We start from the raw sequence: 143,797 nt of genomic DNA on the forward strand, positions 1-143,797 counted from the left end.
AAGTTTCGCAGTAATGCTATTAATATCCCAAGAAGTTGTAGTAGTAATGTTTATAAATCAGCAACTGTTGATACAAGTAATAAGGTTTTGTGTTTTTTAATTAAATAATTTAAAATTAAATAAAATACTGGTTGACTATGAAATAATTTGTCTGTTTTTTACGAGACCTACTTCATACTAATACAATAAATAGAAAAAAAATAATAGTATTTATAAACAAAATTAAGTTGACTTTAATAAATATGAATAAATAAATGAAAATATTTGAATTGAATCTTAACTTCAAAGAAAAATGTCGACAGGCGAGAATCAATGCAAAAAGAAATGATAATTAATAATCAATCAAAGTTTTTTTTTTTTGAGTAATCAATCAACGTTGCAATAGCCAATAGATTATAAAATGCTATTAATAACCTAATCCAAAAATAAATAATCACATAGTTTAGCTTATTTTATTTCCATAGTATATGTGATAATTTATATAAAAATTGAGAAAGAGGAAGCTAGTTATTGCAGTGTTAAATCAATTTCTTTAAACATTGCTCAAAGAATTATTAATTAAAAAAATCATTGAAAATTACAATAATATAATATTGAGGACATTAAATGTTATATGTTTAGTAAATTCATTACTAAACAAAAGAAGTGATGATCATTACAGAATACACCATGTTAGATTTAAGTATGCATTTATTATAACAATTTATTTATCATACCGCAAATTGAAGATCGGTAACTCCTTTTTGGGTGTGGATAGGACCAAGTGTGGCATCAGCCACCACTAATCCCTTTGTTTGAAGTTGAACAGCTGAGTCACGCACCTACAATTTGAAAAATATCATAATATATGATAAGATGATCATTAAAGAAAACTAATCAAGAAATACTAATATAATTTTATACATTATTAATCCCTAGTACGAGATATGTTAAAGATATAAAATACAATTTAACAAATGTTCATTGATATTTTAAGAGTATTATATAAGTGCATGTTTAATTTTAAGAGCGGAGTATACTGGATTAACATTTTAAAAAAAAATTATAAATTTTTTTTTCTGGTATTTAATGAGAATTTTTAAATGCTATAAATAAGTCTTATAATATTCAATTAATATTTTTAAATTTTTTTTAATGAATTCAACAAAATTTGGTGGTATTCAATTAAGTTTTTTATAACTTTAAAAAAAAGTTTTGAAACATTAAAAAATATACAAATTTCGATAGACTACTTTTTAAGATAAATTTGATGGATTTTATATGACTTTTTAGTATAAAATGTCTATCAAACAATTTCTACTAAACTTTTGAGATTTTACTAGACTCTTTTACTTTTTTTTTATTAGTCACCAGACTTTTTTTTTTCCTTTCTCATTATACATATCATTTTTTCTCTTCAATACCTAACACAAAGATGAGATCTACTTAATTAAAAGAGGTATCGAATAACTGTCAAAAAATAATATTCTTCAATATGTGTGTCATATATGTTTTTTTATTCTTTTGGAACAAAAAATGTTAAATATGCTCCTCTTCTTTACACTTTTCAATTTGTTTTCTAAATTAAATTAATGGTTAACTTATGTGACAAGGTTAACTATGTTTTCCTTATATTGATTATGCTCTTGACATAATGTTTTCATGATTGTCATTCTTAATTTTGTCTTTCCCATAATTCAGGAGTCCTACTATAAAATTTTCACCTTTATCATTTCCTTTTAGTATATGCTTATTATTGCATCCTATTTAAATATGTTATTGAATTTATCATACAATAATTGTAGTAATTGAAAAAAAAAACAAAAAATCAATGTATAGTTTTAAATCTATTATTCAAATCTAAAAATAAAAATAAAAAAATATTATTACAAGAAGGATTAGTATAGGAGGAGCTAAAGTTAGAATCCAATTAACTATTAAATGATTAAAAAAATTATATTGATTTTATTTTTTTATCCAAACATTATCATTTTTTATTATTTTTTTCACTAAGTCTTGTAATTTTGAATTTATTTTTAAAAATTTATAGAGTACTTTTAAATCTTATAAATATATAAAATTCTTTCAAATTCTTTAAATTTTTATGATATAAATACATTAAAATTTAAACTATCATAAAAGTCTTATAAAAAAATTTAATAAATCATAATATTCTTATATAATTTTTAAAATATACAAACACTAAAATAATCTTTTAAAATCTAATCCAGTATACATCCCTAAAATCACATAAAATAACTATAATTTTAGTTGACTAACACTTACCAATCCAAAAAGCTTTTCAGCATGGCCCGCGAGCTTAGGATTTTTCGGATCTACTGCATCACCTAAAAATGAGAACATGTTCTTTGCTGCTGGTGCTTTCTCCAATATCCTATTATTTTGTTTTTTAATCAAACCAAAGACACTATTATGTACACTACCTCTTTTCAAAACACAAAAGACGAAAGGGAAACATAGGGTGAGAGAGAAAAATTACGAATTGAAGAATACAACGCTGTGGTGAGGAAGGTTTGCCTTGAATGCTTCAAACGAGCTATTCACCAAAGCCTCTTGCTTCTCTGTAAAAGCACCCATATTTCGATCTTTTGTAATTTTCTGTTATTTAATTTCTATTTTCAATCCAGTTATAAGTTCACATCCAATACTTGTTTATATAGATGGTTTGGAGACTGAAAAAAAAAATTTGTTGCGATTGTTATTGAATATGTCTCTCTTGGCTTATTGAATGTGGAGCGTATCAATCGGCATTATGAAGACACAACGACCTTTTCAAAAACTTAATCAAGTAATTTTTCACTTAGTCAAAGTAAATAAATAATTTAAGTTGTTCGGTGAATTTTTAATTTTTTAATGTATTCTTTTTTCAGTTTTAACGTAAACAAAATTATAAGTAAAAGAAAAAAAGTTACCAAAATATATATCATTGATTTGAGTAAAATTAAATTTAAATTCTTTAAGTAAGATCTTGGAGTAAAACCTTGTAGATATAAAAAAAATGTGGTTAATTAAGACGTAAAAGTTATAAGTTACACACACCGAAGATTAATTTTCACATATATAATATGATGGGAAAAAAAGTTCAGTAGGCTTTAACATTGCTTTTCTAAGGGTCTCTGTTATTAAAGTTAAACTATATACAGACTCTACTAATAAAAGTTTGAGCTCGAACTATTTAATAGGGTCGTCCTATGGGATTTCTTCCTATCTTTTTTTTTTCATTAATTACATACACCGTGTTATTTATTTTAAATTTATAAATATTATATTATTTTAAAAATTTAAGTAATATAATTTTAATATTAATAAAAAAATAAGTTCTCATAATGGTCATATACTTAGGGACTAGAAGTGTAATTAACAAATGTAACAATGTAATTAACAAATATATATATATAGGGGTACCCAAACCCCATATACACTAGAAAGTGACCAAAAGGGTATTTAGAGTTTCATGGTTACAAAATATTAACATGCCTAGAAACACACATAAATATTATGTAACCATCCTCCCCTGTCATGATAATTCTATCACTTCCAACTCAACCATTTCCTATACGTGTTGTAGAAATCCACACATTCTGCCCTTAATTGCATATCATTGTCACATAAGCAACTAAGTCAACTAATTAATACAATATATATATATATATATAATATGAAAAAATTGTGAAATTAAATTAATTAGTTTGGAGACAAAACACGTGGAAAAAAATAAAAGAGCAAAATACGTGAAATTTTAAAAGTAAAAGGACAAAAAAATACAATTAAACTTTATAGTTTGAGCACATTGTACCAAATGATTGAGCTTCTAATTCCTCAATAATTTTAGATTCATTGTACGTATGTGGTAATAGTTTTTCGGTTGCTACTATGATAAGATATTGCCCACATGTCAGTTTTTGAGTACTAATCCTCCTTGATCGACTTTCTCTTCTTCCTTAAATCCAAAACATATAATACATTAATCTTATTGATAAATATATTTCAATGTATTTAAATTTATTTACCACGAAAACTATTGGTAAAGCATTTCAGTGATATTTTATTTTTTAGTAAAGAAATTTTGATCCCATTCGGCCATTCCCATTTAATATATTAAGCTTCTTAAAATAATTTTAAAACGTATAAATTATTTGGAATTTATTTTTATAAAGTATCGATTATGATTCACAAACGTAAATATATGGAAATATATAACTTAAAAGTGTTTATCCAATACAATGAAATTTACTTATTTTAAACAACATTTATATAGGGAACTTGTTTAATAACAAGTTTTAGTTGAAACAAGATTTATTTATTACACTTTACGGCAATGCAGTAGATCCTAATTATGCCTTTTTAATTGCTGCTGCCAATTCATCATAGGCTACTTCCCAAGCACTGCTCAATTCGTCACTCCAATTGCCGCCAACAGCTTCCTTTATTGTTTTCAGCAGTGCTTCTTTAACCACCTACAAAATATAAAAAACATTAATAATGGATTAGCTCTTATATACACTTTTTCCTTATAATTAGAATCACAGTTATACAATTTTCAAAATGAGTAATGCTATTGGAGTAGTGGTACGTTTTCTCATGATCTCAACAAATTACTAGCATCGATCTGTATTTACAAAATTTTAAGTTGACTTCAATAAATATGAAAAAATAATAGCCATGCATGAAGTCATGATCACTATGTACGTAAAACTTAAGTTTGCATTTATTGTAACATTTTACTAGTATTATTTATCATACCACGAACTGAGGATCAGTGACTGCTTTTTGGGCATGGATAGAAACAAGTGCAGCATCAGCCACCACTGTTCCATTTGTTTTAAGTTGACCAGCTGAGTCACGCACCTACAAATTCGAAAAATAATTATCACAAGGATTATATATATATATATATGTAATTACCAACAAATACTAATAGAAATTTATATATTATTCCTAGTTCAAGATATGGTAAAAATATAAAATACAATTCAAAAAATTAATGTTCATTGATATTTTAAGAGTGTTAAAATACATGATGTTTAATCTTAAAATTAATCACATAAAATAGTTATAATTTTAGTTGGCTGATACTTACCAATGCAAAAAGCTTTTCAGCATGGCCCGTGAGCTTAGGATTAGTGGGGTCTACTCCATTTGCTAGAAATGAGAACAAGTCCTTTGCTGCAGGTGCTTTCTCCAGTATCCTATTTATTTTTAATCAAACCAAAACCACTCACATTAACAAAATATATATATATATATATATATATATATATATATATATATATATATATCTTTTTTCAAACACAAAAAATTTCCAGAAGAAAAACATAGAATGAAAGACACATGCTTATAGAGAAAACTTACGAATTGTAGAACACAACGCTGTATTGAGGAATGTTTGCCTTGAATGCTTCGAATGAGCTACTCACCAAAGCCTCTTGCTTCTCAGTGAAAGCACCCATATTTCTTTTCTACTTTTTTACTTTTTTTTGTTATTTTCTATTGTTCAATGCAAGTTATGCAATAACTTCACATCCAATACATGTTTATATAGAAGGCTTGGAGTGAGAAAGTTTACAACTTAAGTTTCTCTTGGCTTGTGGAGGGTGTCAATCGGCATGACGAAGAGCCAATGATCTTTTCAAAATCCTAATCAAATAATTTTCAGTTAATCAATTAAGCAAATAAATATTTTAAGTATTATTCTGAATTTAAAAGTATTTTTTTTGTATGTTTTCATGTAAACATAATTATTAATCGAAATAAAATATAATATCACACTTTTTAACATTCGCTCCCTTTCGAAAACTCTCTCTATTGTTAAGTTAAATTTCATGCAGACTTTACTAATAAAACTTGAGCCCAAATTATTTAATGGCTTCACTATGAGATTTCACCCAATAATGAAAAGGGTAACAAAAAATATAAAAAAGTTTGATTTTAAAGTTTATTATAATAAATAAAATGATGTTCACTATCTTTATGTAATTACTTTTCTGAAGTCTCCTTTGTAAAAATAAATAAATAAATAAATAAATCTACAGGTTTGGAAAGATATAACAGTATTCTTTTTTGTGGGGTTGAGGATATAATAATATTAAAGTGTGTAAAACACGAGAAGGCTTCTCACCGGGTAAATAGACACTAGAGATTTTTTTTTAAATGTATGTATGTTCAACAAAAACTCCATTGTATTAAGAGAAAAAATTATACATTAACATTGTGTAAAAAATTACACAATTTTACATTATTATCTAATTATATCTTATCATTTATAGATTTATTGATTTTTATAATAATTATTTTAAAAATTATATTAATAGTAAATTATAATTAGACAACGGTGTAAAAATATTTTTTTTCATAACTATTAAACTCTTATATTAATATGAATTATATATCAATATAAGTAATGAATAAATATTATATACAATTAGGCATACTAAAAATTTATAATGTATATATTATTTTCTTTCTTAATGAGTGATAGCTAAATTACTCTAGGAATTGAAAAGTTTTACTTTTCTTTATAATCTTTCTTATTTTTATTTCAGTTCAAAATATTGTTAACACTTGTTAGCAAAATCTTCAAAAGTTTACGCCATAATTTCTTGAAGAATAAAAAAAAGGCAATTTCGTGTGGTGCATGCATGAAAGACAACCGTGACGTTTGTGGAAGGTTAGTGCATGAAAGACTATGTTGGCTTCTCATTCTTCCAGTGGTTGGGCTTTTTAAAATTAAACACCTTGGTGCTGGGTAAAGTCAGCATGGTTGTTCCAATATAATAAATATTTATTTAGCATTTTTTATTTTCTTAATAAAAAAGTATATATATATATATATATATATATATATATATATATATATATATATATATGAAATAAAAATTGTTGAAACATTCCTGCTGCCTTTTAGCCGGTTGAGCTTTAGTTGGCTAAAATGCCATCATATCAAGACTCGAGTTCAATATATCTAAAGAAATTATTAATATATTTTAATGTAAATCTTTTACCAATATTGTCTTTATATTGGTCTAGGTAAATCTTAGTTAGAAATCTAGCATAGTTGGATCTATTTTAGTTGGTTGGATAGAACTATGATATTATTATTAACACTCTTTTATGCTTTCTAATAAAAACACTACTATTTATCTATTTAATTAGTTTTAAATTACTCTTAATTTTAATAAATTTGTTTTATTAATTTGATCACTCAAACTTTTTTATAAGATACTTAATTTTACTTTCTTACTTAGTTAGATATTTAAATTTTAAATATTTAATATACTTTTATAATTTAAATTTATCAATATATACAAATTAAATGTACATGATACTGTATTTGAATTATGAGATCGATGGAGAAGACAAAAATCTTGCGTAGTTAGTTCATATGCCAAGGCCAAAAAAAGGGCAAATATTGCTCCAATTCACTGTCCCTACCTCAAAGTAAACCCTAACTACCTTCTCTGCGCAGTTAGTTTCCCATTGACCCAAACCTACGTTTTCCTTCAATTAGTTGTGGATCTCAGATCAGATAAGCAGCCCCTATCACACTGGCCTCAGTAATGGAATTTATTCTGTCAAAGACAGAAACTGACTCTAACGCATCACATATAATCATCTTAGAAGCTGAATTTATTTTATCAATTTTGTATGCATGCTAGGTAAAAGCCAAAGAGTAATTTGGAACACTAATGGAAGTGGAATCACAAAGTGAGGGTCCATTAACTATATATGTCATGGATTTAATTTAGGCAGCTAGATAACAATAAGTTTTTTGGCTTAATTTGAACAAGCAATATAGGGTTTTCATGTTCTTGTAATAAGGCATATTATTGTAATAGGGAATGAGAGGAATATTAATTAAGGTTAGGCCTTTCCAAAAAAAATTAAGGATATGAAATTGGTCCTAACATATTTTTAATCCATTTAAACATTTGACGTGTCATTTAACAGGAAAAGCAGCAAACACATTTCATTAAAACGCACAGTTAAACTAAGCACAAGCTATGTGCCCAATTTAAGCCATCAATGCCGTTGAAGTACATCAGGTCCCATATCCCAATTGCAATATAACCTATCCCTGACAATTTCTCCACACCTTTCTAATTTTCGTCTGAAAAATCCCCTAAATGCTCAAAAACCGTCAACGACCCATGCATCCTATATATATATATACAACGTATAAAACAAATGCAGAAGCAAGAAAACTATAAAATTCCTCTAGCCATTTCCATTTTATTTCATGCGTTGTAGAACAGGATTGCATTTCCAGAATTCTACAGCACCCATGTACATAATGCAACTTATTCCATCCACATAAGCAATTCTGTCTAATTAAAGTAACATGCATATACAGATACACTGATGATGGAGGGACGACTAAAAACTGAGCATATCCACAAAATCGAAGACTAAATTGTGTAAAGTAAAACATTTAGGGACCAACGTTAAGCAGAATGCCACTTTCAAGGATCACATTGTTGGTTAATTCTGTCTCCAATAATTAAACTAATGCTACCTAGGTAGGAAGATGTTGAAATTTTGTGGATTATACATTTTTAATTATTAAATAAAATTTTAGATTATTAATATCAATTATGAAAATAAATTTTATGATACTTTAACTTACTGAGCAATGTTATTTTGCACGAAGTGCAATTAGCACGAAACACATGCATATGTGAGCGGTTATTATTTTTTAAAATAAATGAAAAAACTAAAAAATATAGAAAATATTTTCTAACACAGAAAACAAACGTTTGTGCATATTCGACGAATTAGCTTTCGTACCAAATAACATTTTACCTGCTGTTAAAATAATTTTGAAACATATAAATCATTTTGAACTTATTTGTATAATTTACCGATTAATTATCAGAAAGGAAAAAAAATACCGATAATGATTCACAAGCATAAACCTACGCAAATATAGAATATTAACTTAAGATTTTTATCCAATACTATATAATTCACTTATTTTAACCAACATTTGTATCAGGAACTTGTCTAATAGTAACAAGTTTTATAGTGAAACAAGATTTATTTATTACACTTTACTGCAATAGATACTAATTATGCCTTCTTAATAGCTGCTGCCAATTCATCGTAGGCTACTTCCCAAGCACGGCTCAACTCGTCACTCCATTTGTCCCCAACTGCTGCCTTTATTGTTTTCAGCAGTGCTTCTTTAACCACCTTCAAAATCATCAGCAATGGTTTAGCTCTTACATTTTTCCTTATAATTAAAATTCCATATAACACTTTCAAAAGAGTACGTAATGGTATTGGTCTTCTCATCATCTCAACAAATTATATCAATTAACATCTATAAAATTTTAAGTTGACTTAAATAAATATGATCAGCTAAATGAAAATATATTGTACTTTTTTTTTATCAAAAAATGAATATATATTGAACTGAAGCTTAACCTCAAGAAAAAAATCGAGAGAATCAATGCAACCAAGATAATTGATAATCAATGAACATTGCAATAGATAGTGAAAAAAATTATTAATAACCTCATTCAAAAATAAACATGTCATGGTTTAGTTTACTTTAATTCATTGTTTATGTCATAGTTTAAATGAAAAACGAGACAGAGGTAGCTTAGTTATTTCATTATTAAATCAATTTTTTAATTAAACATTGCTCAAAGAATTCATAATTATAATTTTTTCATAAAAAATTGCAACAGAAAAATATTGATGAGCTAATTAAATGTTATATTTTTAATACTATTTTTAAGATTGCAACATTTTAAGATTGTAGTTATCAAATGCATGAAACAAAAGAAGTGTGTGTTGATCATTATACTGCTCCATGAAAAATTGAAGTATGCATAATTTATTATAACATTTCATTATTTATCATACCACGAACTGAGGATCAGTGACTGCTTTTTGGGCATGAACAGAACCAAGTGCGGCATCAGCCACCACTGTTCCACTTGCTTTAAGTTGACCAGCTGAGTCACGCACCTACAATTCAAAAAATATATAATATGTGACAAGATAGTTATGAAAGAAAAATAATTATCAACAAATACTAATAGAAATTTATATACTATTCCTAGTTCAAGATATGGCAAAAATATAAAATACAATTCAACAAATTAATGTTCATTGATGTTTTAAGAGTGTTAAAATACATGATGCTTAATCTTAAAATTAATCACATAAAATAGTTATAATTTTAGTTGGCTGATACTTACCAATGCAAAAAGCTTTTCAGCATGGCCCGTGAGCTTAGGATTAGTGGGGTCTACTCCATTTGCTAGAAATGAGAACAAGTCCTTTGCTGCAGGTGCTTTCTCCAGTATCCTATTCATTTTTAATCAAACCAAAACCACTCACATTAACAATATATCTTTTTTCAAACACAACAAATTTCCAAAAGAAAAACATAGAATGGAAGACACATGCTTAGAGAGAAAACTTACGAAGTGTAGAACACAACGCTGTATTGAGGAATGTTTGCCTTGAATGCTTCGAATGAGCTACTCACCAAAGCATCTTGCTTCTCAGTGAAAGCAACCATATTTCTTTTTTAATTTTCTGTTATTTCTATTAATTGTTCGATGCAAGTTATGCAACAACTTCACTCCAATATTTGTTTATATAGAGGGCTTGGAGAGTGAGAAAACCAAAGCTTATGTGTTTCTCTTGGCTTGTGGAGGGTGTCAATCAGCATGATGAAGAAGAAACAACGATCTTTTAAAAAATTTAATCAAATAATTTTTTAATTAATCAAATTAAAAAAATAATTGAAGTGTTGTTCTAAATTTAATATGGTTAGTTTATTTATTTTCAGTTTTCATATAAACATAACTATTAATCCAAAAAAAAAATATCACAGTTTTTAACATTTCCTTTCTTCCTCGAGAAAAACCAGCTTTCCAAGACTCTCTATTCTCTACTATTAAGGTAAATTTTATGTAGACTCTACTAATTAAATTGAGCCCAAATTATTGAATAGAGGCACTATGAGATTTAACCCAATGATGAAAAAGGAAACAGAAAATTGTCAAAAAGCATGTTTTCAAAATTCACTTTATTTTTTTTAAAAAAATAAAGTCTTTTTTATAAAAATAAAAGAAGTAAATCTACAAGATTGAAAAAATAACAGTATACGAGAAGGTATATATCACCAGATAAAATAATAAATAGACACTAGAGAGATTTATTTATAAATGTATCTTCAATAATAAGGATTAAATAAAATTCAGTATACATAAATTTTATAATAATTTATATGTTATTTTCTTTTTTAATGAGTGAAAAATAAATTACCTTTTTTTGCAGCAACTAAATTACTTTAGGATTAATTAATTGAAAACTCTTTTTTTTGTTTAATATTTATTATTTATTTCCGTTCTAAATATTATGAATACTTGTTAAAATTATTTTCTTAAAAGTAATATAAGTAAATTATATAAAATAAGTTTACACAATAATTTCTTGAAGAATATAAAAGGCAATTTCGTGTGGTGCATGAAAGACAACTGTGACGTTTGTGGATGTGTTAGCCGATTAAGACTAGGTTGGCTTCTCATTCTTCCAGTGGGACTTTTGTAATTTAAACACCTTGGTGCTGGGTAAAGTCATGCTTTTTTAATTATATTTTTATATATTATATATCAGAAATATATAATTTATAATAAAAATAAAAAAAATAAATATGATCCGACATTTTTAATAAAGTTGTGATGTAGTTTTAGACTTTTTGTTCAGCACATGTATCTTTTATTGAAAAAAAAATCTCCTATAAATCATTATAATTATAAATGATAAAACTTTTTTAATTACTTAATGCAACTTAATTTTTAGAACTTCAACTCAAAATTTCTAGTTAAACTAGAGTTTTCAAATCCAAGTTTACAATAGTTATTTAATTTATGATGACAAAAGATATTAATATTTTTACTTCATTTTTATTTTATTTATTGTGTAATTTAATATTTATTTATTATTGTTTTAAAATATAAAAAATGATGCAACTTGAATTGGTAATTACATTTAATTGAATTACATTCGAAATTATATTTACTCGAATACAATATAAGATCTCACAGTTAACTTAATCTGTGAAATTTTGAAAAATACTTTTACACTATATAATCTCTTTGAAAGACAATTGTAATATTAATTTATCTATCTCATCCATAGATTAAGAAAATGTGTTAAATATGTATTCTTTTAAATACTCATAGATTTTATTTTTTTAATTACGTAGGAAGTTAGTATTTTCTATTTTTTTTCGCTAAATATTAAAAAAGATTTTTATTTTATAAAATAAGAAAAATTTAAATTAATTTTTTTAGTTCTCTAATTTATTTTTTAAATTCAATTTGATCTTTTAGTTTTTTTTAATTTCATCCTTTAATTTTTTAAAACGATTCAATTTAATCATTCAGTCTAAATGGTAAGAAAATACATATTATATATAACTGCATATTTCGTGACTAAATAATTTTAAATCGTTACAAAATAAATATTTTTTCCAAAAAATTGATCGATTTTAAAAATTAAATAACCAAATTCAACCATAAAAAATTAGAAGATGAAATTTAACTTAAATAATAAATAATTGGAAAAGAAACTAATTTGATATCAAGACTTGAGCTGCATTATAGCTAATAGCTTTTCCCTTCCGATTTTTAAACAAGACACTGAAGTGCTAAACTTTGTACGTAAATAAATGATTAATCGTTGTTATTTCTAAATGATAAAAAAACAAATGATTTTTTTTCTCACCAAATAAGATATTATATATAACTGCAGTACGTACAAGTAATACCCACAAAATTAACATAAACTGTTCTTATGTTGCCCAACAAAAACAAGTCAGCCCAACAAAAAACAAATGATTAATCATCTTTTATCAATATTGTTTGTTATGCAAATCTTTTATTCTATTTTATTTTTTCAAAAGCCAAAATAAATATTATTAATAATGACATGGTTTGAGCACAAGATGTGGCAGACACATGCAAGTAGAGTTAATAGGATTATTAATAAGATTTTTTGGTGGAGATTTGTTGTTTTTTCAAATAGATTTGTGTGTGATTGGGTTTGTAGGGTTAGATACAAGATTCCCCTTATTGTCTTCCTAGAAGCACAAGCTCCAACGAGCATCCTATAACGACCAATAACCAGAATGAAAAAGGAGGAAGGATGAGAACATTTGCAAGAAGCCATGAAAGGAAATAGATGGAAGAAGAAAACTTGAAGGAAAACTTGAAGGAGATGAGTGAAGTATTTCTTAGCCAACATATTTGAAAGGAAAGGATGGAACTTAAAGAATGAGAAGAGAAGGGAAGCGAAGAGAAGTGAGAGCCTGAAAGGGAGAAGAGTTTAAAGACAAGCGAAGGGTGTATAGATAGAGAAAAAATATATATTAATATTAAATTTTTATTTTATTAATATTTAATTTAACACTTAAATATTTTTTCATCTAAATATCTTAAATTTTATGCCTAATCATTATACATATTTATTTCTTTTTCACATAAATATTTATTTCTAATCCTTATAATTATGGATGACATGAAATTATACGTCTGACAATCTTTTAAGAGTGTGTTTGGATAGAAAATTTTAATTGTGGAAAGTAATTTATTAGAGAATTTAAATTTATTTAATCTAAAATTTATTGTTTAGATGTTTTTTATGAAGAATTTAAATTTTTGGAATTTTAAAACAGAATTTTAAACAACTAAAATTGTGAAATTTCAATTTCCTTTTAAAATGTGAGAAATTGAAATTTTCTTTCTTGATAGTAGAACCTTCCAAAATGTTTTCATGTTTTCTTTGTAACCTTTATTCTCTCTTAAACCTTCTCAAAATTCTCGAAATCTCGTTCTCGAATTCGTCACTCATTTTCTTTCATCCTCATAATTTTTTTTATCCAAATACAAAATTTTAAAAATAAAAGAATTTCAATTGAAATACTTGAAATTCTTAAAATTTAAAATTTCTCAAAATTTTACTCCAAAATTATTTTAATTTAGAGACAATTCTCCATTAAACACTATTGATTGAGTACTAAAGATACGTATCTCTTCCACTAAAAATTTGAATTTCATTCCTCACATTATCTCGTGAGACCAATCTCTTCTATTAGTCTCAATTTTGTTGGTTACTCATGACAACAAGTTTAATCACATAATAGACATTATATAACATGAAAATTTTAATGATATATCAACAAGGTTAATGGCTTTTTCTTCAGAGGAACAAATTTGATGACTTGTAGCATTATCCAAGCGGAATATAATAAGTTATGTCACCATTTTTTGTAAGCATTATTAACCAAAATAATAAAGATTCCAATAAATATTAACCATCAATAAAATTAATAAATATTTTTCACTATCATGCTAATATAAAAAACCAAGATACATGTACAAAATAAATTACACTAATATCGTAGTGAAAAAAAATCAATACAAAAGAAAAAATCAATCAGGGGCTTAGGGCTTACTGTAGTAGTATTGTTCCTTAGCATCACAGAGTCGGCGCTTAGTTTAATTTAATTTTAAATAAATCATTTTTATTTTGCACACAGAACATTTCTATTCAATAACATAGTAATAATATCAAGCAAAATAGTATTGTTTTGCTATATCAAGCAAAATTTTGTTTAAAAAAGTTTTACACGATCATATAATCACAATTCTCTTCATATATATAAGTTTATTAATTTTTAAAATAACTATCTTAAAATAATTCAAATGATGATTTATAATTAGATGACAATATAAAATTATTTTAAGTGTTAGTGTATAAATATTAAACTTTAAATATATATCGAACTTGAATATTATTATTGAAATTTTCAATTAGATTTTTTTTAAATATGTACAACATACTCTTATTTTGTAATCATGATTTTCGGCATATCTTTTACCGTCATGACTTTTTATAAATAGGAGTAAATACTTTTGACAAAAATAGTCATAATCCAAATTATATGTTGACATTCAACCGAGTGCGAAAGGAAATTGATTGAAACTAATTAAATGAGATTAATGATATACAAATTAACATGATAGTGTTATGTATGGTTTCATGTTAATTTTGTAATATAAAAATTATAATTATTTTTGCTTTTTTTTTAAATGTTTTTATCTTATTATTTTATTTTCGTTAACATAAGTTTGTTAAAACAATACTTATTTCATAGAAGAAGAAAAAATGTACAAACCACCGCAAATTCACTAATCATCAAGATGTGAATTTGTCTTGAAATTATAAATAAAAGTACAAGTCATGCATAATACTCTTTCCTGTCCAAATAACAAAAATATTAAGGATAAATAATCAACTTAATCATTAAAAGTGTAATTTGTTGATATATGAATTCCTGAAAAATGAAAAATTATTTTTTTGTCATTGAATATGTAAAAATACAGACAAATTAGTATTGTTGTCAAAGGTAATATTTTTACTGATATGACATGTGAGGAATGAAATGTCATAAGAAAAAAATTATCAAATGAGATATTGGACTAATTTATCATGAAAATTTGGTTGAACTATTTTGTTAATTTTAAAACTATTATATTCTCAAAGTTTCAATCTCAACACAATCATTTCTCATACCATTCTTTTCAACTCATTCTGGAGGACGACAATCGTTCCCCACCGACATCAATGCCGATGACATGGATTGAGACACAATAACAAAACCAAACACAAATACCTTCATGATAATCACAAATCCAATAAAAAGGAGTACTATCTATATCTAAAAAATCATCAACCTAAATTTCAAAATTTACACAATAATTCATAAAATCAAATGTGTAAGGACCCTCTCATCATCGTAATTAGTGGCCCCAACAAAGTCGCTAAGAACGCCCTCATCATTTGTGTCCTCTTCAATCGTGTGTCTCATCACGACTGGACTAGCAAGGTAAAGGATGGTGGCTTGCCTTTTTGGGTCAATGACCACACTTTGTACTTCCATCGGAGAGGTCGAGGTGGCATTGCCATTGCCGCTTCCGTGTTCTTCCTTGCATCCTCCTCCACTATCTTTCTCTGTCTAGCATTTAGGTTAGGTTGGTATAGTAGAAAGAAAGGTAGACCGGGAAAGATGAGAGAGAAAAAATATGATGGTTGATTTAAAAGTGGAGAGGCTATTGGCTAAAAAAATTCAAAATTGACAAAATAGTCTATAAAAATTTCCATAACAAATTAGTCATATAGAGATAATATCCTATTTGATAATCTTTTCTCATGATATTTCAATCCTCACATGTCACAACAACAAAAATAATATATTTGACCGATAAAAGTAACAATAAGACTGAATTGTTAATTTTTTTATACATTCAGAGATAAAAAAAATAATTTTTCATTTTCAATGACTTATGTGTCAATTGAATTATACTTTTAGAAATTTTAATAGATAGTTACTCAAATATTACCATCAAATATTACCAACAAAGAGAAGGTAGGGTGGGTGGGGCTTCACCTAGCTAAACTCTCACAACTAGAGACATCCTATATTAAGTACTAAGTGCATGCTAGGTTTTTAGTTGTAAAATTATGTTTAAGACAAAAAATCATTTTATTAATAGATCATAATTTTTGTTTATTTTTATTTTTATCCACTAAATCGGTATTGAAATGCACGCCATAGTAATGTCAAGTGTAAATCTAACATTCACATACATGTTACCGAAACCTAACTTTGATGGTAAATTTGTGCACCTCTCCAAACAAATTACATCCTGATCCCACAATCATTTTGAGTTGTCGACCAGCTTTCAACAAAACACTTCTGCCATTTTCTAAAATGCACAAAGGCTTGGTCAAATGACTGAATGAATCTGCATTAACACGAGGGATGGTCATCAATTTATTCCAAGAACAACGTTGAACCCCATACTCCTTCATGAGCCACAACAAAATGATCTCCTTTTGAGGTTTCACTTTTGGTTGCTTCCATGGCGGCGTTTCGAAGCGTCGCTGAGGCAAGCCTTCGAATCTCTGCAACCATCCCTGAGACCCCCTTTCTCCTTATCCATTCTCACCCCCGACCAATACGCCCTCCTCAACCGCGCAATCCTCCACGGCGTTTTAACGGAGCCTCATTTGGCCAATACCCACATCAAACACTTGCATGCAATCGTCGCCGACGCCCACGCCACCTTCCTCAGCTTACTCCTCAACGCCGTCCTACAACTCTACCCCAAACTCCTCCACTCCGTCAAAACGCAGTTACTCAGGCTCACCGAGGAAATGCTTCGCGTTTTGGGTATCGGATACGACGCCGTTTTGCTCTTCCTTTTGCGCCAAATCGCCGCCGCCGATTGCACCGATGCCAACTTATCGCTCTGCTCCGAGTTGCTGACCCTTTTCTTAAAACAATTTGAACCCTTATTGGAAGGCGCGCCTCATGTTTTGTCGTCTGCGTTGTACACGTTTCTTAGGGTTTTATCTGATAAATTTAGGGTTAGCATCGAAAAGTTGGAGATTTTGAAGCGGAGGGAGATTCATCTGTGCGTGAAGATAGTGAGGGAAGAGTTTCGCTTGTGTTTGAAAATTGGGAGGGATTTTATTCGCTTGTTGCAGGATTTGGCTCATGTTCCCGAATTCAAGGCCATATTACAAGACATTGTGTTCAATCCATCTGTGTTTAATGTTTTTGGTTTTAAGGATGTTTGTCAGATTTACTAAACCAGGACTTCGAGTTGGTATTCTCTGCTTAGGATTAGTCCTGAGATGGAGACCCAATTGAGGTTTTTGTTGACGGATATAAAATTGGGGCATCACAAGAGGCAACAGCTTTGGTATGCTAACAAGTTTTGAATGAGCGTGATAAAGAGTTTGTTATAGTCGATATTGTGAGGTTTATATGCTGTGCACACCACCCTCCAAATGAGATCATTCAATCAGATATTTTTCCTAGGTGGGTGCTTATTGGTTGGCTTTTGACTTGTAGGAGTAAACAAGTTGAGGAGAGTGTGAAACTGGCTTTGTTTTATGACTGGCTCTTCTATGATGAAAGGATGGATGGTATCATGAACATCAAGCCGGCGGTTCTGCTCATGGTGCATTCTGTTCCCAAGTTCATCAACGTGACTTGTGCTCTTCTTGAGTTCTTGTCGCATCTTGTGGATCGTTATGACGTGGGACGGAAGGGTGTCATTGTTAAAGGTGTGTCGTCCGCTTTTCGGTTGCTTGTTCGCAAAGGCGTGGTTCGGTCACTCGATGTTTTGAACTTAATCCTGGTATACGAGAGGGTCTGAAAAGGTTGTTATCAGATGGGAAGGTTGGAAGCTCTTAAGGGATTTCTGCCAGAAGGATAGTTGCTACTTGCTAATCCACAATGGCCACCTTTGAGTTTCTTCAAAATTTTGTCCTCAATGTAAACCAAGGTAGATAAGAATATGTATCAAACTATATACACAAATGTAAGTTCCAATTCATATTGCTGAAGTATGTATTAAGCAGTGGACACAAATGTAAGTCCCGGTTCTTGTTAATTCAATTGAAAGTTATAAGTTATAACATTACATATACTCCCCCCACGCCCCCTTGAATTTTGGATGCAGCTAACCAAGATAACTTTCAAATGAAATGAAGACCTCAGGGATGGTATTTGCCACAATGGCCAAAGCTACTTGATCTGGATTGGTAACTGGAGCCTGAATTTTGGAAGTGGTTTTGGCTCTTAAAAAGATTATCATTGCCAGTTTGTTGTATATGTGAAGTATATAAGCTGCCAAAATAAATTTGATCTGTGATGAGATATCATTATGTTCTTAATCTATATCTACTAGTGCAGACAAAAGTTGTTGATCTTAAAACACAGTGCAGTTCTTATTTATTTGCAAGAATTATTGAACATTACTTCTGGTGCAACTTCACGAATCAATACCCTATGGTCCAAATCCAAAGGCTGCAAAAACATAATTTAATATGAGAATAGTTGAAAGTACAAACTTAAATATGATCGAGTCATGTAAGAAAAATCTGTCAAGCGTTCTGACTACCAATATATCCAGAATGGGAATTTAAGGAATAATGTTACTAGTTAATACAGCAAAGGTTTTCAAAAAAACAATACGCAATTGAATTGCATCCACAAAGGTTTTTAGGGCTTCAAAACAACATCATATTTGCAATTGCAGCTGCATCAACTACATTTATTAACAAATTTCCATAGTATCGAAGATCACAATAAAACTGCAATTGTGACTGTAATTTAAATCTTGTTTATAGTTAGATTAGCTGTAGTGTGATCTTACATAACTATAACCAGATGGGGCAACCGCGTGAGAATGATATCCAAGTGGAACTCACTCTTGAAGAATGCAAAATTTATATAGGGTCTAATGTCGCTTATTAACAAATTTGATTGTGTATGGTCTATTTACATTTATCCCAGATGAAACTTGAGAAGAAAAAAAAAAGAATCTTGCCAGTTTAAGTCAGTACAGTTTTATATTTTTCCTCTCACTCATTTGTCTTTGTTTTCCCTGATTAAAATCTATCCATTGAAGTGAACACAAGATTTTATTTTAGTTTCTTGCACTCTCTACAAATAACTTTGTCTTGGCTCCAATTAACCCAAAAACAGAAAGAGCTTTGCTCCACTATATTCTGAGAATATAACAATTAGAAAATTACTGTGGAATGCTTTAGGCTGCTTTATTTATTTAAAAAACTGCTTCTGCAAAGTTTCATTTCTTTGGTACCATTCCGTTCTGTAGGAGAAAATAGCCTGAGTTCAGTTCTGCCTGTTATTGCATGTTTCAGCTTCCGATAACGTGAATTAATTTCTCGGTTTCCATGTCATGCTGGTGAGAAAAAGTAAGGGACGCCTTGAGCAGAAATAAATTTGCTTCTGATAGGTTCTTGAAATTGGATGCCGCAACTCGTACTCTTACCAAAAGTATTTTCGTTGACCTTTTAATTGTTTATTACAGATTTCAAGAAATCCATGCCTTCTCGTGTTACTAACTAGAGAAGAAAAGCAATCAAATTTTCTTTATAGTAGAATTTATGACCACAAGTAAAATTTATGACCAACTATATCATGTTTACGTAAGGGAAGATCACTAGAATACCATGGTCAGTGGTCACATTTATTTTGTTAATGCTTGATTTTTACGCAACATGTAAACTGTGATAACGAGTAATCATATTATGATTTATTTACTTAAAACTATCTCTTTTTAATCCCTGCACATACTATTTATAATTCCTTAAGATAAGAATTAAATATGATTAGAAATGATAATTAAGATCAAATGAGTAATTAAACTAAAAATTTATATTGGAATTTTTTATTTTTTAAAAAAACAGCCACGTTAATTTATTCATGGACAAAAAATACTTCAAGATTTGAAAATTTCCACACGGCGGAGCAGATATTCAATTTCAGTCTCAAAGTCTAGAGTTATATCGCTCTGTCCAAATGCCCAGAAACTCGTACTATTTGGGCATTCATCAACTAAAAAGAATTAATGAGTAGGAATTTATTGATGAGTTATTTGTTGGAAGCTAGTGCAACTATAAAGTGCTACTCCGACCTAGTTAGTATACAACCGACAGTCGAATAATGCACGATTGATTTATTAAAGGGTGAGATGAATTGATGATTGCATTCCTCCTGTAAGGTTTTGAGAATTCTTAATTCTTATGATAAAAATTCTCAAGAACATTGATTGAGTGGACCTAGAATCAAATCAATCTGAAAGTAAATTGCATGGACTGAATCAAATGAACCATCATAGTGTCGCTTAACTACAAAGAAACATTATTTTTGTAACCAAGGGACTGAAACCCGACTAAACACAGACATATATGTACTTTGCCAATAAAACTGTGCAAATTTAACTCTTGCACAGCCTATAATCATCGTTTGATCTAAGTACAACCTTTCACTTTCTTGTGTATGAAAAACTAACATTGAAAATCATTTTCAAGGAAAGAGAACGGCAAGCAAAAAGACGAAAAATTAATTCCTCGTGACTAACTCTCACTTTTATCACAGTACCATGAGCATGTTGACTAATTAATAAGGATTCAACTAGTGCTGAAAACTGACCCAAAACAAAATTTAACATTGGACCTGATCCAGTAGTTCAATCAGCGTATCTGGGAAGGTGAACAAACCAGACCAGAAGCATCTGCTCCAATCACTGCAAGATCGCAAACATTACAGAGTTGTCCCTCCTGGCTAGGCACAAAACGTGAAGAACAATATGGGCAAGAGACATCCTTCTGTCCTCGATAGATTGGCACGTAAGTTGCACCACAAATTACAAATGGGTTGCGGAAATCATAGTTCAACTGGGTAGCATCAGTCATAGTTTTTTCAGCAGCTGCTACCACTTGCCTTGCTGCCCTAGCTTGGTTTTCATTGGTAGGATTTGTCTCAAGTAGCCTCCGGGCAAAGTTTGCAGCAGTGGCAAGGTTCTTTGCCTTGAAGCAGACAGTCATTGCATTCTGCAAAGCTAACCTCAAGTGAGGTGTCTGAAGGTTGCAGTGAGTGAAATATGCTGCAAGCTCCTGCTGCCGTACTATATTGTCCTTAACTTCCCTCCTCTTCAGCTCCATCTGCATGCCCAAAACATACTCTTTGACTATGACAATTAGTTCCTTCACATCATCCACTTCCCTCCTTGACTCAACAACAATCAAAGGAATTGTATGAAGAATATTAACAAATGTCTTAAGAGCTTCAGTGAATTTCCCAGCAGTGGTAAGCTTATAACCAGCTCTAAGTTTTTCATCCAACTGAGGCAATTTGAAAGGAAGTGCCGGTGGGCCTCTCACATTAGCACTAGATGACTCAGTCCAACCTCTTTCAACTGCAAGTGATATAATGGGAGCAGAAGAAAATGCCCGGAGATAGGAATGACTGCCAGTATGAAGATCGAGAAACATGGATTTCAGGGGGGCAAAATTCATTATCCCAAGTTGCCGGTTCAGTAACCTCATTGCAGTATCAAAATTTCCAGCAGCTGCATGATCAGCTGCAAGAGATGATTTCTGAATCCATATATGACTTACCGGCATGCCAGGTGTTGGGGTCACAAAAACTGAAGATTGGGTACTGATAGAAGCTTTGGGAGTGTCAGCTTCTGGGCCCAGGCCTAAATCCTCCATCTCCCATCCACCCTCTTCATCATTTTCTTCAGCCACCTCTCCATCCTCCAAAATCGCAGCAACATCTCCATTTTGTAAGCCATCTGCATCAACTATGTCAAGCTCCTCACCCCAATCACCATCAGCAGCCTCATACTCTTCTTCATCAGCGACTCCCCGACCTGTATTGTCAAGCACACCATCAAACATGCCTTGCATGACCCTGAGAAGAGGCCAATCACTTCCACAAATGACAGGTGATGGAGGCATCATGAGAGAAGGTACTTTTCCTGCAGGCAAAGATGGAACATTATCTCCCAGTTCAGTTGCAAGCCGCTCTGCAACATCATGTAGCCCATGGACTGATGCAGTGATGTAAGCAAGTGGCAAATGGCCCACATTTTCCAATATCTTGACACGTTCTCGAACATCACCCATATATAGGGCATTGTGAAACTGGCCCATCACATCATTCTTGACTTCAGCAATTTTCAACATCTTGGACAGTTTCTCCATGTTACCAGTGACAAGATAAAGGAAAGACAATCTCTCAAAATTTTTTGTTCTCTGGTATGCATACTCTACAATACCAGCATTGCCTTGGCGAAGAGCCTCAACCCCTAATCGGTACCAGTGATCTTTCTCATCAATTGCTGTTGCTGAAGCAACTGCAATTTGAATGTTCCCACTCTCTAAAGCCAAATTGAACCGAATTTTCTCATCTTTCACAAAATGCAGTGCAACCTCAGGAAAGCCCTTCTGCTGTAGATAAGCAATCATAGCCTGCCCACAAAGCTGTGAGTTCCTTATCATGTTCATGACATGATCATATCTTTTCTTCAAGAGGGAAAGCTTAAAAATATATTCAGTAGCATCAATAATTATTGATCTGTTCTTTCCATCCCTATCCAAGCAGAAGATTGTGTTGCCAGAGACCTTTGTGATATAAATTGGAATGTCCAATGTCTTTATTATCCCATTATCTCCATTGGGAAGACAATATTTGATGTGATTTAGTGTTGTATAAATGAAAACACCATTTTCATCCCAAGCTCCACTTTTTACACGGATAGTCTCATGGAGAGTGCATTGGTGTACAAGTTTCTTGCTAGCAATTATAATGGCATGCTTGCTGAGTAAAGCAACATGTTCCATGTCATCAGACCAGACAACATATTTAATAAACGGGGTCTGAAGTTCACCAAGAACAATCCTCTGCTGAAGATCAAATATAACAACCCTATCCTCTGACCTACATAGCAAGTTGCCTGTTCCTGCATAGAATATAGCATCAGTGGCAATCGGAAGGACACTCTTTTTAACAATATCATTCTTCAAATTTTTTATAAGGACTTGATTGCTGCTCTTCTCCAGCACAGCAAACCGATTACGAGCCACAAAGACTGCAGAAGCTCCATGACCTTTTTTTGCATCTTGCACATCACCCCTACCATAACTGTCCTTTGATATGCAATACAACTCATAAGATCCACCATCTACATCTGAACACAGAAGAAAAGCATTTTCCGTTGGGCTATAGGAAAGAGTCTTTGGGCTTTGATTCAAGCTTAAAGAGCCCGGTCGTCGGAATGGAAGTACTTGTGCATCTCTTTGTGTTGAAAATTCATAGAAACACAGGAACCGATCTTTAGTGTAGAACAATGAATCACCACTAACAACAAATGCAGGCCTTTCTCTCTCCAGCTTGAAAACAATCATGCCACTGTCATGACCAGCTGCCAGCAGATTCATTTCAGGATGGGCTGCAAGAATCCAAAACCTGTCATGCTCTCGGCGGAATGTTTGAATTCCAGTTCTCTTTGTTGCATCCCATATGCGAATACTTTTATCTTCGGAATTTGACACAATGATATCCTGCTTGGCATGGAACATAACACATGAAACATTATTCATGTGCCCTCTCAAGGTGTCCACTTCCCATGCCTTTGTGTCTGAAAATAGAGATACAAATCATTAACAGCATAAGCAGCACCTCAAACACTACAAGCTTATTATTCGCCACATCCCACAATATTTATATTTAATGCATCCAATAAACTGGGTATACATCAATTGAAAACAGTAAACAAACAAACAAGGCCTTAGTTTTCAGTTTCACCCCAACAACTACTGCCATGTTTGGTTCTGCTGCACAAAACTCCAAACAGTGGTTTGTCGATGTTGAACGAGATTTTGCTAGGAAATTATTGATGCTTGATTAAAAATTGGAGTTTGAATAGAAGCGAAAAATGCATATTCAACATGAGGGCAAAAATCTTATACCGAGTTTTACTCGAAACTAGCCTTTGAGATAAAAGTTTTCAATCACAAATCACTTCACTTTGAACTCAACCTTAACCAAAATCAATTATACAAAATTCAAATTCGCAAACCCTCACCCAAACATACTAAAGATGCAAGTTCATCCACACACAGACACACTTAAATAGTAGTATATAATAACCAGAACAGCATCAAACCAACACAAAAATCTGACACACTCCCACGCCCCAGGCCTGATTTTTTCAGGTTTACTGAGAGAAGGAAGCTAGCAGTTGACTAGTTATAGCTTCTACATCCCAGGCGTGATTTCTTGCTATTTAATGGGTTTTCAAACATGCAATATGTTTTATTACAAACATGTCATCGGGATAAAAGTTTTCAAAATGTAAATAAACTACTCCACTTAAAACTCAATCTTAACCAAAACCAAGTTTGCAATCACTCACCCAAACACAATAATCAGAACAGCATCAATCAATCCTATACATACAAAATTCCAGCGAGCTCAGCATTATATGAAATTGAGTAATTTACCATTCATCCTCCAAAGTTTGACTTGGCGATCATCGGCAGCGGATACAATGAGAGGCAGCGTGGGATGGAAGGAAGCCCAATTAACACCGCGGTCATGGCCTTCCAAAACATACTTAACAACGGCATCCACGCCGCCGAAGAGATCAGTGTTCATCTGGCTGAGACGCAGGATATCGTCGGCCGGGGACGCGGATTTCCGCTTGAGAGAGCTGATGTCCCAGACGCGAACGGTCTGGTCGAGCGAAGCTGACACAACGAGATCCTCTTTGGGATGGAACAAAGCGCACATGACATAGTGGTTGTGGCCAGTCAAAACGGAGATGCAAGTGCGAGATTGCCAGTTCCAGATGCGAATGGTTTGGTCGTCGCTGGCGCTGACAATCCAGGGATTCTCGTGGTGGAACTGCACGGTGCGGATGTAGTCGAGGTGGCCCAGGAGGGTGAAGAGGCAGCGGTGGAGCTTGTAGTTCCACACCTTGATTTTGTAATCGTCACCTGCGGGTGAGATTAGATTAGATTGGGGTTAGCAAGGTTCGGATCTGAGGAAATGATATGTAGATCTAGTTAAATTTGTTACCTCCGGAGACGAAGAGGGGTTGGGAGTGGTGGAAATGGACGCCGCGGACGGGGCCGTCGTGCTCGTCGAACTTGTCGATTAGGGTTCCCATGCGGTAGTCCCAGAGCTGGATGACGCCGCTGTGGAGACTCGCCAGGATCCATGGCCGCTTCGGGTGGAAACTCAGGCCCTTCACTCTGTTACTCTTCGTCTCGAATTTCGTCAACATCTTCCTCTGTTGTGGTTAGGGTTAGGTTTGAAATGAGATCAGAGGAGAAAAAGAAGAAAGAGGGTTTTGGGAAGATGAGATTCAGATCTGCTATCCCTCGTCACCCTCGAATCGAGCATATCCCCCAGTTTACTATAGTGTGCGTGCTGATTCGGGTCTGTATATATACCTCCTTTTTTTTTTGTTGTTGGGCTTCAAACTTCCTAGTAATCTACTTATTTATAATTTAGCGTAAATTGTGTACTTGGTTTTTGTATGTATCATCAAGAAAAAAAAAAGTTGAAGTTAGCTAAAAAAAATAAAATTTTGAATAATATTTATATTTGAATTTTTCATGACTAATGATGTGTTTATTATATATTATTGGTTAAACTTTGTATTATTTTATACATCTTAAATTATTTTTCATAAAAATAATAATTTAATCCTCAATTATAAATAAAAAGATCTATCTAAAGGATCTAACAAATCTAAAAAATTAAGGAGGATGGACCTACTGGGATGTGGACACCTGAGTGAAAACAATTTTTTGATTAACAACACGATGATACGATAAATGGCCGTGGTTTTTGAGTGATTTTGATGTTTAAGTCATAAAGTGTTTAAGATATATCAAGAAACAAGTGAAATTATTCATATTTAAAGGGTGTCTCGATTTTATAGATGTGCTAGCTGGCGGGATTGTGGGAATGTTGGTTAGATTAGTTGTGTTTTGTATAAGATGGGCATGATTCTTAGTGTTTGTTGCTTGAACAAAACTATACCTCTCAGGTGCCATGCTAGGTCTGATTTACTAGATCTCATATTCCTTAATGCGGTTTTGTCTTTTCCCACAAATGTGATTAAGGTGAGTCGATATAACCTCTGTAACAAAACCTAACGAAGAAACAAAAAAAATTCAAGAGGTAATGCATTTCTATTATATGTGAAATTTGTTGTCAACTTAAACACAACCAAAAAAAAATCCTTGTATTTATCTTTCAATAAGTGAAAAATGCACTACACAATATGTAGTCTTGAATTACATAATATATCATTGAAAAACAAGAGAAAAGTACAAAATTTAATTTAGTATAATGTTTTTACCTTAAATGGGAAAGGTATCTTCGAAAAGGTATACTTCCGTGGGTGGTGAGAGTAGCAATTTTTACCAAAAACTGTGATTCCATTGTATACTTCTACAACAAAAATATACTTTCATGGGAAAGGTATTTTTGGAAATTAGTTAAAAAAAAAAATAACACCCATGAGAGGGGTGAGAATAGCAATTTTGGGGCTGAAAATAATAGTTCCAAGTGAGGTACCTTAAATTATTCCATCATCAAGATATAGCCCCCATTTAGCAATTACCTTGGCCCAATAAACATACTGGTCAAGCCCAAAAGCTTATGCTGACAAAATAATTAGATTAATGATAAGCAAGAGAGTTTCGGCATCAATGGTGATAGTCTAGCATGATAGAAATGTCAAAATATGTGGTTGCTGAATGGCTATATATCAGTTAATTTTATCCATGCGTATGAGCTCTTTTCTTTTTTATAGAGGGCAGTTTTTTTTTTTTTTTTGATAAATATAGAGTGCAGAGTTAAGGAAGATATTAAAATAATCTTACAACATTGCAATAAAAGTGAATGCTTCAAAAAAATAAAAGAAAATGTTTGATTGAATCAATTAATTAGTTGTTAAGTTATACCAAATTGCTGCCAATCATGCCAAATCAACTTCAGCAATTAAATGGTCCATTACACATGTTCAATTGGAAAATATGTAATAGTAATTACAAAATTAATTTGACTTCAACATTCCAAAGAGAGAAAGAGAGAGCATTTCTCTTCATTCAACTAATTGAAGGGGATGGTTGTTATCCTGTCGTTTCTCTTCATTCAGAAGCATGGCTTTGATTGTCGTCACGTAGTGTTCTTTAACTTTTCAAGATCATCTATCATGTTACTTTTGACATCCAATGAACCAACAAAACTTCTCATTAATTTTTCAACAGTGTTGGACAAAAGAACTTCAACCATTTTTTCAGATATATGTGGTAAAATTAATTTATAAGCTACCTCAAAATTCATAAACCAAGTGAAAGTTATAAGTTAAAAGCCACCTTACCAATTTTAACAATTTTCTTTCTTTTCCTTCTTTTTAGCGTAGTCATGTAATGGTTGGTTTTTTCTGGCGAGACGTGAAAGGAGAGTATTGGACCTAGGCAATGCATCTACATGAAGGGAGAAAGACGATCCGCTATGTTCTGATTTTTTTTTTTTAAGTTTTCAATATACTACATATAATTAGTATATCTTTGCAATTTGTGCTAAAAACACCCACGATGTCGTTATTTAAATAAATAAACAAATTGATTACGTTATGATGTTTTCTAAAACATATTTATTAAATTGCAGGAGGATAGGGCCTTTGGTTGGATAAAAGAAAAAGAAATCCTTGATTAAAAGGGAGATACTTTTAACATGGGATAAATTAAATTTCCAATTACATTTTTGCTCCGACCAAAATGGACAAAATTAGTCAAAATAGAAAAGCAGAGGAGAAAATATATATATAAAAAAAAGAAGAGGAAAAATTGGGGTAGCTAAGCTAAATTATTAAACATTCCAGATTTTCTAAGAACAAAAGACATCTAAAACACAACCAATTGCCCAATCGAGACTTTAATTCGAGAATTCATGCCACTGTCAGAATTAGAAGCAATATGATTTGCAAATAAGCCAAATAATATAGATCTTATCTAATTTGTAATACTAGTAACTAGAGATGAGTATACAGATCCAGATTGGTGAACCAATCCTATAGATTCATGGATCAGGTAAATAACAAACTTTTCATTTTTAATAAGCATAATTATATTGAGTTTGTTCCATTAAGTCTCCGAACTTAACAGGAATTGTAAATTATATTTTTAATTCGCTTAAAGTTTAATGTATAAGTATTATTAATTTATTATGTTAATATTCTGATTTTTTATTTAAGTTATTATTGTTAATTTATTATATTTAAAATATTAATATATTTTAGTGTGATAGATTATAACTTAAAAAATAAATTCAAGTTTTTTCTTTTAATTTTATAGATTTTTCACTTCTATGATTCTCCTGTAGAGGAAGAATCAGAGTGATTTCTAAGAGTTCATCTTCCAAGCCAACTGCAGGACCCTCTTGATGATACTCCCCTAAGGGAGTGGAGAAAAAAACTCATCGAGATAGGAGCATGGCTGGACACAAAATTCATGAAAGATGTCGATCCTTACAAAGTGATTGAAGAATTTTGTTGTCGGATGACGGGAACACTGAAGGAATGGTACCACAATCTAGCTGTGCATCAAAATCAGTTCCATGAACTGGGATCTACCGCAGCTGTTCTAGGAACTCTCCATCAAGAATTTATCGGAGAAGGGAAAATTTGAAAGAAAGACGAGGCAAGAATTCTTTGAGATGAGGTGTTATTCTTTAAAAATAAAATATTTAGACAGACACTTCCAAAGAATGAACCAGAGATTTTATCTTCTCAATGGTCTTATGATCCAAGCTTGAAGAATACATATGTGGCATCATTACCAGAAGAGATACAACCAGAGTTAAACAAGATGGTAGCAGCCGCCCAAATGTATTTTTCAACCATGTCTATGGGACAAATCCACCAATTTACTCTAGAGGTCGTTGATAAATTATGCAGGCAACACCGGTATTTCTCTGACATCATGAACAGAAAAGCCAAATATGCCAGAGCTTGTAGAAAACCTTACTTGGAGATCAAATGCAGAGAGAAAGCTTGTCATTGCTCACCTAAGAAAAAGAAAGCCATACAAACCCAAACAAAGGAGAAAAAAAGGCCATTGAAGTTTCTCAGGAGAAGCCAAAGAAGAGGAAAATCCAGAGGACAACGATGTTTCATATGCAACCACATGACATTTTGCAAAAAATTGTCTCTAAAAAGTCACAAAAGGCCATCAGACTAATCTCTCATCTCCAAATCGGTGAATATGAAGATATAGAATCTCTGTATTCTGAACAGAGCGAGCCAGATGAGGAGACTGAATTTACCTTGAACCAGACAGATTCTTCTGATGAAGAATCCTCAGCACCTCCAATTCCCATCTTCTCTCTACAAGAAGAACAATATATCAAGCCTGCAATTCCTCAACCATGCGTTGAAATTCAGGTGTTGGCAAAGAAGTTTGAAAAACCAATTAAGGTTATTGCCTTTATAGATACTGGAGCTCAAAGGACGATGATGCATCCAGATATCCTTCCACAAGAATGTTGGAAAAATGAAGTAGCCTACTTTGTAGCAGCCGATGGAAAAGTTTTCAGAACTGACCTTGTGACACATGCTCCTATAGGTATCAAGTTTTTCCCTGGTTGTATTTGGACCAAGGTGATTGGAAGCAAATTGCCTGATAGAGATCTCCTCATAGGAATGGATGTGTATACTGCTGCCAACAGACTCCAAATACATTCTACTAGGATCAAGTTCAAAAGAGAATTCAAGCCTTTCTCAGAAACTACCAGGCTCTTCTCTTTAGCAGAAGCCCCTCTAGAAGTTGAAGAGTTTAAACAAAAAAATTGCTCCTTGTGTGCAGACAATCATGAAGAATTCAGTCATCCATATCCTTTATGGAAAAATGAAGAATATTTTGTTGACTTGTCATTCAAGCTAAATGAAGATATCAATCCAACAAAAGCAACTCATCCAGGGATGACACCATCAGATCTTCAAGCAGCCAGAAAAAGAATGCCATGATCTGCTAAGGCAAGGATTGATTGAGCCAACCCAGTCAAACTGGGCATGCCAAGCTTTCTATGTAGAAAAAAAGGCTGAAAAATTAAGGGGAAAGAAAAGGTTAGTAATTGACTATAAGCCTCTTAATCATTTTCTTAAAGATGATAAGTTCCATATCCCAAAGGCTTCATCTCTCCCCACCTTGATCAGAGAATCAAACTTATTTTCAAAGTTTGATTTAAAATTAGGTTTTTGGAAACTTGGCCTAAAATCAGAAGATCGATACAAAACAACATTCTGTATCCCAAATGCTCAGTATCAATGGACAGTCTTACCTTTCGGTTTAAAAGTAGCACCTTCTCTCTTCCAGAAAGCTATGACCAGAATCTTTGAACCCATTCTGGAAAACACTCTTGTCTACATAGATGACATTCTCCTTTTTTCAAAAGATATTGCCTCTCATAAAAAGTTGTTGAATCAATTCTTTGAAATAGCTGATCAACATGGGATCATGCTTTCAGAAAAAAAGATCCAGCTTGCCCAATCCCAGATTGATTTCCTAGGGATGCATTTTTCCCAAGGTACCTACCAGCCTCAGCCTCAGCCTCACATAGCTCAAGAGCTATTAAACTTTCCTGATGAAAATCTCACGATTAAACAAATCCAACAATTCTTAGGAATTGTAAACTATATCCGAGATTTTATTCCCAGAGCAGCCCAATATACCAGTTCTTTATCCAGACTTTTGAAGAAAAACTCTTCTCCATGGTCAGAAGAACAGACGATAACTATCAAAGAACTCAAAAAGATTGTTCAAAATCCCCCAGCCTTTAAGATCCCTGGAACAGGCTAGAGGATATTACAAACTGATGCAAGTGATCATTATTGGGGAGCTATCATGATAGAACAAAAAGGAGAGAAGAATTATTATTGTGGCCACGCCAGTGGACAATTCAAGGAAGCAGAAAAGCACTATCACACCACATTCAAAGAAGCCTTGGCAGTAAAAAATGGAATCAAAAAAATTGATTTTCATTTGAGGGGACATCAGTTTCAGGTTCATATGGATAATTCATCATTTCCAAAAATTTTGGAGTTTAAAAACAAGATGCCGCCTGATCCTCAAATCTTAAGGCTCAAGGATTGATTCTCTAGATATGATTTTTGTGTGAAACACATCAAAGGGAAGAATAATCTGATTCCTGATTTCCTATACAGACCAACCCACAAAACTGTTAAGGTAATAACCTCCACTCACTCCTTCCCACTGATATTCATGGCAAAACCATTATCAGCCAAGAATGTTAAGATGTTCCCTCCAGGATTAGTCACTCATACTCCTGCACAAATCCTTGAATATGCTAAGTCCCATTATTTCCATTTTCTACATGAGACCATGAGATTCAAGCATACCCCAGCACAAATATTTAACCCTGAGATACCCTTTGGAGGTATATTTGAATTGTTCTGTGATGTTGGGTGGGATCTGTGTGAACCGACCATCTGGGCCATCTGATGTAACACAGTGCAGTATTCAATTCCCATCGCCATAAAACCTTTGATGACATACAACATGTTGACAGATCCGTACAAAGATGAATATCTTTTATGGACAATGTTAGAATGGTTTTCTCCTTTGACATGGTGGCGTATGAAGCTGAAACAAATTCTAGATATTGAAAGATAAAGAGGGATTTCACAAAATCACATAGAGAATTTAGTTTCTATTGTGATTATTCATCGTCCTTATTTCATGGAACGGGGACAACTCTGGTCTAGAAATGAAGCTCAAGTCTGGGGAACTTTTGAAGCATATCCCTTGGAAGAAAGTTATCGTCATCAGCTAGCAAGGCATCTCTGTGAGATCAATAATTACTCATACAAAACTGTAGATCCAAATCTGCCAAGTTCATCTCAAAGGCCAAAAGAAAGTTATCCTACTGATAGGATAATACCCGAGAATACCGATGATGGACAAATCAGAACAGAGTTTTATGTTCCAGAACCAGTGTTCCAAAAGGCAGAAGATTTAGCTGATGATTATTCTTCATTAAACAGAGATTGGGAAGACTATAATGCTCAATTAATGGAGGACTTATTGCACAAGAAGAAATACCGTTATCATCACCCGGTATATGGAAGTCTCACAAGATAAGAGGTGCAAAATTACAACTTATCATTATCCACCAAGTCTGACTACAGGTCAGACTAGTGATGGATGGAAAACAGCTGTACAGAGGTGTGTTGGAGAACAGCTGTACAGAGGTGTGTTGTAGAAAGAGTAATCTTCAGGATAAGGATAACCCTTACTTATCCTAGTTGTGTGCCACGTGTCAGTAGTTTAAAGGTTACCTTATCTTGTGACTATGCAACCTAATCTTATCTGTAATAAAGTAGACTCTATGTTGTAATAATCTTATCTTTTCACGGATAAGATTTTGGATGTTAGTTTCGAATCCTCTCCTATATAAAGAGGATGAGTCTGTATGCTAAGGCACACTGAATTCAATAATACTCTCTTCTTACTAAAATGTCTTTCTTCTAAAAGTTCTCTCTTCTCTGAAACTCTGATTCATATAATGGTTGTCATTTAAAACTCTCAACAGCTAGTATGCTCTACACTCGCCTCTTAGGAGGAACTTGTGTATCAGAACGCCGAATATTGATATCAATTGATGAGTTATCTCTTTAGTTTATAGATATCTTACATCAAAGTTATCCTAGACTGCTTAATGCCTTCGGTATAGCTCAACAACATATTGAATATACTGACATAATGGATATTTGTAATTCTTCACAGAGACAATCCATCTGCTTGAAAAAATTTAATGATTTCATGGATCAAATTGATCCAAGTCATTTAAAACACAAATTTGGCGGGCTGATGCTGTCGTATGCCCACAGCTACTGGTAACGCAGTAGATATAACAAAACAGTGAGTTAAGTTTGATGTTCAGAGTCTTGGGAAATTGGGCCGATACAGGATTTACTTATTAGCTTCAAAAATGGGCCTGAGCGCAATGATGATATCGGCGCCGAATAACATATGTTTGGACTGATTCTTATTACAATTTGAGTAAAGTTTGTGCCACCAAAACATGGACAAAAAAGAGAGGCGGGGGAATTAAACAAATATAACTGAATATTATATCTTAGTTGCAGAACAAGAAGCAAAGTTAAGATTAAGATGATTCTAGCAACATCAACTTTCTGGGTAGTGTTTTAAGATAGTAATTGGGTTGTCCACTGATATTTTACTTTAAAATGATTAACAAAATATTATTTGATGAGACTAAATTAATATCACGAGATCGCACACATTTCTTCAAACCTTATATTTATGATATCAACTTTTTAGTTTTTTCAGCAATGTATTAATATCTGGATTATTTGTTAGAAAAATCATAATAGAATAGATTTATAATTTACTTTCTATTTAATAAAGTTATATTTATAAAGAGAGTTCATTAATAAATGATAGCAGTAGTACTTTTCTTTTGGCAAGGCTGACACTGATATAATGCAAATAAATTCCATATGTGCAGAGTTGTATTAAATAAGTTTCCATTCCCAATGAATGAGCAGAGCATTTAATTCTTCCTTCTTTACAGATGAAGGACAATGTGTGCTGCCTGGCTACACAGAAACAAAGGGAATCCTGCTTAACTACAACATGGCAAGTTCGGAGACACCTTTCCTTTCACTTTTCCATTTTTTACTTTTCTTTTATTTTCTGTCTCTGCTGCAAGCAACTCATACTAGTCTATGTCATGTGTAATGTGTAATGTGTAATGTGTACTCTCTCTCTACCTCTTGTTCTTTCGGCAATAAAGAGATCCAACACAACATAGTCACAGGCAACCACAAAGGCAAAAATCCTATCAGAAAGTAATAAGGCTAATCTTTTTATCAATAGTTTTATTATCACGTTTCTTCCATTGCCTCTCATATACAGTTGTCACTGCCTTCCAATTGTTTTTTTTTTTACAATCTTTTTGAGCATTTAAGATCACTCAAAAATTAAAAAAGCAGCATTACTTTTTTTATGAGTTTAACTATGCTAAAAGAGTTTTACACTGTAATAATATGATATCAATTCTCTATTATGTTATGTATTTTTTAAGATGAATATGGTAAAAATTAACAGATTTATTTTATAATTGTTTATTTATTTTACATTTTATTAGTATAAAAAAATTTATTACTCTAATACCTTACCGTAAATCTAAATTATTAATTAGGATAAAAAATAGATTATGTATTAAGAAGGTGTAATTTAATTAATCGAATCATATGTGTATGTTACTATAATTTTTTATATGTGAGTTTAATTTTTATTAATATAAAATATATATTAAAAAATAACAGTATATATGAGAGAGTAATTAATGCAGCATCTAGATGTACCCATCCATTGTCCCAAACAGAATTAATGTTATCTTGTATCGATAACTTTCTTAATCTGATTGTGTTTTGTTATTTATAGTAGTAGATATTATTTTTATCATTCATGAGCAAACATAGAATCCGGGTCATTAATAAAAATTGCTAGTGGTGCAGTTGTCAACCCAATAATTGGCACTCATTCAACCAAATATTATAAAGAAATAGTGAGATACTCGTGTCATTAAACAGTGTATTGCACGCTGGACTACATTTTCCCCTTACGGACTTGAGACATTTCTAGCCATATGGAGATAAGCTGCTTGCAAATCTGACTCTAGTTGTGATCATGTGCTTGATCTGGCGTAAAAAAAAACATGATTATTTAAATATATGTAACTAATTTCAAGTTTTAAACAAACTAATTAATAAATTAATATTTGCTAATGATTATCCTTCTCAAATAGTGGAAAGAGGGAGAGATGTATCAAGTACGGAGTGTTTAACTAGCAAAAATAACACCGGCCATATGAGAAGAAGCTCAATATAAAAAGATAAAGAGGGAAAAACATTTAATGAATATGCTGATATGCATTCTCTTTTTAATTTCCCCACCTCTAAATTTCTCTGAATTTTGACTTGGACATCAGGTCATGACACGTAGTCACACTTCTACATGCTCCTAAAGACATTATGATAAGTTCACACATTATTTATAAAGAGCTACCGGCTACGTAGGAATTTAATTCCTGATTGAATAATGTCTTTTTTTCACATCCAATTGTTGTAAAATGAGAAAAGAAATATATATAAATAATGTAGAAAAATTAAGTTTAAATTCGAAAATGAATGCAAATATTTCTCTTATAATAGCCCGGCAGCATTCTGTGTCAGATGCTTCAGTTCTTGCTTGTAGTACTATGATCAAGTTAAAGTTAAAAAGATTCAGAACGGAAAATGATATAGTTGGAGTCTATCCAGTTATCATCAATTTCACCACCAGAAATCATTGTCGGTGATGAGAATGGATAATGTTGGTCGTGGCCTAGGATGATCGTACCTGTTTGATGATGAAATCGAGAGAATATAATAGTAATAGTTGAAGGGTCTAAACAACTAGTCTCATCTGCATTGCCAACACTTATATCAATGGGCTAGTCTAGGAAAAGATCCGTGATCCAACTTCTTCTCTTTTCCCCAACAAATTTAAAAATATATCTGCAAGTTAGTGCCTGTGGATACGTTAATTATAAACTTAATTTAAATTTACACTAGAAGAGATGAAATTACATACGTTTATTATATTTACTATTAAACATCTCAATCAACTAATATAAATTTATTTCACCTTATTAAAAGATTTTATTATAAGATACGATATAAATTTGATGTATTGTGCACTAGAAGAGATGAAATTGAAAAGTGAATTTTGAGCAAATCATACAAGTATATATAAAATTACTTTTTCATTCAAAATGTTAAAATATTAGGTTTATAAGTCTTTTTTACTTATATCTTATTTAATTTGCTAAATTTTACTTAATGGGAGACTTTACATTTATATTTGTACTCTAATAATATGTTTTGATAGGTGAGTTTTGAATAGAAAAAAAAATTAATCAGCTGAGCTAAATATTCTTAATTTTAAAAATGGGGAAGTAAATTATTTTGAAAAAAATAATTGCGGGATGAAATAAGGTAAATCAATTTATTACAAATACAAAACCTCAGTAAAACACAGGAACCGCCAAATGTTGACTATACAAATTAAGTCTGAGAACAGGGTGGACTATACATGAAAACTAAAACAAAAAACAGATCTTCACTCAACACCCAAAACTCCCTGGTTGGATCATATATATGGCAGCACCAAACTGAACGAAGTACTTGAAATGCTATTCGGCACCAGCTACCTCTCCTCTACGCATCTTGACAATAACTAAGGGCTAATTACTATTGTCAACCAGACAAATTTGAAATTTTATGCATTTAGAGTTAGATATATTTTTCTCTTAAACAATGACACTTCACCAAGCTCAATGCAACACTTCCATTTGTCTCAAACATGTGCTTTCGTAATAAATTTTGAGGGGTCAAAATTATACATAGTTCACAAGGCAAAATAAAATAAAATTACACAATTATATTTTTCTCAAAATCAAGTTCATAATATAATTTAGTATAGCAATTAGAGTCGATGACTTCATCAGTTATTTACTAAAAACAGGGAGTGTGTTCTTTTACAAACCGAAAGTTAATTACGTATATATGCTGAAGATTACCAAATGTACGTAAGTAAATCACAATTAAAAAAAAAAGAGAGAGACAGAGAGACCTATACCTACAAATTTTCATTAGAATTAGATAATAATACATATACTTATCAAAGATGGTTGAGACTTACATGTGTAGAGACATTATTAAGGAAGATTAAGCTAATAAGTATTTGGCTAAAACTCGAGCCCGAAATGATAATAATTCCCTAAAAATATATTTGATGGATGTATATAAAGTATAGACCCCTCAAAGTGAGAGTATGCACTATTGGGTCGGCATACATGATACATATGGTATAGCATTCATGTATTTTCTAATTTTCCACGAGGAACATCCTCTATGCCGTAGGCCCCACCTGGCGGTGGATCTGCATTCTTGGAATCCTTTTCGTGACAATGACGCATCCTATGCTTCTAACCTCTCATTATTCTTTTCTCATATAATAACTCATAAGTTGTGAAAGGTGATAATCTTCTTTGAAACTTGTGTTTTACTAGTTGCTTACCAATTTATTTTCTATTAACATACTATAGCATCTCCCTCTCTATGCTTGCGCTCTTTGTGTATTCCTCAACTTGACGAGCCACTATAGTTTACCACCCAACTTTATTCCTTATCCAACTTATAATTAAAGTATACTCTTGGTGACTGGCTTATAGATCAAGTTCTCTTTCTTTATATTGGTTCTTCATTCTTATTTTGGCTTCCAGAGTTATACTCTCCATGATGTCCATCGCTATGACTAAACTTTTTCCTCATTATTTTACGGTCACGCCAACCTTTTAGGACATCGGGAAGAGTAAAGACAAAGAAACGTAAAAACGAAGCCATGGGATAAAATGTACATGCGCAGGCAGAGAGAACATCACATGCCAACAACATAATTAGTTGACATTGATTGATTAGTTTTATTGTGTACTATGTACTTTCATATATGTATATATACGCTACAAAAACTTCATTTCGTAGATTCAAGGTTTCTTTCTTTAATTTTTTTTAATTATGTGTGTTTGAATTAGCTTTCAATTCTATCTAAATTAGTTTTTAAGATCAAGTTGAAGGCAAAAATAACAAATAGGTATTTCAACTTTTTATAATTTTCCACCATGGTTTCAAGGGTCAAAGTTTATTTTAATTAGTAGATATCCAAACACATTGTACGTAATGTATCTAGTTGGAATGGCCATGACGTTTGGAACAAAATGGCATATCAATACAACATACTAGTGCCCTGAATATCACACTTGTTCTTTTCCCTTTACCAATGGGTTGCCAATGATTGAAGTAGAGCACGGAGATATTTCTATTTGTTATTTTCAGAAGTTTTTTTTAGTTTAAAAATACATGAAAAATTTATATATGATTATAATTTTCTACTGTAAAAGAGTTTAAACTAAAAAAAAATTAGTATCCTTTTATAAACTAAAAAAAGTACCTCGTAATTTTTTTTGAAAAAAATGTTATAAAAGTGTTTTCTTTATTTTTTTAAAGAAAAAACCCTACCCTATATAGCGCCAAAATATAGTTATGTATAGCTACAAAAAGTTTGTCTTGCAAAAGGAGTTATTGCATGACATTGAACTTCGAAATTCGAAATATTTCACCAGTGACCTTTCGGGTAAAAGTTTTTTTAGTTTTTTATTAATCTTAATTATCAACATAAATCGAACTTGGCATTACCTTTATTTAAAGAATGACTATTGTTTATAATTAAGGAGAACACATTATACATACATGTGGTAGAAAAAAGAGAAGAACATACACAGGCCACAACATTAAGTTAGCTAGCTAGGTACCACTGTAAAGGTAATGGTAATTTTGTAATTTCATTATAAAAAACAAAAATATTTTTTCTCTTCATATTTATGGTAAGATACCCTGCTGTAACATCATTCTCAGTATTTCTCCTTTTATATTTATGTCCTTTTTCATTCACTGGTTGTTAAGTAAAAGTAAGAACATGATTAGGTTTCACTTTTAAGATATCTGGCTTGTTTGTTAAATATAAAGTTTTAGTTCAGCGGCCTATTTATTTAATAGACATAATTTGTTTAAACCTTTACCCTAACCTGAAAACTTAATTATTTGATGACATATTTTATAATGAGATTTGATTTTTTTTATCATAAATCAGATTTGAAAAATAGATCAATATTGGCTCAAAATCGACAAAAAGTGAAATATTATATATATATATATATATATATATATATATATATATATATATATATATATATATATATATATTTGTAGAAATATTTATTAGCTAGAATAACAAAATTTAATTTGTACAAATAGTTATTAATTAGAAGAAGTAGTTTTATGAAGAGTTAGTCTTTGGTAAAGCTACTCTCTCTTTAATAACTCTCTGTGTTTATTAAATTTGATTAATTTAACTGTTGAATATTTTGATATTAATTCAATGATCACGTACACCAAATTTTAAATAAAATTATATCTTCAGTTATGTAATTTTATAGTTTTATGCGTTATAATTAATATTTTCTAAATTTTTTGTGTTAAATTAAATTTATTTATTGAAGTATCAAATAATTTTAAATTTGTATAATGGCTCAATACTTTTTTACGTCTTTTTAATTTAACATGTACAAGAGTTATAAAGCTATAATAACTACATTACTAAGAGTTAGTCTTAACATACCTTTATATATATATAAAACCACTTCTTATCAATTATCAATATCATGATGAAACAAAAATATATTTTGTCTCATATTAGAAAAAAACTAATTATAAAAAAATGTTATTTTAAATTTTTAATACAATATTAATTACTTTATTTAATATATACTTCTAATAATATTTTTGAAATGTTGATGTTGTGTTTCTGGCAAAGAAGATTAATTCCACTGAAAATAGACCATTCATTGAAGTGAAATTAATAATACACTTAATTTTGTAAAATTAATATACATTTTTATTTATTATTAGATATTATTGACCTATGTAAAAAAATTAGGATGACATTTATGACAGAGAGAGTATAGTTTCTTTTTTTGATGATGAGAGAGTTACATTATTGTAATGTAAATATTAAAATTAACGGTCAATTAATTCCGTCTTTCTCTTTTTCTCTTAATATTGACAGGGAAATTAACTGATGTATTGGGAGAGACATTTGAGAGATAGAGAGAAAATTAATAGACAGATATTAAACTTTTATAAAATTGATTTCATTATTTGTTTAAAAAATTGAAGCATTATCAGGCCATTAATGGTTGACGCCAGACAAATTATTGGTTTAGCCATATCGAGAAAACTACTCTTGGCAAGATATTTGCAAAGATTATATTCATACAGCGATCTTAAAAGAAATACTATAAGGTGGATTAGATAGATCAAATTCACTTGGTACCAAAAAACAAAAAAGAACAAATCTCTCTCACCTTGGTGAGTTGCACGGTAAATCTTCCACATTCAGTTGGCAAATTTTCAAGAAAAAATTATAGAATTCTACTAGGAGGGATAAAATTCAAATATGGCGTCTAAAATATTATTCTCATCCTTTTCAGGATTTATATTATATTTTCTTATAAAAAGACAAAAACTTAGCTAGTTTCAAATCACAAGGTACATAGCACTTCTCACCACTTATCTCTTCCATCTGTTATTTATTCCATTTCACAATCTCTCTCGCAGACAAAATCAAAAGTTCTTTCATCAATCCCGAAGCGGTGACAAATACTTGACCTTATTGTACACATTCAGGCATAGTTGTCAAAGCACATACGCACATAATTAACAATTCACGAAGTAAATTAAACACCCTATCAAATTACTCACAAACTCCATGCTTTCTACTAAAATAGCAGTGATTAATTCCATTACGTAACGTAAGCCACCAATCTCATCTACCTTGTCTTCTTCCATCTTTCAGAACATTCATTTTCATTAATTTAATTATGCTCAACAAAATACCGTAAACGCAACAATTTGATCGATCATGCAAGAAACCCAGAAAACAGAATATATGAATCGCACAGGAACAATTGAACTTGAAATTCAGAAAATTCTACTCTTCTGCTGGTAATTAGAACCAAATTCATGAGATTCACACACAAAACAATCCACATAAACAAGAATCGAGCTCGTAATCCAACATAATCAAGAACACCCATCAAACCAAACCAAACCATAGAAACAAATTGCAAAAGGTAATCAATTAATTGAAGGATTGGAGACAATTCAACGCTATGTTGATTCTTTCGATTAATGAACATATACTATTCGGGATCCAATATTTCACATCTTATACAAAGTGAAATTCATTCATATAACATATGAAAAAACCAAAATTAAAAAAAAAAAAAGAAGAAGAAAGAAATTGAACCAAAGAAGTGGAATTGGATGAAAAAAAAATAAAATTGTGTAATTTACGTAGTTCGACAGGGTCGAAGGTATGGTTGTTCGAGGAAGCTAAGGTTGGAAATTTTTGATCATGTACAAGTGCAGCTCTTCTTAGGAAAAGTGGATCTGAAGAAGGCGTCCATGTCCTCCTTATTCGTGACATCGAAGAACTGAAACTCATCAAGAAGTTTTCTTTTGCAGGAGGCGAGCTTCGGCTTCCTCGGCGCCGGCGGACACGTCATCGTCGCTGGAATTTTGCTCTCCTTCGAAGTCGGAGTACGGTAATTCTCGTCGTTGACGTTGACGTTGACGTTGACGGCGACGGCGACGTCGACGATGGTGGCTCCGTCAGTTTCGGTCTCGGTTTGAGTGATGACGGAAGAGACGGCGTTGCGGTCGTCATCGTCGGAGGGGAGGTCGTCGGTTTTGACGACGGCATCGGCGGCGGCGGCGGAGGCGATTCGGAGCTGGGGCAGGTCGTTGTGGAGGTGCAAGTCGGTGGACATGGTTTCGATGTTGGTGGGAAGAACGCAGAAGAGAATAAAAAAATTACTAAACGTGAAGTGCGTGAAACAGCGTTTGTTGGCGTTTATATAGACAGGGTTGGGGGGTTGAAAAACTTTACGGAAAGCTTTCAAAGCGTGCGTTAGAAGGTAGAAGGGTGAATAAGAGAGAGAATGGTAGGAAGTTGAGAGAGAAAGATAAGTGTTTTTGGTTGGAGGTGGGGTAACGCCCTATCACTATCATCACTAACTCTTTTAATTTTACACTTCAACTTTATTTATTATTCAACTATATCTGTGAAATTTACTCTTTTTTTCTTTCAATAAACTTAATTTCTTTAATTAGCTTTTCTTTATCGTCTAATTCTTAATTACATGTAGTATACTCGCATAAACTTTTTAAAAATTGAGAATGAATTGAATTTGATTGTCCCGATTTTAGATTAAACGGTAAATTTAAGCATTTTGAAAAATACTATTTTTATTTCATTAGTTTAAAATAACTGTTTTATAAAACTGGACTTTCTTGTTTCTAGCACTGCCACTTTTCATTATCCACGTTAGCACAATTACTTTTTCTGGTGTTTGAAACTGGATTTTAAGAGTTGGCAAACTAGGGGTTGTATAAAACGACAGAAAACTTGATGATGTGAACAGTAGATGAAACCTGAACTAATTCCATTTATTATCAATTAAAATTGTGTATTAAAAACTCTTAACTAGATGTAATTGCTTGCTTAAATTCTCATATAGCTAGGGAATATATTTTCATAAATTAGCACCTTGCTTTCTATGTAAAACTGAGTTAAAGGAGTTTAATAGTAACAACAGTGAGGTTAAAAATAGTAGGGTTTTATTAGGATGCATTAATAACCTTTTTAATAAAAAATAAACCATCTATGATTCTTTCAAATAATACCCTCCCACGACTTGTTACCATAATAAACCTTGTTTAATGGTGCTTATTTCTTTCTTTTGTGGCATTGATTCCTTACGGAAAATTTTACAGCTGGGGGCATTTCAGACTCCATGAGATAGCATAGTTTATAGTGAACGACAAATGAAACTACTCCACGTGTAAAATAAAAGTTGTTTTGGACAAAAATGCCCTTTTATGTTACATATGGTAGTCTTGGCCACAGCAGATAAAACAGACTTTTCCCGAGCGAATGTCACGGCCCCTTGCTTTTACAAACAGTTAATAGTGGAACGTACAGCTTACGTTATAGGCAAGAGGATAGCTATTGTCGCATGGTCCCGTTACCACGCTCTTTCAAGGGCGCGTGATTAACAACCTCCACTCATTTTTCTTTTTATTTGTCTGATTTTGCAGGCAAATGTTCAATGTAAGCTGTCTATTTTTCTTTTCCTTTCGAGTTTTCATGATTATTCAGATTCATGCATATTAAGGTATTTCTGAAATATAAGATTTTAAAAAAATTTGAAAATATAGAATATAAATATACTATTTTCAAATGATGTTCACTCGAAACACAGGTCTACCAATAAAAACAAGTTTAATACGTACACAATTATTATTTTGTTAATTATTAAAAATAAATAATTTAATGTGATATTTAAGAAAGACACGTCTGAACTGGAAATCATTCTAAAACTGCATAGGCAACATCTTAGTTCTATGTCAAATTTATAAGTTGGCTTGTAAAGAAGCAAGTTCAGTTATCCACTTGTTAACAACGGTATCTAAATCGTATGTTGACTTTTATTGTTTCAATAGTATTCATATTGTATTAAGGGATGAATCTACTTAATTTCAAGATTTAGGGGGCAATTGCCCACATTAAATTTTTATTTTTTTAATATAATATGTACATGTAGTTATAATTTATTTCTATAATTTAAAATTTAATTAAAAAATAAGTTATAATAGGAGTTTTGTCTTCACTAATTTATATACGTGAATATTGTCTCACAACTAAAAAATTCCGGATCCATTACTGATTATATTGTTTAGTTGTTTTTGAACGAAATAGTACGTGTATCTTTCATTAAAAAAATTGACTTTTTGAATAATTATTATAAAAGTTAATAAATTTATGTTGTTATTATTAATAATCATGCAGAACATTTTATGCTATTAGTATATTTTAATTAAATTCTAGAAAAACACCTAGTATCATTTATAAGAAAATATTGTTATTCAATATATACGTAATCATGTATAAAAAATTACCAAAATTTATAATAATTGCTTTAGACATCATTTTTTGATTAATTGACAATGGTTTTTTTTACATTGACATTATATTAATATTAAACTATGATACTTTTTCTTTTAAACGTGAGACTTTTTAATAGAACACAACAAATGATAAACATCATAATCAATCAAAGTTATTTTATTTTACATTGTTTTTTCAAGTTTTTAAAGACTAAACTTCAATTAGGGGGATTAATAAAATATGTATTTTGTAATTTCACTATAAATCTTCATTAAAATTAGTGGCTTTCCAAATTTTATATCAGCGCGAGCCTTAACTTCTGTTAGCACGAGAGGCAAGATACATGAATGATTAAATATGATTTTAATATTAGCCATTTATTTTAATCATACGGTTGAAATTCATTTCTCTTATATTCTTATGTCTTATTTGACACATTTTTCTCTTTCTTTATGTATACAAATGGATTACACTTTAAAAAATTATATTGTCATTTAATTATGAATTGACATATAGTTGAAAATTATTTAATTTTGCAGTAACTAACAAAAGTCATATACAAGATGAATTCGAATTAGTTGACGATGTAAAAATTTAAAATAGATTAACTCAACTCGCCTAACTTAATTAGCCCACTCTACATTAGCTCGCAAAAAATTAAGTGCACGGTACTAAGTACTAACCCACTCTCAGTATGTAGGTTGAAATGGTTAGTCTGTCTTTTTTAAGATAGGGTTGGCAAATCTACTCACTAAAAGTGAAAAGAATAAAGAAAAATGTTAAACATTTAAAAATTAAAAGTCATAATTATTTTAAAAGTCATTATTTATAAATAATTGATATTTTCATAATTAATTGATAACTTAAATCTTTACGTTATATTTATTGAAATTAAACTAAAATAATATACGTACCCAAATAATGGTAAAAAATTGTCCACCTTATCGTCAGAACTTATGTTCTCCATATATCAAACTCAACATAATTAAGCACCAATTTGAATTTCACGAAGCTATCCTAATTAATTTTCTAAATAACGTATGCATGTTTTATGCTGAGCCCACTATATATACAGTATTGTCTCACGTGCTCCCGCTCATCCTTGTATGCCCAATAATATCACCCTTTTTTACTCATTTTGTTTATCCAGTGCATGGCCAATAGTATATATTTATTGTAAATTTTATGAATTATGAGTCTCTTAAAACGGTTCATATTTCGAGTTATACGGAACATTAAAATTTGATATGTATGTATGAAGGCTTTAACAATAGTGCATGCCAATTTTTTATCCATATATAGACAAACAAAGAAAAGGGGGGGGGGGGGGGGGAGCTATATATATATATATATATTCTCTCTTTTTATATACACGGATATATATATATATATATATATATATATATATATATATATATATATATATATATATATATATATATATATATATATATATATATATATATATATATGTCATTCTTATTTTTCTGTCCTTTCGTGCTACATGATTGACAAATGGCTATACTATATATGTACATGAAAATGACTTTATATTCTTCAATAAGTTAATTTGTTTATGTTTGGTCCTAAGTATGTTGAGATGCAAGCACGAAATTACCGCAAATACTACCCATAATCATGTCATTACCTTGTTAATTAATAGAAACTTGCTTGCCAGCCATTCTTAAAATCAAAATGTTATTTTGATTGTTTATAATTTTACCATTCCATAATTGAGTTTTAATTTATGATACGTCCTTTTGTTTTTAAGAAAATACTAACACCATTAGAAATGAGTGATATTTGTTTATTTGTTTACTTACACTTCAAGAGCGGGAATATATTGAATTTAAACTTTTGCCTATTTTCAATCGGTTTTTTTTGTTAACAAATTAAAGTGTTATTTTATTCGATTACCTCTCGGATGAGTGAGATAACACAAATAATCTAGTTAAGACTGTAAGGCCTTTTTAATTATTTGATGTAATTTTATGGGATGGTCTAATTGCTTCCAAGTAAAAATGAGATTAAATAATTTTAATCCTTGGTAGTCCAATAAAATTATATAGAATTTTGTGCATAAAAATTATATAAACAAATATGTGTAATTTTATTGGACCACTTGGGATGTGATTGTTTAACCTCATTTTTAGTTGAGGTTAGTTAAACAAAGCCGTAATTTTAATGAATGATCAATAATTAATTCTTAATTACAGGTCTACAGAAACTGTGTACTGATTCTTTTTTTTTTACGAGGATTGTGTACTGATTCTAGCTAGCTGTACAGAAACTATGTACTGATCAAATTGGAGAAACTAATTACTAATACTTTTAAATATATAGTTGCAAGTAATTTGTTTGTCTAAGCATACATATATAACTGCTTTAAAATCTTCTCTGACTATAATGAAAACAATGGAATGCAATCTCGTAAGATCGATTTTTTTGGGTGAAAACATAAGATAGATTTAATGCACCGGGTGTATTTTTCTCAGCAAACAATTGAAGTACGTACATGAATCTGAAATGTATATAACGATAGAAGTGTATAGTATGTAATCTCGAAAGGGTTTGGAATATATAGACATATTAATTATTTAAAATATATTGTCCCCTGTAAAATGGCATTAACATGTGTTGGTAATCTCTTTGTCTGTTGCGGAAAGATGGGTCTCATTAGGTGATCCCATCATGGAAGAGGGGTGTTCGCTTTCATCCACCCCATAGCAGATGCGCGTGCACATGGGCAATGCATGCAAAGAAGACGACCTATCTTTCTGTGCCTTGTTCTTTTCTCTCTCTCTCTCTCTCAATTTTCTTCTTCGTGATCTTTCTTTTGATATCATTAGAGGAGCATTGGATACCATCTTAGAGCCTTCAATACGCCCATCTACTCCTCTCTATAAAAAAAATAAATTGTGTTTGTTAGTGTGGATTGGGTTTACCAAATACCAACCCATCATCAAATGAATCTTTCCACGTGCATTGTCTACTTACTACACATTTATGTGCTTGGTTTTCACCACTAATCATGAGCAACCACAGTTATATTTTTTTCTTCCCTTACAAATCCATTTTATATTGTGCTGGAATAATGGCCTACGTTGTGCAATTTACGACAAAAGTTTTAGAACTTGATGAGCTTTTCTTTCTTTTTATTTTTTAAATAGGCAAAAAGTAAATTTATTGAATATGGCATGTGCTGTGCACAAGAAGACTTAGAATTTCAGTTATAAAATGTGTATAATAAAGTATAAAGTTTTCAACAATGAAGTTATTTTTTACTAGAAAAATTTAATCACAATTTTTGGGTTTCGAACAAAAAGTAAAATATACGTAATTCGATGTATTATAAATTATACACTTTACTCACACCTTCACATATATTAACATAATTTCATTTCAATGCATTATAGGTCAATGTAATTTTTTTATGATTATTTAATTACGTTTAAACATTATTTTACAAATTATATATGACAAAATGTGTATTATAAATTGTGGTTTGTTAAAAAAAACATTTTTAATTTTCAGTAAACAATTTTCTATAATTTTTCCATTAAAATGCTTTTATAAGGAATGTCTGATCTCACATTTTAAGTTTAATTTGAAAATTAAGGGGAATAACTTGCACTTGATTATAATTTTACATGTTAAAAATAATTTCATTTTAATGCATATATTATGTGTAAATATAAAGCTATTATATATTAGTGTTTAATGTTGCCCAAAATATGAATGGATAGGTCTATATATTTTCCTAGATCATTATCAATTACTTTTATTTTTTAAAATGTATGATTGATGAGGATAATTAAATGTATTTAAAATTAAAATGATTTTGACGAAAAAAATGTGGAGACAAAAAAAAAATGATTTTAAGCATAAGACCAGTAAGAAAATCTTTTATAAACTTTCAGATATAAACTAAGGGAATTTGCGTTAATTGATTAAGCAGAACGAACGGATTGTTATAAACTTGCAGATTTAATTGCCTATGATTCCTCTAGATGGAAAAACAAAATGAGGGAATCCCAACGCTAATAACTCGAATGACTCATGTCAATTGAATCACATGTTTAGTAAATAATATACCATATAATTTCACGTATTATAGAATTTTCCTTCTTTTAAAAAACAAATTAATATTTTTGATATATTACTTACAAATTATATTTAAGTATTGTATTTTAATATCTATGCAAAACAGTATTAGTAATTATTCTTAAAATTGTTAGGATTTTATTCTTTAATCTATTTATATATCTAATTAATTAATGCGTTTTTATTGTAAGATATTTTTGTAAATAAAAGTAAATATTGCAGTAAATAATCTGAAAGGAGTTTTATAAATAAAAAAAGTCAAAAAAAGCTAACAGAAAACCTTTTACAAATAAGACCATAGTAGAAGTATCTAAAGAAATTCATCGTATTTACATTATATAACATTTTCTTATTTAGCTATTTTCTCACCATTCTAATATGTACTTAGTTTTTGACTTATACGTACATGCATGCCTTCAGGCTTCAGTTATGTCATTATTGATCCCTATGAGTAATGACTCTGGCTGGTGTCGCACGTGCAGAAAGGTTTTACAATGATTGTGACTGCACCCTGCAACTCCCAGGTAACTGCTTCATTACTCTCTCCATATATATGTATATTAATTAACTGCAGTCGATATAGTTTAACAATAAAACAGACAAAACTTCAACATTCTTAGTCTTTACCTGCTTAACTAACACTTTACTCTTCACCCCAAAGTTAATCTATAATTTTGACCTTTTGTTAGTTCTTTTACCTTTTCATTTTTAATAGTTAATATATGCTTTATGCTGTTTCTAAGATAGAAAAACTAGTGGCCAGATCCGAAGAAAGTATAAGAAGATTTCATGACAAGCCATATGTATGTGTGTTAAGGTTTTCTTTCCAATTTTCCAATCTGTCTTTTTCTTTCACAAGCTTGTGAATCAAGTTTGCTCTGGACGACCATGCACTATTTTTTTCTTTTATTTATTAGTAATGATAAGGAACCTAACATGCAGGTTGAGGTGGTGCACATTGCACAAGATCTCAGAGACATAAGACACTAATTCTTTTCCTTTATTTGTAGAAAAAGTCAAATTTGAGGATCTAACCAATATGTGATATGTTTTTATAAATACAGATGAATAAAAATTAAGTTATTTATGTAGATTCCAGTTAGTAGTTATACTAGCTACTGGCACCGAAAGACATAAAGAAAAAGGAATTAGCTAGAAGACCATTCAATATTGGGTAGCGAATTTTGAATCCCTGTATTGTTGCTTGCTTGTTCACACAACATGTTGTTCTCCAGCTGGACTGTTGGCATTATTTGAGGTTCATGTTTTGGCTGATATAGGATAAGCTTAAGCATGCCCATGTTGAATTGATGATGATCCCCTAACCATCGTCCTCCATTGCTCTCAAAGGTATCCTAAGAAATCTAGCTCATTTAAAATATCTTACCAGCAATTCCAACACTAGAAAATACTACGTAGTAATTCTCTAGCTCGGTTTAATTGCACATTCCACGGCTCTGTTTAACTAGTGCTTTTAAGAAAGGAAAAGAAAATAAATAAAATAAATGATATTCTTCCATAAACATAAATTAATTTATGTACATCTAACTTTTGTAGAATTTCTTTTTTATGTAACTTTTACAAAACTTATATATATATATATATATATATATATATATATATATATATATATATGTGTGTATGAGTTGGTTTTAATTTATGGGAAGAATTTTTAATTATTTTACCTTCTGGTTTTTGTTTTATATAAATAATTATATACACACACATTGAACCTTAATTATAACTTTAACAACCTTTGATACACATTTTATAATCACAATTGTCTGAATTGTATTATAATGGTGGCTTGGGGCACGAGATTGTAGTGTCTAGTAGAATTAAATGTACAGAATGACAAAAATCTTGTCCACTAATGACAATGAAGTCATAAATTAATTAACAACCTACAATTGTGACAAAAATGATTTAAGATTCTCAACTGGAGTAAGAATTTTAGCGGAGTAGATTGAATACAATTTCTCTTTTATTTAACCTGCGTCTTGTCAATTATACATAATTCAAATTCATAAGTAAAATTAGAGGAAGACTTAAATATGCATTCAATATTTGAAAGTATCATTCTTTTAATCTATATATATTTAAAATTTATTTATTTTCAATCCTTAAAACTATAAAGATTATGTATTTTAAGTCTCGATCAAAAGATTAAAAATATATTATTTTCAACTAAATAAGGATTAAATTAAATAAATATAAATAAAGATTAAAATAAATAAAGTGATATATTTTCAACGATTAAAACTATGTTTAAATCTCTGCATTTAAGGATCTCAACCCCCAATGGCCAATAGTACTTTCATTTTCGAATCACGATTCACAAATTAGTTCGAAACAAAAGGTGTACAGTTTCATTTCCACAGACCTAATAATTTGTAATGAGTAAAATTGCGAAATATATATATATATATATATATATATATATATATTCCCATATTATTTGGTTCCCCAAAGATATATATTTACAGCTTCCCATATGTACGTGTGTATTTGTAGATATATGAAAAATATTAATTCAAACAATTTTTATTATAATATACCATCACACAACAAATTGTCTTGGCACTCATAAAAGATGGCGACGATCTTCATAACAAAACCTTGATGTTCATGCTCATGCATGTGTCAGTGCTGCATAAAATTGAATACAGCCAAACATCAACCAATTTATCATAATGGGCTATCAAAGACATGATGATATACTATTTTAATATTAACAATAAATGAAAACGCAGTTTCTGTTTTCTCCGACTCCGAGAACGGAGAACCTAATCCGAGAGGAAGTTGTTGGAAAAATTACTGAAACGTGCATAGTTGTTTTGCTAATTAAGATATATATTTGGCCTGTAAGTTATGATGCATCACAATTGACAAGTGACTGTTTCATTTCATAAAGTGTCTTGATAATGTTGGTTGATCAGCATTTGCCCTATTTTAATAAAAACAAAATTATTTAAAATTACTAATAAGTATTATTTCAGTAATTTCTAAACAAACTTAACACAAGGTTTTTTTTTGTGTTAATTAATATCTCTCTTCACTAAAATTATAATTTGAGGATTTCCAAAACCAAATACCAAACATACCATACGCCAATTTTCTTTTATTTAAGTACATATATGCTATATATCCTAAAGAAAAGTACGTATGTGCTATATAGCTAGCTGTATTTATGTAAGCCTCGTTTCATCGGTTTTCAAGAGCAAATCACGTCCATTCTGTAGTTTTCAATATTTATGTAAGCCTACATTTGGTCACGTCATTTAAAAGGAATCCTATGAAACTAGGAATTAAAATTTAAAATTGAAAAGATAAACCATTATTTTAAATGTTCAATATACAAACAAATTTGTGAGATGGTAACCGCATTGTATTTAGAGAAGGAAAAAAAAGTAACGAAGTTTAAATTTGGCAGAATAGGATAGTTAGAAAGAAAACCCAGTCCTAAATAAGATTATTTAAATTATAATATAAGATCTTTCATACAATAATAATTTAAACGGTAATAATATAAGATTATTTTTAAAGTTTTAATATATTAAAAAACATTGAAATTTTATTTAGAGATAGAGATAAAAGAGGATGGATTGAAAGATCGAATATATAGATAAAGATAAAAATAATGGTAATTTGATATAGTTGAGAAAAAAATTACCACGAACTATATGTAAAATGTACCTCAAGAACAGAAAAAGTGGAGTCTATAACTATTCAAGTTAGGTTAGGGGTTAAACAAGTAACTATCAGTTCAAATTCAAATTCCGTGTCCAACAACCAGTAGACAAAATTTATGAATGTTACTTAATTAGAGTATTGCTATATCATCTTACTAACTTCTTAATACTCTATAAAATAAATATTAAATGAAAAATAATTTTTGATATATAAAATAGTCTTTAAGTATTTTACATTATATATATATATATATATATATATATATATATATATATATATATATATATATTGACTATTTATAATAAGATATAAAGATCAATATTTATTCCTCTTATCTTACATAATTATGTTATTTGGAAACTACAGTTTCTTTGTGATTTTTTTTCTTTTTCCTCTATGACTTTCAAAATAAACAAAAAAAAATCTCAGTTTTATTTTATTTTTAATAAATTTTCACAAAAGTCACTATCTCCCACTATATATGTTGAGTTTAATAATTCATTGGCCGCAATAACATGACTATAGGATAATTAATGAAAACGCTTTAGAAGTCATTATTGTTCACAAAACTCATCCATATCTTTGGACTTTGGTGACCGCACTTGCACAGATGAGACGCATATAATGGGTATCCTATGCTACCCAACTTGTTGGCTGTGGTGTCCAAAAATTACTTCAATAAAAAAAAAATCAAATTGAGTTGGTTTTAAATTGTTTTAATCAACTTGATTTTATATTAAAATAATTAAACTAATTTAAAAATTGATTTAAAATTAAATTGATTTTAAAAAATTAGTTTTAAACTGAATTGATTTTAATGAGTTTTAAATTAATTTTAAGAGTCAGAAATAATTTTGAATTGATTTTGAATTATTTTTTTTAAGTAAAAAATATTTAAGTAAAATTCATTTAATCGAATTGATTTTATAAAATAGTATATTTCTTTTTTCTTGAATTAATTTAAAAAAATCAATTTAATTTAAATTGGATTATAGTCCGATTTAATTCGAATTGATTTTTTTAACCCATGCTTCTTGGGATTGGAAAATGAAAGTGTTCTTGTCAACACACTAAATTTCGTATTATAATAAACTATAGGATTGATTTTCAAACAGGTTCATAGTCTCTGTGACGTGGAGTGCAAGAAATTAACTACGATAAATTTCTTACCACAATTAATATTAAAATGGTTTTCAATCATAGGCCAATTACTAACTAACATAAGGTAATAACGTTCTTTATTCCAACCTAATTTATATGTTATAATCGGGTTTAGTTTGGACTTTATGAATCGATCGAGGTCACACGTGCAGAACTTTATCAAGATTGCGTCCAGAAAAATGTTGGTTTTCACGGAAGCCTAGGATATCTGTATCGTTGACTACAGGCATTCAGGTGGTAGCAATTTTGGTTGAAGCAAACAAATCTACAGTGTGCATAGTCTTTGCTTGCTTAACTGCCAATTTACAAGTTATTCACGAATTTTGACTTTTTCTTATTTCCTTTCGTGTTTTTGTTTTAAAATTTAATACATTCCCTAGCTAACATTGATCAAGCTTGTAAAAAAAAGAAGAAAGAAAGACTGAAACCTCCAAGATTTTTTCTATATATAATTGGCATAAAGTTGTTGTAATTATAAGGTATTTCAAAAGGCAGAATCACACATTATCGAGTTGAGTATTAAATTATTTCTTTATATATCAAATTGTTTGAAAGAATTTTAAAGTGACCAATTGAAGGCATGAACTCACGAGCATGGGTTTAAGTCTCGTGGACCTTTTACAGTACAAATTCAGTGATCCCCCAATTGCGTGTGATATTAGAAGCCTCCCAATTGAAGTCTTGTGATTTAATAAACTGTGTAGATCCATATTTATCTATTTTGACTCAGTTTTGTGCAATTTTTATTGAAATTTTCTTCAACGCCACTGTGTGATCGTATTTCTAACATCCTAGATACTGTTTTCTAAATTTGCAGATTAATTAAATATTTTCTTGTATTAACATTTAATTATTGGTTTTATAAATATATTGACTGAAAAAAAAACTAAAAAAATACTTTTACAAAAACTATTTTTTATGAGTCCGCACTCATTTTCTTTCTTTGTCTAACTCTATTCCTGGGTTAAGTTATAAATTTGGCTCGCTATTTCTGTTGCCATGATTCTAAACTTCGTAGTTATTATTGTATCTTGAGTGGCTTGTGTATTGCATTAGGACAAGTGTTTCAATACACTGTGTTTACATATATTTTAAAGGTATTTAGTTTGTGTGTTTTCATTGAATCGAAGATGACAATCATAGAGATGAATGCAACCATAATGACCGATAAATTGATAATATTAACGGTGATGAATTAAATAATTAAGATATTTTAAAACGTGATAATTAAAATTTTATTCTTGAGATTTGATACCCCTAACATTTTTATAAATTCTTAAATAAATATTTTAATCCAAGTATTTTATTTAAATTTAATTGTTGAGATTAGTCATTTTTATTATTAATGGATGTTAATCGTTACAAGAATTAATAATTCAAATAACTTATACAAAAATGTTATTTATCCCTTGTTTTAGTCATTATACATTGCTTATAATTAGATAAGTTCTGCTGTTGTTTGTCCTTTTTTATTAGAAAATAATAACCTTTGTTGTCCCTTTTAAACACATTATTATTAGGTTGACATGTTAATGGGCTTTGTCAATTTCAGCAAAATTTGGGCATTAAGTCAAACAGCTGCCACAGAGCTGTTCATAACCATGTCTTGGTTTAAGAAGAGTGAAAGCTATATATGGAAATTTAGGAATGATTAGTGTAATTTATTCTAATTTATTAGAATAATTTATTCTTATGAAGAGCCCTTTCTACCGACTGATTTATGAAGATAGCAATTGATTCATTACGGTTATGGGATTGAAAGCTCATTTGTTGGTTGTGCTTGCAATTGTACCTGTAAATATAACGAAAACAAAGAGACCCAATATTTAAGTTCTTTGTCTATTTGAAATTTAAAATACTATCAGTGTGTAATAAAGGGAAATTAAGACTGAGAACCATTAAGATTGGAGCCAAGAGCAGATAGTACTTCAAATTTAAAATGCTATCAGTGTGTAATTATGGAAAATTAAGACTATCAACCATTAAGATTGGAGCCAAGAGCAGATCGATAGTACTTGAAATTTATTAAATAAAGGTAGTTTCACAATGATACACAGATAATTAAGGAAGTTTCACAATTAGAAGATAGAAAAATAATATACATGTAAGATGGCTTTTTATGAAGTGTTTCCTAACTACTGATTTATGAAGATAGCTGGCTGCAATTGAAAAATCGCCATTAAAAGCTCTTATAGCATTGGTTGCACCAAAGCAGTACAATCGTACCTCGTACATTGCTGCATGACAATTGAAATGCAATCGGTAGTTGAAGGTTATTATGATTGAGTGAAACACTTCAGTTGATAGCAACTAGCAGAAGTTAGTAAACCTGAAACATCGATACCATGGACACTAATGTTGCTAATATGTTCAATATTAAGTAGTTAAGACTTAGAAGACCTATAAGGAGAGATCTAAGTTAACGAGTCATTCTTTCATCTTCTAATTCTCTATATATGCAACTTCTGATTAAACTTTGGTTAGGTTTAAAACTCAAGTTAGAGGCTGAAATATTATCAAGGAAAAGAAAATATTAAAAATGATTCTTTGTGCCCTTCTTATATATGCTTCGGCTAGAACTTATAACCCAATTTTACGGATGAGAGTTAACCTCGAATATATAATATATGTGCATCTATATAGTACAGTTAGCATCGTACTTAAGTTGATTTTTATTTTTTTTCAACTTCTTATTAAAATTGAACAGACTAACTACAAAAGAGAAATAACTTGTTTACAATGAGTTGATTGATAGGAGTAAAAGTACTAGGAAAGGTGAGGGATGGATGCTACTTGACAGAGTATCTTGATTCTTGAGATATATATACTTTTGAAGTACCGTTTGATCCTTTGATTGCTCCACTTTTATTTTCTTCTCTTATCAATTATTCAAGTGTAAGTTGAAAAAAGTGAGTCCTTCATTGGTTACTTTATTATCTTGAATAAGCAGCTGTAAGCAATTTGTTCTATGGAGATTTTAACTTATTCACTAAGTAATAGTTTATAGCACTAACCGACTTGTACCTTAAATATATTTATATTCTTTTCTATAACAAGTTTTTCTCCTTTTTTACTTCTTCTGTCGAATCAAGTTTCTATGCCACGGTTCTACCTATGATTGCACGATTGAGGGACCAACAAAAGATATGATGCGGGCGGAATTTTGGAGTGTCTTATTGTAAGATTGACAATCAAGGAAATTTTTTATGTTATGTCATGTATATATTCAAATTTGTGTAGCTTCAAATTAATTAAAAAGCATTAAGACAACATTTAAAACATGGCTTGCTGCATGTAGTTGTATATTAACCAGATGGGTTGTTCTCTCCAACTGTAAACATTGAAAATTTGAAATTAATTTGTTTTTAGATGAGATTTTATAAATCAGGTAGATATGGGCTCTGAAGCTGGCCCGTGATGGTGATGATCCTCAATCATCATGCTCTTTTGTTTCATATGGGATTCCAATTAAAGAACGCCCAACTAAATGATACATGCTGGCCACTGACCCTTTTCTAAAAAGAAAATCAACAGCAAACAGATCAGTGTAGGACTGTTGGCCATTATGGCCAACTAAGTATACCCAATTAGCCATGTTAACCATTATTTAATTCTAAACCTAATCCATTAAAAAAAAAAACCTAATCCATAACCATCCATGTGTGTGGTTTACTGGTTAAAACTAGAAATGTAATGTCCACCTTTTGCTTTGAAGTACTCAGTAATTAAAAGAGAAAAAACAACATTAGGGAATTGATATTTCTTATTGAAAGTCCATTTTATTAGGTAGAGCCGTAGAGGAGAGTAACTTTCTAACCGGCTCTTTATTATTGGCTAAAATCAAACCACAAAATCATGAGTAACACTAATAATTTTTAATAAATTTTAACCAATAATTAAAAAGTGTTACAAAATGTATTAGTAACTTCTCAATCCGATATATCTGATTGTGTACATTAAAATAAGGCAACTAATGAGTAAATAAAGCAACTAATTAAGCAGTGGAGGTCATGAAGTTAGAAATTGCCAAAGTTGAATATTATGTTTATTTGACTGAGTATATTGAATCTCAATATAGCTTCCATAAATTCAACTTAGTGCTTTAATAATTAAATTCTACTTTTCTAAAAAAATAATATATATATATATATATATATATATATATATATATATATATAGAGTAAATAATTAGAATGATGCAGTTGTATCTTGACCCTATTAGTAGAACGGTCTCTTTTCTCCTAAATAATTTATGCCTTTAAACTATTCACTAAATCGTTGTCTTTTCAGGATGATTATACTAATATATATTTTTCTTTATCACGGTTGCATTTCCCTTTTCTTTTTCCTTGGTCATGTGTATACGCGAGCATGCTTGTAATTACCGAGAAGCTAACACGACATGTTCTCTAATTATACTTCAATGTGATGCAAACTAATGTCCAAATTCAGAATAAAGTTAATACGAATTACGAATTGGAAGATGCATTTACTAGGTTCGAAATAGAAAATAATGACACAAGTCACCATCTTGTTCTTGTTTGCGACAAATTAAATCTACACCACACAGTGATTACCCTAAGTTTGATTGACATGGACCGTCAAACGCAAAAGATGGGCCGATATGTGGAATTTCATGAAAGGTTCCCCCACCTGTTGCCCTGTGAAGGTCCATGAGAACAACCCATTATAACATATAATGACGGAACCTTTGACCAAAATAAAAAGGATTATGATTTATGATGAATATAGCAATAATAGTAAGAAAAGTTCAGTTTTTTATATTCACTTAAAAAAAATATTTGGGCTGCAGTGTAATGTAGACATGATGTAAATATGCATAATAGTTATTTGTATTATTTCATGTACCAAAAACCCTAGAGGAGTTATATGCTTATATAATTCAATAATTCATACGTTTAAATTAATTCTGATGACAAAGTCACTAAGTTGCACATAATTTAGCACATAAGTTGTTTATGAAGATAAATTTTTGCATTGTAAACTAATATCCAGCTTGCATTTAGCTAAATAATAGCTCTCAAAATCAGCATGAGATGAGTGGCTTTTATTTTTATTTTTATGTTAAAAAAGAAGCACCCCGGCATGAAATTAACTAAACAGATGTTGATGGTGAACCCCAAGTTTGAAAGATTAAGCAAGGCAATCATCAATGTGGGCCCAAATGTGAGCATAGATACATAAAAATAACATACTATACACCACCGGTGGTTCATGTGATGTGAGATGAGAACAACCTGATGAGTATTGAATTAGATGCAATAATATATGCATTAAGATTAACTCATTTGAATCATATAGTCAAGCTTCTGTAAGCAATTATATGGAAGGCCCTATCAACATTAGAATGAAACTTTATGTATTCTAATCGAAACCCCATGAATTTTTTGAATGATGAATGGTTGTTCAATAATTGTTTGGTTTCTTTGTTTTTGAAACTTGACTGCTTGATTTGGGGCCTCGGGTTTGTTGGTTTGTCTTTGTAATTTTCTTATATTCCTGTTTGATTCGCTATCATGCATGATGTTTGCCTCCTCGCGGATTTTATGTTTACCCTCAGTTGAAATAATGGATTTGTGAATGAATGAATGAATTATTGCATTTTTTTTATCGATATATTGCAATAACTGGAATCCATAATCTATCTATCTAACCTACAAAATTGTTGATTAATGAGTCATATTATTGACGCGAGATAATTGTTAAGTGGCCCTATTTGCTTTATGCTCGATTCAGGAATTTAGAATTAATATTAGCTGTTGCTCGTTGTTAGTGCCTTCAATATTAAGCAACTCGTTGTTTACAAATTAAGCAAGGGAATTAAAAAGAAAACTTAAAAGGGGAAAAGAGAGAACTGATTATCCTATATATGCCGAAAGAATTGTAGTTGTTTTCACGTTGAAAATCTCCCAAATTGAAACCAATTACTCAAATTATGAAAAACAGTTCAAACATAAATATTGATTGTGATGTTAAAGTTAAAAATTTATTTCCTCCTATATCACACTATTTTTCTCTTTTAGTATCTAAATTATTGCACCTGTGATGTGACTTATAAGCAGATAGCGAGTTTGACTTTGCGTTTTTCTTTCACATTTTTACATCAAATTCATTGCCATCTATTTCTATACATATAAGTAGTTTGCATCGTATTACTGTATCATCTTATGATCTTAATTTTGTTACTTTGCCTCCTTTATAACAAATTCGCTACTTCTCATAGTACAAAGTTTTATCATGAGTGTCAAAATAGTTTCACCGACAAAAAGCCAATAGTTTTATTTCCTTTGACACGAGTATAATTTTTAAACTGATCTCCCTAATAATTATATGCACTAACAATATATATATATATATATATATATATATATATATATATAAATAAATGTGATCCTTCATTTTTCATTTACAAGACTGCCTCTCACACAGTTTACTTACTTGTTTATGTGGATGATATCAAGAGCATACTTCCTTTGGAAAACCACAATACCTTCATTTGATTGAGCTACCTCAATACCAAGAAAGTATTTAAGACTCCCAAGGTCTTTAATCTGATAATGACTATACAAGTATTCATTCAGTTAGGAAATCTTAGCATTATCATTTCCTGTGATGACTATGTCATCCACATAAACAACAAGATAGACACATTTTCCAGGAGATGTATGGCAATAAAAAATTGAATGACATGCTTCATTTTGTTTCAGCGCAAAACTCTGAACATAACTGAATTTTTCAAACCATGTTCGTGGAGATTGTTTGAGCCTGTAGAGGGACCAACGAAGCTTACAAACTAGACCAGATTCCCCCTGAGCAACAAACTCAAGAGGATGCTCCATGTAAATCTCCTCATCTAGTTCACCATGAAGAAATACCTTTTTAATATCCAGCTGATGTAGGGGCCAATAGTAGTGATTTTGATCATAGGAGAGAAAGTATCACCATAGTCAACACCATATATCTAGGTATATCCTTTGGCTACTAATCGAGCCTTAAGACGATCAACTTCACCATTAGGACCAACTTTAATAACATATACCCATCTACAACCAACTGTCTTCTTCTCAAAAGGAAAAGGAACCAATTGCCATGTACCACTATATATATATATATATATATATAATCAGAAACAAGTTTCATCTTACAATAATAATTTGATAATATTATTGTGATAAAACTCACTCTCAAAAAAATATTACAGTATTATTCATAATAGTACTGGTCCTTTTATATAAAAAATAAATAATAATTTTTAATCTTAATTATAAAAAAAATAGACCCACATTAAATTTATTGTTGAAATAAAATTTAAATTTATAATACCATTAATTAAAATAAATTAATTTAACTATTTTATTTATCTTGATAAATTAGGTATTTATTTATTTTATATATAAGAGTAGATGTATCTCACTGTTTAATACTATGACTATGATTTGTAATTTATCTCATTTAGAACAGTATTTTTCCATTCTAAAGTAAAATTATTTTAAAACAGTGATTAGAAAAATCCATAAATAAATTGGAAAAGTGAAAACATAAATATACACGTTAACAAAGAAGACAAAAAAACATTAATCGTGCAGGTGGGTGTAGTAGGCCAAATTTCGGTCAGCTCTAGAGATAATAAGATTAAGCCCAATTTTAATATGGAAAGGAATTTTCGGGCTAACACCAAGTCATATACATCGGCCAGGCATAGGCATCAGGCATTAAAATTACATGTTAGCACAAACGCTGCCAGAACAATAAACCTAGGAAAAAAATCCTACAAGAAAAAAGATAATAATTTATCCAAGACACTGTCTTGATTATTGTTATGAAGCAACTAGTTTTAGGCAATACAATAAAATTCAAAAGAGTATTGAGAAATAACCAAAAACTCGCAGAATGCAAACAACATACATGGTTATGATGAATTTGACATTAAGCCCATTATAATAAAGACAAATTAAAGGTCATTCACCTACATATGTTAACTAAAAAATAGAAACAAAAACAAAGCATCCAACAAGAATGGTACCATTAACCAAGCTAGCTACTTGATCAGTTCCTTAAAACATTTGACAATCATCTAATAATTTATCATAAACAAGTGCTTTGAATCTCATATATTAATCCATAAAACCATCATCACTCAAATGTTAGCATGTGATGTCTTCATCAATCTTGCACGGTGCAAGCAATTTTGACAACCTTATAAACATTTGTACAACACTAGCTGTACAGCAAGAACGAACAAAGGTGGTAGTAGGGTTTAGCTAGGAACACTCATGACAAACCGTCCCTTAAACAAAAACATAACATTATTTAATATTGTTGGTGATGCAAAGCAATGCCCTCACATGAAACTCAAGGTCAAAGCAAGTCAATGAAACAACTATCTATGTTTGCAGGATGCAGTAGCTAGCTAATATCTCCCCATCATTTGCAGAAAATATTCATTTTTAAAAGGGGAATAATATCTTAGGTAGTTCAACAAAAATATTTCAGCACTCTTCAAGTTCATATTAATTGCCAAAAACATTAGAGCTTTTATGGAATTTGAAAACAAAATATCTTGGATGTTCAAAATTAAACAGTCGGCACTGTGCAACTAAATGATACAAGATTGTTTGCCAGATGAAATTATTTTACAGAACATGTCAATGTATATATCAATTTCTGCAAAATTAAAAAAGAACAAAATAGTCAAACAATAATGTCTAAATTCTTGAAGCAATTCTTAATTATGTTGGGCAATTAATACAATAAAATTCAAGAGACTTAACAAAGAAATCTAAAACAAACAAATATATACACACAGAATGCGAACAACAAACAGGATTACAGTGAATTGAATATTTAAGACTACAAAAAGAAAGCAAAAGTTATTAAACCAATATGCTAAATAAAGAAACAAACAAAGATAAGGCATCAGCGAAGCAACATAATATATTATTTCTAATAATTTAAAATGGGGAAGTGGATGACAACAACGTAACACCATAGGCAAGTCTACAAGAGACTTTTGGCCAAATTTCTTAAACTAAGTGTCTGGCACCTTAACTCCTCAGCAGTAAATCATTATGGTGCCCAAGACACCATATCCATACATCATCATCAACTGATCAGTTTGATCAATATGATGTAGGACCATAAACACTTCCTTGATTACTTAAATAAACACGTATACAGCCATAAATACATGTTTCACATTCCTGGGAAAGATGCAAGTGACTTTTATTTTTCATTAATTGAGGTTTGGGACCTGGTGGGTAGATAATCTACAAATTCCTCCTGAACTAAGTGCCATGTTACCATCGGATTATGATAATCTTAACGACAATGCAAACAATTCAAGACTATAGAGTAACACTTAACGGAGTTTCGAATGACCATCTCATATTAAACAAGGTGCTCAGCATGGTGAATTAAAGTAAGGTAAGATCCCAAAATGCAGAAATTAAGAACATTTGGAGCCAATCAATCTCTACTAATTTGACATGGAAGCACAATGTTTTGGTCACTAATCATTTCTTGCAGGAAGTGAAAAAACTCTCTTTTTCTATTGGTTATTGCTAGCAGGAGCAATTAATCACTAATTTATGCAAGTTTTTAGTATTCTATTGATTTCACTAGAGCACGTGGGTTAGGCTGTTAGTGGGAGTATATAAATTATAATTTATGTATATTATATATTTAATATATTTATATATAATAATTTTAATCAAAATATTAAAAAATTTATATAATTTATTTATAATTTTAAGAAAATTAACTACATAAATAAAATATTATTTTTTCTATAATTTTCGTAATTTGTAAAAAAATAAATTAAAAGTTTTTTTCAAAAAAATATATGTAAATTTAATAAAACAATAGTTTTTTCATTTAAACATAATTTATGGTATCATTATTGTTTTCCGATTGATTATCTAATGCCTACTAAATATTAAATATGATTAAAACTTATCACGTTCTTATCATATTATATTTTTTTTATCTTACTTTAATTTCATATATTTTATCATATTCTATGATATCCTCACCACCAAATAAGTTTTTAAAGAGTTTTTCTATTAAATTAAATGACATATAATATTAAAATGAGTGGTGATGAAGAAAGATAGAGGCAGATATATAGATTTGGGTTACTTAATTTGTTTTACAATTTCATTAGTAATTTCATGTAGATTGAATCAGGCATGCTCAAAGAAACTTTATTTCATCATTCCATCTCTTGGAAAGGGAAAAGAAGAAGATAAGGGGAGGAGAAAGAAGAACTTGAAGAAATTTGAAGCAAGAGGAACATATATAGCTAATATCTGAAAACCATCCAGTTGGTACTTGGAATCCACAAAGCAAGGAACAAAGACAAACAGTTGGTTTCCACTCCTTGTACTTGGAATGCTATGCCTCCCATTGAGAAAGCAAGGAGGTAAAGGACAGTGTAAAAAACACATACACAATAACATATAATTATTAGATTGGGATGAAATGAGCTCTTCAGTAAGACACCACACGTACACACCACTTGCTTTGTCCAGTAAACCTAAACTCTGAGAATAGTAAGAAGTCTGTAGTAGATACCTCTCTTCTCCAACTTGAAGCTCAGTAAATATTTTGCTCTCCACTTCCAGCGAATATAATCTCTAGTCAATGAGCTAGCAACACCTCTCCGCTGTTCCTAACACACAATGTTGTCGGAGGAGCTGTCACGCCAAAGTATATCAACCCTGAACACGGGTCTGTGAAACAAAACTCGGTGAAATCTGTTAGTAGTTTATTAGATAATAGTTGATAGTTTTAGAGAATTATTTTAGAAAGAAGATTATGTAATTGATTTCTTGGATAATCAATTACAACATACCAATTGTCTATTTATAAACTTAAATCACCAACCTCTCAATGGTGGTGAATGTTTTACATTACTTTAAGTCTTTATAGAATTTTCATGATAGATTAGTATCATGATAATTCTAGATTCTTTTATCTTATACATACACTTATAGTTCTAGATTGTTCTACTATATTCATATACACTATAGTTCTAAGATATTCTAGAATTTTCATAGATATTATATTTAAGAATATTCAAAAAATTTGTAGCAATTTCAAACAAAATCATACACAAAGACCTTATTCCAAGACTCTTTCATCACCCAAATGCCACAGGAGAATGGTGGCTCACGACTCACATGATACACAGTAAGAGGGTTCCCGTGCCCTCCACCAACAACGTTAACCTCAATTACATAAGCAGAGACAGTAGCCAAACTCTCCGACAGCGCAATCTCGCCAAACAGCTCATCCTCAAAATTAAAAGACAAGACAAAATATTAGCAACTATCACCAACGAAGCGTGTGGCAGCCCAATGAACAACCCCATCGACAAAACCACGGGGAGCATTTTCCTAAACGTAACACGCGGGAGCAACGCCATCAAGGGTCCTCCAAAACCCGGTTGTGAGAGAGTAAATCTCAACCTCAGGGACGGATAAATCGTTGTCACAACTTTCATCCTCGTCAGCGTAACTTTCAGGCAAATTGACCTTAGAGGATTAGTTTTACAAACTTATTCTTAAATAGGGTTGTTTAGAAACAAATTATTAAGGGGATATGTTTTTACAAAGGATTCTGCCATCACTATAAGCAAAACCATTCACCTCACATCATTTCGCCATTTATAGGAACAGCATGACATGTATTTCGCCAGTCCTGTTGGCAAAACAGGTGAGACATGCATTTCGTCATTGTTAGCGAAATAGGCATGGCACAGTTAACAACTTTACACAGCTTTAACGCACGTGTCATTAAGTGTTGTTTATTTTATTGTTTTGTTTTGCCTATAAAAGGCTGTCTTTGTGTAGAGTAAAAAGAAAATAAAGTGAAAGAATATCAGAGATTAAAGTGAGAGACTCTTCTCCTATGTACATGAGTGTGTATTTTTATTACAATGTACATTCTAGCTTAAGGGACTTTATCTCAAGAGAATGCACGCTTAACAGGCCTTATTTCAAGTTATGAAAACTCATTCTCTAAAATGCGTATTCCAAATCCTACACAGTACACTTAAGCCAATTTTATGCATTGCCACTACAATAAAATATTTCTAGCATATATTCTTAATTCTTCTACTTAGTAATTTTTTAAATGATATATTTTTTATAATTAAGATGCTAATTATGTAATGGTCTGGATTGTCTGTTGTCAAATTTGACGCAGTTTACTATGTAAGGCTGCATTTTTATTTTTTATTTTTACTAATTTTATAAAGTTTGAATCTTTCTCTCATATTCATTCACTTATTTTTTTTTTACTCTACACAAAGGGTTACAGAGTCAGCCTTTTATAGGCAAAACAAAACAATAAAATAAACAACACTTAATGACTAAGTAACAACTCCTATTAACTTAAGAAATATTGTAAGCCATGAAGGAACGTTCCGCCCACGGTGAGTGCGAAACCTAACCTGCTGCACTGCGCCTGCACTCCTAACTCTGCACTGCACACCTAGACCTGACTGCTATTCAGCCTGTATCGCCGGCCACCATAGCGAAAACATCTCTGTCACCTGTTTCGCTGGTGGCAATGGCGAAACCGGTGCCCACGTCTCGCCAACATGCATGGCGGAACACTTTGTAAAACTGACCCTTTGTTTCGAAACAGCTCCTTATCGAGAATAAGTTTGTAAAACTAACCCCTATGATCAATTTGCCTAACTTTCATCCTGGTTGACGTAACCTTCATCATTGCAGGCAATTCTGACCAGCTTGTAATCGGAGTTCCTCGAGTCGAAGCCGAAGCCAAAGCAAGAAGAATAGTCGTAACCGTAGTTGCAGGGTGAGGGGAGGCTAATGAATCGCCGAACACAAGGGTTGTAAATGATGACAGATTGGTATCCTTTAGTGGCGGAGGCCGTCACAGAGGGCAACGACGGAGGTGAAAAAGAGATTGTTGAAGAAGGGAAGGGACAAGGTGGAGGAGTGGGTGAGGAAGGGGTCGTCACAGTGGAAAGAGTAGCCAAGGAGGAGAAGGGAGGGGGAGTGGCGGTGGTGGAGGGAGATGAAGGAAGAACTGCATATTAGAGACCGCCATGACTAATCTTCTTTGGTGGAAGTCTACGAAGAATTTCCGCCAAGATTTCATCAGGGAATAGGTTATCAGACATTGTTCTTTCAACTTACGATCAAAATTAATTTATTCACGCCACTGTCTAACTTGGCCAATTGGCTATATTTATTAATAAAATGTTGCAGGTCTCACTGTCAAGGAATCCCTTGCAAGTTGCAACTTTTTGTATCATTTACCAATCACATGCCGAATAAAGATTCACCTAGAATCTTATATTATCATACACTTTGAAAGAAGATGGTGTCTATGCTAAACCAGTTTTGCAAATGGTCTATTGTGGATCACTTTTGAACACCGTTAGATTCTTCACCTCATCTACACATTGATACTGTACGTGCATTCTTAGTATCTTTTTTTTTCCTCTCTCTTTCTTCCTTCCCTCCTCCGCTCCGACAAGTTCACCGCCGCTCGCCGCCACCAGAACCCCCCTCCATTCTCTGACTGTCTGCCGCCACTCACAGCTGCCTGATGCAATATAATAGTTATTACTATTGAAATACTTTTCTAATGACTAATCTAAATACATACCAATATTATCCAATTCGGAAAAAAGTAAGACATATTTATAAAAGTCATCTTACGATGATCTAGGATGTGGATGAGTTACTATCTATTATGCATTATTGTAGACTATTGTTTTTACATTACAATCATTGTACATCTCATATCAAAAAAGAAAACAGAATAAATATCATATCATTAATTATAAGATTAACCCTTTGGTAGAATGACCACTGGCGAAACTTGAGGAAAAAGGTTGAAGGCCAAAATAATTAAAAGTGTGATATAACTTAAATATAATACTTTTTTAACCTTTAACTTTTTCTTCTTTCCCTACCTTTATATATATATAAAAGATAACCATGTTCAAATAATATAAAATAAATACAAAAAAATTAGAAGAAAACCTAGAAACTCGCTTTAGTTAAAGACTTCTTCCTGTAACACTTGATAATCAATATCCTGTAAATAAAACAACTAAAAACATTTAACATCACTTCACATAACAACACATTGCACAACCAATTTTGTTTAAATAAATCATTTAAAAAGAAAATGCAAAAAAATTACCCACCAAAACGTCTTCAATTTGTCATCCAAAGCAACGTATAAAACAAAATAATCATATATATATATATATATATATATATATATATATATATATATATATATATATATAAAAGAATCCAGGGCATGTATACCAAAAAAACATCAAAAGACACACAGATCGAAAAGCTTTATAGCTTATGTATAAAAAAATTGACGTTTACTTACGAAATATATATATATTTCAAGAATTTTCATCGAAAATTAGAAAGAGAAAAGCAGGTAATTTAGATAGTTTTTTTAAAATAACTTATTTCAAAAAAGTAATTTCGACAATCTATAAAGTTGCTTATATTATAAAGATTATGTAAAAAATACAATTAGTATTATATAAAAACTAAAATGTTAGTGGGGCAACTGCCCCCACAATTCTCAACGTAGATCCGTCATTGGCAGCCATCATGACTCACGATTGAGTGAACTCAGTTCGGCTTAAGTTGTTAGCGTGGAGTACAGAGAAAAAGATATTGGTAATTGTTGGATTCAGTTTTTGAGAAAAAGTGAAATTATGAGTTCAGTAAAAGGTAGTATGACATGTACTAAAACCAAACTATCAATATGACATGTATTAATGTATACATTATATCATAGTATGTGATAAACATATAATTCAACATATTTTAACGTATAATGACAATCCTTTATCCATTTTGTCATTAATTACTATTAATACATATTAAAGGTTTTTTCATTAAATTAAGCACATATAATATGATATTTCAAGATGATGATGGTCACTTCTTGTATGAAAATGTTTTAATTCGTACCTTTCACTGCTACCAGATTTAAAGCTTCCTAAAGAACTTAAACTAATCATTGATTAATTAATTAGCGCCTACTAGATTTAAAGCTTCTCAGCATGACTTGTTTAAGATGAATAGAGATAGTGCAGATACGTACCGAGATTGGAATTACTTTGTTTGACACTTAATTTAGTAACTCCATGCAGATTGCATCTGAAAATTACATATGCACCGAGGGAAAGGAGGAAGAAGATAGTGCTGATATGTAACTTATTACTAATACACAACGAAAAATTATTTTTGTAATGTCAACAAGAGACACAAGTTTCGGTGAGTTATGAAGAAGGGTTTGAACATTATTAGGCAGAGGGTGATTGGGTGTTAAGTAATGATGCATTTGGAATTTATCTTATTGGTTGTTCTTAATTCTCACAGAAACACAGGAATTTTGGATTTTATCATTATTATTATGCAGTTGTAGCTGTGCTAGCTGGGACACTTGGAAAAACTTCAATCATGGGCCAACTCAAAATGAGTAAACTAACAACAGTACACGAAGAAGCCACGAAAACAAAGTTTCCGTGTTCTTAATGCTTCAACATTGTCGGTGATGCAAAGCAATGTATGAAACTCAAGGTCAAAGCAACCCATAGTAACAACTATCAGCAGGTTGCAGCAGCTAGCTTTTTCTCAGAACTGTTCCGATTCATATTAATTGCCAACACCGTTAAATTTTTTAATGGAATTTTGAAACAAAACAACTTGAATTCACAAAAGTACACAGTCGGCACTGTGCGAATCGATGGTACACAAAACAAAAATTGATCACGAAAGTTGGCTTTAATAATTAGTTGATAAATGACAAAACTTGGCTTTTTGTACTTAAAATGGGGAAGTGGATGACAACAACGTAGCACCATAGGAAAATCTATAATGGTCTTTTAACCACGAAAGACAGGCACTGTGAATCTACCCCTCATTCCCTCAATCACTTTGGGCCAAATTTCTTCAACCAAGTATTTGGCTCCATAACTCCTTCAGCAGTAAGTCGTTAGGATGCCCCAAGACAATCCATACCACCCATCAAATTGATTAACTTGCTTAATGTTGTAGGACTTGACTCTAGACTACTTAAATACCTCCATAATTAATTACAGAACCCTCCCTGTCCTTAAATAAACACATATACAGCCATAAATACATGTTCCCTGGATGCGAAATTTCAAACTTGAAAAAGAATCAGCGAGATTTTTACATAGTGGTCTGGGACTTTGGGTAGATAATCAACAAATTTCTCTTGAACAAAGTGTCATGATTTCCATCAGATTTGACTTTCCAGTTATTCCTTAACCTACCACAATTTTGATTTTGATTGTAATAATAAACTTAACAAGACTGCAAGCAATTCAAGACTAGAAGTAGGATGGCAAAGTTACTAAACAACTAGCTCATATAATTTGGTCAAACACCATCACAGTGAGGAAGCAAAAACTACGTTCATAAACAGGGTGCGGGTGCAAAACATGATGAATTAAATGAAGGTAGCATCCCAAAATACAGGAAGAACTTTTGGTACCACACAATCTCTAATAATTTCTTTTAGAATTTGAAGCAAGCAGAACATATCTAATAGAAAGCAACGCAAAGTGTAGAAAATACAGATACATGTAACAAGTTATTAACATATATATTGCATATGTATCAGATTGGGATGACATTACCACTTTAATAAGACACTACACCACTTGCATTGTTCAGTAAAACTAAGCTCTCAGCATAATAACCAGAATAAACAAACTCTGTGTCTACTTCAATTTGAAGTTCCGTAAAGCTTGTCCTCTCCATGTCCAGTGAATACAGGCATCTCCTTCCTGCCACATCCACGAGCAACAACACCTCTCCGCTGTGTGTAACACACAGAGCTGCCGGTGGAACTGCAACTTCAATGATTGTCATCTCCAAAGATGGTATTACCAAACAAAATGCGTTCATACTAAAAGAAAAGACCTTATTCCAAGACTCCACCACACCATACTCTTTCATCACCCAGATTTCACAAGAGCATGGATAACAGGCGCTCACATGGTACACAGTGAGAGTCTTCCCGTTCCCACCTCCGACAACCTTAACCACAACTGCAACCGAGGATACATGAGCCAAGCTCCCAGGCAGCATAACCTCACCAAACATCTCATCCTCGAGACGAAAGGTCAAAAGAAAATAGTACCAAGCATGAGTCACATCTCTTTTGGCGACCCAATGAACAAGGCCGTCCTCAAAGCCATGGGGAGCATCTCCAGCCACGTAACAGACAGGAGCAATGCCATCAAGGATCCTCCAAGAGCCAGATTTAAGAGAGTAAAGCTCAACCAAGGGAGCAGAAAGGCCAAAGCTTTCATCATCCACAATGCAAGAAATCCTGATAACCTTGTAATCGCAATTAGTGGAATCAAAGCCGAGGGCAATGCAGGAATTGTAGTAGCAAGGGTAGTCGTGGGGTGTGGGGAGGCAGACATATCGTCGAATACTTGGATTGCAAATGATAATGGGGAGGCATCGTTCACCGTAGGCAATGCAAATGAGACCATTACAGAAGGAAAGGACGGGGAACTCGAGATCGGGGAAGGAGGGAAGGCGGAGGAGGGTGTAGGAGAGGGTGAGGGAGGGATCGTGGTGGTGGCGGCGGTGGGGGAGGAAGAGCTTGTTGCTGAAGCCAAGGAGGAGAAAGGAAGGGGAGTGGCGGCGGTGGAGGGAGATGAAGGATTCGTTGCTGATTAGAGAGCGCCATGACTTGCACACGGCGCTGCATCTCAGAATGCTCTTTGATGGAAGTCTGTGGAGGATTTCCACCAGGATTTCATCCGGGAAAAGCACGTTGCCAGACATTGAAATGAATATGAATCGGATTTACCAACGCATTCCAGAACATACTGGACTCAAACCTCACCACTAATACTTCCCGCTTCCCATTATCAGAGATTAGGTTTTACACCATCATACTCGTCTTTTTACTTCTTCAAATATATAACAGAAATAACTCAAACAGAGATGATATTTACTATTTCATATAATAAACAGAAATAATAAAAGTATTAGAGAAAGATTTAAAAAATTATCTTTGTATTACATTATTATTTCACAATTTAAAAAAAAAACTAAAAAAAATGAGCAAAATTAGGGTAGGATTGGTGAAACCAATAGGATCAACCTAATGGTGTTAGAATAATAATAATATGATGTATGACGTGATTGTAAGAAATAAATTTGAGAAAGTCAATGGTGCAATATTTTCAAAAATCAGTAGTTATTTAAAAATATTTTCAATAAAAACATTTTCAAATTTTAAACCATACATATTTTTAATCATATCTTTTGTTTTTCACTGAATATCAAAACAAAAAATGTCCAAACCAAACAACAACTTACATCTTCAATTTAGAAGCGAAAAATTATGAGATAGCATGATGTTATCCCTGGATCATTTTGTTCTGCCAATGTGACCTATATCAATCTGTGTGTATCGTTGAAAAGTCAATGTATGTTATCCACATGTACAAAATGTTCACTCAAGTCCATATACCTTATCGATAGGTAAGGGTTTTATTTCTCCATTGTTAGTCAGTATTCTGTATCATGTAAAGTTTTATTAGGGGCAGTCACGTGCCTTGCGCTATGTGTACCATTCACATATAAAAACTAGTATTAAAATAAATTAGTTTTTGCTCATCTTTGTAGTTTTTGTTGAACAAATATTTATCTAGTTTTAATTCTTAAATTTTTTGTCCATTAAAGTTTTAGGCTTTGTCATTGTGTCGTTAAGTGACATGACATTGATTTTATTATTAATTTATTTTATCACATTTTCTTTACGACTAAAAATCACCCAAAAGAATATTTCACTAAATTGTTAAATACTAAACAATTCATGTTGATGAAAAACGGCCAGAAATTATTTCATTTATTCACTTGAAAACAAACACTTTCCAGATCCAATAAGTCAAAGAGGATCCAAGAATTCAAAAGACGAAACTCAATCACCCTCTTCCTCCAAATTCACAAAAAAAGAAATTTTATGGATCACAAAATAAAAAAATAGTTTAATTAGTACTATACCCATTTTAACTAAGAATTTTACCCATCATTTTATGCATTTTTAATCGTCAGAAAATTAACCTCCACAAAATGTAATAAAAAAATAATAAAATTATCATCACATTATCATTTAACAATGCAAATTAACGGTAAGGACTAAAATCTTAACATAAAAAATATTTAAGGACTAAGATCAGTCAAATATTTGCTCAAGAATAAAAAATTGAAATCTAAAAAAATTTAGGGACTAAAAACATAATTAACCATAAAATATACAACAAGTGGGAGAATCTAGCATAATTTTTGATAAATTGCAAAAATAATGTATGAAATGTACTTCAGAGTAGATGAGATAGGATATTGAGATGTGAAATTAAAACACAGATTCTTCCCCTAAATTATGAATTCTGATTTCCAATACAAAATAAATTGCACGCTAAACAATTAAGACCTGCATCCCATCTACTAATACTAAACATAAATGAACTTACATGATTATACCACACAACAGGGTCAACTCCGAAAAAAAGATCGTTGTAATTTAAAAAGCAAAAGAAAAACGATGAGCTCATTCATTAAATGATCAAGGCTAAATCAAAATTGTTCTGCTAGGTACAAAACATCAACTCGACCATCACCATACATAGAGACCACGACAGAAGAGAAAGAAACAGACATTAAAATCTTCATCCCGACCAAAATTTCACAAAAGCATCAACAAAAACTTTCAAAACAGCTAAAAGAGGGTTAGGTTCTTGTTTTGCAGATTTCTTAGCTGCTCCATCCCAGGATTCTCTGCAGCGAAAACCATAGAAAGGGTCAATTAGGTGTTACAAAATAACCAAATCAATTTAACTTCTATAAATAAAATGGAGTTTGAAATCTGCACATTATTTGAGATAAAATCATTTTAGATATACTTACAGATTGATCCTATCCACAGTTGTGTTTTTTCTTCTTTGAGAATTGCCACCAAGTTGATCATCAACTCTATGTTTATCAGCTTTTAGCAGGCTACCATCTTCCTCTGAAGGTTTACAAGTCTTGCTGAGGTTATTGGTGTGAGTGCTTGTCTGCAAGAATACATTTAAATGTTTCAAGGAAATTTATCCTCAAATAACTATCAGAAAAAGTTACTAACTATTGTTTATTATTTGTGAGATCCACAAGTCTAATCTTTCCAGAGAAAATGCAAACAATTAATACAGTAGCTGAGGATAAAAAAAATAGATACATTCCAAGTATTATCCAATTTTCTGCCTGTAAAACACAATTTAACCAAAAATAATATAAACTACTCAGCACCCCCAACACATGCACAAGGAAACATGGACAAAAAATTCAAATACCTGAAGACAATTTTAGAAAACATTAAAATAAAAGAATAGATAATAAAATGTAACCTTAACTCCATCTATCATCTGGTTTTGGTCAATGGTTTTGAAGGTTGTGGTATTTTGATGAGATGCTCTAACTTGAGAATCAGTGCGATCTTCAAATTCATGATGATCAAAATGTTCTTTGCGGGTAGAATGATTGGAGCTTTCTTCTAATATATCTTGTACATTCTCCTCCTTATCAAGCCCAGTGTTAGAGGAGTTCTCCAATATTTGATTTCCAGGGGCATACTTCTCACCTTGTTTCACTTCCAACATTTTTATATCATTTTCTGGTGAATTACTAGAGTCCCCCAACCCTCCCAGACTTCTTATTCCATCAGTAGTCCCAGAAACAGAGCTTAATGGAAATGTCTCTACTATCAAGTCTTCTGTCACAGCAGTTACTTCAGCCATTGGTATCGCGGCAGCTGCCAATTCTTGCTCAACATTTTGATTGAGTGCAGAAGAATCATCCACCTGTGTCTCAGGAATAGCAGTTTCATTGGATTCCTTGGTTATCATATTCACCTGGCTACCATTTAAGACATGCCCTTTGTCAATAATTTTGTGCTCGGTTCCAGCGCAACAATACTCATCAGAAATAACAACACTTTCAGCAGATTCATTGCTTGTCACATCAACCTGGCTAACATTCATGATATGCCCTTTGTCAAACATTGGAAGCTCAGCTCCAGTATCACACCCATCAGCAGCAACAACAGGCACTTCAATGGATTCATTGGTTGTCACATCTACATGGCCAATACTTATGACATGCCCTTTGTCAACCGCCTGGTGCACAGCTTCAGTATAAGACACATCAGAAGCAGAAATCATTTTGCTATTTGTATCCTGAAGTTTATCAGGTTCACAATGATTTTCAATTAAAGATGCAGCCAAAAAAGGTTGAGGATTTCTGGCAATTGAACCCAGCGGATTTTGTTCAAAAAATTGATCAGTGTTTAGCTCTTCTAAAGTGAACTTAGCAGGACCTAACACTCTATTTTCTTGAATTACATCACGTACAATCTCCCGTACTGTGTAGAAAGAGCCACCAACTTCTTTATGCGTAAGATTAAGTGATGGAAAGTTTCCATTGTTCAACTCTTGGTACCTGGAGACAAGTAAATAGATAGTAAATATTAAATACAAGTGATGCATTTAACAAATCATTAACAAAACAGTTCCCTAAAGTTTGACTTAAATTACAAGTTTACAACAACTGCAAAGAATAATATGAACATACTAAATAGTTCAAGCATTCAACCCTGTAAGCATGTGAATTGTGATATAACAGCACGGTGGAAGAGAAAACTAGAAGTCGATTGATATCAAATAGCAGAAAGAATACACAAATACAAAAGGTCTCATCTGTGATTAGAAGTTTAACAAAGTAATGGTAAAAATATTCATTAAAAAAATCAATGCACCAGTTTTATTATTAAAATTGAACAGGAAGCAAATATCAATTTTGCACTCCCACATTAAACTGGTGCCAAGAATAGATGCCACAAAGTAGTCATATTGGGATTAATCAAGCATAAAATATCAATTATAATAAGCATCGTTATTGTCCTTTCTTTTGACAAAACGAGTGAATCTCCCTTAGAGTTCATCAATATGCATTGATCATAACAGGTAGCAAAGTAAGAAACAATAACAAAAGAAATTGGTAAAAATCAACCACGTCCTCCAAAAGCCATTCCTAACAGGGAAGTATGGATAAAATAATTAAACACTCAAATTCAATAATCTGTAAAACAAAAAGCAGGAATTACTTCTTTATAAAGGATTCCACCATTGCCTTTCTTTCCTGCTTTGAGCGGCGAATCCGAGTCTTTCTCCCTTCGGAATCATTGTGGTTAGCAAGCGCAAACGTTCTCCCCCACCCACCCTTTACAGAGTGCATCATGTTTGTAGAATCTCAACCTGCGCGTAGTAGTAATAATAATCAACTAAGAAACAGAAAGGTTACATAACATATATAAGCTCCACAACTCAAAAAAATCATCACTAGCAAAATTCAATTGAAGTGGTGCATAGTGCATAAGATAAGATCCTCCCCAAATAGCGAAAGTAAGCATTGAATAGAAGTATTTGGGCCCAGAACCATTATAGCCAGAAATTGATGGCGAATAGGTTTAGAGAAAATGAAAGAGATTTTGCTGTAGCTTCGGGGAATTGTAAGAATGATAAAATGGTAGTAAGGTAAAAGATAAATTAAGAATTAAAATAAAGAGAGAAGAAAAAGGTATGGAAATAGAGAAAGAGGAAAGGGAGAATACTTGGGAGGAGGAAGAGGAAGAAGAGGGTTTTGGGAGTATTGTGTTAATGAGAGTAAAACCCTCACTCGCAACATTAAAGAGGCCAAGCGCATCGTACCACTACCATTACGATAGCGATTGGTCCAAGTGTAGGCGCGGGAGACTCTATTTTATTATTTTCAACTTTTGAGGAAAATGAAAAATCCCAATCTCAAAAACAATGTGTTGCTTCACATTTATAAATTGTAATTGTTCGTCTTTTTTTTGTTTTTTCAGTATCATTGTCTCCTCTATTTCTTAACACATTAATTTCTAATTGCATATATTTTCACACACAAAATATTTCTAATTGCATATATGATTCAAGTATTTTATTATAAAGTAAGAAGTTTTGTACCTTTAACTATCGAACATTGGTCTCAATTACTCAATTAAAACAATTTACTATGACAGTAAATATTTGTTTCGTTACTTTTTGTGTAAGACCATGTGTATTTTTAAAAGTATGAGTGAAATATGTCAGACTATCCAATAGAATAATTTCATATAAATGAAAATTTTCTACTATAAAAGAGTAATTTTTAGTTTTAATTTAAAGTCATTCTATTTCAAGAAAAATAACATGTTTAAATTCGTTTTTTTTTAAATGATACTTGTATCAATAATTATTAATTTTTAAAACTTAAACAATGTAAAATTATTTTACATGAAACCTCTTTTTATCCAACTATCAAAAGACTATCCAAATTACTAATGCAGTCGTAAGTAACCAAACACTTTCACAAGAAACTAAATTTAAATCCTCAATCGGGCAATTGTAGGTATAAACTTTCATTTCAAATCCTTAAAAGTGAGAGCCTAAAAAAAATTAACACTTAAATTTGTTACATGACTTAAAAATGCTAAAGTCTGTTTAACCACAAAGTATGCAAAAATTAACTGAACAGTAAGATTTTAAAAATATAATATAAAAGTCAAAATAGTTTTTCACTTAAATTTAGATATTATAATATGTAAGAATATAATTTTGATAACTGTATAGGCAGGTTTAGTCTTAACTCTTAACATATTTAAAAGTAAAAATCTACCAGCGGAATGTTTTTATTTTACTAGCTATTTGCTTTCTACTGAAAAAATAACAGCAGTAGCGCAGCAACAATAATAATACAGATACGATTCACGTGAAAACCAGCCATTATTCTACTCAAAATTGCCACTAGTGTTTTACCAAATACTATACAATAATGAAAGAATAAAAATTTAAGCTAAATCAAATGTAATTGGAGGATGCATTTCTATAGACTATGAGTACACTTCGAAGTGGAACAACCTGTGTCTTCTGTGCTGCAATAATTGACCATGAAAAAAGGCCGTGAAATTAATGAACAGCAGAAGATGGGAAACTCCTTTGCTGAGACTGAGGATTGAGAGTATACGTATTCAGTTAATGAAGAAAGAAACAATACTGTCTCTATGATCTGTGCCAATGTTAGAATCAAAGCCTCTCCAATTTGCGAGACAATTTTCCCGACTGAAGCAAAAATGGGTTCACAAAGTGTTTGACTAAATTTCAAGTCTTATCGTCCAAGTGATTTCTGCTTGTAACCATACTTCATTCTTTCAAATAGTTTTTCTTTTGTTTTTCTTTTTTTATCCATTTTTAGCCTGTACCTTTCTTCCCTCTCCCTTTCATAAATCCCTTGCCAGTGTACCTCTCCTGTCATTGGCCACAACCACATTTCCCTTGGATGGTCACCATCATCTGCAGCCTCGGCCAGATCTTCGTCCATACTTTTCAACAATGAAATATTGAAGTATTTTGCCCACATAAAACCTTTCCGTTGTTCAATTGGGTGCTGCTCTTCCATAGAACCAGTGTTAGGATTTATATATACCATCTTTCGTGCACTATGATAAGCCCATACATTGATGAGAAGTTCCAACACGCGACAGTAGCAGTGCTTCTTCTGCATAGAAAGAACAGAAGTAAGAAATACAAATAATTAAAGAAACCTTGAAAGAAAATGCAAACAAATTACCTCAATCTCTGAAGATCCTAACAAGCACAAGCTGTATTTAGTGGAGTCTCTGTGCAGAGCATCAATGGAATCAACAAACATCCTGCATTCAATTGACAACATTTCAGGTTTCTAGTCACATTCACATCAAGAAAGTACCTTTAATTAACCTAATGTTAGGAAAGCTAACAAGGATTCATTAATTACCGAGAGAACATTATGAACTCCAAGAAAGAAGGGGTTGGCATCACCCAGCTGTGCAGTGCTGACCAATAACCATCTTCAGGCATGGGGGGCAGTGCTTCTGCATGGGGGGGCAATGCATACATCTGGCGGAAGCCTTCTTGAAAAACAGTTCTGATGCAATTGGAGGAATAATATCAGTCGAGTTTGAAACACATTATAATATCCAAACTCCAAAGTCCAACTTCTAGAAATTCCAGTTCTGAACCTCCAAACATATTTCTTTTAGAGGAAATCTCGTATTTTTCACATGGGCTGTCATACCAAATTAAGCTAAGTGATTCTTAAACATTTTATTCTGTAGGTAGTGCAAATAACACTAGATGCAACTTTAGGAAAGATCAGGGAAGGAGGTGGGATGCTTGGAATTCTTAAGAAGCTGAAATACAGCAATAAACAAAATGAATGTATAATGTTATATTCCTCATTATATACCTGCAGTTGCCTCCATTTAAAATGTCACACATGTACCAAAAAGAATTTGCATTGTGGTTTCCTATGACACTCTGATCCATGTCAAAACGTCCCCAAAAATATATGACATCTCCTCTAAAATTCTCTTGCATTGTCTCTTCCAGGACCTTTTCAGCTTTCGCTGACAAAGCTACCTGCATTGACAAAAGATGTGTATCAATCAATCAATAATTTCAAAAAGAACTTTCCATACATTGGAAAGTTACATATATATGAAACAAAAAACAAAAGAAGATGCAACTTTTTCCAAAGAAAACTTCATACTTGCATCAATTGATGCATAACCTAAAATAAAAGGTATATTAGTTTCTTAATTAAACTCAAGGCTAACTTAAGCAATTTTTTAAATTGTCAAAGCTACTTAGCTTGGATTTTCATATTCACCAAGGTTTATTATACTTCATATAAGAAAAACTTGGCAAACAAAACAAAAGGAATACCTTCCTACCAGCCGCACGCCATGATTGAAACCCAATCCAAGGCCTCCTGTGAATGTTATCCACCCTATTTGCAATTGCAAACATTCCCCCCATTTCACAGAGAATGTCCCGATAATATGTGTCATTCAAAAGAGGCAAACGACCAACTGCATCCACATCATCAGAACTTTGTCTCTGCGCTCTTCTAGACTGCCAGAAATAATATTCATTATTATCAGAAAAAATGTCAACTTATTTCCAGTAGATTTAAGTAAGACACAAAACAAAACCTTTTTCATTAAATTCAAAAGATATATCGGATAAGTTAAACAGTCAATTTAATAGCATACTAATGCTTTTCTCTGGCTTCATAAGGGAAAATAGAGGCAATAAAATTAAAGAGAAGCACTCTAAATTTTGAATATTTAAAAATGATATCTAGAGACTATTATAATAAATAGATCAAAATATCATATTGAACTAGAAAGAAAGAAATTGAAAAAGAGGAAAGAAAAAAAGGCTAAAAGAGAACAAGAGATCAAGTGTCTTAACTATGGACAAAGATACTCACAAGGCTTAACCCACGATAGAGAGAACCATGGTGCAAAAATGGCCACACTCCGGCACCATTGTATATCTCATAAATGCACACAGGTTGTCCTGTTCTCTCAAGCTCCCCTTCATCCCTCTCATTGACTTCAAACTTCAGTTTCTCAGATTTTCTAGCATTACGATATATATCATCCCATACGCCAACACCTTTCTCCCTTCTCTCTTCAGCCTACAACAGAAAGAAATGACTTTAACGAATCAGCTATCTATAAAATAAACTGACCATGAATTGCAAACGGATGAAACAGAGACAGTTGATAAGGAAGATTAGACCATACCTCTTCCACTTCAAACATTTCATTCTCTTCAGATATTTCAATTTCTCTCAAAATATCCCAATCCAATTGGGTTAGTTCATCTCGCAGTGGAACCTCTGTTCCATTCTCAAAGATGCTTGTTGAATAATTAAGACTTGCCAACTCATGCTCAACAGCATAAACAATGGAAACTTTTCTATTGGAAAAATCACCATCTATCTTTGACAAGTCTATTTCATTTCGGAATAAATTCCATTCCCATGACCCCTGTTGAATCTGAGAAACAGGACCAGGCAGTAAAGCATCTGAGGGAAAATTGAGTACATTCTCCAGAAGCCTTGCATAGCCAGTTATGCAATCCAGAGCTAGTACATTTTTAGCAAGTTGTCTTCCAGATGATGCAATTGCTTGAGCAAATTTAGAAAGTCTTCCATTTGAAAGCAAAAGTGAAAAAGCATTCATCAAAGCTTCAGGATTGTGTTTAGAAAAAAATATCCCGTGAACTCCATCCACAATCTGTGAGTTGAGAAAAGCTCAATGAAAATGAAGGAAAGTAGTAGTAGTAGTTATGGTTTCAGAAATCAATGAATGATGAAAAGGAAAAACTAGAACAAACTTACATATTTTTTTAACACTGGAAAATCAGGTACAACGACTGGAATTTCAAAAGTCATTGCTCTGATTAATAATGGAGGAAAACCCTGCACCTCTTGAGCAGAACCATATAGGATGATATCAGCCATTAGTAACACACTATTCACATCACCATTCAAGCCATAATGCCTTATGGAACCATGAGGAAGTCCCATACGTAAAGCAACTCCCTACATCAACAGCTAATAAATCAGTAAAGATAAGTCAAACATAATAAAACAGAGCATTGCCACAAATATATTCCGAGAGCTCATCTTCAAGATTTCTATTTCTTCAGTATCAAATTTACATCACAGTGCTCAATTTTGGTTTCATATATTCTTTTATTAGACAATTAAATTCCAACAATAACATCAACCTGTGCAAATACTGTGAAGTAGTTACCTATTAAAACCTAATTTGACAGCAAAGTAATTTCCTAAGATATAATTCTATAATTGTTTTCATAATTTTTTATATATATTTCTCCTGACAAGTGCAAATCATTTAAAGTAAATACTCAATTAAGGTAACTTCTTAGAGTTAGAGAAGATTAAAACATATACTAATTGCTTAAATAGTGAGCAGTCTAATGTCTTATATTTGTCGGCATCAAGTCATCGAGATAACACATGTAGACCTTAAAAAGGAAAGACTACCTGTAAAGCATCATCATAACCATCAGTGGAATTGCCACATAAGAAAACAAATTTAAATGAGTCAGTTGCACCATTCCTCCTTGCATATTTTGTCAGCAGAGGCCCTACGGAATGCATTGCAACAGCATAGTCCCAAGATAGGTTATCATAGAAGACAGAGCTCCCAACAACTAGAACCAACATATCATTTTTACCAAATCCACTAAGTTCTCTTAGCTGATCCTTTGCATGGGTCTTACTATAGCTTTCTGCAGCCCACACATCCACTGGTGATCCAGGAATCACAAAGAAGTTTCCAGTGTCAAGCTCACTATATAACATCTGATACAGGAAAAAATAAAAAATGAGCAATAGCATCAAAACATTTTTGGCAAGTCTGATGGAGAACAGATTCTATTATTCTAATACTGCCAGGTTTGCGTCTTTGAGCGTAAGTTACAGCATCTTTACCGGATAAGTAAAATCTGGAAACACAACAACACCAGCTCTGCTAAAAGCACTTCTCCAATGAGAAACAATATGCTCCCAACCCATTTGCTCATAAACTGGAAGGCGACTTGAAAGGCTATCTTCTTGAATAATCCATATTAATGGTACAGAACAAAAAGGATCCTGCATAACGCTGCACAAATATAAAACTCACTAATCATAGCATCTAAAACTTCAAAGAAGACACATCTACTATAACTAAAGAGAGATGCCACAGAATGCTCACAGCCTTGGATTCGGTCAAAACATCAATCAACCTTCCAAGACATGAAGACAATAGTGATAGAATACATGTCCAATAAATTTAATTGTTAACCCAATCTATCAAAGTGATCTTCAGTTCATAGGACAGTTTTTCAAGAAGTACTTACAGAAAAATTAGGCAACATGATTAATTTTTTTTTTGGAATACACCCAAAGAATAGCAATGTTGATTCAACTTCTGGGGACCAAATTTGGACCCCCCCTCAAAAAAAAAAAAGTTCAGAAGTAACCATTTGGCAATTTAGATGAAGAAAACCAACCTTGAAATGGCTACTTTTGCTTCTAGGGAGTCAACAATGATACCTTCAAAACTGTTGAGAAACCAAAAGGAAAAGGGGGAGATAAATTAAACACCTATCAAATTACAACAAGAAATTACACAGAAAACATATATACTGAAAAAAAATGTTAAAGCACTAAACCTGACATATAGGTAACCCAAACTTAAACCCCTGGCATCAAACATCAAAGTAAAGTTAGTAAAAGACACATACATTGACCAATCGATCAGGCCTTGATGCTTTGCACTCAAAGGAGAGATTCCGCCACCTATGTTTTCCCATATTGAGCGGGCCTTCCCATGTCCTACTGCAAATATCTGTTAATAGACACGGGGGAAATGTATGGTTTCTCAAAAATTTATACTTCATTACAAAATCAAACATAAATTAACAAGCTACATCATTAATTAGAGGTAACTCATTTTGACAATGATTCAAGTATAAATTATTGTAAAACTTGGATCACAGGCCTAGGTTTTGAATAAATCATTATCAGGATCTATGAAGCAGATAATATCTCACAAAAAATCCAAATGATGTACCTTAAAGACATAACCCAACTTCTGTAGATTCCGAATCACAGTAACCAACATCAATGACTGGGGATCTATCGTCATGTGCCCTAATATCTGATAGACAAAAAAAGCACAGATAAATATATTAAGAGCATGTAATCGTAACAAAACTTAACAAGATGCTTTCCATGCAGGATACTATGCAGATGACGTAATTGAATTTTGAGATATTTGATAAGTGGGAACCCAATTAAGTGCACAGAAGTTAATGTAATCAGCTCTTTTTTTTCCTTTTTAAAAAAAATATAAGAGGCCCAAATGACTAGCCCACACCTCTGGGGTCAACCTTTTTGGCCCAAGGGCTACAAGGTCGAGTTCAGGACCACAAACTAGAAATATTGCTATTCCACATATGCTGTTGAAAAGCTAAGAATTTCTTCTTTGAGGCAATGCTCATTACTCAAAATCAATGAAACAACCCATAATCATGAAGGTAATTATCAAAGTTCTTAGACAGGGATTCTTGCTCAAAGTACAAGTTATAACTTGTATGGTTTCATGACTTCCGTCTCTATTTTGTTTGAATAGAAGAGGGGAATAAAGATTTGCATAACATATGCATGATCCAAATAAAATTAAGAAGATTGGATAAATTTTGTACTTTGGCTTGGGAATTACTACATAGCAGTACACATGCCTATCCAATGTCGGTAGAAGAACATAGTTTCTTTATCCTCCATCATTTTTGCAATCACCCTATTTTAATAACTTAGAATTAGGAGTTTGTAGCATGCTATATTACAAATTTACAAGGACCACCAATTCAGTGAATTAAACACTCACTTCTTTGTCGGACATTTAGATTTATATTAAAAGTTCCAAACAATAAGTGTAGCCACTATGAAATGATAAATTCTAATAAGAAGCTATATGGAAATTAAAGGGTGCAGAATTTTTGTACATTATGTATGTGAACTAAGTACGCTGAACTCTTCAACCTTCTATAAATTAAAATTTATTAAACTATACCACCAAGAAAAATAATTTCGAGAAGTTCCTTATACTTTTCTTCTTTTTGGTGAAGGGAGTACTAAGATTGGGTGCTGCAATGGAAAAAATAAGATGCTATGTGCAAAAGTATTTTGACAGTTTGTCTGACACTCTTTGGGTATCAAACCTGGTATCAAGTGCTTCCTAAGGAAAATATGGGTCACTTGACTGCAAAGACATTGGCAAAGGTGTAGAATTTCTGTTGAGATCCTATATTGACAAGAAATATGGCAAATGCTGTTCTTAAAAGGCTTGGGCAGTCCTCAATTTACAAGCTGATTTTGTGGAGTTGAGTTAAAAGTACTTATTTCCTCCAAGCATTGGCTATTCATCTTTTTCTTATACAATGCAAAAATAGCATTTTAAATTTATTCAATATATAACATACCAAAAATAACCTTAATACATGCAGTCCAGGGAGTTCACTCTGACCTGGTGCACTCTGTTATTTCCTGATGGTAAACTTCTGAAGAAAAAATCAGATCAGGAATGCATCTAAGCCGCCATAGATATTTTGAGACTATTGGCATTCCATTCAATTTAGCCTTAATCAAAAGGGAGAATTTTATCTAAAAACCGGGGAAAAAGAACAACCTACTTAAGCTCAAGGATCAACAAAGAGTCCAGAATTTGGCAATTGGAATAAAATGCCAAATTCTCCCGTCATAACAAAAATGCCTCCATATTCTTATTATCCTACAATCAACTAATCAAACAGAATACCAATATGGACCGTTAAAACAATTAAGAATGCTTTGAAAGAAACAAAGTAAAAAGTCATAACTAACAGTGAAAAACTCTTCACTGCATTAACTAAACAACATTGAAAGAAAGAAAGAAAGAAACAAACACAATTGAAACGGATCCTTCAAATAAAACACACTGTATATATCTCGCATTAACTAAACATTTAAGCTCAATAAATTACCAAGATCCTAATAAAAAAAACAACTAAATCCTCGAGTGAAAGCAACAAACGGCATCAAAACATTCACATTAATCAGTAATGAATGACGGAAAGGGGAACTCACGAGAGCTATCCTTGGCGCGCGAACGCCAATTCTCGGCTGGGAGCGAACCGGATCGAGTCCATCGCCGGAGAGGAACCGCTGCGAAATCTTCCCGGGGACGAAGCGGAGCGCGGAGCCGAAGCGGATTCCTCCGCGGATGTAGCTGGCGCGCTCGGCGCGCTGGCGGAAGACGGAGGTAATGGAGCTCTGCATGACCAGGGAGGCGAGGGCGAAGAGGAAGACGACGGCGATGATGAAGGCGTAGAATCCGGACTTGGACTTGGGGAACGGAAAGAGCCACAGCAACAAGCCCTTGCGCTTGTGGAGGTGAGATCGGTTGATATTGTTGTTGCTGTTGCTGTTGTTGTTCGAACGCGGCAATTGCCGATCGAAGGAGCCACGGTGCCGGTGGTGGCTAGGGTTCCGCTTGAAGGGGAATCCGCCGCGGATCGCACCGAATCCAATGTCGCCGCCGCCGCCGCCGTCATCGATCTCCGGCTGCGACGCCGCGTTGCGCGACAATCCCATCGGAAAATCAATGAATGAGAGAAAAAAGAGAAAAAGATTTTGCCGCGAGATTTTATTTATTGCGATTTGGAGAAGGAAAGAAGAATGAGTGAGGGAGAAAGAGTAGGCATTGGTGATGTGATGGTGTTATGGATGTTTAGAGTGTTACCATTTTTCACATCTTTTTTTGTTTTTGGCTTTGCACTCACTTTGTCAACCTTTTTTTTGTTACTGAACTTTACGAACCCCACACTCTCTCTCTCTCCATTGTCTTTTTCTCTCTAGTACACAGTACTATATCATTGTACATTTCTTTTTAATAATAATAACTTGAGTCTTGACTATAATAATAATAACTAGTATTATGTTGCATAGGATAAAGTTAATGTGTAATCTTTGTCGTTTATGCAAATTAAGAAAGAAAAAAAGTTAAGATGATTACCTAAATTCAAGAGTATATTTGATGTGATGAAATGCATATGGATAGTACAATTACAATCGTAGCAATTTGATCTTAAAAGAAGAAAAAAAGATTAATGTACAATTGAACATTTAATTTATATTTGGCATTCATTTGGATGTATGATTAATTATATATATAAATGTGAGTTATTATCCCAACTATGTTTAAGAAGAGTCATATTTTTTAACATAATTTGTAACATATTCACTACTCACTAATGTTAGTTAAAATTTATTAAAAAAAATATGTAATTAAAAAGATTCATTATGACATGAGACCAAAAAACATATAATTTTAAATAAATCAAATAATTATTATAGATCATAAAAGAAGATTGTACTTCGTATACAAATATCACATGACATCATTTTATTTACTTTTTTTTTTTTGCCTAAATTCATCTAGGCAAATGCACCTTAGGATTTTTTCTACCCAATATTCAAATAGTTTTTTTCTATTTTTATTTCTAAAAAAACATAATTATATTAATTAAGGTCATTGTAATCAGTATCATTCTCATAATTTGAAAATTATATATGTTATGATCTTATTTCACTCAAGCTATCAATTTGAACATTCTTACCTTGTGTTGCACACTTTAATCAGTTTGTTAACTTTAGTAAAAAGTAAAAATTATAAATGTGGTGTTTTAGTTATCTCCAATTTTAATTTTAGTTTTTTTAAAATTTATTTATTTCCAATTATTTTAGTCTAATCCCGTAAATTTAGTCTGAGTCTAAATTTAAATATTGATGTTCGCATTTTTATTGGACATCATAACGAGAGAGAAAATAACTCACCGATCAGAGGGAGAACAAGAAGAAGAAGCCGGCGAGGAAGAGGTACAACTAATAGAACCGAACGCGATTGGGTCCAAGACGAAATCGTTGAAGAAGAAGAAGGTGAAGATGAAGGAGATGAATTCGAAGATGGATTGTGTCTTCGTCGATGAGGATTCATCTAATAATAATAATAATTACTATCTATTTAATAAATATGAATATAAATATATACTCGTACAAGCTTTCCTTTTGGGTTAGTGGAACGAAATCGGAGATAGAGGTTTTGGAAGCTCTAATGTGATTTTTGTTTTAAATACTTTTTGTTGGTTTTACCTACTGGCACCGTAGAAAATCACGGCGACGATGGCGACGCCGGCGAGGGCCGTGAAGAGCACCGCCGGAGTAGAGGGCGAGGCCGCGGCTGCCATTAGCCAGAACTTGCCACCGCCACCGACGGAGAGAAAGGTGGTTTCGCTATTGCTATAGCTGTTCAAGTGGGGATGATGTGAACATGGGGTGGGGTGGAACGTGGAAGAGAGAGGGGGCGTGGTGTGAAATTAAATTGAGAGACAATGGGATGAAAATGGAAGGATACGCCAAATCGGAAGAAGAAAAAGAAAAAATGGGATGAAATGATTTATGTTCCAAACATGACGATTAAATTCGTAAATAAGTTTAAGGAGAGAATAAAAATGAAATTAAAAATAACGAAAAAGATCAAATTTATAATTTTGTTAATATACATTCAAATTTTGTCTCCCTTTTGTCACATTTGGTTATTAACATTTTCTATGGAAGAACAAATTTATTCTAAAATAATTGTATTTTAATTTTTTAATGTAATATTAATTTTATTTTTTTATTCCTATTCTTTATAATATTAATGATATATATTAAAAAAATATGATTAGTTTTATAAAATTGTTATTTTCTTTTATTTATTTATTAATTTTTCTTCTTATGTATGTTTATAATTATGAGGGAGTATTTCTTATGAGTAACTTTTACAAATATGCATTGAATTTGGATCCGACAGTCATCTTTAATTAAAAGTAATATTCTTTGAATTTGAATAATGTAGAAATACACAATTGAGTGGAAAAAATTAACATTTAAAGTGAATCCAAATTAAATTCAAGTTAAGTTTTAACAATACTTTATTCATTCATTAACCATTAATATGTTGAATTCACATATTCCGAAAACATTATACAATTACTTCCACATCTATGAGGATATAAATGTAAAACTCATTTTATAGCCACATTCTATTTCATGGTACATTGAAATTTGAAGGTCATGGTGCTATTTAAATAATTTCCAAGACATTTGATTACTATGGAACTCAATAAACCGCAGGAACCCAACATATTGTAAGGTTTAGATTAATCTTATTAGGTAACATGTATGCGCGCATCTAGTATTTTTCATATCAACAACCACGTGAATTGATGGTTCACTAATCCTCATCAGGACAAGCTTCAAGAAACTCCTTTATTCTGAGTTGTTCATCTGTTGTGAGATCAGGATCATCAGCCGTCAATCTCTTCCGAAGAGAGGCACGAACACTGCTTGTATCATCAAGGACCTGTTCGGAGAGGATGAAATATGTCAAATCAATAACAGAATTCTCCACAAACTTATAATAATGGCTTAGAGGTGAACAATGGACACATAGAGTTAGATGGTCAAGTAATGCAATGGGCAGCAAAATCAAAATCCCTTCCCATGGAGAGGCTCTAGGGGATAAAAATTATCATGTTTGTGAGAAATATATGTTGTGGTACATTGTATAATTCTCAAGTACTGATTTCTAGCTTTAAGCTTCCAGCAAATTCCTAGGATTCAAAGGAGTGAGTTACCAATCACAAAATTTCTTTTGAGCTATTTAGTTGAAATTTCAGACTTACTTGAATAAAATTGTTGACATGGCCATCTTTGTTGGGAGAGGTTATAAGCTCATCGCTGTTGCATGTCCATTCCCCATCAACAATGTACTTGTACTCGTAGAGTCCTTCCTGGTAAATAGGACAAGAAAATTATTTCTCCTCAATCTATTGTTTTAATTAGAGCTGGTGATCAGATAAGTTATTTGATCATTCATCAATATAAGACCAAACTTTAAACTAATAAGTAATAGCAGCCCGGCCTTAACAGGTTCACTTACAGGCAATTCCCTCTTGAGAAACCACAAACCCTCTTTGTCATCAAAATTTAGGGGTATTCTCTGAAAAGAGATCAAGATAAAGTTAAGATTTAGCATGAACTCATATCAACAAGGCATGTATGTTCAAAAGATAAGAAGTCAAACTATGCAATTCAGATTATTTTAAAGATAAAAAGATTTTGAATACGAAAGGAGACTTCATATCATCCTTTGAGCAGATCAGTTTCGCAAGATGTCAGAAGTAGTTAGGTCAACTTTGAACAGCCAGGGACCAAACTGCCAATTTCTACAGATATATTAATTTTCTCCTATTTGGTCTGAATTTCTTATGGCAGCAGTGGTAAGAAAAAAATGGCAACATAAAAAAAAAGCAACTATAAGCTACTAATTTTAAGGGCCTTGGATAAAACGTGTCATCTACATAACAAACGTAGATACTTTACAGTGTTTTTTAAAATCTGAAATAGGAGTTAAACAAACTAGATGAAAACACACTTCCAGGGTATACAGATGAGATCACAAGTGACAATGAAGAAAAGGAAAAGAAACATGAGAAATGGGGATGGAAATTGGCCAAGCATATACTTGTAGTCTAGACATTCATCAACCAATAATTTCTTATCTAAATAGTCTGAATATATGCAATAGATGTAATGACAGCATATTTTTCCCTTCTCAAATATTTTGACACTGAAACATTAGCCACCTCTGATTCAAATTGTCAAAAGGACTCTTGCTTGAGTCACAGTCACAACAAAGATCCGCAAGCTATAGTTCACAGCATTTTAAGATATTCTTTAAGGTAGTGAATATACAACACAAATCCCAACAGGAAACCAAAGACCAAACATGCAAATATGTTTCAAAACAAAATGATAAATGGCTGTAACTGAAGCAGTTAATGATGATGGTGCTGTATGATAATATTTCCATGTGATGTATTGAACTTTACATGCTCTATAATAGAGGAACTGAGACATTTCTTAAACCTAAACAGGAAATCTCAATTATCACCTGCCCCCATCCAATATCAAGTCCTGAAATTTCCACGGTAGAGCAATTTTTGTCTTCCCATGACAAAGTGACAGACTTCTTACTGAGGCCTGTAAGCTGATTACCACAAATAAGTAATGGTTAATGATAAAAAGTCACTTAAAAGGTTAGTATTTTAAAAAAAAAAAGAAGAGGAGAAGTACTAAAAGCATACTGATCCAATAAAAGATAAAAAAACAAACTGAAGAACAGCATCAATTAAATCATCATCTTGAAATTTCACAATAAATTATGTCAGCTTTCAAGGCGAAAAAGACTTATCAGGAAGATCACACCTGTAATGGAATAACAAAAACAGCTACCACTCAAATTGTAAACCACAATAAATATATAAAAACAAATTGACTTACAATATCAGCTGTTGCACTTTTAATGGCATCCAGTTTTGGAAAGCACGACCTTTTGCTCTGCAAAAAAGGAAGGGGAAAAAAGGCTCAAGAAAACTTAACAATAACTCAATCTCATTTCTCTCTTTACATCAATTGCATTTAAAACTGGTTCAGAAGAATTATAACCCTCACAAATAAAACTGCTAGAATGAAAATTCTAAGACATGCAGAGAAAAAATAATGATATTAAATTAATTTCTTAAGGTATACACAATTAGAAAATATGCCACAAATTTTGAGTAAAAGAACCCAGGAAAATAAAATTTTAAATAAGAATGTTCGTAAACTAGATGTAAGTAAACTGCCCAGTTCCATGATTCACAAATACCTAAGTTTAGTGATTCAACTATAACTGTTGAAGAATCAATAATAGCTAGACAATCATTATGCATAGAAATCACAAATGCCGTGAACTCAATTTGAGTTACCTGTGAGTTAAAGAAATTAATGGAACAAATAGGTTAACCAAACCTAAAATAAACCTTTGTTGAAAACCATTGAGAAGAAAATCAAAATGGAAAGTAACTATTTTGTTTAATCCAATAAATAAGGAGTACAGAAAAACATGCATATTATCTACCAAGAACCCCCAATGCATTTAAAATGTGAGACAATAAAAAGGAAGTGTTGAGCATAGTCACCTGAAGTAGTGTATGAGCCTCGTTAAGTTTATAACCCAGAACCCAAAACATATAAGCCAACTGAGACAAAACAAATTGTTAGTAAATAACCTATAAACACAAACCCCAATGTGGCAGAATTACAAAACAGATCAATCATTACACATGAAATGCCAACATATTTGAGAAAAAAGAAAATTAGAACCACTGACATTTTCATCTCTATCTTCCTGATGATTTAAATGATTAGGTTGAAGTTGAATAATTTTTCCTCTCGTGCAATCTATTTTTTGTTTTTGTTTTAATTTCTATTGATCAATATAATTATGAAGTTATATAATAAAGTAATAATGAGTATACAGTCCACAAAACTCATATTTTATGTTTATACTTCTCCATTGAGAAAATAAGAAAATATTGATTTTAGGATTTCTTTTCTACCCTTTCTTTATAAAATCATGGCCAGATTCAATAAACATCTATAGATAAAATTAGGAGTGAATACAACCATATGGCATGGGTCCAATCCATATCAACTCAAATGATTCTAGTAGTCCAGAGCCAAAAAGATGGACATTGGAAAATAAAAGGGTGGCCCAGTGCATAAGGCTCCCACTATTGTGAGATCTGGGGAATGGGGAGGATCAGATGCACATAGCCTTAACTGTGAGGGAAGAGTTTGTTTCTATAACTGGAACCTTTGACTAAACGCATGGCAAGGCAACAACCTTACTATTGTGCTAAATCAAGTTTGATCTATACACCTGCTTGAAAATTCAATTGGGAGATGAAAATAAAAACTTACATCACTGAAAATGATTTATAGGTGTTTCTTTCATATCAACCTATTTAAGTGAAAACCTACTGAAACCATTCAACATATGAGACTGTGAGAGGTTATTGAATACATTCGACACCACTCCTTTCTGTATTTAACTTATTAAATGGGAAATTATTTCCTTTACCTTACCTAGATCTAACCCAAAACATTTCAGGTAAATATTCTGTGAGTAACTTGCATCACATAAAAGAAACCAAGAGACATACCGCAACAGCTGGAGCTCTTCCAAGTCCAGCAGTGCAATGTATATATGTTACACCTCCATTGGAATTTATTGCCTTGTATAATTTGCTAACTACAGCTGGAAGCCGCCTCCGTAGATCAAATGCATCAAAGTCCCTGCTACATCCATGTTAGATCATCCTATAATGTGAAGAAGAACATGACAAACAAAGCCAACATAATGTAAAAGGCAGAATATATGATCCCTGTTTAGTTACACGCCATGAGTAAATAGAAATGCTAGTAATTACACAAAATGTACAACATATACATAAAGCAGAAACAATTAAATTTTACATGTATGTACTAGGAAATTAGGAATTATAATATAAAGGTGACATTACCAACTAGTCTTATGCAAAAAAACACAAAGAATTACTTGAGTTTTTGGATGATTCACAACCTAATGCCTAAATCTTAAAAATATTCGCAACAATTTCACAAACATTCTCAGTTTTGATTTGGGGGGTGGCAGGGAGTTATGACTTATGAAAATATCAAGCTAGTATCTGTTTGAGCAGAGGAAAAAAGGAAATGTAGAATTTAGTTTACATGTGATAGGACATTCAAAGAAATGTATCATAAGAATTCATCACAATTTTGTAGGTTTATATTATCAATATCAACAACCAAACAAACTTTCATCACCTTCATATTTGATTGCATATTTACACATACAGAATTAGGATAAATATTACTAACAAACTAACTTAAAATGCAGACAGAAAACCAGGATTTTATTCCCAAAAAGCTCCCCAATGTGAGTAGGACTACACATTATTGCCTCACTCATAAAAAATAGCATTTATTGCCATAAAAATGAGTAAGTAGAATATGACTTGAACCATACCTGAAGACATATAACAGTACATAATTGTGAGGAAGTTACTATATGTGACACTATACGTGGATGATCAAGATTTAATGTTTAAGTCTCCGTGATAAGATCTAATGGTAATGGTGCCTAATATTCATTACTCTTATTCTAACAAAAAAAATGCTTTCTCATTTGATGTCTCCTATATATGTGGTAACTTTTAAATTGATTTTTTGATATATCCATGAGTTGTAAGAAGTAAATATATTTAGAAAATAAAACAAAGTTACATTTTCTTATGCAGGAATTATTCTACCTATAGTTTTAAAGAAGGATTTCATAGCATAAGAATTATCCATGAGGATATTATTAAAATATTTATATAATATACTATACCTCGCGAGGTTTTGTATCACATTATCAAACACACCATACCAATTTAATATCACAGTATTCAAAGCCTCCTTTAGTCCTTTCATTGTTTTTACTCCTGCTAAATTTAAACCCTATAATTTCTTTGACAGCTATGATATAAAAATGTCATTACATAACACAAACCTTATCTCAGCACGCAAGTGTTGAATGTCATTGCATGTCTTGGCATATTCTCGTATGGCATTAATATCAACTCCAAAATATCTAAGTAGTTGTAAAGAAACACAATGGTTCACTAGCTAGATTAAATATGAGGTATTTCATATTTGTCTCAAATACTGAAAGTGAATCTTATTAAAGAAACTGATTAGGATACTCAAGGTCTGAATCTTGTTGTAAGCAAAATATAGTTTTCACTCCAATTCTACGCAACTTGTCTACATCTTCAGGAGTCTGGTAATTTGAGGGAGAGAAAAAAATAGAAGTCAGGACCAAACTAGATTTGACAGAATTCGATCAGGTATCCATAATTGAATAAAAAATACCTGTAGGCATGATCCCACAATCAAGTCTGGACGGATGAAATTATAGTTCATTCCTAATTCATGCCTATAAGTCAAAACTGTGAAGCACTTCGTTAGAAAGGGTTAACAACATTAATTATTCAAAGAACAAAAAAATAGGATGAGCAATTGAGTGATCCTTTAGTTAATCCAAACTATTAGCTGAATATGAATAATTGAATATTACAAACCTAACAATGTTAGAATTGATTGTAGCAAACAAAATGAAGGTTTATTCCCATAATTTGAAATACTTCATCACAGTTTACCCCCAAAAAGAAATTACAATTCACCAGAGAGCTTCAAGCTAAAGATACTCTCAGTTTCCCCCAAATTGTATTCCAAGTTTTTTACTTATCAACAGTAGAACCACAAAGTAGGAAAAGACCAACAAAAGTAGATCAAATGGAAGATAGTCTAATTCAAAGAGGCAAACAAACACCGAAAAAAAACTTAGGAGAAAGACAAACAATTAAAAAGGCCTTGCTCTAACTGGACTTATATTGAAATTTTGGTTTCTGTTAGGGCTTAATGATGTTTGATCAATGTTGCAACTCCATCTAGCAGGATTAGGCAACATCATTGTTGAACAAGAAGCAGAAAAAGATTACCAGCACCCATGGCTTCTGTCATGTTATGACTATATGTCTCAGACTTTTCTTCCTCCTTATCGGCACTACTTGTGTCTGCACTTGGTATAGAACCTGAGGCAGCCTGCAAAAGAAAAATGTCAATCATATTCTCTAGGAAACACAAGAAACACAAACAGCAGAAACCGATATAATATGTCCGCTTGCATAGTCAAACCTAAGTAAGGATTGAAAATTTAACAAGCCAAGTGACAAATGATGCTCCTCTTTTTAGGTTTTAATAACCTGTACTGCAATATCTCCTTGTTTTATTTACATTTAATATCGTTCATGTGCCTGCACCAAAATGACAAATCGTACAACTTTCAAATGACTACACCCACATTGATTCTGGTAGGTTCCCAAATATGCCATGAAGATTCCATGATTTCCACACATATTCACAGGTTGTCTAATTATTCCAGAAGCTCATAGTGTATTCCTCAGTCCTCGCAAAAACTGATTCAGCTTTAAGACAATCCAAAAACCAATTCTATAATCGTATTTAAGGGTTACTGACATTATGTAAATTTTTTTATTTATCGACAAATGTTAGTATGTTAAAATGTTAGTTTTTGTTGGCAGACGGATCCAACCGGCGACTTTTCCTTCTTTCTTTCTCTCTTAAACATCCAACCCACCTTATATTTCTGACATCATGTAATACTCTAACAGCTTATAATAGATTGAAAGGACGACAAAAACAAGATTCTAGAAGCAACAATACCATCATTAAGATTGAAGATAAAAGAAAAAAGAGTATAGTTATAGATACCTTGAGGGCCATAGTTGGATATTGACGAGAATTGTTGACGAAACCCTGTATGGAGAATTGAAAAAAGAGGGTGTGAGAGAGAAATAAGGAAGAAAAAAAGAAGGAAAATGGAGTATAGCATACCAGGGAAAGGGGAAGGTTCTTGCGGTGGCGCGTAACAGGTGTTTCGAAGGGCAAAACAGAGAATCTGGAAAAAGAAGGAATCTGATTCTCATTCGATTCGATTTGGATTATAGAAATAAAGAGATGGAATGGAGAAAGGAAGAAGGATTAACAAACAAACCGAGAAAGATTCCGAAGACAGTTCATTTTTGAGTTCAGTGACAGTCCCTGCAGCACTGCACTGGGTTGGGCTTGATATTTATTTCTTCTTGATGGGATTTTATTATTTATTTGTATTTGTAAAGAGTCAAATCAAAAGCAGAAAAAAAGGCAAGACCCTTTTTCTCTCTCTATCGTGTTGGATCACGAGTGGAGTTCCAGAGCTCACACCCATGCCAAAACTTGCGTTTCTTTCTGAGCTGCTATTATCATATTCTATTTGTGGGTCCATTTCTATTCACCTCCGTTGGCTCAAAAGGGCATTCATTTCTTGCTGAATTAGAATTAATCATTTTGAACTTTTAGTTTGATGAATCTCGTGATTTTAAAATTTGATGATTTTAATTCATTCGTCATATTTTTTTTTGTTGATTATTACTTTATAAACGTTGATTAGTTAATCACTAATGTGATACACTTATATTTTGTTATTAATAATTAACTGTGATTAATAAAATTATTAAATTGGATAAAAATCAAACCTTCAACACTCCTCCAGTGTCATCAACAAACCTTGACGTTCTTGGATGTTTCACGTGGATTTGTGATGAGGTGTTGATCGGATTCTTCACTCTAGGACAAAAAAGAGTTCAAGCAAATCTGGGTTGGGAGACACGTAGATCTGGGACAAGAGGGTTCATGTGTTTACTGTAAGACATTTATTTAGTTTGAGCTATGCACATGTATGACGTTAATACATGAAATACTGCATTTTTTTTTCAAATTAAAATTCATAATAATGATGATTTTTTATTGGTTGAAAATATTTTTTTATATCAACAATACATAATCATTAAATTAAAAAAAAACTTGTCACATTTGCTTTTCAAATTAAAATTGTTTTTTTTTTGCACTATTCCAATTTTCATCCTTCATCATAAATAATTTAATTATATTTTTAGTTCTTATAATTGAATATTTTTTTTATTTTTATATCTTACATATTTATTTTATTTTTAATCTTTAAAGTACTTTAAATAATCAATAATGATTAACAAGTGACTCTTAATCAAGTAATTCAAAATTCAAAATCTTGACTAATCTTTAAATATAAAATAAATCATGTTAAAAAAAATATATTCATTTGTCCATAGATATAAATGTAATAACATCATAGAAATGAGAAGACACATTTTCTTAATCTTGTAACTTTTTTTTTATGAGTGGAAAAGTAGAGAAGAGAGACGACAAAACCAATACTAGGACCTCACTTAAGAGTGTCTCGTAAAATCAGCAAAACAATCAGAGAAAAGAGAAGTTGGACATTGATGCAAGATAGTCAAATCTTGCTGGGAACTTGATTCAAAGGTTCCCCCCCTTTTTTTTCTCTAACCAAAGGCATAAAACAAATATAAGAGGTTATTATCATTATCATTAAAACAAGAAACAAAATAAGAAAAAAAGGAAAGATATCCACAGGCGTGCCTCTTCAAGGGATCCCATCACATAGCTACAAAGCAGCCTTGCGTGTAACTTGTAAATTTAAGGAAGCTATTTGATTATTCCTAAAGTTTCTATTAAAATTACATATCAATAAGGCCTTTAGGTTCATAATTTTCACCCCACAAAAATAGAAGTAAATGCTTGTAATAGTGCCTAACTCTATAAGGGCTTAAATAAATGTTGATACCAGTAATAAAAAAAATAAAAATAAATGTTGATACCAGTTACAGCTTCCAAAACAGCACTGAAGACTAAAATCAAGAACGTCTGTGTGATCACATATCTACTGGCCCCCAAATATTTTGATCATCATAAGACTGGGGATCTTTTAACACAGGTTTAAACCTTGGTCTTGCTGGTTGGTCTTTGCCCATGGGAAAGTTCCAGAATGAATCAGAGTTCTCAAAGAATATGTAAAATGCAACAGCTGATGCTAAAAATAGTCCCAATAGCACCAAATAGATCTGCCATTCTGCAGGTTTGAAAGGATATTGAAAATGTCAAATTGAATAGACATTATTGCACGGCGTTAGGATGAATAAGGGATGCATGCATGCGTGAGAGAGAGAGAGAACCTTTCCAATCTTTAGGTACAGTCAGCTTAGTGACCAGCGCTCCCCATTCTACTGAGGTTGTAAGTACAACCCTGAACAAGAAAAGACCATATGAGTAGGCAAGACCAAAATAATAGATTTATTAACTGAATGTATTTATTTTTTTAAGTGTGAAATTACTGTCTATGATTAAGAATCAGAATCCAATACTAAAAGCCAATCTGCAGAGGCATGTTAGATATAATTTATTAAAAAAAAAACAACTTAAATTCCTTTATAAACGGCTTAAGCTTTCATCAGGTCAGCTTGGTTCTCTAGCACCAAGGTTCAAATTCAAAAATCCATATTTACTCTGGCTAATGATCTGATGAGAAAAAATCCATTGCTAACTCCAAGGTTTGTACCCAATGCATGTTCCAATATTCAAATGAATAGCTTAATCCCAACTTTGTGCTCAATATTCAAAAAGAAGGAGGTTTCAGCAGTTTACTAAAACTCTACATAAGTTTATATTTATCAGAGGTGCCAAATTAAACCAATAGAGCATAGAAATTACCTTTCCCCGGGACAGAACTCAAGCGATGCAATATTTGTACCCAGGTGCAGTCTCTTGCTATAATGGTATATCTGCATTTTCTTTACTTCAACTACACATATGTCTCCATCTTTACTGCCCCTGAAATTACAGAAGTATGATGAGCTGAAAAAATGCTGGAGACATATTATTATCATAGATTGTAATGTGATATACAAGTGAAGTGTAAATCACATCACAAACTTACAGGCCTTCAAATGTTTTAATCAAAATATTTTAGTAATTTTTTTGGTGAATATACTATAGTAATTTTATAGAGGATGTACCCCACAACAACATATTTAAACATTTTTTTATAGTTATAAAACAAGCAATCACTTACTCTTCTTTTAACAGCTAAGCCCACCAGCCACATCCCAAAAAAAAAAAAAAAAGACTAAGGGTCTGTTTGATTTGTTAAAAATTATAGTATTGGCAGGACAAATATTTTTGTTTCATGTTTGATTTGAAAAAGGATTAAGGGCCAACACAAATCAAGCAGATGAGAACAGAACAACATCTCTAATTTTTGTTACTCAGAAAGCCATGGGAAACTTTTTGTCCCAGATACAAAATATTAAAAAGACACATATATCCTTATTTTTATCTCTTTAATAACTGAAAAGATAGTAACTAAACCAACATAAACATTGAAAAAAGGAAACACCATATTTTTTTTGTTCTAATCTCTCTCTTTCTTTATTTTGATAAACACATTAAATTTGATATAATTGTTTTAAGATAATTAATATTAGGTATTTTAGGAAACTTTATATTATTATATTTGTGTTGTCCATTATTCGTCAAATGAAGTACAAGATAAGAAATTGTCTATTAACTTATATCTTTGTCCTGTGTTGTTCTTTTTGTCCTGTTCAGTATCATATTTTTAACAAATCAAACAACCCTAAGGCATTGATCCTAGTGGCAAGCTACAATTGAAAAAAACATAATAAGATATGTCATTTTAGTTCATGCTGTTTCCAAGGAAATGAATTACAGTCGTCAGTTTTGAAAAGACTATTAGGATTCTAAAAGGAAATAGGATCAAGCTAATAGACAAAAATGAGTTTTATGTGCACTCTGCAGTCAACTTTTCAACAGCTTTTTATGCATTAAATTGGAGATACAGTAAACACACAAAATAAAGAACTCTGCAGTTATGCAGAAGAAAATGATTATTAGGTAGTCTATCACCCAGATGACTTGTGGGTGCAGAGGTCAAAAAATGATTCATAAGAAGACACTCAAAGAAGGAATTAGAGCTACATTAACATAAATGCAGTGCTGTAGATCAGAAAGAGACAAAGTAATAAGATGGAAAAACATGATCAATTCTAACATTGTTTTCTTCATTCCTTCACAGTTTTAAGGAGATGGCCAAAATCACATTCCCACTTTGGTACCCAAATGATTTAAATACACTAATATAGACACGGTGTTCTATAACAATTAAGAAAGTGAATGGCTTTATTACATAAGGAGGACTCTACACGGAAATCTGAAATTCAAAGTAAGAGTAAAATTCAATTTTCAAAAAAACTTCATTAAACTTTTTTGTACTTAGGTATTCATTGAAGAATGCAATTTCAGCTCTTTTCAATCTCTTCCACTCTTCTATTGAAGTTTTAGTTTTGATTATGATTGGGAGGTTTGTTTACCCTGGTCAACATTTTTAGATTGGGATATTAAATTCCTACATTAGATAAATGCATGGGGCAGGGGGATACAAGCATTCCTTCTAGCATGCAGACTGCTGAGTATAACAGAGGGAATTGAGTAGAAATTTTATTGGCCCAAACAAAAGAAATAAAAATTCTAAATCATTTACTTGCTAAAGATGTAAGATGTGAAATAGTCACAGAAAACTATCTAGATAAATTTTGGAAATCAAAACTGACAAAAAATAAAGGTAGAATGTTGACCAATGACCACACATAAGCCAAAAAGTCCAAAGATAACTGTAGGTTCTTACAGAGAAAGGTATTTCCCATCATTGCTAATTGACATTACTGAAGCAGACTTTCTAATCAGCCTCTTATGCCCAATTTTATTCCATGTGCTAATATCATAAACCGCAGTGACAGAAGTATCACCTGCTCAAAGATAGAAGTATCTATAATAAAGGCCATGCTTTGCTGGTCAAAGAGATTTGGAGAATATACAAATTAATACTATAAAATATACTAGAAACAAGATAATCATATACCTTTTTGAACAGAGCAAAATAAAAATGGTTTGGTTCCGTCCTTGGAAAATCGACATAATTCAATCTTTTCATCCTAAAGAGACAAAAGGAAATATTTGGATTAAGCGATACAAGTAACTGCATACAGATCTTGCCACAGGTTCTTAAATCAAATGCACCATACCGAGTTGCGAGACAAAGTATTCAAAGGAACACCATCTTCAGTCTTCCAGATTCTTGCTGAACCATCAGTAGAAGTTGAAGCTAGAAATTCTGAATCTAGACTGAAGTATGGAAAAAATATGAAGGACAATATAGTAAGTATCAATATCATCAAAGTTTCAGGATTAAGATATTTACAATGTGACATACTTTTATTTTCTAAGAGATCATATCCATACGGTCACGTTATTGCAGGCATGAACATGCGAAGCAAAATTATCTTATCTGGTGGTAAAAACTCCAAATAAGATTACAATAGTTACCGGCTTTATCAACTATTTATTACAATTTTACTAGCTGTATGGACTAATGCATCCTTTAGCAGGATTCAAATAGATTTGTTTACTATACCAACCTAAAATCCATATCCTGAACTGAATTGTGTGCTCTAGGTTCATCCAAAATCACACGCATACTAGGCCACTCCATGATTCTGAGATGTCCATCCTACACTTGTCAAAGACAGAAGTCAAACATACGAGATCAAACTTGAAAAGGAAAAACTCAAAGTGCTGACTAGAAAATAAAAGCGATTGGTTGGATTCTAAATTGATGCTTACCATTCCGCCAGCAGCAAATTTAGACCCATCAACACTAAAAGAAATACATTTCTGAGGACCAATACCCTGTAGAGGAGCCAGTTCCTTAGCCAACAACTTCATGTTTGTTTCACGACCATACAGCTCAAACAATCTACAAGCCATGGGGAAATACTTCAATCTATATATGTTCAGTTCAGTATAAATTAGAATTAAGAACCATGGGAGGATATCATGTCCAGGACTAGACATCCAGAGGCTAGAGCATGAAGTTTGTAGGCTGCACCAGACATGTGCAGGTGGTCAAACATCAGGACCGTATACGCTTTGATATCATATAGAATTGAGAAAGAAATAAGTCTAACTCTACCTCAAAAGTTAATGCCAAGGTCATTATAAAAGTGTACTTCGGCCATAAACCTAACTGATGGAGGATCTTAACACAGTATCCAAGGATGGCACAAATCATACTATGAAAATAACTCAAGGAAAAATTCATCTATCTATACTTAAGAAACAACAATAACTATTGTGTCAAACACTCCCTAGTTCCTAGGGGAAAAAAAGGAACAAGAAACTGTCAGAAATAAATTTGGTAAAACTGAGCCTACAGTTTTATCTTGTACTTTGAATATTTAAAGGACGATAAAATGTTGGAGTCTGGTTCTTAGATTATTGAAAGTGGCAGTAACTGCTAATTTTATAAATGCAAGTTGAGACACGTCATAGAAGTATTCAAATGGATGAATACATATAGAAGAATGTTTCAATCCCGAAACCCTTACAAAAGAAACTTACTTGCAGCTACCATTGCTGAGAGCGCACACAAAATCATCCCCACTTGGGTGAACTGTAATGGCAACAGGATCACCTTCCTCTGCTTCCAACACATAAGTGGTCTGAAATATCAAAACAAAAACATCGTTAAAGCCGAAACTGAAGCCCATCCATACTTTGCTTCCATTCAGCAACCCAGAAACTCAACACTAAAAACACTTTTCAACAACAGAATTTGTTCATAATATCTACTTCCACCAACCATCTGCTTCAGAGAGGAAAAAGTAAACAGTTTCTCAGCCAAAAACCAAAAAGTATATGCACAAAAAGGCTCATGCTTTTTCAAATGACTCACTCCACAGAATCTACATGCTCAGACATATTCTATTTCAGCTTAAAACCAATTGAGACTAATTAAAGTAGTCCAATAGATATATAAGCCACACCCCAAGAAAGACATACACAAACATAACACATAAAGAACAAAAACAGTTTTTCAACTTACAATAAAAAGGGCCTGCATAAAACAAATTATGTTTCAAATGGGTCACTCTATACATAATATAGCATAAATTACACACGCACATGCAAACATAACACAAAACACACACACACACACATAATATGTGTATGGATATTCAGAGTTTTAGAGAAATACCAGAGGAGAGGTAGACAAAGAAGTGGTTTTGGGATCGAAGGAGAAAATCTCTAAGAGAGAAGGACAAGAACTGCCACGTCTGGACCTTCCCAACACCACCAAATTCAAATTCTCGGGCCTCCGAATCCACGACCCACACGTAACCGGACCCTGCGGTGACCCTGCATCATTCCCCATCGAAAGAGTTCGAAAATTGGATACCCAGATCGCAAGTTCACTTCTTTTTTCCAATTGGAGTGCAACAAATGGAGCTCTTCGGAGATCGCTGAATTGGATTCTTCGGCAAATTTTAAATAGAAATGTCAGAGACGAAAATGAGAGCATCTGAATAAAAATAAAAGTCAAAAGAAGATAGAAAGAGCTTTTGCCTTGTTTTATTTAATCGTTAATTGATTAATCAATGAAACAAGGCACAGCCTTATTAATTAATGTCACGCCTTCGAAAAAGACATGTCTCACCTTTTTTTACGTGATATTGTGTTTTAAAATTGCTGAGTATATGAATGCATGTATGTTCACAGGGTTTTATGAGGATGATGCAACTTTTGCTTAAACGCAATGTGAAAATATGTTTAGGGGAATTTATATATTAAAAAGATGAAAGTTGTTTAATTTTCAGGGTTGAAAAAATTGAAGCGATTAGTTTAATGAAGGGAGAGATGGGTCCGTTAATGCAACAATGATGGAAGAAACAAAACATATTGTCAACTATGGAGATATTCGCTTAAGATTCCGCGATGTGGTTGCTGTTTGCCGTATGCTGACAATAAAACAAGTTGGTGTTCCCAATCCCATAAACAATGTTGGATTAGATTTGGAAACCAAGTCGAGCCTGATTTTTTTTCTTTCTGATATATAATATAAAGTGGTTTACATTGTTTTGGGTATATGCAAAGGATTATTTTACAAGTAAATGTATCATGATAAAATTCTTTACCGATGTGGAAATATGAGTTTGTGATAATTATATTAACATTATAATTAGAATTAGAATTATTTAGAATACAATCACACAACACAAGTGTTCCTCTAAAACAGAGGAGTTGGTGCAGCAAAAACAAGTTTAGGGTATGAAATCAAAAGTCATGAATCTCACTTGCGAATGGTAGAGAGCAACAACCCTGAAGACGACAAAGGGACGCACCAGCACGACAATGGTAGTCAGAGAAAGTATAGAGAAGGTTTATAAGTGAAATTGGAAGATGGGGTTTTGTATTTCTAGTTTTCTGATCGAGTCACACGTTGTTGTGGATGTTAGATTAGATGGACGAGTTTATCTCTACTTAGTACTTAATCTGAATTTTGGTAAACAATAAATTCTCATCTTTTACAAAATGATCACATAGGATAAATTTATAAAATTTTATAAAATTTGGTTTTAAAATTATACTAAAAATGACTTCTAATTAATTAAGGGTGAATTATTTTGTTAGAAATTAGGCTTTTCACATTGAAAGGTTAAAAAATACATTAATAAAATACCTTTAAAGTACCTTTCTTTTAATTATTCATGATATTTATTATAATCTTAAGCATCAATTAACACATTAGACTTTCAGCTAAACCATCAAATTTAAGTCTGGAGTATTTAATAAGGATAAATACTCAAAAGTGAGGAGTAATTTATTGTGTCATAATAAATTTTACTAGTATTGTTTCTAATAAAAAATAAATGTGATTTGTATAAAAAAAATATTAATATTGATTTTATTTAGAGAAAAAGGTTATATATTGACATTATAAATAATTTTACACAATAATGTAATTAAAATTTATTATATATGATAAATTTATTAACTTTTATAATAATTTAAAAGATAATTTATAATTAAATATTTTATACCATATGGACATGGACATTAAACTTTTTAATTTATACTAATAATAAATAATATCAGCACAAGGTAAATTTACATGCACGAAGAGATGGACTGATTTATATTGGTACAAATCAAGTTCATTCTTATTTGAATTTAGTTAAATATATTAATGGTGTTACATTAATTTAATTGCATATTATCATATTTTGGTATTTTTTTTAAAACTTTTTATATAATGTAATGCATGAAAAATAAACTTTTCTTGTATATTATCAATAAATTTATAAAAATGTTTTTTTATTAATCTTATTGCGAAGTCATAATTATATATTATCTTATTTTTTGTCAAATAGTATAAAATTAAACAATAAGAAGAAGATTATTGAATCATTCTTATTTTCATATATTTAAAAACATACCTCACATTAAATTTAATATATATATTTCCCCAATATTATTATAATTGTTATACTAATTTTTTACAAAAACTTATAAATAAACAAAATAATAATAATTTTACAAAATTAATTTTATAATCATAATTTTTGTTATATGTATCGTTAATATTATAAGAGATATGAAAATTAATAATTAATATTACATTAAAGAGTTAAATAATTTGGGATAATTTTTTTTCTTTTTGCACAATGATTAATAATTATTATGAAACGGGGAGAATAAAATATAATTAATAAATTATGAAATAGATTTTTACTTGCCATATGTTCTGTGTTTGCAAATTAGACTTGAAGTATAGTTTTAACAAGGGATTAAATTAATCAATTAAGTGAAAACTATTACATAGATATATGAAATATTGAGGTAAGTCCCAAGTTATCATATTACGGACCAAAATGAGAAAAACCGGATAACTTAAAATGATTAAAATGACAGTGAAATGTAGAAACTAAAATGATTATTTACTTTTGATTAGTTTCAAATAATATGTACTTTTTTCACGACTTTAATCATTATTAATTAAGTAAAATTATATTTTTAGTTCCCTAATTTTCAATTTTGATTTTAGTTTTTTAAATTTATTCCTAAATTAAAGATTGGATGCGGCGTTTTTTTTTGGTAATTAACGGTTCAAATCTAGGTTTCAGAATTACATTTATAGAAAATAAAGAGGAACTAAATTCATAAATAAATTAAAAAAAATAAATAAGAGGATAAAAAATATAATTTTACCTATTTATTATTAATATTAATTTTTCATTGTCAGCCATTAAAAATTACTATTAATATAATTTTTTAAATAATTATTTAAAATTTTAATAAATTTATCTCAGAAAATGATCTATCATTGGATTACAATTCGAGAATAAAACTTATTTTTGTTATTAGGATGACTTAATAAAATAATGATTAAAAAATAAAATATATTTTTCTTCCCATAAATATCACCAAACTAAACTTTATCACCCATACCAAAAGAGATTAGTCCAAAAAAATAATCCATGAAATTTTGGCATAAATAATTAATAGAAATTAGGTGGTAGTATACACATGCGAGCAGCGAGGTCAAAATCGTTTAAAACCCTTAAACCCTGCGACGCCGTTTCTCGTCATCTCTCTCTCCGGTGCTCCGTTGTCCGACGAGACCGAAGCCGTGTCTCGTGAGCAGATGGGTGAGATTAAAGAGAACGTTCCTCTTCCGAAGACCAAGCCTTCCACTGAACAGGTACTTCAGCAACGACTTTTATGGACCCTAACGTAACTCATGAATGCTTCATTCAACTTGTGTTTTTTGTTCCTATACTAAGCATTGATCAATTGGTAGTTCTGAGTATTTTTGCATTTTTTTTTAAATAAACGAATACAGACGCAAAAGGTAGGCATGTTTTGGATCTGGTTGAATTTATTTATTACACTTTTGAACTCACAATTCATATTGAGGAATTGTCGTAATTGTGTCTTAATATTCTAGTATAATCTTATTACTCTGTTAAACATTGAGCATGCTGAATGTTTGGTATCTCTGCATTGATTCACTATATTGCTTTGCAGGACGTTACGGATGAGCTAGACCTGAGAATGAAGAAGTATCTTAGAGGAGAAGGTGCTAATTTGGAGGTATAAGACAATGAGGTTACTGGAATTGAGACATCAGTACTTGATAATGGAATCTCTTAATCTTAATTTGTAAATTATTATTTGCAGGGTTTGAAGGATAAAAAGCTGAAGGGTCAACTAGCTGCTAAGGAAGACTTATATGGAAAATCTGCTAAAGCTGCTGCTAAGGCTGAGAAGGTTAATTATTGAATTTATCTTTTATATTATTTGATTTTACGTATCATATATAAGTGGGTTATTCTGAAGGTTGTTCATGGGTTTGGATGAAATATAAGCCCTGTGCAAAATATTGATGTGGTATGTTTGATTGCATAATTCATTTAGAGCTATGGTTTGTAATTGGATTTTTCATTGACTGGCCCGATTTGATGCATAAACCCTGTTTGAGTGTTTTGCTTCATGGTGGGTCATTCTTGAGCCTAGCCAAGTCTAATATTTACTGGCATAGGTTTTACATGATTAATGAATTAGTTGAAGCTTAATCTCAAAATTCGGTGTGAAGAGAAGTTAATTAAACCTGATTTGTATGCAACATTTATGCAATTAGTTAATTAGGATGTTAGGTTGTTGTCAACATTGTAGCTCAAATGGCATTCCTACCCTTAATCAAGCCTTGTATGTTAAGAAAAGTAGAAATTCAATTATGCAGTGGCTTATGCCTAGTGAAGGAGGTTATTTGGAGGCTGAAGGCTTGGAGAAGACATGGAGGATCAAACAGGAGGCAATAGCTCACGAAGTAGATATCTCAAGCTCAAGGAAACAATATGATATTATTTTACCAGGTACTATTAATGGATTGTTTGTTATTAGTATCTTAGGTTAGGTCGGACTTGTATTTCTTTTGTAACTTGTAATGTTAGTAATTAATTTTTCATTTTGACCTTTTCAATATTTTGGTATTGTTGCTTCAATCAATTTTTTTCACTAGTACATCATGTAAATTGAAATTTCTTGACGTTCTTTTTTTAGAGAGGTTTTGTATTGTTGGAAAAAGCCACCTAAATTGTGGTCACCCCTAGATAGAGGGTGTGTGTTGAAAGTCCCACATGGCGAGTAGCTGTGAGTAAAAGGGGACATGTTGAAGTTTCACATCGACTAAAAATAGTGTCAAGATAAACTATATAAGTGAGGAGCAATTCTCGCTTTACAAGCCGGTTTTGTAGGATTGAATTAAGCACAAACCCACTTTTTGACATGGTATCAAAGCCTATCCTAGATGGATCCCTATGTTTGTCACGCTCTAGGCAGGTAACCTTGAGCGTGAGGGGAGATGTTGGAAAGAGTTGGAAAGAGTCACCTAAATTGTGGTCACACTTAGATAGAGAGAGTGTGTTGAAAGTCCCACATGGCAGGTAGCAGTGACCAAAATGAGGCATGTTGAAGTCCTACATCGAATACAGATAGTGTCGGGATAAATTATATAAGTGGGGAGCAATCCTCATCCTACAAGTCAGTTTTGTAGGGTTGAGTTAGGCCCAAATCCACTTTTTGACAAGTATTAAGGATAAGGGGAAATCGAATTAGAGTTTATTTCCTTAATTTTCATCATCGCTTGTTGATGGCATACAGCAATTGCATATATGGTCTTTTCTGGATCTGTGGTTGAGCTAGGATACTATCTATGCTGTTTGGTTGTCAAGAATGTGAGATCTTATGATATAATATCATAAAGTTTGTGTATTTGTATAGAAGTAGCCATGCATTGGGCTTGAATTTGCCTCTGGAGTGTTTACTGTTTGTGCATGTGAAGGGGTAGATTTCTGGACTCTGATTTATTTTAATGTTCTCTTGGAATTTTATCTATTTATGAGTCATAAAGCATTTATTTATGGGTGGCAAGAAGCATGTATTATACCACCCATAGTTAGTCTTGATCTAGTGAATATTGAACACTGATTATTGCCTGTAAGTTATTTTATGGGTATATTTTACATATAGTTCAATAACATTATGAATTGTTAGGGCATCATATGTGAAGCATGATGTATGTATGTAGTTTATTTCTTTTGTTCTTGCATTATGGAAAATCCAAGTTCCTTGGTTGTGAAGCCCAACCATTGTGCTAGGCCAGATAGAACTTTTACAGTCAATTCAAGTGCATATGAATTTTAAAGCAAACAAGTTCAGTAACTTAAATCCTGACTCCTATTACTGATAAGCCCTCATATAAGAGATTTCTACTCCCTAATTGTATTGCATTTTATATTAAATAGACAATGACTTTAGTTTCAGTACAAGTTATTGAAGCAGTATACTGTATAATTAATAGAGTTACAGAGAAGTTTATGCTTACTTGATAAGTTTTTGTTTTAATTCTATCACAATACAAATTATGTTTCTTTCTTTTGGCCTTGTCCATGTAACAGCTTTGCACAACTTTGATTTGTATCTCGTTTAATCTATTATACTTTATTCTGCAATATAATGATGCATAGTTAGTTGCACACTGGAAGCAATTTTATTGTTTTCTTGATCTTCCATTTATTGCATCTCTTTACAATCCATATCTGCAGAACTTGGTCCGTACACTCTGGATTTTACTTCAAGTGGCCGGTATATGGCTGTGAGTGGTCGTAAGGGCCATCTGGGAATTGTGGACATGATAAATCTGAGCATAATTAGAGAGTTTCAGGTATGCTCAGTCCTAGTTGAGCTCACTATGTGGGGTTTTACTTTTACTAACTAATAAATTGTTAATATTTTTTTTGTTTCAGTCTTTCAGAACATTGTTTGTTTTTTCTCTCTCTAGGGTGATGTTCATCATGGCATCATTTAGTGCTGATATTGACTACATATTTTGAAGCATTGTCTTTACTTGTCTGAATAAAACATTAAGGATGCATTTGTCTTAGCTTTGAAAAAGTGATTTTATGATAGTAATTTTTTAGAACCTATTGTTTTTATTTAGTTACTGAAAAAACACTAAAACAACATTTTTTATGACATTTTCCCTTTTTTTAATATCTAATTACTATAAAAATTTTAAACATGTTTTTAAATTGTTATTTTTCTTTTAAAAATGACCCTAAGTTCATGGTAGCAAGGAAATGGTTACAATTGACCATATATTTTATGAATTTATTGAGTTTTTCAGAAAACTGTTTTTGATTTTTTCAGGTAAGGGAAACAGTGCGTGATGTCGCATTTTTGCATAATGAGCTCTTTTTTGCTGCTGCCCAGAAAAAGTAATTTCTCTTCCAGTCTTTATTTGGTATTTAACTGTTTACTCTAAGCTTTTGTTCCTTGCTGTTCCAATGAAAGCACCTCTAAAATTTGAATAGTTTTTTTTTTCTGCGGGGGGTATGTTGGGAAGTTTTAAAAAAAAAGTGAAATGATAAACTTTAACAAACAAAAAAATGGGGCAGGGGACCTCAATTTGTATGATGCACCCTACCTGCACCTGGTATTCAAACTTGCTGACATTTACTAATTACATTTGACTTTGAAAAAATAGCATAGTTTACAACATCAATGCATCATTTTTATAGTTTTTCGTGTCTTATAGTTAATGTTGGCATGCTTTTAGGATTAATTTTTTTCCCCTTGAAGGTCAAATGAAGTTTAAACTCAACCTTAAAAAAAAGAAAGTTTAAACTCATAAGTTTCTTTTTGCAAATGCTTTTGTTTTTTTCTTATATAATTCCATGTTCTTCCTGGTTATTTCTTCAAAATGAAATATCAGACTTATGCGCTTTACATAAACCTTTTAAGATTTTTACTTTTCTCTATCTCATTTTTTGTGGTAGCATGATGAGCTTAAGACATACTGTGTGGTTCATGTATATGACTAGAATATTCAAATTTGACAGGTACCCATACATCTATAATCGAGAAGGCACAGAACTTCACTGCCTCAAGGTTGGTATATTGCCTTTGTTATTATTTTTTTTTTTTTTTGAGTTTGAGCTATGCATGTATTATCATCGTCTAGAATGTTTCTGCATATACTGATGCCTGATGAGCACATGTTTGTCTTTGGGGCTTGTACCATTCATTTTGGTATGCTTAACTTTTAAATATCATATTTAGTTGATTTTTTTTTTCCTATTGTCATTCATCTGAGTGTTCATTAAAATCTTTTAGTACCTAGAAATCTGATTATGACGTGTGGATCCAATACCTACTAGAGTACTAGTGCTGCTTCAGATTGCAATTAATCCTAATTTGAGCACTGTTAGGAGAAAGGGAAGGGGAAACTAGTTAGGATATTAATTAGTTGGTTAGTTAGAGGTTAGTGACATAAATAGGAGGATTCAAGGGAAAAGATTTGTTCTGTCCTGTATCATTTTGTAGATTGAGCACTTGCTCTTTGTGAAAGGAAAAATACTTTTTGAAGAGGAAACTTCTGGAGAGATCTCTCCTTTGTTTTGTTCTTTTGCAACCAATCAAGAAATACAATATCTCCTTTCTAATTCGAGTTCCTAAAAGGCGCCCCTTCATTTATTCAGTTAGGTTGGTTAATTCATGCTGAATATAGGCTTTGAGGCACCACTAGTGGAACTTAATGAGGGCATATATAGAGAGAGAATGTGCCAAGTGAGAACTCGTTTTTGTGATTTGTGAGAAATGAGAACTATAATTTAGGCCATTAAATCGTATTTGAATGATCAAGATTAAAAGATAAATGCACAAACCTTTTAGGCAGTCATGTGATCACTAATTAACTTATGATCACCATCCATATATGGTTGTATGACCCATATTTATAGTCTTCAATCCTCACAATAATCAAGAGTTCTCACTTGATGCACCTCCTTATGAGTATGGATCAACTTATATGAGAGGGATAAACTTACACCGCATAAAGTCAGCAACCCTTACACCCCTTATATATATTTCTCACAGTAACCAAGAGTTCTCACTTGATACACATACACCTATATATATGGAATTTGATTTTTATTGATCTAACCATCCAGTTATAGCTATATATTTCCTTGATTGCTTGTGTTGAGTTTTGTCAAATAATTGAACAATTATAAGAATATAAAATAAGGGTTCTTATTACCATCTATTTTAAAACTAAAAAGTGTATATTACGTCAATTTTGATGTATATTAATGGGATATGAAATAATTTTGGTTTAAAATAAGATTTTGGACATATGGGATGCATCCTTATCAGGATGATTTGTTTCCTTTTTCTCCAGGAACATGGTCCAGTGTTAAGGCTTCAGTTTCTGGAAAACCATTTTCTCTTGGCTTCAATCAACAAGTTTGGACAACTTCGTTATCAGGACGTTACAATGGGTTCCATGGTCGGTAATTTTCGAACTGGCTTAGGACGTACAAATGTAATGCAAGTGAACCCCTTCAATGGGGTTGTTTCCTTAGGTCACTCAGGTGGTACTGTTACCATGTGGAAGCCAACCAGTGCTTCTCCTCTTGTCAAGATGCTATGTCATCATGGGCCTGTCTCAGCACTGGCATTTCATTCAAATGGCCTCTTGATGGCCACTGCCGGGAAAGATAAAAAAATTAAGCTTTGGGACTTGAGGAAATTTGAGGTTCTTCAAACCTTACCAGGTCATGCAAATACTCTGGATTTTAGTCAAAAAGGCTTGCTTGCTTGCGGTAATGGTTCATTGATACAGATTCTGCGTGATGTTTCTGGTACACAAAATTATTCCAAGTATATGACTCATTCCATGGTGAAAGGTTACCAGATAGGAAAATTGGTATTTCGGCCATATGAAGATGTTCTAGGCATAGGGCATTCCATGGGCTGGTCTAGTATTCTTACTCCAGGAGCAGGAGAACCCAACTTTGACTCATGGGTTGCAAACCCGTTTGAAACTTCTAAGCAGAGGAGAGAAAAGGAAATACGGTCTCTTCTTGATAAGCTTCCACCTGAGACTATCATGCTGGATCCCAGCAAGATTGGTACGGTGAAACCAAGAAGAGAGAGGCCAACAAAGCAAGAGAGGGAGGCTGAAATAGAAGCTGGCGTTGAAGCGGCTAAGGGCATGAAACTGAAAAAGAAGACAAAAGGAAGAAACAAGCCAGGTAAAAGGGTACAGAAAAAGCAAGAGGCAGTTTCTAGAGTGAAGAGGCCCTACTTGGAGCAGAAAATTCAAGAAGAGGAAAGCATATCAAGAAAGAAGCAGAAAACTAGTGAGGATGTTGAACTACCAAAATCACTACAGCGCTTTGCTCGTAAAAAAGCATCATCATGATTTAACTGTCCAATAGAGTCTCGTATTCGTCTTTACTTTCCATCCTGTTGATTTTAAGCTTCTTGTTTGTATTTTTTGTTGCATTTCATATTTGTAGCCTTTTTAGCCTTTGATGTGATGTTTTCGGCCTTTAAAGTAAAGGCATGTCCAAATTTTGCCTTACCGACCCTTGATTAGAGTCTTTTTTAATATTATAAGAATCTTTACCTTTACATAAAAAATTGACGGGACCGAATGTTTGGATTGATAAAAAGAGATGTAATAGAATGGAATGAAATAAAACAATAAAATAGAGTAAAACATAGTATGATAATTTTTTTAGGATAAAATGTTTTAGTTTCTATATTTTTAGCAAAATTTGGTTTTAGCCTCTGTAATTTGAAATAATTAGTCCATGTACACTGATGACCGAGAGATAAAATAGGAATTAAATTTACTTAAAATAGGTGCAGAATTTAATTGCCTTGTATATGTTTATATTTTGTTTTGACCTAACTGGTTGGATTCAAGTCAATATGGGCCAGGTCTTAGATTATCCAAAAAAAAAAAATTGGAGGGAAAACATTATAAATTAAACCTAGTTAGAAATATCAAATTAAATATTAGATCAACCCAAACACAAATGTGAGTATATCTTAAGTTATTGATATAAGTTAGGAAATACAACAACTGAAAATAAGTCAAACACAACAACTATCAATCCAAAATCATTGATTTTGAATAGTAAGTGTGAATATATCTGAAGAAGAGAGGACGAATCATTGATTTTGAATAGTAAGTGTGAATATATCTGAAGAAGAGAGGACCAAGGATGATCGGAAGATGACCAAGAATGTTTTGTACTCTTTTTACATTTTTCCCATACCAGCATCAAAGTAGGTCCCGTGGAAAAAAAAATGCATAAGATTAGTCAGCGAAACATTTTTTGGTCTTTGATTGAAAATCTCACTGCTAAAGCTGACATTAGATATATGTTTTTTTTTTATATAAAGAAAAAAATTGCTTTGGTTGAGAACATGCAGTGATTATGTAAAACATTCTCTAAAATAGGGATCTAAATTGCTTGCAGTTAAATTTCTAGCAATTGACCCTGCAGTCATGATCCAAAGACCAAAGGCTGAACTTTTTATTCTCCTTGTATTATATATTACAAGGGTTGGAAAATTAAATCAGGGATAGATTAGAGATTCAACTTCCCTTCTTTCTTTGAATGTAAGGTGACTCTAGATTTTAACCCCTAACAAGTAAAATTATGGTTTTCTGAGTTATCTATTTCTAATCCTTTCTAAATGTGTTTATATAGTTCAATTGTTTGTGTTTAGATAATTATATTACAAATATTTGATATTTTGCAATACAATTTCTCTAGAGATGACATCTTTATTATTATTTATTTTTTGAAAAGCCAAGACAAATTTTATTAAAAAGGATCATGGTTTTGAGCACAAGGTGTGTCAAACACATCTCCACATATGCCAAAAAACCTTCTCTAAAAGCAGTTCTTCACCCCCTAACACTACTAAACCGAGCCTACAAAAAATCAGAACAGCAAAATTTGTTGCTTTATCTGGCAGCACCACTTTATCTGGATGCAAGAATCTACACAGAAAGCATATACTTTCATCTGATACTTTAACAAGTCAAAACGAAACTACATCTTTATTATTATTTAATAGAAAACTTCCAAAATCTATCTGAATATAGCAATGACTTAATGGCTTGTGCATCTGGACGTCTGCTATATATGGAAGAGAACCATTCTGAATGAGAAAACATATGTTTTAAATTATCCTCCTGCATCACTATAGATCTCAAGGAAAGGAAATTAGTGAGAAATCTAGAAATTTTTGGCCTGATTAATTCCTTCCCTCTTGTGAACTTTCTCATTATATTCAATATCCAAGCATGACTATAAGTGTACTGTGTGTTTGTCTTTGCCTCTTCCAGGACTGTGCTTATCCAATCTTGTCTACCAATATCCTCTAACATCTTATCAATACAATAAGCAACACAAGAAGACCAAAACAAAAAACTATACCTCGCTATGAGAAGCCTTCCAGCACAAACATAACCAGCACTAGCATCTATTATAACCTGAACAACATTTTCAACACCAACTTCCAGCACAACTGACTCCAGAAGCTCAAACAAATAAGCACTATCATCTTCATGACCTGAAACATCAACTTAATTCAAGAACAACGTTCCATTTGGGCATGCAATAGAAAACACAGCAAGTGATCCAGTCCTACCATCAGACCAGTTATCACATAAGACTGTGCATCCTGTTTCTTTCCCCTCATCTCTGTATTTTTTGTAATCACTGTGAATATCAGCTTTCACTTTTTCCAAAAGAGTAGATCTTAATTTCTCATAACTTGCTGCTTTATAGCCTACCCCACACTGAGCTACAGCATCCACCATATCCTGATAATACATGGATTTAGCAGCACTAAAAGGAATAGAGTTGTGGAAGAAAAATATGGCAAGTTTTTCTATCAGCATCATCCTGCTTTTGCTTTTGTTGCTTTTGGTTTCACCATATTATATAATTAGTTAATAGGGAGGAGGAGGGGGAATGAATCCAAAGACACAACTGCTGAGTTTTTCTCATCTGATTTGGGTTGGTCCAGGGAGTTCACACTTTCAATTTTTATACTAAAAATATTTCTCTATTCCTGAAGCTGTATCTGACTATCTGGTATCAAAGTTACATATCGAACCCTCCAACCTAACATGTACGTTCACTCATCATTTATCACAAGCATAACTGAAGATTTCTAGGAACAGTTTTTTACTAAAATGTTAATATCAAACCAAACAAATATAACCAAAGGGTTTAATTATTTTTTTAACTGATAACTTATATAGTAGAAATAGATTTAAATTGATTTGAGAATGAGAATAGATTCAAGAACACCATTTACTCACTCTGCAGTTTCTAAAACAGGATTCCATCCTTCGTATCAAATACTACATGGAACAATCACATCTATCCAATTTCAGAGATAACATAATCACTAAACAATCCGAGAACCAAATAAACGACGCAACATCATAAAATGAATCAAGTTAGAGTAATAACAATGTTTAGCAAGCAGAAAAGAAGATAAATTATAATATGATAGTGAACATGTGGAAAAAAAGAAGAAAAAAAGATTGGTCTCCACAAAAACTCTATTTTCCTTGAATAATGCATACCTTAATTTTGGTTTCCCACCATTCATCACTAGAAGCAATGGTTTTCTTCTTCTCATCTCAATCAAGACCTGTGTCCTTCCCAATAAGCTTAGCCCATAATTGCCATTCTTTTTCAAAGAATTCCACCAATTTCTGAATTGTTTAAATTCATATCTCAAATTTGTTGCCTTATTGAACTTTTCTGCAATATTTGCCCATCCAAGCTTAGTGAAGTGGTTGTGAGGTTTATTTCCAGCATTCACCTTTTCTATACACACTTTCAACATAATCTCAGTATTTTTATCACACCATTTTGCTTTCTTTCTTTTCACAAGAAATTTGATTGAGAAACATTTCACAAGCTTAATGAAATAAACAAAAGCATAACTCTAATCCATAACAATTCAAAATTTAATGAGAAGAAAAAGAAATTATTGAAGAATTGGTTAATCTGTGATGCTCACAATTGTGAATATATCTGTAAGGAAATTTTACATAAAAGATGTAAGAGACAAAAGGAAAGAAATATAAAAAAAGAAGGGTTGTTTCATTACTTCAAAGAATATAATAGAGGGTAAAAGACAGTGATGAAAGAGTGATTTGTGGTGGTGTAGCCTAAAAGGCAACGAGGCACAAAAATATGGCAACAAGATGTTTGCGACTTTGTGAGAGAAATTGAGGACAAAGGGTTTAAGTATGTGTGTGTCTGTGTTTGTCTGTTGCAAGAATAACAAAGTAAAACAATAATAATAATTACAATAGTGATAAATTTATTTACCACCAAGTTGGATCGGAGATCAAGTTCTATTAGTTGAAATCGTAACCTAAATTGAATAGTTCAAGTTGTTTATTTCACCAATGAGAGATAACTTGCAAACTTGTTCAAACCAAGTCTTTTAATATATTCGGGTTGGATTAATGTTAGGTTGTCCAACCCATATTACCCCTAATTTGAATAATAGAATAGTTCAATTTAATATTTTATGGTAATTTCACACATTAATTTTGTTATGGATAAAATACACGTGATACATAATAAAATTTTGTCATATTAGAGCGATTTTGATGGATTATCGTTTTAAAGAGTTTTATTGTGTCAACTAATTATAAAATACATAAATTATGACTTTTAAATAATTATTATAAAATTTAACAATTTTAGTATTATTATTATTATATATAAAAATTCATAATTGGATAATAGATAAAAATATTTATACTTTGAATCTATTTTATTTATTCTACTATTATAGATCATTTATCTTATTGAAATTATTTTTCATTGTTTTGTTCCATTCTCAATCGTTTAATTTTACACCAAATGTCAATAATATATTTATTATTTATATAATAACATTAAACCAATTAAAAATATTGCTTACCTATTTGTGAATCTATTATATCATTTCCTATATTGTGAATTTGAGTCTTCTTTTATAAATACGAGGTTTTTTTTGTTATATTCTTTCTTTTTGTGACATGCGATTCTACTATTATTTAATACTCTTACATTTATATTATTAAAAAAAATCAAATCATTAATCATTCTCAAATTTTTCTTTACACTAGAATATTTTGTATTAAAAAAATTATGCTAAGTTTTTATATTTTTAAATCTCAAGATTAATTACTGTAATTTTTATTTTTAAATTAAAAATATTTTTTTTGCTCAAATCTTTAATTTTTTATATTCCAAAATTATTTTTTATTTATTTCTAATTTTACTCTTTTTTTTCCTACAGTTGATTAATATATATATATATATATATATTAACTCCAATGTAGAAACTCACATAGCAATGCAATACTTACTACTTATTCATTAAGAAATTAATTGATGAATTTTTAAACACTAATAGAAAAAGGATCGGTATTTGACGTTCTAGATTCAGTAGATCGATTCCAATTACAGTTGATGTATTAAATTTTTTTCTGCCAAAAAATAAAACAAAATAACAATGCAACTACAATTTTCTCATGATATATATATATATATATATATATATAAAGTTAGATACATAACCAAAAGCAAAACCAACACTCCAAATTAATTGGTCCAAATCATAGAATACCCTATGGATTGCCTCGATCATTTCCTTATAGAGTTATACTCCTTAGTGCAGGCAATGCAAGCAACCCAAAAACTGGAAAAATTGATGATGTTTACAATTGTTATGAAATGCAGATAATTTTCCCACCCACCTCAAACATCCTGAAGCTAGTTCGTCCCTCCTCTAGTTCCCTATAGAGATATTTTATCATTTTATTGAGGGAGAGAGATTATTCATAACTTTCAATCTAATACTTAATTTATTACAGCAATAAGTATTGAATACAAAATTATATTCAAACTAACACGCCTCGAATCCATCCGCAGCCGCAGGTGGTGGATTGTGCTTAATTAATTTCAAATTTCAAACAATGCATCAAAATTTAGTTGGAAAGAGATACTATTTTATAGCACACATGTTGAGTAAAAATATATAATCATTATCCATATGGTTTTAAAACAGAAGTCTTAGTTGCATGAATAATACATATATATGTCTCTCTCCATATCATTCAAACGATACAACAAAAAAGGAATTGCTGGCAAATGAATTATATTCTCATACAATCCATATCTGTAAATTCTTTGAAGCCTTTGGAACATCGAATAACAAGCTTGCACGTTCATGGCGCTCTATTTCCAACATTTCATTACCCTCTTCCTTCGCTAGATTGATAATAAGTTTCTCCAAGACACAGCCAACTTGGATCAGATAGAAGCACAAACGCAATTCATTCTTGCTCGCTCGGGATCCATTTATCTCCACCACCTTTAGATTGTCTTTTACGCATTCAAAAATTGCGTATTGGTCACAACAGAATTTCGCAAAGTCGAAAGGATAGGGCTTAACATGTTCCTGAAATATACACAACCATATATTATATATATAAAACATATCAACACATGTTCCATAGAGTCGTATATATAATAAAATCAAAAGTAATTGACTCACATCATAGATTTTTCCTTGGCCTATGTCCAACGTGAGTTTCTCCAAATAAACACAACTGCTAAGAAGCAACACAAATCCAAACAGTTCTTGATTATCCAAATCAGTATTCACGAGCAAATGCCTCACCTCCATATCGTGCTGCATACGCATCTGTTCTTCTCCAGTAGGAAGAGCCTTTTTTTTTTTGCCATGCATTTAAAAATGAAAACAAATACTTAAAAAAAATAATCTAGTTTCTAACAATACCAAAGAAAAAGAAATAAAACATCTTATCAATTATTTCTTCCTTTCTCTCTTAATTTGTAGACAACACCAAGTTATACCCGAAAAAATTTTCATTATTTTCAGCATCTTTTGATTTCCTTCCTATCATTTTCTTTCTTCCACCCCATCCATACTAAACTAAACTGGGTGGATGTTAATTCATATATTTCCCATTTAAAAAAGAGAAAGAAAAGTACGTACCTGAAGTAAGAAACTGCAAACTGTAAGAACACGAACACCACTGAGATCGAGTAATAATTGACAAAGTTCATCCCCATATTCTTCAAATTTGGGCATAGGAGTGAAGTCCAGTTGTGCTTCTTGTACGACCTCAGGGAGTGCTTTTACTTCAAAAATCCCCAATTTTCCAGAATATTTGAGAAACTTAAGATTTGGCGCCCTCAAATCCACGTAATCAGAGATGACAAAATGACACTTATCTATGACCAATCTTCTTAATCCAACTTCTTGAGTACGCATATCAAAATGTTCCAAATTCCAACATTTCTTCATACTCAAGTTCTCAAGTTTCCCAAGAGTGGATAATAGAGTCTTAACAGTGTTAGTACTCATTTCAATCCACCCAAAAGAAACATCCTTGAGTTCCACAAGGTTGCACATATCAGGCATGGCAAAACCACAAGCATACAACTCCAAAGCCTCAAGGGATGCATGCCTGTAAACATGGTTTGGCAATTGAAACAAAGCATCATGATGGTCATTATCATCATCCTCATTCTCCTCCCATGTTGGGTCAGAGAAATCAAGCCTTAACTCTTTAACCCCACGCTCAGTAGCAAATGCAACACAACGTTCTATAATGTCAGCACAACTTTCAGGGTTTGAAACCTTGAGAGAAAACTTGTCCACTGTGTTGATGACACGGTAGTTGTCCATGAAGTGGGTGATGAAGTCGAAGAAAAGTGTCCTTCTCTGTAATTGTTTGGTGGCATCAGTTTCAGGAGGGTTAAGAAAGAAGAGTTCGTTGAACTCTATGTTCTTTGTTGAAAGCCAAATTTTCGACCACCTCTTGGACAAGATGCTTGTCCTTACAGCCTCTTTAAATGGAAGAAACGAAACGATTGTGATTAAAACAATTTCAGGCAGCAAAGAGGTCTTGTCTGCTTTCCTTCTTATCCATGCCATGGCTATATATGTATGAATGAATGAATTGTAAGAAATCGAAGGCAAAAGTGAGCAAGTGCAACTTTTTGGAGGACGCGTTTCAACAGAATTTTGGTGAGGCCTTGTCTCCTGCAAAATCAAAATTACACAAGACTTGTATTAGTTTTCTCATATTATTGGATAAAATGCTCTGGATCATGTTAAATGAAACATGTTCAGGAGGATAAATCTTTCTCATAGGAAACATTGAAGGTATTTAATTATTATTTTTAACTAAATAGCTATTATGTGTTCCCAAAGAATTATGTTTCTATATCTATATTACATAATATTATATTTAGAATTGATTTTTTTAAAACATTGTACTGATTCTATCTTAATAAATCCATTTTAAAAATCAACAATTTAAGGATATCATATGAGAGTAGTATTTTATTATGAGAAATAAGAGGATTAAATAGTTGTTCTTAAATTCAAATAGAAAGTCCAGATTTGATTGTTAATTAAAACTACACTTACATTCAATTTTGATTTTCAATCTTTTGGTGTATCTAATTTTTTAGTCCTTCACACACTAATTAAGAAACTAAAAAAAAATATTTTTACTCTATCACTTGTTTATTATAAGAAAAAAAAACATAGAGATAGTATTACTCATACATGACATTGACATCTTACATGACACTCACATACCTAAAACTCATACTCGTGTATGTATTGTTCAAGACCCATAAAATATATGTGACATCTTACATGACACTCAGATACATGTGTTAGATCCTCTATCCTTACCAGTCATGCTCCCCAACTAACAAGTCATCTCTAACCTAGTAATATTTGAATATATTTAAATATATTTATCTATTGGCAGTATTTACAAAGTCACACATTACCTGCAATGTATGATTATCTTCTAGTATCATCTATAAGCTACAGTTTATCTCTAACATCATCTACAAGCTCCCCCCCAGCTATTATATACAAGCCGATCCTCTTGACAAAGGGACCTATTAAAGTCGACATGTGAAGTCTAGGAGCCCTCTTCTACCACTTCCACCCTAACGTGTGCTAAATCTAGATTTTGCTAAGAATAGTGTACATCAATCAATTGACTAAGTTCTTAAACCCCAAATGTGAAAGCATCATTGAAGATACATGGGGCACAATTAAACTTAGATCGATGAAGATCGATGCACTTGAAAATACAAATTTGATATGACATAGGGGAATTGTGCCTAATTTTTGAAGAACACAAGTGATGTCATTTTAATTCACTCTAAATTAAACCAAATTAAATCTAACAAGAAATATCAAATCAAATTCAAATCAACCCAAACCTAAATGTAAGTTTACCCATAATTATTGACATAAGTCATGAAATACAACTCAAAATAAGTCAAACACAACAACTATCAACCTAAAATCATTGATTTTGACTTATAGGTTTGAATATACCAGAAGAAGGATGAAAACCTAGATGCGGATGAAATTAGGGCTTTGTTGTGCAGGAGTACAAAGGGATGTGAATTTTGACAGATAAATCATAAAAGATAAAAGGGGTCTTGGTGGTCTTGCCTATGATGTGAGATGGCAAAAAAGAAAAAAATATGGTGACAAGATATCTGAGTTTGGGAAAGAGGATTTTAGGACAAAGGGTTTGAGTGTGTAGATGTCTTTGTGTGCTGTAAGAATAAGAAGTAAAATAATTAAAAATAAATATATTGACCACCAAAGTCAGGTCAGTGTCAAGTTCTAGAATATTGAGGACCGAAATTGATTGGGTTAAGTTGTTTAATCTCACGGTCCTATTTAGAAGATTTAATAGGAATGGTAAAACGAGTTGAATCCTTTCTGTTAACTCGTTTTGATCTTTTTCTAGCTAGCTAAGTTGAAATTTTCAAACCTTCAACCTGTTCCGTTTTGGTTGGTTCAAAAATTGATTGAGAAAAAAGTGAAACAAACCAATCAGTCAACCCTTTTTTATTAAAAAACAATTTAATATTTATTTTGGTATGTATTTATTAATTGTTAATTAATTTACTTTTTGTCTAAATAAATTATTATTTAAAATTTAAGGTAATACATTTAATTTTTTTAGTAAGTATTTATTATTTAATATTTATAAAAGATAAAATTAATTAACATATATTTGTAACTTAACTTTTTTAATATTTTAATTTTGACGGACCAATTATCCAATCCGATAAAGATTGGATCAAACTGACACACTTTGAATCATACATGAAACTTGGGACGGCCAACATGCTTTCCCACCCTTAAGACTCAGTCTATAATATTTTAAATTAATTATTTTTATATTAGGAATGTTCTCGTTGGAAAAAACAATATATTGACAACAGGAGTGGAAAGTATTAATAACAAAAGATAGTTCTGAAAATAATTATAAATTTAAGATAAATTTATTGTTATCAAGTAAATTAATTATTAATATTAAATTTGTTGATGATTATACAAAATTTCTAAATTTATTGTTAACTTTAATTTGATGGGATTCATCTTCTCATCTGCATAGGAGAAAGAAAAAGGTAATTCAATATATTTTAATAAAAAATAATTAATACACAAGATCAGAATTGAAATAAATCTTAATTATAAAAAAAAATTCAAAACATATATAAATAAGAACGAAGAGAATATTTCAAATGACCAACAAACCCTGTCAAATACATTAGAATTGGATTAGATAAGGTTAACTAGATTCATCAAGTTTCTCCGTCACATGTTTCTTCTGATCTGCATAGCAACACATTGCAATCGAATATATTATGTGGAAACTCAATAAGTAGTTTAATAATTTGGTTACGGATAAAATACACATTTTGCACATAATTATATTTTATTAGATACTCGTGTTGAATTTCTACACAATAAAATTAAAGTTTAATTTTGACGCATTATTTGTGTAAATTGTTTTATCGTGTTAACTAATTAGAAAATGTATAAATTATGAATTTAAAAATAAATATAAAAGTCAATAATTTTATCATTTAAAGTAATTTATAATTTAGTGACAATATAAAAAATTTTAAACATTCAATGTATTTTAAGTGAATTCATAAAATTATTTTATTTTTGTATAGATCATTTAATTTGTCCAATGTCAACTGTTTGTCATTATTTTATTTCATTTTCATTAATTTGATACCAAACGTGTCATAATAAATTTAGTATTTATAGAAAACATTAAACCAATTATTACATATTGCTTACTTACTATGAATCTATATATCAATTCCTATATTGTGAATTTGAGTCTTCTTCTATAAATATGAGCTTTTTATTATATAAAATTTGTTCTAACATGCGATTCTACTATTATTTAATATACTTATATTTATATTATTAAAAAATTCTCAAATTATTAATTATTTTCAATTTTTATTCAGACTAGAATATTTTATATTAAAAATATTTTATGATAAGTTTTTAAATTTTTAAGCCTCATGTTTAATTACTTAAATTTTTTTTCTCTTTGAATAAAATTCTTTAAAATATGTTTTCTTTTAAATAGCATTGCAATTAAAATTCTTCCATAATATACCAATAGTGATTTGACTCAAATACAGAAACAATATAAAACTGTATCTCATTAATATTGCTTATTGGATCAAGTTAATGAAAACATATAAAAAGGATAAAAATACTTGATCGCTTGATAATTGAATAACGCATCTAAGAATATTGGTAATGATAGTTAGGCATCCAAAGCAAGGCTTATGATCAAGTGAGGATTCTTCGTGTGCCTGTTAAGATAATAAAATAAAACAAGGTAAACAAATATGATAAATAAACATAATTAAAATATAAATACAAACTTGATTAGAAAATAAATTTACCTTTATTTATAGTTCATGTGAAGACATTTTCTCATATTCCTTCATGATGATTTTTTTTTTTTTTTGAAAAGGCAAAAGGAACCATCTATATAGGTAACTAGTCAAGAGGCTACAAGCTGTAACCAAGACATGCATAAACAACAAATTACAAAGTATTTAAAAAAGATAGTAATAAGAGCAACTCTCCAAACCCAGAAACAGGTCCAAAGAGCTGATCTAAGTACCATAATAAACCAGAAATAAACGAAAACCTAGAATGGATGATCATGAGGAAATTATCACCACCAAATAGCATCAAACTTCCTATTCTGTGAATCATCATCGACTGAGCTTCGAACTAAAACTTCCTTCCTCGAGAAAACCAACTGCTGCACAGAATTCCTCACTAAATATATACTGCAATTGCAGGACCTTAATCATATCCACACTCACGCACCATCTCTCCACTCCCCCAACTGAGCAACACTACACTTCCTACACACCTTATGTAAGTACATTGATTAGAAAGAACGAATCTAGTAAATTTCAGAAGCTCAATTCATCAATCTCATTATTAACATAGATACTTTTTTTATCCATACATAGGTATCTAACTTAAGTATCAGAAAATTTATAACAACTCACCTACACTACCCAATCATTTGAATTAGACTCCTTAATTCTAACATTCAGTCTTCTTTCTTGAATAACCATATACCATCTTTTATTATATGAATCGGTAATATAAAACATGTGTACATCATAATTACTTCTTTTATTATCTCATGAGATTTAAAACATATGTACATCACAATTATTACTTTTATAATCTCATGAGATTTAAGGTTGATTCGATAATTGAAAAAGAATGAAGAAAAAAAGAAGGAAGGAGAAATATTGAATACTCCCCACTAACATTTGCCCATAATAAAAAAAAACTTTTTTTTATAATCTTCAATCAAGTTACCTTTAATGTCTGGTTGTGTCTCAAAGAAAATTGTTTTTGAAGAAAAAAAAACCCGTGAAAAACCAAGGAAAAATAATAGTAAGTTAAAATAAAATACTAATTTATTTTTGTAAATAAAGGATATACAAAAAAAATAGGATGTTAAAAAAATAAAAACAGATCCAATCCCAATTATTTTAAATTAAATTGGAATGGATCAAATAATTTTTCTTTTCAAGATGAATCTAATCTAATCCGTGAACATTTATTTAGAATAGGTTAAAATCATAATCATAGTATATATCATGTTTTTTTTCTCTAAAATTTCATTCCAAAAAATATCTTTAAGAAAACTTCAAAAGTCCAAAATAACCCTGAAAGTGTGCTATTTTTAGCTGGTACACAACCTAATGGAAATCTGAGAAAAATAATTCATGGAAGGCTAGGTGGGGGTAAAGATTAAGGTTGTGTTTGGTTGCAAAGACCAAAATAAGTTACCAAAAGATGGAGATGGGAAGATTTCGATTGGTTTATGTGATTTTGAAGAAAGTATATAAATTTATATATAAAAAACTCCATGTTGTAGTAAAATCAATTTTTTTTGTCTACGAAATAAAAAATTTAATTTTCTTTGACACAAAATATTATTTTTCTTAAAGCAAGCAATACAATATATCATTTTATATCTCTTATTTCTATTATCCTATTTTTGTCATCAAACCAAATACACCATAAATGAATGAGCATCAGAAAATGGCGTCACAGGAGGACGTGGGCACCTGCTTCTGCTTTATTTTAATAAACAAATGACATGATATAATGAGCCTGACATACTCCGTAAATGGCGGTTAATACCTAGTAAAAACACTGCCATTTTTAATATGTGAACCACACCATATAGATGAAAGCAATTTATTATTACTATCATGTCATCTATTTTGATCCACTTAATTTGTGGACCCCATGGAACAGGTGGAAGTAATAAAATCCGATGTGCCTCAGATACTCACTGTTTTTTCCACAGAACAATCTTAAAATAATATTTTCAACAAATCAAGTGTTCCAAAAAACAAGACAAAGCATTCCCATCATTATATGAGATTTTTATAAAACAAATATAGTAAACACAGCAAATGATAGTAACACATATTTTTAATACTATTATCTTTCATATATTTTCTTCCTATTAATTGATATTTATGTAGTCATGTGTCAATTTCATTCCTTGTTTAATAATTTTTATTCCAAGCTAATAAGACACCTGTAGTTTTGACTAAATGGGCACTTAGCTTGACAAATTTTGCTGATTCAGTTAAAAAGAAAAAGCCATTTACAAAGGAAAAAGTGCATTTATAATGAATAAATCAGCCAAAGTATATTGTAAATTTTAGTAGAATAGAATCACGGTATAATTTAAAGGAAAAAACACATGCACAATACTTTTATGTTATTTTTATTTTTTTTCTAAATAACTGCGTCATTCTCAATTAATAAAAATTCTAATTTTAATTAAAAAATAATTTGATATGCGCTGCATGTAAACTTTGTAGTAATTAATATCTGTGTATTGTACATAATAAATATTTATTTTATATACTTAAATTTATTATAAATAAATATCTTTAATGTATAAATTATATTGTTAAATTAATATTTTTTATCATAATATAATATTAGTCTTAACCAATGATGTTTTTCTTTTAAATAATTATTAAAATTTAATTCAGATTAATTTAAAAGAAAATATATTAAAAATGAAATTTTAAAAAGATCAAATATATAAAATATAAAAATTTAAAAGATGAAAAAGTTAATTAATTACAGTATAATACGTGCTTCCGATAAAAAAAAATATAAAAAGTATATAAAAAACTGAAAGTCTATTCCTCACTATGTACAGTACTCCGCAATTTGTAAGTTGCGAGCATTGAGAGTACATCTAATTTAATTATTTTATATTTGTTTTTTTATTGGTATGAAACATGCAAGAGGAGATTAATTACAAGAGTTTAATCATCGTTCATTTAGAATAATCTTATATTTAATTATAAATTATTGTTTGAATTATTTTAAAATAATTATTTTAAAAATTAATAAATTTATTAATAATTTGTGATGAAATGAAGTAAAACTTTTTATTGTAATAATCCTCTTTCTGATAGTAAAATTAGTATCGAAAAGTATATTCAAATGAAGCTGAAATAAATATACATAAAAAAGAATTCACCAAAAAAATATATACATACAAAAGAGGTTATCCCATCTCTCCTCGTTATTTTTGCTGTCCTCTTTTGAATCATGACGCTCTTATCCTCTCACCTACTTGTCTTCTCCGCCGTCCACCACCGTGCGCCGCCGACCACCACCACCCGGAACAGCCCAACAACAAACCACACTGTGCGGTTTCTGTGTTCTCCCGGCGTGCCGCCAGCTGTCCGCTTGGATCAAAGGTTGCCGCGCTTTGTTGTCCCCGGCGCCGGAGCAGAAGATCTGCTCTACAATGCCGGAGCCACCGTCGGCGTTCTTGGCGGCGGTTACGCCCTCGTCCGTGCCTTTGACGAACTCACTCGGAGAAACATCCTCCAACAGGTACAACTATATATATATAGTTTCTTCAATGCTTGCATGCACTTACACAGTTTCCAAAACTGAATCTGTTTTCCAAGTTTTATTTGGATAAATTTTTTCTTGAACAATTATAAGGAAAAATAAATACAAAATAAAATAAATCTAATTTTATTTTTCGTGATCTAAAATTAACTTATATGACACTGTTTCTATAAACTAGTTTAGTATCGTACGCACGTATGCACGGGTAAGTCTTGAAAATTGGTAGTATAATTATTTTCGTATAATTGTAACACTAGATAGTAGTACGATGTACTTAACCGGAAACTAAGTAAATAAGAACAAAAATAAATATGATTAAAAAGATTTATGATCAACACGTCTAAATTGAATTGAAGGTTTACCATAATAAAACAAATATTATACAAGATTCACTTCATTAACAAAGTCATAATATTAAAGATATTATTCGTAACAAGAGCACATCCACAAAATAAAGTTAAATTAATTTTAGTTTACAAGAAAATCACAATTCATTTTATTTTTATATATATTTTTTCTTCAAATATTTGTGAAGAAATTACTCTAATCATACTCTACTAACAATGACTAATTCAAGTGATTAGGACTTCGACTCCTTAAGCATGTGATTAAGACTTTGAATCCGACGGGTGCATATGGAGAAATCATTAATCATTGTTGGGAGGTGATTAGTTCCCCTATGACTGGCATTGAAATTGTTGTGGCAGTCATTCCAATCGAAATTTAAGTATAAGTAACAAAATGTATCCTTTTGCAAACCTAGGATGTTTATCTGCTGGTTTCAATTTGTGTTTTGGTTCTTGTTTTTTGATTTGTGTGTTGGTGCTAGGCTATGATGTGACTGACTCACTGGGTTTGCGAAAATTGATTGGGCAGGGTCTGAGCAGAAAGCTGGTCCATATATTATCTGGCTTGCTTTTTCTGGTTTCTTGGCCTATTTTCAGGTACCCCATTTTATGTTTCATACGAGGAAGGTGTGTGAACTGCAATGCATTGATTGCTGCTGCTGCTGCTGCTTTGTTTGAATGTTTTGATGTTAATGCTAGGATAGCAACTCCCCTAAGGCTCGCTACTTTGCCGCTTTTGTTCCTCTCGTCAATTGCTTGAGGCTTTTGGTCAATGGTCTCTCACTGGCTTCTGATGAGGGACTCATCAAATCCGTCACCAGAGAAGGAGATCCACTGTAAATAAATGTCTTCATTCTATTTTTGTCAACTTGGTTTGGTTTTATTTGCTCATGGGAGGTGTTGTTCAAAAACTGCAAATTTTGGTCTGTCTGGGCATTAAATGTTCATTCATGTGCCTGCAGAGAATTGCTAAGGGGTCCCCTTTATTATGTTCTGATACTGATTTTATCTGCTCTTGTGTTCTGGCGTGAGTCTCCAATTGGTGTGATCTCCTTGGCAATGATGTGTGCAGGGGATGGTAATATAACAATAAATACACACTTTCCTCTCTATATTCCTATCTAATATATGATTTTTCTGCTTTGTTTATTCAGCGTTGAACTTGATGGTTTTGCAGGCATAGCTGATATCATTGGTAGAAGATATGGGTCCATGAAGATTCCCTACAATGAACATAAGAGTTTAGCCGGTAGCATGTCTATGCTTGTCTTTGGATTCTTGGTTTCAATAGGGTGTGTTACAATCTTATCCAACTTTTCAACACAACTTTCCGTTTTTTACACATAAGGAAATTGGCTTATTGATCAGCTTCAGTCTTATTCCTATCTTTATGGCAGGATATATGAACTAAATTTACATGTAAAATGGGAAAATATTTTGTTTCAAGTAGATTTGATTTGACGTGATGCTTTTGATATTATTATTATTGCTTGTAGGATGCTCTACTACTATTCAGTTTTAGGACATGTGCAGTTGGATTGGGCAAGCACTCTGCCCAGAGTTGCTTTTATTTCTTTCGTGGCAACATTGGTGGAGTCTCTTCCCATTACTAAGGTAGTAGATGACAACATTTCTGTTCCACTAGCTACCATGGCAGTGGCATTTTTCACTTTCCATCATTAACTCTTAGGAGTCTACTGGTCTAGTTCCCCTGTAATGTCTTACTTGCCTTCCCTATCCAATTTTTTCCTGCTAGTGCGACAATATGAAATTTAGTTTGTTCCTTGTAAAGAAATTAGTGAAAATTTTATAGCATAAAGAATGGGTCAAGTATTTTGTTGTGTTGGTGTTTTAATTAACACGATAAATATCTGTTGTTTTTTTTATTGGTATAGGATTTGTAAGAATTTAGCACACAAAATTATAATAAAAAACGCACGGTAGTCTAACACAATTGATACCTAGTCTCCTCGAAAATTACTTCCAAACCCAAGAATTGGATCCAAACTAGTGGCTTAAAATAAGACTAATTATTATGATTGATGTACGAAAGCAGATTTTTCATGGCAGGGAATTGATTGTGCAATGGCAATTTTGCATTTGTCTCGTCCCGTTTGGACTCAGTCCCTCCAAAGTGGGGTCTTGGAATATACTCCAAATATCCTTTCTATGCTAAATTTTACCATTAAACTTTTATTATATTGTGAATTTTATCATTAAGTTTTTGTTTTTTACAAATTTTAGTACCAACTTTATAATTTTGTAAATTTTACCTAATTCGATTTTGGTCAAATTCAAAATCAAATTCAATCAAATTTGATCGGTTGATTCGGTTCGATTTTCATAATTTTTTTTTGAAACTCAGTCTAATTCAGCTCATTCGATTTGGTTTAGTTCAGATCAATGAATCATCCATTTAAATTTGATCTTTTTTTCTTAGAACTAATATTTTATATTATGATTTATTCAAATATCTAATACAATTAACACAATATTATCAAATGTCTGAAAGTAGTAAAATTGATTCATTTAATATCATTAACATAATATTCTAAAATAAATTAATACAAATTAAAACAAAAAATTATTCAAGAAGATTTACTATAATAGTTTGAATTACAATTATTTTTTATAAACTAATTTTTTGCAATAAGTTTCGCTACAATTAGATATATTACAACTAGATTTGTTGCAATCAGATTTGTCGAAATAAATGAACAAAATATGATCCATTAATATTATAAACATGACAGAAAAAATAAATATGATAAAAGATAAAACGAATAAAAATGTACATGAAAGTAATACCTTAAGAAATTACAACACTAGTCATCTCAACACTTGTAATTCAAAAGTCCCAATATTAGCCGTATTTAAAATCAAACCCTAAACCTTAAAATAATACCTTAAGGAACTCCAACACTAGTAATCCTGACACTTAGGTTTCAACACTTGTAGTTCCAACGAAACCGTATTATCCATATTTAAATAATTCTAAAAAAATTATATGTCCGTTTTAATTTTGATCGGATCTATAAATCTAAACTCGTAATTCAACCCGTACATGAACGATTTTAATCAATTCCGTAACCCATAAACATCCCTAATTTCATTATCTGATTTTTTTTTATATTTTACCATCACATTGGGTAATCATCATTTTATTTTATCTTTGAGTTTTCTTTTGTAACACGTAAGTGGTGGTAAAATATATAAGAATTAAAACTTAGGTGATAAAATTCTGAAAATAAAATTTAATTAATAAAATTTATAAAATAATAAAAATTAAATGATAAAATTTCCAAGCCTTAATGTTCTGTGACTTCAATAATGAAGCTAAATACATCCACATTGTAATTGACGTAAAAGTTGAAAGCGACTTAAAACTTTGGATGATACATGTGGCAGTCACTTCAATAAAAACTTAATATCTTTTCCTACCAATCATTCTGAGACTAACAATTAGTCTCTTAATTATGCAAAATATCTTGCCAAAGGAAAAAAAGGTCCTTATTAATCGTTTTTGGTACCTCAATTAATTCACCACCAGACTTTTAGGTATAATTATGTTGGTAGAAAGGAAGTGTCATATTCACATTGGGTGCAATAAAATTTGTGTGCCCCCATTGGTTATCAGAATACACCAATATTGATGGCAAGTCCAAGGACAGTGGAACGACTAATTAATGTATATAGTCTTGCTTCATCTGCAATCTGGACCACACTTGAAGCAAATTTTGATGGGTTACAAGTGCAACAGAGTGTTTCTCTTCATTGCATGTGGTTCATTATTTAGATTCTAGACACATTATCTCAGCACAACAAATAAATAGTGATTGACTTTATGAGATGTACTTTTACAGCAGAGCTTACTAAATGCACTCTAATTTGCTTGTTAAGAAGCAACACATTTCTATTCAATGCCTAAAACTACATAGAATTGCCAGATTACACCTATATTATTTACAGATAGCCAAGGGCCAAATTATCCATTTGAAATTTCAAGATGGTTTCACTGTTTAACCACGGGCTGAAGAAACAATAAAGTTGAGCAATTCAATGATTCATACATTATGACAACTAGAATGATATCATCTTCCAACTCATAATATTTAATATATAATTAAAAAACCATTTTTTTTCTTACAAAGTATTGGGTCCATCCTCAGACATAGCTACAATTAGAACTTCCACATTTTATCGTCCCTTCGAAGCATGAAAGAGGATGGAAGAACTCATCACAAAATTAAGCTGTGTTGAGGAATTAGCTAGAACCAGCTTCAGCAAAATCTGCGAATTTGTTTTCTTTTAATGAATAATTGATTGTTGGGCAGTCAACTGTTTTATCCCTCTTGCTGAACAATAAAGAGGATATCTAAAAGAATATGTTCACAAAACCAGAATAAATTCACCGGTTTTGAAGTCCTTCAATAGCCTTTTTCCACTGCCATGCTCTTTGCTTTGCGTCCTCAAACGACATTACCTTTTTAGGCTGCACCATTACATTATTTAATAAGAAAAATAGAAGTTTGAAACAACTCAAAATATGATAGGATTAAGAAGTTGAATTTATACAAGTGAGTGCTAGGGGGGTATTGCAAGTTATGGAAAATCACTTAAAATATAGCAAGAATTTTTTTTACATCAAAGCCCTTTTCAGGTCATGCTGTTTGCTAAGGTGTTACGTACTTAAATGTTTCAACTATTAGCATGGCCATCTTGGAATCTGACTTTGAACTCTCACACGTACTGTTTTCTACATTTATAAATTTGTGCAAATTGTATAACAAGAACCGGTGAAGAAAAGAAAACTTACTGTGCAAATCTTGAAATTTGATGGACTAGCCACTTGGATGCTTAAATCATTTGGATTATCAGACCATATTATATTTCCCTTCACAATTAGCTTTGATGGGTCTACATAGATCAGCTTTGGTTTGTTGGTAAGGATGAGTTGCACCTTCTTGCTTGTTAGTTTTTGTAATTTCTTCACCATAGAGATCATAAGAACAGATTCCCCAGGTTCCAAAAATTGCTGCCTGTAAGATGAGCATAAATTTTGACAGTTTGACAAGGTAAACATGGAGTGGCACTGTTGTCTTTATTTTTAATTTTTTTCTAAATGTTATTTTTCTGATTGTGAGTGGGAACGAACTTTTATCTCTATATGAGCATGCAACTTCTCTAAATACCGTACCAGGGAGAGATTATTACGAAATTATAATCAAACATCTATGTAAATTAATATCATTAGATCAAATGAGACCTCAACGTGGCTGTTATTTTTTGTCTTAAGGATGAGCAAAGCAACTGAACATTAAAACTAACATAGTCATTCCCCACTTATGTATTCCAAAAGGATAAATAAATCCATACAGTTCTTTGAAGTGAACACATTATACCAATTGCCCATCACTAGAATATGATTAGATGCAAAATCATACTAATAAAAAAGGAAGCTTTGCAAACCATTTTGAATCGAAGGAATCAATTGAAGCTAGCCTAGTTATGTGACCAGTCCCCTCAGAAGATGTAGCACCGTCAGGTTGTCTAACCGAAGCTGCAGAACCATCCCCAATGTGAGAAGGACTCCACGATGAGTCATGAACATCATCAGACGCAGGCGACTGAGTCTACAAGTGAAAATTACACAAGAGTTAGAAACTTTATGTTCATCAACAAATAAAAAGGATAAGAAATGACGGTTCCTTTTCTTATTCTCCATAAATAACATTTCAAAGAGCAAAGGAATGGAAGTCGTACCCCAGGTTCTGGAGCAAGTTTTGGAGGAATTTGTGCCCTCAAGTTATCCCAGTCAACCCCCTTGAAAAATGGGTGACTTTTTAAAATAGCATAACCATCAGGTCCAGCACCTGGTCTCCTGCTGGGGTCCAAATCCTGCATCAAAATTGCATTGCTATTAAAATTAAAATTTCACAAATTAATAACCCACAGCATGCATCTTAAAGCACACTAAAATCGTTGTCATACATACATTAAAGGAATTTTAACATTACCAATCAATGTGATATTTTTTCATGTTTATCTACTATAATGTTTTTATTACCATACCTTGATAAGTTTGATTAATATGCAGTCAAGTACTTTAGAAAACATGATGTCTTTTCAATTTTCATGCATGGTAGTATTCTTCTAGGGAAAAAAATTGCTGGGGTGTTTTTGACTTTCTAAAAGCTGAAGCACTAGTGTTGTGCATCAACTACTACCATACAATAGACAACAAAAGTAGTGTCAAGGCTCAGCTTCTTAAACTCAGTTGTTCTGCTTGTGTTGTTCACTTGTCCTTCAATGTTGCATCAAATGCACCCTATGTCTGTTATCCAATAGCCTACAAGTATAACTTCCTGCTTCCTGTTATTATTCACACCATGCACCAATGTGATCCATCACTCCCACCCCCATCCCAAGTGACCTAGCATTTTCAAAGGCTAGATTTCCAAGGTATCAGAAGTACCTTGGAATAAATGAAAGTGAATAAAACAACTACAAAAAAGTTCCAAGCTCGACAACCAATAGAAATCAATGGGTACTGGTTAGAGGAATGAAATTGACCATTGGTACTACTCCCAAATCAACAGAAAAAATCAAAATTGCAAAATTCATCTCCGTCTCACAACACTGTCCTTCAAGAAGGTCAGAAATGAAACACCTTAATCCTGGACGTTACACTGCTTTATGATCTCAATATGTCAATTTAAGGAGTAGCCAATTAATTCACAAAAATAGAAAAGGGATATTTCTTTTAAACAATTAGCAATGCATAAAAATTATATAGAACATGATATGCTGGGATTTCTAAGTGCACGGTCATATAATACTAACCAACAGGCGGTCAATAAGGTCTCTTGCTTCGTCAGAAAAGTAATCTGGAAATCTAAGTTCTCTTGCTATAATTCTTTGAAAAATAAGCCATTCACTTGCGTCTTTAAAAGGGGAAGTTCCAGAAAGCATTTGGTATAATGTGCAGCCAAGTGCCCAAAGGTCATTTCTGTTGTGATATATTTGAGGGGGGGAAACAAAACACAGAAGAAAAGTTATTATATAGGGACCTGGTATGAAACAAAAGAAATGAAGAAACTCGGTGCATGAGCAAACTTAACATGTGAATTGTCAAAAATAACCCATGATTTTGAAAGAAAAAAAACAAACTGAAGTGAAAAATCTATATAGATGGAAAACTGGCACAAGAAACAATAGTTGTTTTGGATAAAAATGAATGACTATATTCAAAAGAGAGCTAACATCATGATGGGGCCATAAAAAATAATATTATCATAACAGAATTCATCTGTATTACATTGGTAATTTAGTCCCTACCCAAAAGTTGCTGGAGAGGAATTAAGAACCTCTGGAGGAACATAAGCAGCTGTTCCCACAAAAGTGCAGGCTTTGTCATCTAGAAAAAATACAAAAATAAAAAATATATATAAATACTATATAAAAGAAAACTTATAAAAGCAGCTTCAACATTGCTTCTATTTACCTGATGCTGCATTTGGAAGGACAGTTATTTGGCTATCCTGCATAGGCTTCACACTCCCAAAATCGGCTATTTTAATATGTCCTTCAGCGGTAAGTAATAAGTTCTCTGGCTGCAGTTGAAGAAATTTAATATTCACATGGCCATATATGGCAATGATGCAGTATAATCATGCCACAGAACTACCTTAATATCACGATGTATGACTCCCAAATTATGTATGTATTCAAGAGCATCGATAACTTCAGCTGCATAGAATCGTGCCTCATTCTCTGATAGACGACCTTTCTGCACATAGAAATCAGAAAGGTTGCTAGTAGATATCATGCAGTAACAAGCATGCAGAAAGTTACTAGCTTACAAATTAACAACTTCCATATCCCAAAAAGTACTAAAAGTACAAAATAGCTTCTAAAGAGAGTCCCTGACACAGAAACCAGAAAAGCTTGCTAGTAGATATCATGCAGTAACAAGCATGCACAAAGATACTAGCTTACAAATTAACAACTTCCATGTTCCTAACAGTACTGAGAGTACACAGATTCTTAAGAGTACCCTGACACAGCTGATGAACGATGATACAGAAAATATGACAGTACAAAAGTAACATTTTGATTGAACTGAGGGTAAGGGGGGCAATGGTTATTAATTCAGCTGATACGGGAATCAGAGTTTGATACCTTTCTAAAAAATAGTGCATTTATGAATACTATTTAGCACTGCAAACTTTTTGCAAGTCTTCAATTAGATGCTCATCTTTGAATGAACTTATTTATTCTGTGGTGTATGTAGATGATATTGATATTGACATTAAGGACCTAAAGCAACACTTATTCAAGCACTTTCTAACCAAAGATTTAGGGAAATTGCAATACTTTCTTGAAAATGAAGTGGCTCAATACCAGGCAGGTATTGCAATTTCTCAAAGGAAATATGCCCTTGTCACAAGGATGCTTGATTGTAAACACATACTTTTGGAAGTAACCAAACATGTTACCCAAATGAGTTTACTCTCCAAACTGAGTTAAGAGCTCTCCAAACGAAAAACCAAACATAGCTTCACATTGTAAAGTGTAAAATAGTCTATTTTAGGTGGGGGTAAAAGGGCGAAGACAGGAGTTCAGACTGTAAAATACTCAATTTAAGTCAATGTTTTAGATGCTCACAGCTTCATACTTGCTAAATAAGATTGAAGATACTAAACTAAAAAAAGGATTGACAATTCTCTGATGAAATTAAGTATTCTCTGATGAGAGAACAAATGCACCTGGTGAAACAATATTATTAATGGGAAGGGGGGTTGACCATGGCACCACACTGCATGGGTATAAATCTTTAATCTAAAGATATGTCATCTCATATACTTAGCATTAACCATGGTTCATTTTAATGTTCGAATGAATGTTCTGCTAAAAGAATTAGAATGGGGATTAGTCAATCAGGAAAAATTGAGTGAACAGTAGGTCTAGGCAAAAAACTAAGTTTATTGTTATTTCAAGAAGCTTCAAAAGGTGAAGTGCAAACATCCTTCATTTTCAAAATGTTCACTTATGTGTATTCAAAGAATTGATCAAATCATCAAAAAGACAACACTAAGTTATCCTGAATCTTAGAAAAGCCTATGTTAAAAGAAATTATGGAAAAGTATAAAGAGCATAACAAAATCAAAGTAAATATCATTGTTTTAAAATTTAATACTAAGACCTAACATAGGACTAAACTTGGGTAGTGCAGGACTAACACCTTCAGCACATGTTCTATAAGATTTTTTCAAACAAATTATGTATACCCCAGCGCATGTTCTATGTGCCTTGAAGTTTTATGTTAGCTTACCCTGGTTATTTGATCAAAAAGTTCTCCACCTTCACAGGATTCAAGTGCCATGTCTTCACCGATGTAAAAGAAAAAGGGGAAAAAATAACGTCAAAATAAATATAAACCAACTTGGCAAACAAGGTGAGCAAAAGCTAGAGTTGAAAAGGTATCAGAGAGGAGTAAGTCAGAGCATAAGCAAGTGTAAAGGTAAAATACACCTACGAATACTTACATAGAGAAAATGAGTCTTGAAATGTGAAATATAACCGCACAATGCCTGGATGATCCAATTGATCTAGCACAATGCGTTCCAACTTCACATAAGCTGTTTTGTTCTCTTTGGTAATAAATTTTTTGTCCATGATCTTCAATGCGTACACAATTCCAGTGTCCTTCTTCTTTGCCCTCACAACCTTTAAACATAAGAAGAAAGATATTTGGTGATAATTTACAAGAGTAGATAAATCCACTCAAACAACTGTTCAGCATATATAACAGAGGGGAAAAAAAAGTCCCAAAATGGAACAAATTATGAGACAGAGAAAGTGTAGGGAGCCAGACAGACAGAAGCAAAGGCAGTATATGATATCACATAAAAGTAGAAAAAGGGGGAAAAATATATGTTTTCAGTAAGATGTCACATACTCGTATTTGAGATCAACGCAGTTTAAATAAGTACTATGTTGAGGAAAAGAATGGGGAATTTCACACTACTAATGGCAAGCCAGAAGCAGGGTGGAATTCCCCATAAAAGAAGTAAAGCATCACAATAGTACACTCAAAGGGAGAACATATTGCCGATTTTATGCATTAGTGGTTTCATATCAGTTCCAGCAGGGTAAACCCCCCACACAATCAAGCCAATTGTTCCTTCAGTTCGCTTCATTTCCTACAGCCTATTATTTCTTTTACTTCCAGCTCTACAACTTATGTAATTCTCATTAATTAAATCAAAGATAATCTCAAGGATCCATTTGTTTAGAAACAAAATGGCTTAATTTCTGAAGCTGAATCTTTGAATATAATTCACAATACCATAAGGGCTATCAACAAACAATAGATAGCTCAGAAAAATGTAGAATGCTTTCCTATTGAGTAAAAATCAGAGAGAATGGGAAGGGGTGGAATTTAGCAGCCATTCATGACAAAATATCAAAGAATAATCACCCTAGCAGATCAAAATTCCCAAATGAAGATACCAAACGGTGCTTCATAACAATAGATAGCAGCAAGGATGACAATATTGCCCAATGATCTCTACTACATAATAAGCATCAATGATTATCCAACAGGCAACCAACATCCAACATGTCTTAGTAACAGAACTACAATGCCAACATTATTTACAGGATCCATGTATTATCCATCAAAACATTGCACACACACACATACAAAAGAAAAAAAGGTAAGCCAATATCAACCCACAAAACGAAAACAACAAAAGTCCATGTGTGAGACCTTAGAATAAGAGCCAACACCATAGATCTTGCCCAATTCAAAGTCCTGGATAGTGTAATTCTCCTGGGGTGCCCTAAAAGCAAAGCTTTTGGATCTCTGTACATTCCCAGCACCATTGGAAGATGAGGAATTCCCCTGAATCTTCAGCTTGGAATCAAAATCCTTCTCCATTTCCAACATTGCTCGGTCACCAACAACAACAACAACAGCAACAAGGGAAGAAGCTCCACTCTACATTCCCATGGTGACTTTCTCTCTCTAGAAAAGCAGTTTTCTCTCTCTCTCAAGAGGCCTGGGGAGGCGAGCCCGGAACGGTCAAAGAGAGGCGAAGCGCCGGAGACCCTTTTGGCCGAAAAGGAAAAGGGCGAAGGGAATTGTGCGAATGAATGGGAAAGGTGGAAAAGCTTTGGGTTGGGCTGCGATTGAAATTGGGGGATTGAAAACCCTAGAGAGAGGAGTGGCACATCACATGGGGAAGGGAATGATGATGGAGATCATTCATTCATTTTCTCATGCCTTCTTTCTCTCTCTCTTTGTGGCTATTATGGCTTAAATCAGGAACAAGGCAAACAGAACACCTGTCATGGGAATTGGGAAGGGAATGCATATCATTATAAAAGCCTTTTGTGCAATTTCATGCTTTTCTGTTGTCACTGTCCTCTTTCCAATGCCAATTCCAACATTGGATTCAATTCTTTGACCCTTTTGACTGCATTTCCACTTATCATTACCAATAACGTAACAATACTCACACCACTATATTTAGAATAAATCCACACTCCACAGCTTTCGTAAATAAAAAATTAAATTAATTGTTAATTTTATTTTAAAGTATTTTTATTTTTTAAATATTCTCACCGATCTTAAATATAAACAAAAGAAAGTTGGTCTTACATATAAACAAATTATCAACTAATTTTATCTTATTTAATATCAGCATTCCTAAAATATATTTTTTAATTGGATTTTATTTTTAATATTTTTTGTTATTTTTATATCAAATTCTAATAAAAGTTAATTTGAAAAAAAAATTAAATATATACAATTGAATGATGTTAACTACAGCCACTTTTAATAGTTAGCGTGATGGAGAGAGTAGTCTTTAAATTAAATAGTACTCCTTATCTAACTTTTATGTAGTTAATTATTTTTATATATATTTTTTAACGTAAGAACTAGATTTGGTACAATGGGTGTGGAACCTCTTCCACCCAGTACATATCCTTGAACAGAAAAGCTAAGCTAGCAAGCTTGTCACCCATTGGCCTCCTTTTCCTAATGAATGGATTTCTTAACATAAAAATAAATAAATAAAAAGCTTGATTTGGTAAATATTTCGGTAAAAAAAATCGGTGAATATTCAATATTTTAAAGAATACTTATAACTTGAGCATAATATATTCGTTCTAGATTTCGGTTCTAGTTTCAGATATCGAATTTTAAATAGTTGAACTGAAACTAAAGTCTCGTGGATTTATTACATGTTCGATTTTAATAATTGCCGCAAACTGTTTTATTTTATTTTATTGAAGATTGCCACAATCTAATTGTTACATTGTTTTTTATGATAATAAAAAAATGTTATAACCCATGCGGAATCCAAATGTATGCTTTGTTGATTGAAACGGGAGTTTCCTTTGCTTTCTTTTTAAGTCTCAATGTTTTAGGGAAAAATATTTATTATTTTTGAAAATTAAAAACAATTAACAATGAGTTCTATTTTATTAATTGTACTTTATTTTATTTCTAATTATTTTATATATTTACATTGAAAAATTAAAGGTGAAATGAATAATAAATAGAGAAGTAAGATAAGTAAAAGGAATAATAAAAAATAGATAATAATTTCAATAACAATAATAATTTTAAAATTGTTCACACAGGTTGTTCTTTTATCAAAATTTGAGATTCGAATTTTTGACTTTAGCAACGTTAAATATACCTAAAAATATCACTTTATCTTAAAATAAGACAATTTGATCAAAGAAAATTAGTTGGATGTAAAATAAAATATCCTAAATATCTTTTAATTTAAAAAAAAACTATGATAATTATAGAGATAGTCAGTTTTGTAGTGAATCACACTGATTTTTTACTTGAACTTATTCGAACGGGCAATCACACGACTCTATTTCAATTATAAAAAAGTATTGCTTATGTTTTTTTTGTTGGGATCTGGCCACCTAACCCGGTTTGTGTGTGACCTTATATAATATATATAAAATGTCGCACTTCTATTTTGGCACAGTCACACACTATTACTTTTAGTATTGATCTTTTCTATTACATTAGGCCTTTCAAAAAAATGTTAAATTTACGTTTTGTATACAGTCCCCTTTATATCTTTGCCACAGATCAAAAAATCTAATGGAAATGAGAGAGGGGGAAACTTCAAAAGTTGTAAAGGTGTAAAAAAATTAATGAAAATTGTAATGGTGGTTAATTTTTTATGTTTAATACAGTGTTGCTTTTCTTATGATTTCACCCTCTATATAGAGAGAGAGAGAAAAAAAACGTAATGATTTCACCCAAAATATTGATACTATTATCGGGCAACATTCTTCCTTGTTAAATAGTATAACTTGAATGGTGATTGTTTTCTTTTTAAGTTAAAAACTATTCAATTGATATAACCGCATGTTCACCAAAATGACTATTTTTATGACTTTTTTTTCTGGTATAATTATCACTTAGTTTATTTTTTTAAAAGGATTATCACAGTAATACATATGTTGAAGTTTACTTTTATCCCAAAAAAAAAATCTGAAGGGCAGAAATACTCCTACCTCTCCCAAGCAAGCTCTATCTCCACTCAATACCACCTTCGACTCAAACACCACTCCCACAATCACCCAACACCCGCCGACAACCCTGATGTAAGTAAGAAAACGCAAACGGAGTCATGAATGATAAAGAGGTGTAATACTTGACCCTATTCCAAAAAGGTCTTTTCAAAATATACTAATTCTTTTTATACTTCCAAAAAAGCCTTTCTAATTTTTTTTATTTATTTTGTTTATACTTCCGGATATCACAAGTATTCATGCACCTTCAATTCCCTCAAAAGGGAGGGTTGATTTTCTAAGTTTTAAACGGTATTTGTCAAAAGGGTCATGGCAACGTAGTTAATATTACGAGAGATCAAACTATCAATATGCCGTAACTTTCTGGTCTATTTTGTCCTTTATTGCCCATCTGTCATATTTCATATTCATCCCCCCTTAAACCAAAAACCAACGTCAATCTAAGAACAAATGAAAGCCACCATTTACAGGCTTGGAAATAGTCAAAAAGCAATGAAAATTAATTAGAATCAATTCCAGGATCAGAAATACAGTTCCTAAGAAAGAAATGTCTTTAGGAAACATCTGTAGTCCTATTTTCCATTTGTCTCACTCACCCTTCTTGAATCATTCTTTCCTTCAATCACACCACACCCCCGGTGGTTGGAGCCATAAATTAAAAAAATATAACATGAAAAGGCCATTATGGAACCAATTTACATGTTGCTTGCAGACATTCATTCTATTGGAAACCCCCTAAAAATAAGATTCACAGTGGGGTACAAGTATGGACAAAGAAGACTAAACTTTATACCCGCAAAGATGAAAAATACAAAAGTTGGCAACGACCTACCCTATAACAAAAACTCCCCTACTATACATCCCAACCATCGTTTCTACTGTCAAATCCCCATTTACGACCAGCTAAACTTCCATACATCTCTGAAAATTTCATCAGGCAATGGCTTCTCAACTGATAATGTACTTTCGTGTTTCGGCTAATCGCTGCACCAGAAAACTTTGAAGTGTCAATTGCCCAAGCTGGTTTCACATAATCAACAGTCCTTGACGATGAGCTTGCATTTGCATACAAATAGTTTAAGAGCACGTCTTCACAGTTAAATATCTTGTCCACCAGTTCCCTACCTTTCTCGGCTTCCTTGCTCCCGTACCTCTTGAAAGCCACTTGAGAATCAATAAAAGCTGCACCAGTAAGAATCATGTTGTACCCCTTATGCGACCGGGCGTATTTTTCTCCCCTATATTTTAACGGGCTCCCATCAATGAGCCGAGGATAGAATCCAACAATCCGATCTGGGTGCTGACGCCACACGTTAAAACCTCGCTCAACATCATCGCATGGCATCATAATGTCATCGTCAAGCTCAAGGACTGCTCGTGTCTTTATCAATGGATCGGCATTGAACCGATTATTCAGAGAGTTCTTTTTCTCTTCCCTGATCCTTACTGGTACTGCAGAATCTAGATCACTCAATTTTGGAGGGACTCCCTTGTTCCACACCACCACTATCTCCCGCACAGAAGAGCATCTTGAGTAATGTTTCACATACATTTTCAAATTCCAAAGTCGAGCATCGTAGGTCATTGTTAGTAATGTGAACTGGGAATATTGCCCTTTCAATGGATAAGGTTCTTCAGAGCCATTACCACCATAAATATTTTTCACTCCTATGCACATCAATCCAACTCCCACAGCAAATATTATGGCAAGAATAAACCTCCTAGCACAAGCATTATGCTTTATTTTACCACGGAGAAATGTTGGGGCTCGGTTCAGACGGCTGCAAAACCGTCTTACTCTTGAACAGAACACATTTGACCTTTCCCAAGACAAGACAGTAAAATTTCTCTTCCCAGAGTTATGAATAAACCAATTCAGAGGGACAATACAATTCACAAATCCAAGTAGCACACCCAATAGTACAATGAGTATAGCAGCGACCGCAACAGAAGCACAACCAACCGTGAATCGCCGGACTGAATCTCCAGAAGGAACATGATCCCCATCCATGACACCAACCCACCCACCAGATGGCAGGTGCTGCACATCTAAGTGATGGTATCGAGCCCCATTCCAAGCATTTCGACCCTTGTTTGATTCAACAAAGCCTAAGGGTACTTCAACTTCTTTGTATTCATCAATAGTGAGAGTTTCTATCTTAAAAACACGCAACTTTCTCCCATATGTATCACCACAGTCCTGACCCATACGATAAAGATTTCCTTCATATTTAAATGGCCTGCCTCCATTGCGAGCTCCCAAGCTCCTATCAATGTTATAAATGGGATTCTTCTTGTGAGGATTCCAAGGACCAAGAGGTGAATTGCTATACCAAATCTCCAACTGCCCATTTTTCTGGGTGCCAAAACCACTATGATCTGACCCAAAAAGCCAATACCTCCCACCATGATTGATGACAAAAGAATCAACAAGGGGCTTTTTCATGACGACCTTTTCCAACCTCCACTGCAAAGGGAAGTTAACTGCACGGTAGAGACGAAGATCTCCCTTCTGGCTTCCCTCAGGCATCATATATATCTGAAGTTGCGAACAAGCAAAAAAAATGAATATTATACTATAATTTAACTACAATAATTAGT

The 143,797-nt window shown here is 31.8% G+C and overlaps 14 protein-coding genes and 2 pseudogenes across 22 annotated transcripts in view; 3 read left to right on the top strand and 13 right to left on the bottom strand.

Moving 5' to 3' along the window:
- Window positions 1-2,941, bottom strand: part of LB (leghemoglobin) — a 3,339-nt pseudogene extending 398 nt beyond the window's left edge.
- On the bottom strand, window positions 4,117-5,510 carry LB2 (leghemoglobin C1). The gene is made up of 4 exons (NM_001358072.1): window positions 5,353-5,510; window positions 5,081-5,189; window positions 4,744-4,848; window positions 4,117-4,457 (listed from the first exon to the last, which is right to left on the bottom strand). The coding sequence occupies exons 1-4, from the start codon at window positions 5,448-5,450 to the stop codon at window positions 4,335-4,337; spliced, it is 435 nt and encodes a 144-aa protein (NP_001345001.1). The 5' UTR covers window positions 5,451-5,510; the 3' UTR covers window positions 4,117-4,334.
- A 3,415-nt stretch (window positions 5,511-8,925) lies between these two features.
- LB3 (Leghemoglobin A) lies at window positions 8,926-10,584 on the bottom strand. Its single transcript, NM_001248999.3, has 4 exons — window positions 10,434-10,584; window positions 10,206-10,314; window positions 9,868-9,972; window positions 8,926-9,189 (listed from the first exon to the last, which is right to left on the bottom strand). The coding sequence occupies exons 1-4, from the start codon at window positions 10,529-10,531 to the stop codon at window positions 9,067-9,069; spliced, it is 435 nt and encodes a 144-aa protein (NP_001235928.1). The 5' UTR covers window positions 10,532-10,584; the 3' UTR covers window positions 8,926-9,066.
- A 6,243-nt stretch (window positions 10,585-16,827) lies between these two features.
- LOC102666545 (integrator complex subunit 3-like) lies at window positions 16,828-18,513 on the top strand (annotated as a pseudogene).
- Window positions 18,514-20,750: 2,237 nt separating this feature from the next.
- Window positions 20,751-25,851, bottom strand: LOC100784701 (coatomer subunit alpha-2). Its single transcript, XM_003536243.5, has 3 exons — window positions 25,496-25,851; window positions 24,919-25,413; window positions 20,751-24,053 (listed from the first exon to the last, which is right to left on the bottom strand). The coding sequence occupies exons 1-3, from the start codon at window positions 25,701-25,703 to the stop codon at window positions 21,100-21,102; spliced, it is 3,657 nt and encodes a 1,218-aa protein (XP_003536291.1). The 5' UTR covers window positions 25,704-25,851; the 3' UTR covers window positions 20,751-21,099.
- A 15,444-nt stretch (window positions 25,852-41,295) lies between these two features.
- LOC100785771 (uncharacterized) lies at window positions 41,296-42,104 on the bottom strand. Its single transcript, XM_003536245.4, has one exon. It carries the CDS (start codon window positions 41,972-41,974, stop codon window positions 41,558-41,560), a length of 417 nt encoding a protein of 138 aa, XP_003536293.1. The 5' UTR covers window positions 41,975-42,104; the 3' UTR covers window positions 41,296-41,557.
- A 27,588-nt stretch (window positions 42,105-69,692) lies between these two features.
- On the bottom strand, window positions 69,693-71,377 carry LOC102666785 (F-box/kelch-repeat protein At3g17530). Its single transcript, XM_006589294.4, has one exon. It carries the CDS (start codon window positions 70,983-70,985, stop codon window positions 69,825-69,827), a length of 1,161 nt encoding a protein of 386 aa, XP_006589357.1. The 5' UTR covers window positions 70,986-71,377; the 3' UTR covers window positions 69,693-69,824.
- A 1,354-nt stretch (window positions 71,378-72,731) lies between these two features.
- On the bottom strand, window positions 72,732-76,041 carry LOC100778620 (uncharacterized). 4 transcript variants are annotated; one of them, XM_006589295.3, is made up of 5 exons: window positions 75,856-76,041; window positions 75,349-75,499; window positions 73,595-74,684; window positions 73,116-73,264; window positions 72,732-72,986 (listed from the first exon to the last, which is right to left on the bottom strand). In XM_006589295.3, exons 2-5 carry the CDS (start codon window positions 75,480-75,482, stop codon window positions 72,878-72,880), a joined length of 1,482 nt encoding a protein of 493 aa, XP_006589358.1. In that variant the 5' UTR covers window positions 75,483-75,499; window positions 75,856-76,041; the 3' UTR covers window positions 72,732-72,877. The 4 variants fall into 4 exon arrangements, with proteins under 4 accessions (XP_006589358.1, XP_006589359.1, XP_040861770.1 ...); XM_006589296.3 differs by having other exon boundaries at window positions 73,601-74,684; window positions 75,856-76,011; XM_041005836.1 differs by having other exon boundaries at window positions 73,601-74,684; window positions 75,349-75,902.
- Window positions 76,042-77,010: 969 nt separating this feature from the next.
- Window positions 77,011-85,730, bottom strand: LOC100779157 (uncharacterized). Of its 2 annotated transcripts, none has more exons than XM_026124145.2 (14): window positions 84,780-85,730; window positions 82,726-82,812; window positions 82,397-82,500; window positions 82,163-82,213; window positions 81,600-81,771; window positions 81,150-81,470; window positions 80,478-80,681; window positions 79,879-80,373; window positions 79,560-79,769; window positions 79,010-79,198; window positions 78,531-78,703; window positions 78,060-78,209; window positions 77,874-77,955; window positions 77,011-77,798 (listed from the first exon to the last, which is right to left on the bottom strand). In XM_026124145.2, exons 1-14 carry the CDS (start codon window positions 85,284-85,286, stop codon window positions 77,412-77,414), a joined length of 3,132 nt encoding a protein of 1,043 aa, XP_025979930.1. In that variant the 5' UTR covers window positions 85,287-85,730; the 3' UTR covers window positions 77,011-77,411. The 2 variants fall into 2 exon arrangements, with proteins under 2 accessions (XP_025979930.1, XP_003535489.2); XM_003535441.5 differs by having other exon boundaries at window positions 77,011-77,801; window positions 84,780-85,724.
- A 2,018-nt stretch (window positions 85,731-87,748) lies between these two features.
- LOC100786287 (phosphoglucan phosphatase DSP4, amyloplastic) lies at window positions 87,749-95,539 on the bottom strand. 2 transcript variants are annotated; one of them, XM_003536246.5, is made up of 14 exons: window positions 95,245-95,539; window positions 95,085-95,148; window positions 94,962-95,006; window positions 94,169-94,271; window positions 93,540-93,616; window positions 93,371-93,447; window positions 93,178-93,258; window positions 91,787-91,919; window positions 90,761-90,820; window positions 90,081-90,137; window positions 89,692-89,787; window positions 88,678-88,737; window positions 88,421-88,528; window positions 87,749-88,098 (listed from the first exon to the last, which is right to left on the bottom strand). In XM_003536246.5, the coding sequence occupies exons 1-14, from the start codon at window positions 95,268-95,270 to the stop codon at window positions 87,970-87,972; spliced, it is 1,116 nt and encodes a 371-aa protein (XP_003536294.1). In that variant the 5' UTR covers window positions 95,271-95,539; the 3' UTR covers window positions 87,749-87,969. The 2 variants fall into 2 exon arrangements, with proteins under 2 accessions (XP_003536294.1, XP_040861771.1); XM_041005837.1 differs by having other exon boundaries at window positions 94,962-95,148; window positions 95,245-95,484.
- A 1,084-nt stretch (window positions 95,540-96,623) lies between these two features.
- Window positions 96,624-102,809, bottom strand: LOC100787360 (SEC12-like protein 1). Of its 2 annotated transcripts, XM_014763290.3 has the most exons (11): window positions 102,697-102,809; window positions 102,238-102,514; window positions 101,601-101,701; window positions 100,824-100,956; window positions 100,619-100,710; window positions 100,226-100,325; window positions 100,063-100,135; window positions 99,829-99,949; window positions 97,836-97,955; window positions 97,301-97,371; window positions 96,624-97,197 (listed from the first exon to the last, which is right to left on the bottom strand). In XM_014763290.3, the coding sequence occupies exons 2-11, from the start codon at window positions 102,412-102,414 to the stop codon at window positions 97,001-97,003; spliced, it is 1,185 nt and encodes a 394-aa protein (XP_014618776.1). In that variant the 5' UTR covers window positions 102,415-102,514; window positions 102,697-102,809; the 3' UTR covers window positions 96,624-97,000. The 2 variants fall into 2 exon arrangements, with proteins under 2 accessions (XP_014618776.1, XP_003536296.2); XM_003536248.5 differs by lacking the exon at window positions 102,697-102,809 and having other exon boundaries at window positions 102,238-102,631.
- A 2,675-nt stretch (window positions 102,810-105,484) lies between these two features.
- On the top strand, window positions 105,485-112,419 carry LOC100786818 (probable U3 small nucleolar RNA-associated protein 7). Its single transcript, XM_003536247.4, has 8 exons — window positions 105,485-105,741; window positions 106,068-106,133; window positions 106,221-106,310; window positions 106,783-106,915; window positions 108,647-108,765; window positions 109,251-109,318; window positions 109,943-109,991; window positions 111,283-112,419. Exons 1-8 carry the CDS (start codon window positions 105,685-105,687, stop codon window positions 112,306-112,308), a joined length of 1,608 nt encoding a protein of 535 aa, XP_003536295.1. The 5' UTR covers window positions 105,485-105,684; the 3' UTR covers window positions 112,309-112,419.
- Window positions 112,420-113,762: 1,343 nt separating this feature from the next.
- LOC102661230 (putative F-box/LRR-repeat protein At5g54820) lies at window positions 113,763-119,900 on the bottom strand. The gene is made up of 6 exons (XM_006590126.4): window positions 118,956-119,900; window positions 118,491-118,664; window positions 118,104-118,394; window positions 114,561-114,735; window positions 114,347-114,482; window positions 113,763-113,907 (listed from the first exon to the last, which is right to left on the bottom strand). Exons 1-6 carry the CDS (start codon window positions 119,898-119,900, stop codon window positions 113,763-113,765), a joined length of 1,866 nt encoding a protein of 621 aa, XP_006590189.3.
- A 7,001-nt stretch (window positions 119,901-126,901) lies between these two features.
- On the top strand, window positions 126,902-129,464 carry LOC100788252 (probable phytol kinase 1, chloroplastic). 3 transcript variants are annotated; one of them, NM_001252846.2, is made up of 6 exons: window positions 126,902-127,250; window positions 128,148-128,215; window positions 128,323-128,454; window positions 128,581-128,696; window positions 128,796-128,910; window positions 129,115-129,464. In NM_001252846.2, exons 1-6 carry the CDS (start codon window positions 126,960-126,962, stop codon window positions 129,299-129,301), a joined length of 909 nt encoding a protein of 302 aa, NP_001239775.1. In that variant the 5' UTR covers window positions 126,902-126,959; the 3' UTR covers window positions 129,302-129,464. The 3 variants fall into 3 exon arrangements, with proteins under 3 accessions (NP_001239775.1, XP_006588440.1, XP_006588439.1); XM_006588377.2 differs by having other exon boundaries at window positions 127,113-127,250; window positions 127,856-128,215; window positions 129,115-129,437; XM_006588376.3 differs by having other exon boundaries at window positions 127,115-127,250; window positions 127,849-128,215; window positions 129,115-129,437.
- A 2,245-nt stretch (window positions 129,465-131,709) lies between these two features.
- LOC100788780 (3-phosphoinositide-dependent protein kinase 2) lies at window positions 131,710-139,120 on the bottom strand. The gene is made up of 11 exons (XM_003536250.5): window positions 138,393-139,120; window positions 137,167-137,347; window positions 136,953-137,005; window positions 135,306-135,407; window positions 135,123-135,231; window positions 134,957-135,035; window positions 134,462-134,627; window positions 133,382-133,516; window positions 133,088-133,251; window positions 132,435-132,657; window positions 131,710-132,110 (listed from the first exon to the last, which is right to left on the bottom strand). The coding sequence occupies exons 1-11, from the start codon at window positions 138,570-138,572 to the stop codon at window positions 132,027-132,029; spliced, it is 1,476 nt and encodes a 491-aa protein (XP_003536298.1). The 5' UTR covers window positions 138,573-139,120; the 3' UTR covers window positions 131,710-132,026.
- A 2,555-nt stretch (window positions 139,121-141,675) lies between these two features.
- Window positions 141,676-143,797, bottom strand: part of LOC100789310 (glucosamine inositolphosphorylceramide transferase 1) — a 5,137-nt gene continuing 3,015 nt past the window's right edge. The window contains exon 4 of the mRNA XM_003536251.5: window positions 141,676-143,735. Within this exon, the coding sequence (XP_003536299.1) occupies window positions 142,050-143,735 (1,686 nt within the window). The 3' untranslated portion in view covers window positions 141,676-142,049. The remainder of the gene's footprint in view (window positions 143,736-143,797) is intronic.

Source organism: Glycine max, chromosome 10 (assembly GCF_000004515.6).
Source record: "Glycine max cultivar Williams 82 chromosome 10, Glycine_max_v4.0, whole genome shotgun sequence".
Taxonomy (NCBI): domain Eukaryota; kingdom Viridiplantae; phylum Streptophyta; class Magnoliopsida; order Fabales; family Fabaceae; genus Glycine; species Glycine max.

Excerpts from the sequence above, each read along its gene's own strand:
- LOC100787360 (XM_003536248.5), bottom strand. The coding sequence starts at position 102,561 with ATGCTCTCATTTTCGTCTCTGACATTTCTATTTAAAATTTGCCGAAGA. Across the intron at positions 99,950-100,062 it reads ATTTTGCTCTGTTCAAAAAG|GTGATACTTCTGTCACTGCG; the intron begins GTATATGATTAT and ends ATCTTTGAGCAG. Across the intron at positions 97,372-97,835 it reads GAGTTCTGTCCCGGGGAAAG|GGTTGTACTTACAACCTCAG; the intron begins GTAATTTCTATG and ends TTTCTTGTTCAG.
- LOC100786287 (XM_041005837.1), bottom strand. The coding sequence starts at position 95,270 with ATGAACTGTCTTCGGAATCTTTCTCG. Across the intron at positions 94,272-94,961 it reads ATCCAACTATGGCCCTCAAG|GCTGCCTCAGGTTCTATACC; the intron begins GTATCTATAACT and ends TTTCTTTTGCAG. Across the intron at positions 88,099-88,420 it reads ATGTCAACAATTTTATTCAA|GTCCTTGATGATACAAGCAG; the intron begins GTAAGTCTGAAA and ends CTCTCCGAACAG.
- LB2 (NM_001358072.1), bottom strand. The coding sequence starts at position 5,450 with ATGGGTGCTTTCACTGAGAAGCAAGAGGCTTTGGTGAGTAGCTCATTC. Across the intron at positions 5,190-5,352 it reads AGCGTTGTGTTCTACAATTC|GATACTGGAGAAAGCACCTG; the intron begins GTAAGTTTTCTC and ends AAAAATAAATAG. Across the intron at positions 4,849-5,080 it reads CTGAAAAGCTTTTTGCATTG|GTGCGTGACTCAGCTGGTCA; the intron begins GTAAGTATCAGC and ends TCGAATTTGTAG.
- LOC100788252 (NM_001252846.2), top strand. The coding sequence starts at position 126,960 with ATGACGCTCTTATCCTCTCACCTACTTGTCTTCTCCGCCGTCCACCAC. Across the intron at positions 128,455-128,580 it reads ACCAGAGAAGGAGATCCACT|AGAATTGCTAAGGGGTCCCC; the intron begins GTAAATAAATGT and ends ATGTGCCTGCAG. Across the intron at positions 128,911-129,114 it reads GGATTCTTGGTTTCAATAGG|GATGCTCTACTACTATTCAG; the intron begins GTGTGTTACAAT and ends TATTGCTTGTAG.
- LOC100785771 (XM_003536245.4), bottom strand. The coding sequence starts at position 41,974 with ATGTCCACCGACTTGCACCTCCACAACGACCTGCCCCAGCTCCGAATC.
- LOC100788780 (XM_003536250.5), bottom strand. The coding sequence starts at position 138,572 with ATGTTGGAAATGGAGAAGGATTTTGATTCCAAGCTGAAGATTCAGGGG. Across the intron at positions 137,348-138,392 it reads GTGTTGGCTCTTATTCTAAG|GTTGTGAGGGCAAAGAAGAA; the intron begins GTCTCACACATG and ends TTATGTTTAAAG. Across the intron at positions 135,036-135,122 it reads CCTTCCAAATGCAGCATCAG|ATGACAAAGCCTGCACTTTT; the intron begins GTAAATAGAAGC and ends TATTTTTTCTAG.
- LOC100786818 (XM_003536247.4), top strand. The coding sequence starts at position 105,685 with ATGGGTGAGATTAAAGAGAACGTTCCTCTTCCGAAGACCAAGCCTTCC. Across the intron at positions 105,742-106,067 it reads CCAAGCCTTCCACTGAACAG|GACGTTACGGATGAGCTAGA; the intron begins GTACTTCAGCAA and ends ATTGCTTTGCAG. Across the intron at positions 106,311-106,782 it reads CTGCTGCTAAGGCTGAGAAG|TGGCTTATGCCTAGTGAAGG; the intron begins GTTAATTATTGA and ends TCAATTATGCAG.
- LOC102661230 (XM_006590126.4), bottom strand. The coding sequence starts at position 119,900 with ATGGCATGGATAAGAAGGAAAGCAGACAAGACCTCTTTGCTGCCTGAA. Across the intron at positions 118,665-118,955 it reads TTTGCAGTTTCTTACTTCAG|GCTCTTCCTACTGGAGAAGA; the intron begins GTACGTACTTTT and ends AAAAAAAAAAAG. Across the intron at positions 118,395-118,490 it reads GCCAAGGAAAAATCTATGAT|GAACATGTTAAGCCCTATCC; the intron begins GTGAGTCAATTA and ends TGTATATTTCAG.
- LOC100778620 (XM_006589295.3), bottom strand. The coding sequence starts at position 75,482 with ATGATGCACTCTGTAAAGGGTGGGTGGGGGAGAACGTTTGCGCTTGCT. Across the intron at positions 74,685-75,348 it reads GTGGAATCCTTTATAAAGAA|GTACCAAGAGTTGAACAATG; the intron begins GTAATTCCTGCT and ends ACTTGTCTCCAG. Across the intron at positions 72,987-73,115 it reads ACTGTGGATAGGATCAATCT|AGAATCCTGGGATGGAGCAG; the intron begins GTAAGTATATCT and ends TTTTCGCTGCAG.
- LB3 (NM_001248999.3), bottom strand. The coding sequence starts at position 10,531 with ATGGTTGCTTTCACTGAGAAGCAAGATGCTTTGGTGAGTAGCTCATTC. Across the intron at positions 10,315-10,433 it reads AGCGTTGTGTTCTACACTTC|GATACTGGAGAAAGCACCTG; the intron begins GTAAGTTTTCTC and ends AAAAATGAATAG. Across the intron at positions 9,973-10,205 it reads CTGAAAAGCTTTTTGCATTG|GTGCGTGACTCAGCTGGTCA; the intron begins GTAAGTATCAGC and ends TTTGAATTGTAG.
- LOC102666785 (XM_006589294.4), bottom strand. The coding sequence starts at position 70,985 with ATGTCTGGCAACGTGCTTTTCCCGGATGAAATCCTGGTGGAAATCCTC.
- LOC100779157 (XM_003535441.5), bottom strand. The coding sequence starts at position 85,286 with ATGGGATTGTCGCGCAACGCGGCGTCGCAGCCGGAGATCGATGACGGC. Across the intron at positions 81,471-81,599 it reads TTCCAGATTTTACTTATCCG|ATGTTATATAGTGAGCTTGA; the intron begins GTAAAGATGCTG and ends TTCCTGTATCAG. Across the intron at positions 79,199-79,559 it reads TCTATCGTGGGTTAAGCCTT|TCTAGAAGAGCGCAGAGACA; the intron begins GTGAGTATCTTT and ends TATTTCTGGCAG.
- LOC100784701 (XM_003536243.5), bottom strand. The coding sequence starts at position 25,703 with ATGTTGACGAAATTCGAGACGAAGAGTAACAGAGTGAAGGGCCTGAGT. Across the intron at positions 25,414-25,495 it reads ACCCCTCTTCGTCTCCGGAG|GTGACGATTACAAAATCAAG; the intron begins GTAACAAATTTA and ends TCTCACCCGCAG. Across the intron at positions 24,054-24,918 it reads CAAACTTTGGAGGATGAATG|ACACAAAGGCATGGGAAGTG; the intron begins GTAAATTACTCA and ends CTCTATTTTCAG.